This window comes from Micromys minutus (genome assembly GCF_963924665.1).
Source record: "Micromys minutus genome assembly, chromosome: 8".
NCBI lineage: Eukaryota > Metazoa > Chordata > Mammalia > Rodentia > Muridae > Micromys > Micromys minutus.
This window is the reverse complement of record NC_137977.1, coordinates 69,839,728-69,983,906: the sequence shown is the minus strand read 5'-3', so window position 1 is coordinate 69,983,906 and position 144,179 is coordinate 69,839,728. Positions and strand designations below refer to the sequence as shown.

The window sequence follows — 144,179 nt, the reverse complement described above, 5'->3', positions numbered from 1 at the left end:
CTATTTAAAGGGCAGGCCACTTGGAGTTTCAGAACGCTTTAGTATAGCATCCCACTTAGAGTTGAGCATGTAGAGATGGCACAAAATGGACTTGTTTTCTTTGTTATTTTGTGTTTTTAAATCTTCAGGGGGAAGGCAGACAGGTAAGGACTGGGAAGGGATTGTGATGGGGTGCATGTCATGAAACTCCCAGAGACTCAATAAGAGTGCTATGTGGGGATTAATTAAAGCTGTGCTTGAAAACAAAAGAACAAGTGAAATATTAAGGGATATAATTAGAATGTTCCACGGGTGTTTCAAGTACGCCATGTTCTTTTTAATCCCTGTGAATATGCCTGTTTGCATGTGCCTCAGATTCTAATTACTGTTGAATATGAACAATGACCCACAGTGTGGACATTTTTATATGCTGCTTTTTGTTTCTACACTATGTACTAGCAGTTTTCCCAAAGGTGAGTCCTCTAACAGCTTTTCACTCAACCAGTGTCTATGGTACATCCAATATATTCTACTAATAGTGCTATTCTAAGGATACAGAAAAGAAATTTCACAGGGACCATAATTCTCCTTCGATGCTCACATCATAATCATGACAATAGACCACAGTCCAGCATCACTCTCTTAGGCCACGGTGTTAAACTTGCACTTGTATTCGATGACATTTCTCTGACATTATGGACTATTCTCAACCAGGCAGACAGACACTAACAAGAATGCACCCCTCTGCTTGAACCATCCAGTGGCTTCCCAACTGAAGCAGAAAAAAAAATATCTTGAAAGCAATACTTAATCACTTCTTCTTATTCCACCCCATCCCATAATCATTCTCTCATCCTGTATCTGACATTTGCCTTTCTCAGAAATTTGTGAAACCTGCTTCATACGAAATATCTAAGATGTTCATCTCTTGCTGTGTTACTTTATTGATCATGTTGTTAAAACTTTGCCCCTCAGACACATCATGACTCTCTCAACTCTCTACCCTCATACTGAATCCCTTAAAATTTTTTTATAACCCAAGACACAGTAAAAACATGACATGTTTTTGCTACTTTGGCTGTTTGCTCTCTTTGTGTTTGTTTGGGTTTTTGAAGATTATATTAACTAAAAGCACATTTTCTATGATTAGAATGACTTTATGTAAATAATCTCTACATACGAAGTAAGCATGTCCTAAATGACATGCTGGTTTTAGAGGTGAACTTATCATGTTGATATAAACACCAAGAGAAACCAGAGCCGACTTCCTCATGCTTTTCCTTTAGGCACCAATGGACTTGTAATTCCACCTCATTTTCTATAATGGAAATCACTGATAAAACAGTATACGTGATAATCTTCCATCAGATTTACACAGATTATGTTCCTTATATCTGACCAAAGAATACTACTGCCTGAAAAAACATGGCCTGTGCACAGGAGGTGTGAGGGTGTGTGCGGCTTCCATCTTTGCTGCCACTTGCAGTTGGTCTGACACAGGCACTGTACCACTTACACATGAAGAAATATTTCCGTCATACTGACAATATTAAATTGTCCAGAGACTCGCCCGATGGCCGTGGCACTTCATTGCAGCATAAACCTTAAGGATATCAAGGTTATTATACTAAAATTATTCTGTTAGGATCCTATGGGGAATTAGTATTAGTGTGTTTAAAAGAAAGAACAAAAACATTTCTATCTTCCCTTGTTTTCTTATCACATCTCTTTTTCTGCACTTGCCCATGTGGTAGTCTGGAGTAAATGTTCTCTTCTCTCCAATTCTGAGGAATGGAGGGAAATGTAAGGAGAAGCAATCCAATCTTGGTTAAGTCTACACTTCATCCACATTATTTTGAAATTTCAAATATAGTCTTAGAACTTGTGAGGTCTATCATTCTAGGATGGCTATAAAAAGTTTGGAGCTTCAGTTTATCACTTGTAAAACAAAGCTGAAAATTATTATTTGACTGTGCTTTCATGAGATGTAACCAGACACCTCTAAAACTAATTGGAACTATGCATAGTATAGACATGAGATTTAATAATATGTTTTAATTTACCAAATGCAAGACTATTTGCCTATTGTCTGTAATTCAAAGGCAATGATTGTTTGGGTTTTGTGTGTGTGTGTGTGTGTGTGTGTGTGTGTGTGTGTATGTGTGTGTGTGTGTGTGTGTGTGTGTGTGTGTGTGTGTGTGTGTATGTGTGTGTGTGTGTGTGTGTGTGTGTGTGTGTGTATGTGTGTGTGTGTGTCTGCCTTCAGAATTAGCTCAATTTACTATGAGAATTTACAATGGGAATTATATATGCTGGTAGTATCTGTAAGATTCTACGTTTTAGAAATGTTAAAAACATTTTTAAAAAATGAATCTGATGAAAAGGACCTATCATTTTATCTGATTAGGCTAAAATACTCCCCCCGCCATATATTTCTGGGCTGTGGGAAAACACAGCTTTAAAAAGGCCACAGACACAGTCGGAACTCACTCCGTTCATCAGCCTGCCTCCGTTGTCTGTTTGCTTCAGATAAAACAGTGCTATGGTGACTGAGTCTAAGTAGATTAAAATGCTTATCACCAGGTGATTTGATTTAAGGTTGGTTCTTGTGAAAAATGGAGGTTATATATTTTTAAGCTTTTCAAGCTCTATAGTTGATTGGTTATACTCAAAATTATTAATCCTCTCAGAATAAAAAGCTTTGTAACTTCTAACAGACCAGACCAACCTCTCCAGCCTGCCCTTAAAGGCAATGGCAGGCTCCTACTGGGCAACAAATTTGATGTTTTTTTTTTTTTTTTTTTTTTTTTGTAGAGAAGAGTGAATCACTTGCTTAAAGCAAAGAACCCCATCATTTGAGAGAGGAGGCAGCCTACTGAATGGGAAAAAATCACCAGCCATATGTCTGACAGAGGGTTAGTATCTAGAACAACAAAGAACTCAAGAAACTAAACACCAATAATATAAACAACTCAAGTATAAATTGGGGCACAGAATTAGACATAAAATTTACAGAACAAAAATATTCTAGGACTATGTAAAAAGTTTTCAACATCCTCAGACATCGGGAAGCATATATTAAAATTTCAAATTCATTTTACCCCATTCAGAATGAGTAATAATAAAAATACAAATATTGCACAAGTGCTAGCCTGGTAATATCTATTGTTCACCCTTGGTAGAAGAACAAACTCTCATAAGCACTATTTAAATCAATGTGGAGTTTCCTCAAAATGCTCGAAATAGATGTGACATATAATCTTGTCATATATCATATCTTGCTACTCAATAGCAAGTGCTCATCCGTGAAAATATACATACATGTAATATTAAATAGACGGAACAACATATATTTAGGAATATACATATTCCTAAAAGCATATATGTAAATACTTGTATGTATGTAATAAGAAATAATTTAAAATATCCAATAAGATTGAAAGATAATAAGGACAAGTATATGGAAATAAGGAGGAAGAACTAAATTATCTTATAATCTCAAAAACAAAAGAAATCATGAAAAATGTGAACCCTGGCTTTTAACCTTTAGATATGTATATTTAAATGTAAATGTCCATAAAAAGCAAGAAATTAGTAAGGGTGCCATGGATGTTAGTATGCTAATAGGAGTGAAAAGTAGGTGGTAAAAGGGGGAAAGCACAATCATGGAGCAGAATGGGTTAAATGGGCAATGGGCAGACTGAGCAGGAAAGAGACAGTAATTAGAGCCAACAAAGAGTAAAATAAAGACCTTTTTAGAAGCCTTATGTAAACTGAGTGCTATAAAATCATCCTAAACTGTGCACATATTTATATGAGAAAGTAGTATAATTGCTGTTATGCTACTAAGCACCATAGGCTACCAATTAAATATCCAGTACAAGATATGAATTACTTCTTTCTAACTCATTGTTATGCAGGGTCCTAAAGAAAACCTCCTGCAAATCATTATTATAAGCTATTGGTCCTGCTCTTGGCTACTCTTCAAATGTTGATACCATATTGATATTACTAAAGACAGAACATAGTTGAGTCACAGAACACGGAGAAATCAAGCTGCTACTAATCTGGAAGCTTCATTTCCACTGGCTTGAATCAGCAATGCTGGAAACTTTTCTGCATGCTATCAGAGTGCAAAACAAGGCCGTCCTCATACCTAGCTGTGAGCCTTGAGAGATACAATCAGTGTGATGTGGAAAGATACACACACCAATGTGATAATGGCAAGAATGTTTATGTGGGCAAAACAACCTTCTGACTATTTTTAAGGCCTAGCTCACAGTACCTGTGCAGGTACTGTTAACTGGACCTAAATCAAATGGCTTGTTAAGTTATAGGCCCTGGGGTGTGGGCATTGCTTAACATTATTATCCTGATAAGGGGACATTATAAATGGATCCCTACATACAGAGGAGTACATCTATAAATCAGTCATCAGTGAAACTTCCTTCTGCAATTGATGATTCATACAAAAACTTGCCATTGTCTAAAATATTGAGACCAAAAGATAATACAGTACTCAGCATTAAATTGGATATTTATATCACAACTTCCCCTTCCAAGGCTAGGGGATCATCATGTAAGAAGAAGCAGAAACATTATAAGAGATTGAAGTGGCAGGTGTCTGCAGAACAGCTTTTGCAGGATATTACCAGATTATCATTTGTTTGCTTACAGTAATTGTGATTTCACAGGTCCTGAAAAATCAAGTAAATCAATATCAATCAATGAGTGCTGGAGCGGTTCCCTCTTAGCAGGGCAATGTGTCACCTGAGGCTATCTGGACAAGGAAGATTCAGCTTTTCGAACAATTAAAACATCAGTAAGTTCTACTGTGGAACATTAAGATGGATGAGAAAGGGTTTGAAAGGGGACTGTAAGGGACACCAATGGAGATGATACTTTTCCACAAGAAAGTTATTTTACTATAAATGATTTGTGCCTAAAAATAGATGTGAAAATCAATTAACCCACAGGAAGAGGATGTGTACTGGTAATGAAAATATGTAAAACAGCAATGAAAATTAATATATCTCTGAAATACAGCTTGAGGTCAGGGATGGTGTTTCCCCCAGAAGTACTTTTATTGTTGAGAATAGTTTTTGCTATCCTGGGTATTGTGTTATTCCAAATTAATCTGAAAATTTTTCTTTCTAACTCTATGAAGAATTGTTGGAAGACTGTTGGGTATTGCATTGAATCTATAGATTGCTTTTGGCAAGATGCCCATTTTTACTATGTTGATACTTCCAATCCGTGAGCATCTTCTGAAGTCTTCTTCAATTTCCTTTTTCAGAGCTATAAAGTTCCTGTGATACAGATCTTTTACTTGCTTGGTTAGTCTCATACCAAGGTATTTTATATTATTTGTTACTATTATGGAGATGGTTGATTCCCTAATCTTTTTTCCTCAGCCTGCTTGTCTTTTGAGCAGAGGAAGGCTACTGATTTGCTTAAATTAATTTTATATCCAGCCACTTTGCTAAAGGTGTTTATCAGCTTTAGGAGTTTTTTTTTTTTTTTGTTGTTGTTGTTGTTGTTGTTTTGTTTTATTTTTACAGATTTTAAATATTTTTTGCTTAAAATTATACATTTTTGTCAGTACTGTTTTTCAGATATTAAAATAATTTTTACATAAAACTCTGTGAATATATTTTTTAGTCAGTACTTGATTTTTCCAAAGGCTTGATAGTATGCATTGAAAACCTAATAGTTACAATGAGTGTAAAGTACATGCAAAACAAAACGCAACATGGAAATAGTCAAAGTCTTCTTGTTTTGTAAATATTTTTTTTTGTTTTCTTTATTTCTTGGGCTTCATACAGGCTGTGAGTTGTTTCTGGGGGAGTGCAAGCCTCTGGGGTTAGCATCCCAATATCAGTGACTGCATATTATGTCTGTTCTTTTGTGACTGGGTTATCTCACTCAGGATGATATTCTCTAGATGCAGCCATTTTCTTAAGAATTTGGTTAAGTCATTGTTTCTGGTGGCTGAGTAGTATTCCATTGTGTATATGTACCACAATTTTTGTATCCATTCATCTTCTGAAGGACATCTGGGTTCCTTCCAGCTTCTGGCTATTATAAATAGAGCCACTATGAACATTGTGGTGCCTATATCTTTGTTGTGTATTTAAGTGTCTCTGGGGTATATGCCCAGAAGTGGAATAGCTGGGTCTTCAGGTAGTACTATATCCAATTTTCTGAGGTATCGCCAGACAGATTTCCAGAGTGGTTGTATTAGCTTGCAACCCCACCAACAGTGGAGAAGTGTTTCTCTTTCTCTGCAGCCTCGCCAGCATCTGCTGTCATCTGAGTTTTGGATCTTGGCCATTCTGACTGGTGTGAGGTGGAATCTCAGGGTTGTTTTGATTTGCATTTCCCTGATGGCTAAGGATGTGGAGTACTTCCTCAGATGTTTCTCGGCCATTCGGTGTTCCTCAACTGAAAATGTTTTGTTTAGCTCTGTACCCCATTTTTTAATAGGGTTATTTGATTCTCTGGTGTCTAGCTTTTTGAGTTCCTTGTACACCTTGGATATTAGGCCTCTATCTGATGTGGTGTTGGTAAAGATCTTATCCCATTCTGTTGGTTGCCATTTTGTTTTCTTGACGGATGTCCTTAGCCTTACAGAAACTTTGCAATCTCATTAAGTCCCATTTGTTAATCTTTGACCTTAGAGCTTGAGCCATTGGTGTTTTGTTCAGGAAATTTTCTCCTGTGCCTATGTGTTCTAAGGTTTTCCCTACTTTCTCATCTAATAGTTTCAGTGTATCTGGTTTAATGTGGAGATCTTTGATCCACTTACACTTGAGCTTTTTACAAGGAGATAAGAAAGGGTCTATTTTCATTCTTTTGCATGCTGAGTGCCAGTTGAACCAGCACCATTTGTTGAATAGGCTGTCCTTTTTCCATTGAATGTTTACTGTTCCTTTGTCAAAAATCAGGTGACCATATACATGAGGGCTCATTTCTGGATCTTCTATTCTATTCCATTGATCCACATGCCTTTTTCTGTACCAGTACCATGCAGTTTTCAGCACAATTGCCTTGTAATATAGCTTGAGGTCAGGGATAGTGATTCCCGCAGATGTTTTTTTGTTGTTGAGGATGGATTTCGCTATTCTAGGTAGAGTTTATGGTATCGTTTTTGGGGTCACTTAATTATACTATCATCTCCTCTGCAAATAGTGATATTTGACTTCTTTCTTCATAATGTGTATCCCTTTGACTTCCTTTTGTTGTCTAATTGTTCTGGCTCAGACTTCCAGTACTATACTGAATAGGGTGAGGGAAAGTGGGCAGCCTTTTCTAGTCCCTGATTTTAGTGTGATTGCTTCAACATTCTTACAACTCAGTTTGATGTTGGCTACTAGTTTGTTGGATATTGCTTTTACTATGTTTAGGTATGGACACTGAATTCTTGATTTTTCCAAGACTTTTAGCATGAAGGGGTGTTGAATTTTGTCAAATGCTTTTTCAGCATCTAATGACATGATCATGTGGGTATTTTTTGAGTTTGTTTATACAGTGAATCATATTGATGGATTTCCATATATTGACCAATACTTGCATCCCTTGGATGAAGCCTCCATGTTCATGAGGGATGATCATAAGAAATTTTGATTTTGATAAATTTATTAGTTTTGTATCAGTAGTAATAAAAGCTATTGTACCTGGTATTGGTACATAGACCGGCAAGTAGATGAATGGAATAGAATAGAAGATCTAAAAACGAACCTACCCACCTATGGTTTCTTGATCTTTGACAAAGGAGTTTAAACCATCCAGTGGAAAAAAGACAGCATTCTCAACAAGTGGTGCTGGTTCAACTGTCATTCAGCATGTACAAGAATGCAAATCAATCTATTATTATCTCTTTAAAAAAATCCCAAGTCCAAGTGGATCAAGGACCTCTGCTTAAAACCAGATACACTGAAACTAAAAGGATATAAAATATAATGGAGAGCCCCAAAGCCAAGGGCTGAGGGAAATTTTTCCTGAAGAGAACACCAATGGCTTATGCTCTAAGATCAAAAGTTGAGAAATGCAACCCTGTGGGAAGAACAACAATATTAAACTAAGAAAATCCCCCAGAGCTCCCAAGTGATTAAAACACCAGCCAAGGAGTGAGTACACATGGAGAGACCCATGGCTCCAGATGCATATGAATGGCATTTTCTGGCATCAATGGGAGAAGAAGCTTATAATCCTTTGAAACCTCTCATTTCTTCAGTGTATGCAAATACCAGGATGATAATAGAAGTGGGTATTTGAGAGTGGGAGTATCTTCATGGAAGTAAGGGGAGAGGGTAGGAGGGATGAGAAGGGGAGAAATAAAATAACATTTGAAATGTAAATATATTAAATATCCATTTAAAAATAAAAAATTGACAAATGGGACCTCATAACATTGCAAAGCTCTTGGAGACAAACAACACTGTGAATAAGACAAAACAGAAATCTCCAAACTGGGAAAAAAATATTTACTAATTCTACATCTGATATAAGTCTAATATCCAATGTATTCAAAGAACTCAAGAAATTAGACTCCAGACAACCAGATAACCCTATTAAAAATTGGGAACAGAGATAAACAAAGAATTCTCTACTGGGGAATAAAGAATGGCAAAGAAGCACCTAAGGAAATGTTCAACATCGTTAGTCATCAGGAAAATGCAAATAGGAACAACCCTGAGATTCCACCATCCATCCCTCCATCCATCTATCCATCTATCCATCCATCCATCAATCCATCTATTCATCCATCCATCCATCCATCCATGCATGCATCCAATCATCAGTGAGAATAGCCAAGATTAAAAAATCAGGTGGCAGCAGATGCTAGCAAGGATGTGGAGAAAAAGGAACACTCCTCTATGGTTGGTGGGATTGCAACCTTGTACAGCCACTCTGGAAATCAGTCTGGAGGTTCCTCAGATGATGTATCCATTCCTACTTGAAGACTCAGCTATACCACTCCTGGGTATATACCTAAAAGATGTTCTAACTTATAACAAGGACATGTGCTTAATAATATTCAAAGCATCCTTATTTATAATAGCCAGAAGCTGGAAAGAACCCAGATGTCCTTCAAGTAGGAATGGATTCAGAAAATATGGTACATTTACACAATGAAATACCACTCAGCTATTTAAAACAATGACATCACAAAATTCTCAGACAAATAGATGGAATTAAAAAATATGATACTACTTACGGCCCAAGGCCAGACCAGGCCCAGTTTCATCAGGACTGGGCTATGTCGTCAGAATTCACAACCTGCTCTGAGAGAGTAATACCCAGGAACAGTCTCCCTCTGGAGACCATGGGCCCACAGATCCACAAGAGAGATAAGCTCCAGTAAGAAACAACAAGATCACTTAGCATCACCTATATCAAGAAGGCAAGAGGCAAGTGCAAGACTCTAAGAAACAGAAACTAAGAAAACCTGGCAACATCAGAACCCAGTTCTCCCACCACCGCAAATAGTGGATATCCCAACTCACCAGAAAAACAAGATGTAGACTTAAAATCATACTTCACAATGATGATGGAAAACTTTGAGAACTGCATAAATAACACACTTAAAGAAGTACAGGAAAACCAGGAGAATACATGCAAATAAGTTGAAGCCTTAAAAAAGGAAACACAAAAAACACAGAGATCACTTAAAGAGCTAGAGGAAAGTACAAATAACCAGAGGAACTGAAAATAGAAATAGAAAATGACAAAATCACTAAAAAGGACATGCCAGAAGTTGATAAACCTAGGAAAAACATCAGCAGTCATAGATGCTAGTATCACCAACAGAATAAATAAATAAAACAGGAGGAATCTCATGGGCAGAAGAACATAGAAATCATTGAAACTACAGTCAGAGCAAATGCAAAAATAAAAAAGATTCTAACCCACAACATCTAGGAAATCCAGGATACAATGAGAAGACCAAACCCAAGGATAATAGGTATAGAAGGCAAAGAATATCAAATATATGCAACAAAATTACAGAAAGAAATTTCCCTAACTTAAAAAAAAAGAGATGACTACAAACATACAAGAAGTCTACAGTACCCCAAATAGACTGGACCAGAAAAGAAATTCTTCCAGATATATAATAGTCAAAACAACAAATTCGTAAAACAAAGAATAGTAAAATCAGTAAGAAATAAAGGACAGGTAACATATAAAGGCAGATGGATATGAATTACACCTGACTTTTAATAAAGACTATGAAAACTAGAAGATCCTGGACTGACATCATATAGTCCCTACGGGAACACAAGTTCTAGCCCAGGTTACTATATCCAACAAAACTCTCAATCACCATAGATGGAGAGACCAAGATGCTCCAGGACAAAAGCAAATTTACACAATATCTGTCCACAAATCCAGCCCTACTAAGGATAATAGAAAGAAAAGTCCTCCTTAGGAGAAAAATAAATGTATAGCACACTCTTAGAGTGTGGTACACCTGGACCTTAAATCATTAATAATCCAAGTACTGACAAAAATATTCATATAGTGTTATACCAAAATGCCTTTAAAACTCTGTATATGTATTCCTCTTGTTTTAAAAAATAAAGTTGTAAGAAAAAAAAGAAAAGAAAACTCCACCACAAAAAGAGAAACTTTACCCTAGGAAAATCAAGAAACTAATTTTCTTACAACAAACACCAAAGAAGTAAAGCACACAAATATAATGAACTCTACCTGTAAAAACAAAAATAACAGGAAACAAGAATCACTATTCATTAATATTTCTTAACATCAATGGACTCAATTCTTCAATAAAAAGACATAGACTATGCGACTAGATACATAAACACGATCTAGTATGTTGCTGCATACAGGAAACTCATCTCAGCAACAAATACAGGCATTACCTCAGAGTAAAAGGTTGGGCAAAATATTTCCAAGCAAATGGTTCCAAAAATAAGCTGGAATAGTCATCCTAATATTGAATACAATTGATTTCAATCTAAAGTCATCAAAAGAGACAAGGAAGGACACATTTTACTCATCAAAGGAAAAAAAGTTATCAAGATGAATTCTCAATCCTGAACATCTATGCTCCAAATACAAAAGCACCCACATTCATAAAAGATACTCTACTAAAGCTCAGAGCTTATATTATACCACACAAAATAACAGGGGGAGACTTCAACATCCTACCCTCATCATTGGACATATCATGGATGCAGAAACTGAACAAAGACACAGCGAAACTAACAGAAGTTATGAACCAAATGGATTTAATAGACACCTATAGAATATTTCATCCTAAAACCAAAGAATGTACCTTCTTCATAGCACCTCATGACCCCATCTTCAAAACTGACCACATAGTCTAAACAGGCCTCAACAGATACAAAAAGATTGAAATAATTCCATGAATTCTATCAGACCACCATGGACTTAAGCTGGTCTTCAAGAATAACAACCTCAAAATCCCACATACACATGGAAGCTAAACAATGCTTTATCAAACAGTGATAGTTTGGTCAAGGAAGGAAAAAAAAGGAATCAAAGGCTTCTTAGAATTTAACAATAATGAAGGGAAAACATGCCAAAACTTATGGAATACAATGAAAACAGCGCTAAGAGGAAAACTCATAGCGCTGAGGACCTGGGGGGGGGGGGTGACTGGAGAGAGCATACACTAACAACTTGACAGCACAACTGAAAGCTCAAGAATAAAAATAGAGTACACCGCAGGAAATAATCAAACTCAGAGCTGAAATCAGCCAGAGACAAAAAGAACTGTACAAAGAGTCAACAAAATCAAGAGCTGGTTCTTTGAGAAAAATCAACAAGATTGATAAACCCTTAGCCAGACTAACCAGAGACACAGTGAGAGTATCCAAATTGCCAAAATCAGAAATCAAAGAGGAGACATAACAACAGAAACTAAGGAAATTCTAGAAATCATCAGATCCTATTACAAAAGCCTATACTCAACAAAGCTAGAAAATCTAGAGGAAATGGACAATTTTCTAGACAGACATCAGGTAGCAAAGTTAAATCTGGATTAAATAAACCATCTAAACATCACCATAACCCCTAAAGAAATAAAAGCAGTCATCAGAAGCCTCCTAATCAAAAAAAAAAAAAAAAAAAAAAAAAAAAAGAAGAAGAAGAAGAAGAAGAAGAAGCCCAGGACCTGATGCGTTTAGTGAAGAATTCTATAAGACCTTCATAGAAGACCTAACACCAACACTCTCCAAACTATTCCAAAAAATAGAAACAGGAAATACTACCCAACTCATTCTTCAAAACCACAATTACTCTCATTCCTTAACCACACAAAGACACTACAAAGAAAGAGAATTTAGACCAACTTCCCTCATGAACATTGATGCAAAAATACTCAATAAAATTCTTGCAAAACAAATCCAAGAACACATCAAATGATCATTCACCAGGACGAAGTAGGCTTCATCACAGGGATGCAAGGATGGTTGAAAATATAAAAATCCACCAATGTCATCCACTATAAAAACAAACTCAAAGAAACCCACATGATCATCTCATTGGATGCTGAAAAAGCATTTGACAAAATTCAACACCCCTTCATGTTAAAAGTCTTAGAAAGATCAAAAATTCAATGTCCATACCTAAACACAGTAAAAGCAGTATATAGCAAATCAGTAGGCAACATCAAACTGAGTGGTAAGAATGTTGAAGCAGTGCCACTAAAATCAGGGACTACAAAGGACAGCCCACTCTCCCTCTCCCTATTCAGTATAGTACTTGATAAACTAGCCAGAGCAATAAGACAACAAAAAGAGGTCAAAGGGATACAAATTGTAAAAGAAGAAGTCAAAATATCACTATTTGCAGATTATGTGATTGTATAATTAAGTAACCCCAAAAAATTCCATCAGAGCACTTTTAAAGCTGATAAACACCTTCAGCAAAGTGGCTGGATATAAAATGAATTCAATCAAATCAGTAGCCTTCCTCTACTCAAAGGACCAACAGGCTGAGAAAGAAATTAAAGAATTTACATCCTTCACAATAGCCACAAAGAATATAAAATACCTTGGTGTGACCCTAACCAAACAAGTGAAGGATCTGTAGGACAAGAACTTCAAGCCTCTGAAGAAGGAAATTGAAGAAGACCTCAGAAGACGGAAAGATCTTCCTTGCTCCTAGATTGGAAGAATCAACATTGTAAAAATGGCCATCTTGCCTAAGGCAATCTACAAATTCAATGCAATCCTCATCAAAATTTCAACAATTCTTCATAGAGTTAGAAAGAGCAATATGCAAATTCACTTGGAAAAATAAAAAAAAAAATCCAGGAAAGCAAAAACAATTCATAATGATAAAAAACTTCTGGGGTAATCACCATCCCTGACCTCAAGTTATATTACAGATCAATTGTGATAAAACTGCCTAGTATTGGTACAGAGACAGTAGCAATTAGCAGGTAGACCAATGGAATAAAATCAAAGGCCCAAAAATGAACCTACACACATATGGTCACTTGATCTTAGAAAAAAGAGCTAAAAACCTTCAATAGAAAAAGCACAGCCTCTTCAACAAATGGTGCTGGTTCAACTGGCAGTGTGAAGACGCAGAAGAATGCAAATCGATCTCTTCTTATATCTCCTTGTACAAAGCTGAAGTTTCAAGTGGATCAAAGCCCTCCACATAAATCTAGGAACACTGAAACTAATAGAACAGAAAGTGGGGAGGAACTTAGAACACAGGCACAGAGGAAAATTTCCTGAACAGAACACCAATGGCTTATGCTCTAATATCAACACTTTGGACCTCATGAAATTCCAGAGCTTCTGTAAGGCCAAGAACACTTTATAAAGGATAAAACAGCAACCAACATATTGGGAAAAGATCTTTACCAATCCTACATCTAATAAAAGGCTAGTATCCAAAATATACAAGGAACTCTAGAAGCTATAACCTAGAGAATCAAAGAATCCTATTAAAAATGGGCACACAGAGATTTCTCAACTGAGAAATATCAAATGGCAGGGAAGCACCTAAAAAATGCTCAACATCCTTAGTCATGAGGGAAATACAAATCAAAACAAACCTAAGATTCACCTCACACCAACTCAGGTGACAGCAGATGCTGGTAAGGATGTGGAAAAACAGGAACACTCCTCAATTGTTGGTGGGATTGTAAACTGCTGTAACCACTCTGGAAATCAGTCTGGAGGTTCATCAGTAAATTGAACATAGTGCTACATAAGGACCCAGCTATAGCACTCCTGGGCATACACCCAAAAGTAGCTCTAACATCTAAAAAAGACACATACCCAACCATGTCCATAGCAGCTTTATTTATTAAAGCCATAAGCTGGTAAGAACCCAGCTGTCCTGCAACAGAGGAATGGATACAGAAATTGTGGTACATATATACAACGAAGTACTACTCAGCTATTAAAAACAATGAGTTTATGAAATTCCTAGGCAAATAGATGGAACCTGAAGCTATCATCCTGAGAGAGCTAACCCAGTCATAAAAGAATACTGATGGTATCCACTCACTTATAAGTGGATATTAGCCTTTCCCCCCCAAAAAAACGTTTGGAAATCAAGAAGCCATTCACAGAACTTATGAACTTCAAAAAGAAAGAAGACCAGAATGTGGATGCCTCAGTCTTTCTTAGAAGGGAGAACAAAACAGGGGAGGAAATAGAAGGTCAAATAGAGGAGCAGGGATTAGAGAAAAGATCTACAGAGACTGCCTCACCTGGAGAACCACCCCATATATAGCCACAAACCCAAGCACTACTGCTGAAGCCAAGAAGTGCTTACTGGCAGGAACCAGACATGGATGTCTCCTCAGAGGCTCTCCCAGAGGCATACAGATACAGATGAGGATGCTAGCAGCTAAGCATCAGACTGAACATGGGGACCCCAATGAAAGAGCTAGAGAAAGGACTGAAGTAGCTGAAAGATTTGCACCCTAATGGGAAGAACAACACCATCAATGGCCAAGGCACTGAGGTGGAGAGAGTGACTGGGAGAAGGAGCACCTTCATGGAAACAAGTTAAGGGAGGGGAGTGGAAGAAATGTATAATATTTGAAATTTAAATACAGAGAATATCCAATAAAATTGAAAAAAAGAAAATATCATCCTGAGTGAGGTAACCAAGTTTCTCTCTCTCTCTCTCTCTCTCTCTCTCTCTCTCTCTCTCTCTCTCTCTCTCACTCTGCCTCTGTCTCTCATTCGCACACACACACACACACACACACACACACACACAAATACACAAACAGATGCAGATGCTAGCAGCTAACCATGGACTGAGCATGGAGACCCCACTGTAAGAATTAGAGAAAGGTCTGAAGGACCTGAAGGGGAAAACAACATCAAACAAACAGCTCCCAGGGACTGAAACGCCAACAAAGAGCATACATGGAGGGACCATAGCTCCAGCCCCATATGTAGTAGAGGATGGCCTTGTTGGGCATCAGTGAGAGGAGAGGTCCTTGGTTTGGGGACGGCTAAATTCCTCAGTGTAGGGGATTGCCAACGTGGTGTGGTGGCAGTAGGTATGTGGGTGTGTAGAAGTGGGAGTGTATGGGGGGAGCACCTGTATAAAGGGAGAGGGAGAGAGGATAAGATAGGGGGTTTCAGGAGGAGAAACTTGGAGGGGGATATCATTTGAAATGTAAATAAATAAAATATCTTATAAAATAAATATTTCATGGTATCTAGTCAATATTCATAAATAACCTTGTCAAATACTTCATTCTTGTAGAAAGTTCAGTTAGGCAAATTATCATAAATTAAACAAAATTACCTCGAGAAAGAATTTTACAATACCCCCAGGAAGGAAAAAGGAAATCAATTAAAATTCACTCTTAATTCCATAGTCTTTAAAGTATAAAAGACAGTAAATGTGCCAAAAGACTAATGGAACTGATTCTGCAGGTTTCCTGGGAAAAACAAACAGAAGATTTGATTGTCACATAGAAATAATTGTCAGTTTCCTCCCACATGTTCTAGTCTTGAGGCAACAAGGAGGGTAAGAATTGCTCCTTGAGAACCTACAGTCCAGGAAAGTAGCCTTGCAGGGTGTTCCAAGATGGTCACTAAACCTGGGATTCATCCTGCAGCAGAGTCAGGCGGAATAAGGAAAAACAGAGTTGAGCAAGCAAGCAAACAGACCCTGATGTTCTCAGCGTGTCTTAAATATTCATCTCTTGACCTGTGACTAAAGCTCCTAATAGGTGAGGTTTCTGTGGATTAGCTGATCTTAACCTGGTCAGCTGGGATAGAAAACACCTGGCAGAATTCCAAGTAGGGGGTTTTGAAGGTGAGTTTTAAATGTGGCCATATAGCCTCATTCTTTACAAAGTAAGTACATCCCATAGACAAGAGGATAAAAAAAATAAGCCTCTGATCTGTTGTATGTGAGATACCTAAGTTACTGTCATCACAGGGTCAGTGAACTTGTTTTGGTCGATGATGACTCATTCACACAGATACAAAAGGTTCATGTAGAAGAGATACCTTTTGCCACTGAAGAGAACAAACTGGAAAGAATGAAGGAAGGTAAAGCCTGTTCACTGCTGCTTGTGATCTCATGAATTTTACATCTTTACTCATGCCGTTGGTTGCTCTTGTGGAGACGTTCTTCAAAAGTTTTATCCTTTTCTGTTTCACAACCTTCTTAAGAAACTGAGAAGGGTTCCAGGGCATTTTATGTAACATACGTGCAGTACCAACTACAACTAAGATCTGAATTGGTGGAAAAAGTATCAATGGCAGTGAATGACATTATCGTGTTATCAATATGGCCAAGAGACTTTATTTACCTACCTAAATATCGTTGTCTGGACACACATGGAGCAACTGTCCATGGTTGAAGATAAAATTCCCCTTTCTTTTTATTTTTTTAAGTATTTATTTACTTTATGTATCTGAGTACACTGTAGCTGTCTTCAGACATACCAGAAGAGGGCATCAGATCCCATTACAGATGGTTGGGAGCCACCATGTGGTTGCTGGAAATTGTACTCAGGACTTCTGGAAGAACAGACAGTGCTCTTACATGCTGAGCCATCTCTCCAGCCTAGAATTCCCCTGTCTATGCTTAGGTTTGTGAACAAATTGAAAACTATGTCATTGGGGTTACTTGAGAGCCACTTATTTGCCCTGCTGTTTACTATTACAATTTACTATTGATAACAGCATTTGATACGAAGGTGCAAAGAGGTTCCCTGGAAAGAATGGCATCCACGGAATGTCAGATTCGGTGGCTTCCGGAAGTCATATGTTTTATCCAGACATGAGAAGCGAATGTTTTTTCTAGCTGTCTTTTATAGATGTGTAGGCACCATGTCAATCAGAAAATTAAGTTTACCCACAACTTAGAAAAAATGGTTTATTTTTACAATGCATCATAGAATATAAAAAATATCTTCCAGTACATGATCATTTGGTCTTGACACTTTCAGGTGAAAAGAAGCTTTTATAATACAAATTTTACAGATGAGTAAACACAAGATTATGGGGCAGTGTGGATATGTTTCAGCTTCTCTTGATGGAGAATACTCATTTAACAGAGTTATTTTTGCACGTTGGTGGAAAACACTGTACTCGTAAGTCAGCGCAGTATAAGAAATGAACTCACCACTTTCAGTGTCTTATAAAAGTTATAAACCACTTCACTTTCTTTGACTGCACAAAAGCTAATTACATACACTGTTTGCAGTGGTTTCATTCACAGAATCACACTTTTTGTGAACAAGGAAAAGATTTTGTGAAAATTTCCAAGAATGGACTTTGTCATGTGAACCTTAGTATGTTTCCTCATTAACCACAATCATGGAATTAACATACTGTAGAAAATAAATAGGATGGCAAGACATATTCCTGCCTCTCCAACCCTCTGTTATCTTTAATGTTTTATTATCCATTGTATTAATTGAATTTAGTATGTGTAATTCTTTACCCTACTTAGTAAGCAAAATGTCTTCACAGAAGTCTGCATCCATACCATCACAAAATAGACTAAGTTCGTCTTTGGACAAAGGGCAAATGCATGGGTAAGTACCTAGTGTTCTCAGAAGCACAACAGCAGCTCTGTCTACTCTGTGAAGCATATTTTCTTACTTACCATCCAAGCCAAGTAAATGGTCCTCAAACCTGTGCATGACCTAATTACCATAAACACAAATGTTTCTCTGCACATGTTGGCAGTTGTCTCTTTCACTGTCTTCTTAAGCAGCTTAGACTTTATAGGTCTCATCTAGTGCTCCTAAAAAATTTTATTATCATATTTCAACTTCTCTCATCTTGATTATACCACATCATCTTTATTTTATTTGCTCAATAGTCAATTGTGTTTTGTGTTTTACAGATGAGAGGGACCCAGGGAAATCTAGTTAGTGTTTCAAGATGAGTCACATGATAAAATAATCTTGTGAGTGCAAATGTCTTTCTTCTGGAGTTCTAAGCACCATTCCTCCACTCATCTCCAGCGTTATCCTTTTCCCCAAAGGGCTGAAGAAGAGGATTTGCCATACAGGTTGCACAGACACCCCTTAACTATCAAAAACTAGCAATAATTATATAATTTTAACTCTAGGGAAGGTGAATAAAGAATACAAATTTAATAATGTGATATAAAAGGAATATTTTATTTTAAATAACTTATACATCATATGTCTTCTTCTGCTTTAATTTTTCGTTTGAGTATCGGTGAGTAGTAAGAGACACCCCAAACAATTTTCCAGTGAATGGCTGGAAAATAGCATGGGCCAGCAGCTGAAGAATAGAAGATAACAGGGACAAATTTTGTGCTGGCTGCACAACTGTTATGATTCCCAAGAGAAAAGTGAAGGTGTGGTCATGCTGGCTCACACAAATGAGGAACTTCTCTAAATGCCCCAAACAAATGACAGAAGCTTGATGGAGCTTGTTTTGCATTTGTTTCCTGACAGAAGGAAATGAAGGGATGTTAGAGAGGGGCATGCTGCTCTTTAGGAAAACAACAGGAAGCACACAACCTCGGGCACCAGGGCAAGTCATATCTCTTGCTACTGACATTACTTAAATTCATTCCCTTTGTTTCTCTCGGCTCTGCTCAAATAATATTATCTAGCGAAATACATTTTAGAACAATCTAAATTCATTAAAAATGAATAGTTATAATCCTAAATTAAAACTTGCTTTGGAATTATTGAGTTGCATAAGTGATTAACAACATTTATTATTTTGGGATTTGCTATGTAGTTTTATTTCTCCAATCTTTTTAAAGGGAATATAGGAACAACTAATTAAGTCAATTTCAATTTATTGAATTCTTTTACCTATTTAATAATATCTTGTCTGCATCTTTCTCATCATGCTGTGATAAATAAAAGTTGTTTAATGGAGGGAAGTATGCATAGCAACTAACCCTTGTGCTCATTAGAAGAGGAAACTCACCATCCATTATCATATCCATTTAAGATTAAGATTAATTTGAAATAACTTATGTATCTTAAATACATTAATATATAACTCAAATGAATTTTAAATAACTTCCCTCCAGAATTGAGAACTACTATCATTCAAACTACATAGTATCATTTATTTGACTATCAATAAAAAATGCCTTGTTTGTTGTTGCTGTTCAAAGGTGATGAGACTCAGAACAAAATTATACACCTTATTTTAATATTTTTAATTCAGTGAAAGTCATTCTTGATCTAAAAATAAAAGAATAAAAACCTGTATTCTAAGAAAATCTTGTCTTTCTTTGGGAAAATAGAGAAAAAGCTAACACAAAGGCTAAGAGAACCTCCACATTATGTCAAAGATCAAACTTAAGTTGTTGGGAAGCAGAACTGTTAATCTATTCAATACTCTTAATATTTTTATTAGGGCCTAAAGTAGGAAAGAAAATCAGTGTCTCTAGAAAAATTGATTACCAGTTATGGTTATAGCACATTTTAATTTTCTGAGTAAATTAAGTTGTGACAAATCAAATATCTATCATGTCTATGTTGTGAAATGATGAATAAAATCTGCATGTGTATAAAACACGTGCAGAGAAAAATCAGAATTAGACATTAGAACATCAACCCTGTGTTGAGCAACTGCACTGCCCTTGGACAGGATTACAAAGCTTAATTCAGGCTGACGTGGGTATTTCATATAATCATGGGAGGCCACCAACCTTCTAAAAGTTGAATCGCTGAATTTATATAGTGATATATTTGGGAAAAGATCACTGGATCAAGATAGCTCCTATGCTAGTTTATGTGAATTCATTTTGTGAAAAAATATTAAATATTAAAATTGTTTGATGGTTTGAACACTTCTTTCTTCTACTACAAGTGCTACCCATTTTCACAAATTGTCCAAAGGTTGCTATTGAAGCAAAAATCTGATGCAGTTATTTGATAGGTATTTTTAATACTCAAAATTCTCAATATTGGATTTTATGATGCCACCTGTAGGGAGCTCCAAAATATACATGAAAGATTTTATGAACTCTTACATCACAAGATTCATCTCTATTACAATATAGCATTTCTAATGGGGCTAATCACAGGCCACTAAACCTATCTCCTCTCCAGACAAGTCAATACTTGTAAGTTAATAGATCATCAAATATAAGGAGATCCATCTTCAAAGAGTGTTTATTTTCCCCATGGACTAATAATATATTAAATACATGTGACTCATCCATCCCAAAATTCATATTTAATTTAGTTCATTGTCAAAAATGAAGGTATCTGTAAAGTGGGTTTGAGGCATAAATACATTTAAGCTGAGAGTAAGCAGATCAGTAACATTTTATAGATCTGCAAAGAACTGGGAAAACCTGTAATTCTCTATGACAGGAACATGGTGATTTATTTACTTAATTTACTTAATTTAATTGTCTTCATTGTTGTGTAATAAAACACACAGGGATATATATATATATATATATATATATATATATATATATATATATATATATATATTCTTGAGATTCTTGAGATTCTTCTTCATTCAAGGTTAATAATGTCCAATGAGGACACCTAAAGAGATGAAATAACACAAAATATAAGACTAATTTAAATGATTATCTTGGAGTGCCAACTTTTTATTAATGGGCACAGCATTACATGTGGTAACAAATAATTTGACTAGCATAATGGGTGAAGGTGAATTTTATTATAAGAGATATGTATAAAGTGTGTATCATGCTAAAGAAAGATAGTAGTCATTGTGTCAGAACATTTTCTTCCTGGACAATTGGTCAAACTAATTTAAAGAATTATCCTTTGTATGCTACTTTCATTTTATGAGCATATGTGCAGTGTTTGTATGCTTGTGTGTGTGTGTGTGTGTGTGTGTGTATGTGTGTGTGTATGTGTGTATATGTGTGTGTGTATGTGTGTGTGTGTGTGAGTGTATGTGTGTGTGTATATGTGTGTGTGTATGTGTGTGTGTGTGTATGTGTGTGTGAGTGCATGTGTGTGTGTATATGTGTGTGTATGTGTGTGTATGTGTGTGTGTATGTGTGTGTGTATGTGTGTGTGTATGTGTGTGTATGTGTGTGTGTGTATATGTGTGTGTGAGTGTATGTGTATGTGTATATGTGTGTGTATGTGTGTGTATGTGTGTGTGTATGTGTGTGTGTATGTGTTTGTGTATGTGTGTGTGTGTGTGAGTGTATGTGTATGTGTGTGTGTGTGAGTGTGCAGGTCAGAACTTGACACTGGGCATCCTCTTCACTCAGTTTTTACTGTTTGCTAAGGAAAGGGCTCTTGCTGAATTTGAACTCTAGTTTAGGTAAATGGTTTGCCCGTCTTTGTATTCAGAGAGCTGGTGTCACAGGGCAGCCATCAGGTTCTGAGGTGCACATGCTGCAAGTATTCCGTAAGGCAAATAGATTATGACTCCAATATTCAGGAATTGCCAGGTTTCTTTAGTCAGGTTTTTAATCACAACTTACTTTATTAATGTTCATCTTTTATTTATATTGTAATACTTACTGGGTGAGCCTCCAGACAAAGGCCATATGACAAGAAATACCATCGTTTAGATTATAAATGCTGTTTCAGCTGCTGGCAAATGTTTAGACCAGATTTCTTTGCTATATGAAGGTTTTGGTTTTGTTATTGAGAATTTGTCAGTTTTGAAGGTAATAAGAAGATTCACTGTAATTGTAATTTTAAATTTAGTTTCCTAAGAGTACATTTTTATGTAAAAAGGTATCCATTTAGTGATTATGGGAATGCATATAATTCAACAGAACTTCTGTATGTTATAATTTTTCTGTATGAAACTTATCATAACCAGTAAGCATTCAGGTCTATGTGTGAATGGATAAGAAGTAATTCAGAATGGTATAGTTCACTCATAAAAGGGTCTATGATTTTTTTAAGGATTGACTTAAAAGACTTTTAATATAAAAGAAGATATTCATTGATGTTAAAAATCAAATATTTAGGGAAGTAAGCCTCAGTATCAAATAGCATCTGAGTGGAGAATGTTGAGAGTAATAAATCATGTACTTATGTAACTCTGCTTTTTATCACAATAGAAGAAACAATTCTCTTAACTCAAATTAGGAAATTATTATACATTTTATATATATTTATATAAAAGATACAAGTAGCAAGCATATGACACAAAGAAATGGAACAGTAACAGCAGTATTTGAGAATGCATGCTTTTTACAATGTGTCTAATAAAGAGGGCATTTTTCCAACCTAAATATCCAGTACTGACATGCAGGGAATTTTCTCAAACTGTCAGTTCAGTCATATTGCTAAGTGCTTAATCAAACAAAATTCTGTTGTAGAGTTTGAATGGTAAAATGCCTGATTTCAAAAAAGCCATTTGTAAAACTCAGTATCTTTCCTCATTAAAAACAAAAGGAAAGCAGGGATACATAGAAGCAATAAGAGAGCAGAGGAGGGGCAAGGGACTGAGGGAGAGAGAGAGAGAGGAAGGGAGAGAGAGAGAGAGGGAGGGGGAGAAAGAGGAAGGGGGAGAGAGGGGAGGAGAAAAAGGGAGGGGGAGAGAGAGGGAGGAGGAGAGAAGGGGAGAGAGGAAGAGATTTGTCTTATTGCAATCTAGATTTTACTCATTATGTTTTGCTGAATTTAATTATAAGGAAACAACAGGTGTGTACTGTCCATTGAACCTCTAGATGGTGTTTTCATGGTCCACATTTGCGTTTTTCTCTGCAGCTTGCTCAAACTCACGCAGGAACGCACTATCCTCAAGCAGTCTATATAATGAAAACAATGGACATGTACCACAAAGTTCACCCAGAGTTGTGTTTTTTTTTTCTTTTCTCACAGATCACACAGGTACAATCATGTAACAAAGACACATGAACAACATAGAAACAAATGCGAAACCGACAGTAAACGTAAAGCTGGGGTAGTCTCACTCAGGAACTAATTTCTTCTTCAAGTTTCCATAAATCTCAGAATGTATTTAAAACCTAAGGAGCACTTGGTGATCAGCAACCAAATGAGAAAATGGACAGGTCATTGTGCAGCAGCGGGAGTCTTGCCGAAGGAATAACACATGTCTGTAACTCTTAGGTTTGGATAAAGGCAGTGGAATGGATTTAGAAATATGTCCACTTTTCACAATTCACTACGAATTTTCTTTTCACAGTCCCCATGTTTGTATAAATAGTTCTTCTCTGAAAATAAACCACAATTAAAACATTTTCTCCCAATTGGGAAAAAAAATGCGACAAACACACCAACTTATTAAGGTCATTCTGAGCATGGACTGCCTTCTCCTAATTCAAGAACAGTTGGTAGGCTTGAGGAGTTTTGAAGAGATTAGCTGTGAAGCAAATTTAATTGGAGATGAATTAGAGTAAAATAAACACAGACTACCAGGTGAAGATGTAAAACCAGTGAGATATTTCATGACAAATAGATGTACACCTGGACAGTTGAAGGTCACAAGGTTTATAAAGAATAATGCATTCAAATTTTATTTCATAAAATTTGATCAACATGCCACATTTAATTTCGATGCAATAAGGTAATTATTCATGCAAATGTAAAAATCACATAAATTGTATGAATATTACCAAATACCTGGTGTTTTGTTCAAATAGTCAAATTAGATCAATAATCACCCCTCTGATGCATTTTCTGTAGTTCCTTTATGAGTGAATATTCTTATATCTGAGTTTTCGAAAACCGAGGTGTCTTGCATTAGTTCTTATAGAAAATTCATTGCTATTACCGTCTTTGTCTTACAATGTGGATATTAGCTTATTCTGTTTTTGAACAATGTTTGATGTAAGAATATTGAAATTTATTATGTAAGCTATCTATCCTAAGAATAGTCACTCCATTCCTGTTGCATACATTATACTTCTACATATGAAATGCCACGAAATAGGTAGATTAGAAAATAATGAACACAAATCACACTCCCCGAAATACTATGAGACAATTACATGAAATAGAACAAGATAGAATATGACAAGGGGAGAAGGAGTGGGAGCGTTTGCTTACCTTGAATTTTCGTTTTAGACCCTAGTTGTGTTGTATTCAGATTCATGTTTGCTTAGAGACCCAATGAGGCAGAACCTGGAATGTTATGGCTATTTCATTCAACAAAGTAATAATTGCACAAAACACAAAGACATACATTTTCTTAACAAACATTCCTAAAGTTAATAAAGCAATGAGAACAGTGGTATTACAGCAGCATGCAAAATCATTAAATATTTTTAAAGTATTAAATCAAACTAGATATTTTAGAATTTATGAATAAAATCTACATATATCTATCTATAGGATTACGTAAAGTATAGTAAGCATGCAAATACATCACAATTCAACTAGATGTATTTTGGAATTTAAAAATACATTACTAATTTCAAATTTTTCTGCCCAAATATTTTTACTCATTTTTGGAATATTAACATACAACATGGTATTTTTATGTATCTATAAATAAAAAATAAATGAAATGTTTCTCCCGATATCTAAATTTAAATAAAAATTATCAAAATTTTAGTATTCAATATTATAAAATATAATTTGTAATATAAATAATACGTTATATAAAAATATTCTGTTATTTTCTTAGCAAAGTAAATAGAGTCTGTTAAAAATATTTTGAACTAAAAATGTTCAATAAGATGTTATGGCTAGTTTGGTAAAGCAACAGTTTCAGAAAATTATTTTATGTCCTAATATATATATAAATATTGATAAAAGCAACAACTATGACTGTGAAGGCAGATTAGTTGCCTAAATCTCTGTCATAAATGAGGGGCCCCATTTGTGTAGAAATAGTGTCTGTATGTACAGAAATAAAAATCTTTGGTCTGCGAGCACATGTGTCATTGCATGTGCACTAAAATAAGAAGGAAGGGGTTGGGGAGCTGATGTTCTCTGACTTAGTCAGAGAATAAATCTATCTTTCACAGGGCAAGGGAGCATGAAGACAGGCTAGAACACAATGCTGTGGCAGCATTTCCGTCTTCAGTTACAGTGGCCATCAAATATCTATGGATACTGACCGCTGGACGGACTTTTCGTGTCTGGATAGTCTGTGGCTCGTGGTGGGCACCTCCTCAATCTCGTCGATGTCACAGGCATCTGCGGCATCTTGTGAGTAGTTGTGTTTCATGACCAGGATGTTTCTTCTGTTCACGGGTGGGATGAGGGGCTTGACTGGCTGCGTGGGTATCTCCGCCAAGATGGAAGCGTCCCTTGTGCTGAGGTTACTACGACTGCCTTTCGCGCTGGACAGTTGGGATCCACAGTGATGGTCATGGATGCATTTGGAAGATGATCTTCGCAGTTTATGGTAATTTTCAAAGTCTTCTGCCACATCTGCAAAGTCAGCTGTTGCTCCTGTTCCTCTGAGCGTGCATAATTCATAGTGAGGAGGCTCAAACACCTCCTGGAAAACGGTCTGGTCAAAGTCTGACTTCCTTTGGACGTATTTTTTACGAGGCTGTTTGATCTGGACAATGACAGAAACGATAATAAGGATGATCACAATGCAGGAAGTCACGCCAATGACCGTCCCACTCGTGTTGGTCAGCTGATCCAGCAGGCTGGTTTTCCTCTTTTCTGTAGGTAGGAGAAAATGAAAACAACAGACAGACAGGAGGAGAAACAACCCACCATGTGTTAATATCACCTTCAAAACGCAAATTCAAAACTTTAAAGCAAAATTACAGGCTGAGAGTAATGTTTTCACACAGCAATTCAAAATTAAGATTCTATTGCCACAATGGCTCTATTTTCCATCTTCGAAGTAACCGTCTCATTTTCTCACACCTCTGCTTTGAATAGGAACATGTGCACATACTAATATACGTATGTTCACATAATATACTCCTGCAAAAACTTATGTAAGACTTTAACACAATGTTTGTGAGTGTTATATGTATGTTCACATAATATACTCCTGCAAAAACTTACGTAAGACTTTAACACAATGTTTGTGAGTGTTATACGTATGTTCATATAATATACTCCTGCAAAAACTTATGTAAGACTTTAACACAATGTTTGTGAGTGTTTGAGTAATTTTATGAACTTTGATTTGTCTTCTTTTCTGAGTCATGAGAGGAATGAATAGATAGGACAAGTTTTCTCTGCTTTTGCTCCACAGGTAAAACGGAAGTTATAGGACACATAGCATCATGATGTCAAGAATAATTCAAGATAAAAATCACAGCATACATTTTGAAATGGTAACAAGAGACCTTGATCATATTTTCCCAGATCAATTATCATAAAAATTGAGCTCTAAAATGTAGATGTAATGATAGTCTGGAAAATGACATATGGCCACACATGACAAAAAACAGAGGCATGGAAGAGAGAATGCACTTAGCAGATAATATCTGCATGTACAGAAGGTTGAGAGGATAAATATAGTCCTTCTCACAGAAGGACTTAAAGAATTAATCCATTTAACAAAATATAATAGAGTCAAATAAAATGTATGAGTTTCCCAGGAACAGTGAACATCCATGGCATGTAAGCAATTAGAGAAATTAACAAATATTTTTCATCAAAAGTTCAAAACTTCCTATGTTAATAATCAAAATATAAATCCAAGTTCAAAAATTCAAGCAAAATAAGTATAGAAGACCTACCCAGACTTAGAGGTTTTAAATTATAGAGAAAAAGATATTTTTTTAAAAAAAGGTAAAAATGTACATTGGGAGAAAGGATCGCACAGTTTGTCATGTGGTTGATAAGCATTAGAGGTCAGAACAAGGCATGCTCACAGATTCCAGTTACTACATGCAAAATCTTATTTAAAAATCACAGAAATAACTATATACTAAAATTCACCATCTACTAAATCTGCTTTGAAATGAAAACAAAATCATTGTCAGATTTAATAAAGGGAAAAAGATCAATAATTGAAGATTTGCCTTAAAAGTTCTTTAAGTTACACACACACACACACACACACACACACAGAGAGAGAGAGAGAGAGAGAGAGAGAGAGAGAGAGAGAGAGAGAGAGAGAGAGAGAGAGAGATGGCGAAATGGCTGTGGTAAATCCAAATGACTAAGATGGAAGATGGAAGAGGTAGAGAGACAGACATACTTGTCTCCCACCTGTCCAGCAATCTGCTTCATAAAATGTTCAGTGAGATCTTTACCACTGTGCTGTAGAGGTTACACCTCATAGAGCTGAGGTTTTACTGGTCCACAGCAGCTGTGGTTTTACTGGTACCAGCAGTAGACCTAAGTTTGCTGGGACATAAACCATTGTTTATAATAAAAGAAGAACATAATCATGAAAAAAAATCCCTAAATATAACTGATACAGAAACAATAGCCAAAACGTGTTTGTGACAAATTATACTAATATAGACTAGCCTTATTTTGTTACCACCCTGAACAGAGAATGAAATAAAGTATCAATTATTACCAAGCCTTGTGGAAGTTGTAAGATATTTAAAACAATGTAGAAGGTTGTGAGTCAAAAGAGTATAGAAGAGTAATGTGTACAAAAAAGGTTCTACATTTTATTTGAATTTTCAGCCTAACACATAAAAGCTATGTTGTGTAGAATAAACCCTTACCCAACCCAGTAAAAGTAAATCAAGAAAATTTTGAAAAACACTAAAAAATTACATATTAGAGTATAACATACCTACTTAGTGTAGTAGAGCTTATATAGGAGGAGCAAATAATGTAAAAAATATATGAAACATATAGAAAGCAAACACTAACAAGGTATATGAACATCATTATATATTGATGCATTAAATAACCTAAGTGAACAGAGAGACTATTAAGATAAATGGAAATTTGTATTCAATTATTCATTGACTTTAGCAAACATTTCTTATATAAAAAGTATAATGATTCTAAAAGGAGTGAAATGCTTGTCAAAGAAACTTAGATGCAAATAAATACACTATAGAACAAAAGTATGTTTCTAAACGTCTATATATTCTTACGATGATAAAGAAGGTAATCTGGCAGAAAGTGTAACAAACACTCATGTGTTTCAAACCCATGAGATAGAAGCTTTATACATGTAGAAAGAAAAGTAAGCCATGTAATGTTATATAATGAGGAAAACTGCAATATTGTCTGAGTCCTGAAGAAGATGCCGATGAGCCAACGAAATTAGAAAACTTATACAATGCTATATGAACCCACCAGATATATAGATATGAAATGCTGTCTATTATCATAAGATATGCACTCAACCTTCTTCGTGTTTTACTCTATGCTAAGCCATAAAACCAATCACAATAAATTATTAGTGATCATAAATGTAAGTTCCGCTGTCAGTAGAACATTAATTAAGGTTCTGAAGATGGTTTAACTCTCTGGAGTAAAGGTGGTATGCTATTATAATAAATTTTTGTCGTGTTTTCTCGATTGCTTTTTTATTTCTGTTGCATACCCTCACATCCAAATGATGTCGATGATTGCTCACTGTCACTAAGGCGTGAGGATAAGTCAGGAAGCATTTAATTTACTATTTATTCCCAAGTGATTCTTTCACAGAAATCATAACTAACACTCATTTTCAAAATAATGTTTTCATTAGGCAAACTTCTTACCAACAGAGTGGTTCAGTGGGCACTGGACAGAATTTCTCTGCTTCCCTTAACAGGAAGTATTTTGATAGACCATACTAAAAGTTAACTGGAAAATGGTTCCCTGTTTATCCTCTGAACAGGGTTTAACATTCAGCTTTAAAAATGGATGTCTTTATGTTGACTGAAATTGGGTATAACCCAGCCATCAAGCCATAAATAACCAATACGTGGGTTGTTGGCTGGTGCATAGGGCAAAGACACTGAGAACTACTTCACAGGATAAGAAAAAGGGTTTTTTTTTGTTTGTTTGTTTTTTATTGTTGTTGTTAACAAAAATAAGTTGCTTCAACTGAAAACAGAAATGGTCTTCCTAAATATTTTGTCTCTAAAGCATGAGCAAACGATGAATTAGAGAAATTTTGAATAAATGAAACAAACTTTAAAAAATGGAAGAAGTTAAAATAGAGTCATAGTCAAGTGAGACTTTTCATGGCTACCAGTCTTTTCTCCATCTGGCTCTGCACATTCTCGTGGGGTATTCACTGTTCGAGAACATAAGTAGAGTTCACTGTTCATATAAGTGAGGAAATCTCCACACACTGAGACTATTTACAAACTGACATTAAGACCCAAGGGACAGACAAAACCACAGATATAGTCTTCGGACCTCTGATATATTTTTAAGCCTGAAGAAGATAAAGTTTCTTCCAGGATAGCTCTGAGTCATTACCTTTACAGTGATTCTCATCCCAGGGATACACACAGTTCTGGAGCCCATTGCAGACGAGCGTGTTGTTAATGCACATGTTACTGTGGCAGAAGAAGGTGTTGCCTTCACAGGGAGCTAAAGAGAAAGATGCAGAGAGGGGAGAAAAAACATGGCAAAGAAAGAAAGTCATATTCAATGTTCTCAGTGCAACTCAACTGAGAAGTGCATTCAGCAAGACATGCTACTTATGTCTCAAAAATGTTGCCACAATGATCATTAACCCTGGTGACTGGCTCTCCAGGAGGCTCAGGCTGTTGGAAGGACACAATGTGTCCATCTCATCCAAACAGGCAATTTAATAAAGTTCATTAGTTTTCCTGGGCATAGGCCATGCACTATACTGAAATTCTCCATAAGTAAATGTAGATTTACCATATAAAAATACTATTTAAAGTGCTCATATTTATGTCTGACAAATACTATTGAGAGAAACATATATTAAACAAAACCCCACAACACTTTTGCATATGTAAACTAAAAGCTATAAAAATCCATAAACAAGAGTAAATTAATCTTCAAGAACCTCAAAAAATATGAAAATGTGTATTCTCCTCATACACACACACACACAGAGAGAGAGAGAGAGAGAGAGAGAGAGAGAGAGAGAGAGAGAGAGAGAGAGAGAGAGAGAGAGAGAGAGAGAAACAGCCAACACAGCCAATTCAGAGCAAGAAGCTCTACATGCTTCCTGCTCTAGTCTTCCCAACGTTTGCATCCCACAGACGGGGGCTTCTCTAGGTACCTTGGCCTGTCATAATGTAAAATTTTATGATCTGTTAAATGTTTGCCAAAATTTTCTTTTTAACATGGAACTATATTTGAGTTACCGTAGCTAATGGTGGTGATGGTGGTGACCTGTCTGAATGGCAATGGTCCATTATACAATTTGTACATGAAATAGAAAGGCACTTTCTGCACACAAATGAGAGTGACTTCAAAGTGTGTGTGTGTGTGTGTGTGTGTGTGTGTGTGTGTGTGTGTGTGTGTGTGTATGTGTGTGTGTGTGTGTATAGACGCTGCTCTATTGTGGAGGCGAGCACATGAACTCTGTCACATGGTCCTCAAGCCGCAGTCTCCACCCAGTTTCCTCCCCTGGCAGTTCACTCTGCCTGCCCTGGTTGCTATGTTCTGGGTGGATCTGACTGCCCTGGTGTGTTTCTTTACCCTGTGCAAACTTTACTCCACAGCCTGGTAGCTTATCAATCAGGCATATATATTAAATTCTCAATCCACAAACCCTCTACACAATAAGCCTACATCCAATAGACAAAGATACAAACTGCCCTACTATAAGAGATAAAAGCACCTATAGAATCCCTTAAATATATTCATATTTACTTATGTCCAATAAACTCCACCTAGATCTAGATCCTCTTTCTCCAGGTCCATCCTGATATCTGTTTTCTCTCCTCCCCTCTCTACTTCCGTTCCTCGACTTTTTTCTGCTGTCTCTCTCCTGTCCAATCATGTATCACCTTAATACACACACACACACACACACACACACACAGACACATATGCACACATACGTATAGATCCTAAACAAAACCATCACCATAGCTTTAAAGCAAATCTATAACTTGTTAGTTCTTGAACTAAAACTACATTTTTTAAATAGAAAAAAACCCCAATATTCTAGGACACACCAGGCTAGGACTGGGTGTGTCCAAAGGAGGAGCTTTGCCCTTGGCTGTAGGCAGTCTTGGTTTCCCTCGGCACAAACAGGTTCACTATGAATAGCAGGACACACAGAGTTGGTATGAAATCCTGTTCAGCACCTTTCAAACTTACAAAAGTTGAACTTGGCCAACACGGCAGCTACTCTTCTACCATCAGCAAAATGGGATGAATGTAGGAGTTTCTTTATGTACAGGACATATAGTAAAAATGCAGATATTTTAAGCATTCCTGGGACCTCGATGTAGCTCACTGAGGGAGGGCTGGCAAATAGGTGCAAAGCACTGGTTTCTACCCAGCACCACAGGGAGTAAGGGGGATCTGGGACCTGTTTCATGAGAGCATTGGAGCACAGCTGATAGTCAAAACCTGGTCCACCACCTCTTACCTGTGTGTGCTTGATTAGATGTGTTCTGGCATGGCCACTTTCAGTGTGCCACTATCTAAGCAGAGTCATGGATCAACAATGACACCTCTAAGCCTTCAAAGGTTGTTAAACTGACACTGTGTGTCACATGCAGGCAAATGACAAATTCATGTCATCAGCTCTCTTACTGTGTTGCAGTGTTTAGAGAATTAAGCTAAGAGCTGTTGGCCAGACCTTTCAAAGCTGCAATGGGGAAGCAGTAAGAGTAGACTCGGAGATCAAGGTCAAACTTGGTTATGTGATAAGCAGTCTGTATTAAAAAACCAATGCTAAAGAAAACAAGCTGGCGACCTTGACTAGACCCATAACATAATCCAAAGTGGCTAAAATGATGTTTCACTTGTTAACTTGGAAAGTAAATGTTTTTGATTTTGTTTGTTTGCTTTCTTTGTCTTTTTCTCATTTTGAGATATCACTGCCTTGTGCTGGTGAAAAGGCATATTGGACTATGCAACCAATAAGATTTTTAGTTATTTTTATATCTAGAATATATTGCCACAATTTAAGCTATTATGTTTCCATTTCATCAAAAAAGCAAAGATAGAGCTTATACATATTAAATACCAAGACAAATGTAAGCTTTTAGAATGTATGTATGAATAATAATATAGCTTTAAAAAGACCATAGCTTAAGTATACATATATATACTTTTAGTAGTCTGCTTTTTTACCCTTTAACGAGGCCATCAAACAGCATGTGTTTGTTATTAGATAGTAGCCACAGACATTGAAGTTCCATCTTTTAAAAACAATACTGACTAACCTAGAAATAATTTTACATGGTTTTAAAAATATTTATAAAAATTTAAAATATTGAGATCCTGCAGAATTGTTGGTTAATAAAAGTGACAATCTTGCCCTTTAATTGTAATAAAAGCATTCAGATTTTTCAGAAATAAAGACAGTATATCTAGACTGTGAGTCATTTATAGGTATCTTCAATGCAGTTTATCACTAACTCACTGAATACAAATCAAAATGCCTCAAACTAAATTATATAGAACCCTACCCCAAGTTCCCCATAATGTTTTCACTTGAAAACTGGAAGAAGAGCATTGGGAACCACAGGACCTTTTGTCAGCCATGGGGCAAACAGGAGCTGGGTTTTCAGGGAAGTTCCACTGCTGGGAGCTGCTTACCTTCATTTATTTTAAATAATTCCATTTGTTATTTAAAAGGGAAAACTACATTTAAAGTTTACGAGTTATTTTAACTCGGTGTTACAGCCTCGTGATAGGAAGCACTTTCTTAATCTCGACGGAAATACACTTCAGTGTGGGAGCGCATCAATATGGGTGCTACTCTCAGACAGCAAAGTCACTGCACAGATGTTCTATGAAAAATAGACAACAAATATGTAGGCAAGCATGGGTTTTTAAAGACAATTTCTGGTCTTTACTTTTAGAATTTACTAAAATTATATTCTGTTCAGTCTCTTTTTGAAAACATTGCATTATTTTTATATGCACCTTTACATCTGGTATTGTTGAAAACACAAATTTTCATTAAAAAGTGTAAATTATCAATTAAAAACTCAATTATTTTCTTTTAGTTTTTGTAAGATGTAAATGGCAGTTTTCACAGAACTATTCTTCTCTACAGTGAAATATAGTTAATGAACCAAAAATGTTATTACTATTGCTTTGCTGCTATCCTGTGTGAATTTGCATATATGTGCACTACATCCACAAGGGGGCGGGCCTCTTCCACATTTCACTGAAGCTTCCTCGGGGCTGTTTAATGTTGCTGTGCATCCCTGCACCTGAAGACTATTGCATCTTCAAGGCAGAGAATGAAAGTGTCCTCAACATCAGTGCTATGCAGTGTTAGAAAAGAGAAAGTGAAAGAAAGAGACGCACAGCCCAAGCAGGGTGCTGTTTACATATTCTAAAATCTATACTTTATAAAATCAAAGATCTACTCAGAGATTGATTGTATCCTAAGTTCATGAACATAGTTTCAGTTCCGTAATTAAGAGGTTTTATACTGATAGCTACTGCTTTAATGTTGATTCAGTAACTGCTCCAAACGTCTTTCCTTTCTTCAAATAGACAAAAATGAGTAAGTATTAAATCAAATGTGAACTAACACATTTCTTTCTGACATGCTGATAGTTCACCTCCTTGTGTTTCCTGGGTAATAAATCTACCAGGGGTAGATAAAGTCAGTCACAATTATCACAGCAGTGAGAAGCTGAAGGAAAGCAGGCCTTGCTTGCAAACATGGTTTTAAGACTGATCTCAAAGTCTGACTATGGGCTTCAGCACTGGTCTCTCCTGCTCAGCTTCCTTTTATTCTCCTTCTAATTATTGTTTAAGTGAATCAACCTCAGCTTACTCAGGAGCTCACAATGCATGGTGATGTACACATTACACACTCACATGCACAGCACACTTCTAGGATTAGTTCACTTCTGCTTTGTCATGTGCTCCAGCTCTAAATTAGTGGAAATTCCTTAAGACCAGTGAGAAGGGGGAGGAAAAGGAGCAGGAGGAAGAAGAGGAGTAAGAAGGGAAAAAGAATGAGGAGGAGGAGAAGGAAGAGAAGAAAGAGGAAGAGGAGGAGGAGGAAGAAGAGGAAGAGGAGGAGAAAAAGGATAAAAAAGAGGAGGGGGAGAAAGAGGAGGAGGGGGGGGAGGAAGAGGAGGAGGAGGAGGAGGAAGAGGAGGAGGAAGAGGAGTAGGAGGAAGAAGAGGAGGAGGAAATGGTCTGCAGTACATTTGAAACTCCTCTTTGTTTCTTGAGTTAAAAGTTATGAGCCTTGATTACAATGGTTAATTAAGACTTCCTAATCTTTAAGATGATTTGGAGTCTCTTTGATTGTTGTGTTAAAGAAAATATTAAGAGAAATTCCACACAATTATAAATATGCATATATGTTACGAATCTATATTTGATCTCTATTTGTGTCTAGATTTGAGAGACAAATACATAGTGGAGAGGCTTGTGTGACTGAAAACTAAATTGATTTCAATTAGTGATCATCATGATCTGTTTTGTTAACAGCATTCCCTATGCAAGACCAGGACCCTACAGCAGTTTCTAGAGGTATCTGTGGTTTTGTTTTGAGGCCTTTGTCCTCTATGCCCTTTTTGCCTAGACTTACTGTTTACAAGGGCCCGACTAATCTGCACTGAGTTTGACCTTAAACTATTGACTCAGGATTCACCCTGGGCTCTGGAAATTGAGAAGCAGGAGCAATTGAACTCCTACATAGCTTCTCCACTTGGAATGATAATTAGCATCCTAATTGAATATGACTAAAGAGTCACTGAAGTGAACTTTCATCCTGTTCCTATGCAGCACTAGCTCCCCTTCATTCTCTCTATTTTTCCCCCATTTTATCACTGGCCAATTGATTTATACTTCCTTGTAGCACAAAGTGACTTAGTTCATAATGACATACCATATTGCTACTGTACTTCTTACATATCCACTGAAATACACATTGTAGGACTACTACATCCATCTTTTAATCTTTTCCTGTCCCCATCCATATTCCTGCTTGCCCCCTTCAAAAATCAGAGGATTATCAGAACATGGTTTATAAAATTATGTTTCAATTAAATTGAAAATAAAAAAAGAAATGAATAACTTTCTAGAATATATGGCTTATTGAAATTAAAACAGGAAGATATAAACAAACTAGATAGATCAGCAACTGGTACTACTTTTGTTGTGATGGTGGTGTGGTGTGTGGGAATGTGTGTGTGCACACATGCTTGCTTGAGTCCATGCTTGCAAATGAAGAGGCCAGAAGAGGTGTTGGGTGTAGATTTATGTTAAGTCAATACATGATGGGACAGGGAGAGGGTATGAGAAAAAGAAGAGGAAAGGGAAGAGGAGGAGTCAGGGAGAAAAAGCAAAAGAGGAGGGTCAAAGGAGGAGAAAGAGAGGAAGGAGCAGGAACAGGGGGCCTGGAAAAACAGCAAGTCATAAGGTATCTCTAAGGAGAGGAATAGAGAGTATAGTGGTAAATTGGTCCATAATAGACCCACAGCTTGTGTTCCTAATTACTGAGTTGTGCTTTCATAGAACGTGTTTATTTGGGTTGAAGAGAATATTGCAACAGGTAGCTTTTGTTTATCTCCATTTAACTTTTGGAATAGGGTCTCACAATAAACACAAAGGTCATGATTTTGTCTAAGCTATTTGAGCAGCCAAATTTCCAGGATTCACTTGTCGATGATGGGATTACAGATGTTCAATCTGTTTTTGTTACATTGAATGCTAGGATCATGAATTTAGGTTCTCAACTTCCTTCCTTATAAGCACGCTTACCTACTAAGCCATCCCTTCAGGCACAACAAGAACTAGCTTCTGATTGATTAGTGTATCCTCATTTGCAAACCCCACGGAGTATAAATTCCTCAATTATTAAGAGGTGTATGAGGTGCCAGGGAGGGATCCCTGGCTCCAGATACATATTTAGCAGAGAATGGTCTGACAGCAATGGGAGTGGCGGCCCTTGATTTTGTGGAGCTTTGATGCCATAGCAGAGGGGGACGCTGGAGGGGTGGGGTGGGGAGGAAAGGTTAAAGAGCACCCTCAGAAAGGCAAAGGCAGGAAAGAGCAAATGTAGGATTGGGAGGTTTCAGATGGGTAACAGGGAAGGGAGATATTATTGAGATCTAAACACATGAAATGATTAATAAAAAAAGTATGACAATGGTTTTAGTTTCCAATGAATTTCACTCTTTTCTCAATAATAATGATGGGGATAACATTAGATTATTGAACCAAGCAATTATAAGTCATAGCAAAATACATATTTTAGACATAAAAACAGATTTAAAATATATTGAGTAATAACACTAGGCATTTTTCATAATGGTATTGAACAAGAATGATAAAAATTATAAAATATGAGTCTGTAAAAATGACTTAACAATTAAGTGCCATTAATTGCTCATTACTAAGCAATAATGAGAACCAGAGTTAGGATCCCAGAATCTATGGAACAGGCTGAACATCCCTTAAACATTTTTACCTCCAGCTCTTGTGACTCTGACCACTGTTCTGGCCTCTGTGCGAATACAGGGATGTATACTCTCACACATGCATGACACACAATTGCACACCAAAGTCTTCTTAAAATTATATACACATATATCCATAAACAATGCCACCACAATCTCCCCTCCAATAGAATTCTTTTTCCTGCAATCATATTGTAAACTAAAATCAGCCCTTAGGTTTTGAAGTTATAATAAATGTCATTTTACTGAAAACTGTTTCCCAAACTGACCCCAGATATCGATTTAAACATCTTCTCTTCGTGTATTTTATCTTTTTCCCATTTGCTTTGAAAAAAAAATCAATGTTTCCAAAACTCTCTGTTCTGACATGATTTTTCACAAAAGCATCCAGTCTCAGAAAAAAAAAAAAAAAAAAAAAAAAAAAAAAAAAAAAACGTTTTTCTCGATCAATGCGATATACAAAATGCTGCTTGAAAAATTTAATCCAGTCTTAAAGAGTTACTAGATTTCTCTGCAAAGCCGTGATTAAAGTATAGCATCCCACGTTTGAGTTTTGTATTTGGGGATAATTTCATGTACACTTTTAATTCCATAGGTAGAGATGATTTCCTTCTTCTCTTATGATGTGAAAAACATCACAAGACACCTACAAGTTTTCACTCCAAGGGGCTATTGTGTGTGTTACTATTGTGTGCATTACTATTGTGTGCGTTACTATTGTGTGCATCCTGCCATCATTATGTCTGCTCTGACTCAGCTGCATGATGATTTATTCATTGCAACTAGATGTCACAATTATCCTGAGGAGGATGTTGGACTGCTGTGCACTGGAGTTATTATTAGGCCCTGCACATTTGGTACAGAGTTTATTTTGTGACGATTTATGCGTGCCTGCAGCCACTGGTTAGTTTAGACACATTGTTCTTACAAAGGTACAATATTTGGCTTTAAAGTTGAACATTCCAAGTTCCAACAGAAGAACCTGAAGTAAACAGAGGCTTGAGCCAAGCTTAACAGGCCACAAGGCCTGGAGCTTGTGACTGGACCACTTCAAATGCTGATAGCTCAAGATTAAAATCTTCCATCTCCATATGGAAACAGATAACATAGATCTTTATTGATAAATATACGCTACAATGGTTGTAAAATAACATCCTAAGCAATTAAACACTTGATTACCAAAGAGTCTATAAGATCCATTTGGCTTCATTGTTTGAGTCCCACATCTCATTGGTCTATATTATGCTACAATGTGAAAATGAAACTAAGACAATTTGAAGCTAACTGGATTTCAATTAAATCAATTGTTTTGTCCTCAAAAAATGAAGGTACTGATTAGTATGTAATATAATATTATTCTATGTACATATAGATAAAAAGTTCCTAGTGATTTAAGTTAAATGACTAACTCAATCATAAATGCACATTAAAGATAATTATTAAATAGTGAAGTGTTTTGCTCTTTGTTTTCTTTGTGGTAAAATTGAAAGGAAGCAAAGATTTGAGATGAAGGAAGGACAAAGTGGAAGGGAAGATATAAAAAAGGATGGAGGGGAAAGAGGTTGAAAACATTCAGATTACAAAATTTATATCATATTCCTGGCCTCCCTGTGTTTGGTGGAAACATATTTAAGCCTTTTACCTCCCATTTTTGCTTCATCATTATTGCTCCCATTTCCTGGAAAGTACACTGCAGGCTAGTCCATTCTGTCCTTATAATAAAATAGTTGATTTAACGAGCTCATATTAGGATAAGGTATTAAATATTCATCATTGCATTACAGCATCTGTTTCAACAACAAACTCTTTGTAAATTGTGACAAGTGATTTGTTTTCCTTAAATCATCTAACATTAATTTTGATATTATAAACACATGCCTACTGGCCAAAATTATATCCCTATGATGATGCTTCACTGTTGTTTTTTAAAAATAAAATTACTTTATTTAAAAGATAGTTTCTTTATATAAAAAATACATGCTCATGATTTATTAAAATGGGCATGTTTTTGGATACAACACAGCTGACACTGATAATACAGCCTTCAAGTCATTTCTACTACCACGTTTCAGCAATATTATATTATATAAAAATCAAAAGAGATATAAAAGTCTCAGTTATATAAAAATCAAAAGAGAAATTCACATACACTAACAAAACTGGCAACATTATATCAAGCTACAACCTTGTCTTAATGATAATAATAAAAGAAAAACAGGCTATAACTTTGAGAAAACTTGATGATGGGGTGAGAGTGGTTGGAGGGAAGAAAGGTAATAGGAGAAGTGATTTTAATTAAAATTTTAAAAATATACTAAGTAAAAAGTAGCTTCCTAATTTGTTCATGTGATGATTACCAGAGCTTGTAAATGTTATTTTACATGTCATAAGAGAATTTACCATGAGATTAGCAATTTCAAGAAAAGGACCTGATACTGGATTATCTGGTGGTTTCACCTTGACACAAAGATGTTACAACCAAACAAAAGAAATGAAGGGAAGCCTGATGCTGGTGAAGGGAGTCTGAGAAACATAGCTGTTAAACTGAAAATTATAAGGAGAGATGCTCAGTCTCAGGAGACCACAAGACCAGACCATAACATCACTATAGTCTTAGATCAACCAAACCACCCATGAAATGCTGACATCAGACATATAAGGAAATAAATATGTTCAGTTTGAAGGAATAGAATTTTTGTTACAGCATCAACAGATAGCTCATACACATGATAAACAAGGCTATTTTGTACTAGGTCAATCTAATCATCATGTTTCCACATTTGCCATGAAATGTGCCAAGAGTATCATCTTATAAATTATTTTTCTGTCTTTGAAAGAATTGAAATGAACTTTGGGTGTAATTGCATGTAACAGGAATTTTATTGTTATGTCAGAGGTCTGTTGTGGTTTGATTTCCTTGTTATTGTGATAAACACCAGAACCAAAGGCAATTTAAGGAGAAAAGGATTTATTTGGCTTTTATGTTCCTAGCACAGTTAATCAATGAGCAGTCAGGACAGGAACTTAAGGCAGGACCCTGGCCTCAGAAATTGAAGCAAAGACCATGGAGGGAAAGGACACATTGGCTTGCTCCCCTGGGTTCGCTCAATTTTCTTTCTTATTCTACTCAGAACCTCCTGCCCAGAGATAGCCCTTAACTCAGTAGACAGGGCCTGCTCACACTATCATTAATCAAGAAACTTCTGCCTGGCTGGTGGAAGCAATTAACTTTCCTTTTCCCCAGATGACTCTACTTTGTGATGTTGACAAAAACAACAATAATACCTACACCCAAAGTACCTTGGAGCAATAGGATTAAACAATATGGCTTAAGCAGTACCATAAGCCATATCGATTAGCTACTTTCTGATATCATGAATTGTTCTACCATAAAATACAATGTGGGTAGTCTTATTTACTTAGATGTAATTTATCCCTTTGGAAAGTCTTGTCTCTAGCTTTTAATGTTTCACTAGAACAATGCATATTCCATGTAGGAAAGGCAAAAACCAAAACAAAACTAAAATGATTAGTAAAAACTGAATTCTATTATTTTCTGCACATATGTATTAGATACATAGTGGGTATTTTTATGATATAAATAGTGTAGATGCCTCCTGTTAACTACTTTATTTTTGCAACCCATGTTTAATATAATTTGATACAACTCTCCACTATAATATTATGCTAAATAAAAAACACAAGTATATTCCCAGAAATATTTAACTACTCCTCTTAAGAACATCAATTTGGGTTGGCAATGGTCATACAAGCCTTTAATCCCAGGCTTGAGAAGCAGAAGGAGTCAGATCCCTGTGAGGTTGAGGCCAACTTGGTCTGCTTGCTCTACAGAGAGAGTCTGAGGGCAGCAAGGGCTCCTTTCAAACAAACAAACGGTTAGAAACCTCTCATGAATATTATTTGTTGTTATTATATTGGTTGTGCAGTTGAGAGCATCCAGCATATGTTGGGAAAGGCACTCAGATCCTTACACTGTGAGCTGGTCACCACTGAGCTGTCCTTTAGCTCCAGTCTTCATTGCTTTTAGTGAATTATTTGCTATTGTATGAACTACTCAATGTTAGAATGCATTTTAAAATGTAATAGTGTATGTTTTTTTTCTCTTACAACTTTATTTTTAAAAAAGAGGGATACATAATCAGATTTTTAAAGGCATTTTGGATTAATGGTGTATGTTTTAATGTGTGGTGTTAACTGTTCTTCAGGCACCTTGTTTCCTAAGAGAAATACAAAAGCTTTCAGCACACTTTGCCAACTCCAAACCATGTTCTTTGTGTTCTGGTCGATGGAAAGCAAATGTCGTACTGAATGCATAGTCTTCTCTTACCACTATAATAGGCTCAGTTCACACAGAGAAGACTTCATGGAAAAGCACATAGACGACTTTATGGCTAACTACTTACTTCTTTTTCTCCACTTCTAATACAGCCACCATCTCCTTCTCACTGCCTTCTTCAATTCCTAATTCTTACAGCATTAAAAACAGGATTTTCCCGGCCAGTTATTCCCTCACTCATATTTTTCTTACATTTTAGCTACAATGGTTTTCATCAATACAAATATTAAAAACCATGCACAAAAATAGAGTGAGTTTTATTACCCACATTGTATTTTGCATGTTCTCTAGAAAGACATGCCAAAATATGACATATATTCAGCAATTTCCTCAGCATACTTTGTGTACTGTTGATATTTAAATCTATGCCATCTGGTATTGATGTTACTCTATGACACACACAAGTAAATATTTCCTACATTAATAAAGTGCTCTTAATCTATTTTAAACCCAGCAATTCATAATGGTGAGATCTTGAAATCTACCTCATCAAGACATAAATTCATACTTTTGAGTAATTATAACCAATGGCATTTCTTTCCTTAAAACATAATAGTTACTTAGTGAAATACAGGTTTAATATGGTCCCTTTGGGTCTCAGTCATCATCCAAGGTTGATCATTAATTGTTGATCTTTCCAGAAAATTATGTTATTGTTAAATATCCTAATGATATTTTTATAACAGTATAATTTATAACTACAATCAAATATTTATCCTGATATCCACAGATAAGTTGCTCAAAATGCAGAGCACAACTGCTTGAAAGGTGCCTGGTCTCAATTGATAAGCCTACAACACAACACCCACATCTCAGGCCAGAGGACTAGAATGTCTGCTGTAACAGGAAAGCTGTGACCATTAAATCTCAACAATATGGTTGTCTAAAAGACTCCTGCATGGTTCCAGTACCACTTAAAAAATGTTTTCAGAATCTTTAAACATCATTCAACTATTTTCACATAATTTCTATGTGTTAAAGCCAGTGCACACTTCAGCTGTGGCTGTATTCAACTTTGGTGTCCAGAGTTCTCCTCTGGGGTTTTTAGACTATGTGTAATTCAGGTTCTTGGAATTGTCTTACTCAATTCTTCATTTTTTTTCTTGTTAGTGGCTAGACACTCTTTGATCTGCAATGTCTGGTACCCTAAGAAACCACCAGTTCACCTGGCTCCTCTGGTGTAAACTATATAACTGGAATAAGTTTCATTTTCATTCATAGTGTTACCTGGCTGGGTCAGGGACTCCTCGGTGGCCTTCCCTTTTTTATCACCTTATAACTATATCTGAGGGGAAATTTTGCTATGGAATACAAATTTGGAACCATTTGTGTCAGAAATTTCAGAAACTAATTCTAGATACTGCCATATCATGGGTATTATATGTTGTCTTTATACTCTGAGAATTTTTTTAACACATCTAAGGATGATTCGTCTCATGTCTCTTGAAAAGCAACAATAACCTTTGTAATTTTAATCATAAATAATCTTACTGCTTTGTATCATCTTTGTAAGTTGCCATGAAACTACAATGTGCTATGATACTTGAGCAAATTATTGTAAATAATTTCCATATAACCTTAAATTGTTCAGTATTTAAAAATATCTAATTGCTTATCTATTTAAAATGCACATTTTCTGCCTATCAATCAAGACCTGATAATGTATTGTGCCATAGCTGTTCATGCTATCAGAATAGTAAACAGCTCTCTGTAAGCAAGACTTATACCAATTGAAGGGGTCTACCCATCCCCTTACTGAATTCATACAAAACTCAGAGCTCAGTGGCTTGAAAGGGGGCAGCAGTTGACCTGAATAGGTGTTATTTACCAGTGTCTCCAGCATTTCCCTACTAAAATTCAGTTAATGTTAAATTAATATGTCGGCCATAATTGGATATGAATAAATGTACTTAAAGACAAATTTTATTACATGTAATCCTTTCAATAGGATGGCTCTTCAGGATAAAGTCAATGACTATGAAAAGTGATGTAAATATATTAAGCTGTATTATCAGAAAAACTTTGACATAATTCTGGAAGGTAAACCTCAATCTATCATTAATAATTCTACTTAAGAATGGCCCAGAATTGTTTTCCCTAGTAGTAGAGAGGTCCTTTTGTTTCATGTCAAATTCAGAAACTACAGGACCACTATATAGCTTTTATTCTGGGTGTGCACATCTTTAAAAGATGTTCATCTGTCGTAAAAAGCAACATGTGCCACAATTATTTTAATGTCTCTGCTGAGAGTGACAGGGACTGGAGAGGAGACTGGTTTTGTTTGTTTGTTTGTTTGTTTTTGTTTTTGTTTTTCTCTGCTCCAGGAAACCAGCTACAGAGAGTGATTTTTCAGCCTTCACTGTGGAAAAATCCCTTTTCATTTCTGAGATCTTGCATGTACTGTTATTTCCTACGTTATTTCTGTGGAAGATATGATCATGCCAGACAGACTTTGCAAAAAGTTTCTTATGGATTTGTGCAGGTTAAACATCTGCCCATTCCCCAGTAGGCTGACATCCTAATGAAAAACACTTTCCCATTATCACAAGTAAATCAGATGAGAAAGATAAATGTTTGACAATTGAAAATATATGTACAGGTATTCCTTAGTCATCATACTGGTAGATTCTATAGCATGTGTTTGTTTAGATTTTATGTCTGTAAGAAGGTAATGTGGTGCTGACATCCTATACACACTGATTTTAACATGAGTGTGATATGAAGTCAGCATTTGGACATGGTGGGGCCAAGGAATCAAATCAGTTTTGAAAATCATGTAGAATTCTGCTCACAAGACCTGGCAGTCACCTATTTTCATCAACCATTGATGAACAAACCATACATCAACAAAATATATCCTAAATATGTGTTGTTAGCTATACATTTGCTTTGGGCATAGAAATACATTATCTATTTTGTACTAAAAACAATGTGTATATCTATAGCTTTTGTTTGAATATTATTGGTCTATGCATGGTGGTGTTTAGCTTCTTAGGTGATATATTTAGGAGATGGAGATGTATTTGTTCTTGATGGATGGTAGGAATGAAATCTTTGGGAGGAGATTGTGATGACAAATCATCTCTATGAAAGCCTGTCAGTGACTGCTAGAGATACATACAAAGCAGGCGACAGACCGTACATACTCAAGAGTCACAGACACAATCACACATACACATACACATGTGTACACATGCATGTAAATACACATGCAGACACAAATATGATGTTTTTGGGTGGCAAGTGATGCTTTGTGCCACTTTGGACACTGCTAGCAAATCATCCTTCACAAGAACAGGCATAAGCTCTGCACATTAACTACTCTAAATCTAATATTTACCTCTCTTCTTTATGACGTATTCAGTCTACACATATTGTGTTACTAGCAACAGAAGACAAGATAACACACACAAATATATTCATATCTACACATGCATATAAATATGCATATACATCATATACATATAAGTATACATATACATATAAACATACATATACAAATGCACACATATATCCACAGTCATCACCACCATTCACAATGCAATTGTGAATTATCTGCGAAACTAATGTTTCATAAAGCCACATACGGTAAGGAACCTGAAGCTTCTTCAGTGAGTCACCTTGATGCTAATATAGAGACACCAAAGTTGTTCTAAGCCACCAGTTAGAAATAGCATCCACTTTGTATTATCCTATATTATACATCCTATATTACATAGTAAAGCATGGCTCCTGTGAATTAAGCAGTAAACACACCCAGTTCATTGCATAACGACTTCTCTATTCAGACCACAGACAAAATTCCAAGCAATGAGTCAATGAAGGAAAGCAAAGCACCATGGTAAAAAACATCCTTAGCAAAATTTAATCTACCTATTAGGTTATAGTAAAATACAAGCTAGTGGTTTATTTACAAAAAAAAGAGGCATTGGATTTGCATAGTTTTAGAAGCTGAAAAGTCTAAGACTGCATACCACACATTCGGTGTGTGGGTACAATCAGGTAATAGGTGAAACTTCCCCACTGTTTCCTCACAGGAGGAAGGATTGGATCAGTTTCAGATGATACTGTTTGTGGAGGCCAGTCCCATCCAAGAATGCTTGTCTTTGAAATCTAATCATTTTACAAAGGCTTCACATTTGTTATTAAATTTTTAACATATGGGATTTGAAGAATTTATAAAAATCACCCAACTTTCAATTGACCAGGTGAACGTACTTTGTTCAACAGAGAATATACAGCAAAACATGCAGGAACACAGATACCACAAGTCTTTAGTAAATGCTCATTGCAAATGCATGTAATGATCATAGAAACTGTCATTATAAAACCCATTGTTCTGACACTGAAGAACATACTGGGTTGAGGGGAACTTCACTTGCATGTTAAAGGACCATCCTGTGTTCTATCAATTGGTAATTGATACAGCTACTCACTAAATGGCTTCAGTAGCTCATCCATGTTCAGACACTGAAATATTATATTTTCTCTCAACTATACTTATATAATAGGTACATAGCATGACTTAATGCACCATTTTCTATATGCATACAGATTTATAGATACACATAGAATGTAATAATCTATTTCAGAGAAAAAGGGACCTTACATATCAGCTGAAATTTCCTTCTATCTCATATACTACTGAGCTACCCAGTGGATTATTTCCTATACAATAACTCCAAGGGTTAAACTATGAGGTTTTCATCAGTGTAGCATCCCTCGCACCTGATAGCTTTCCACATCCTTTAATTATGCAGCTGGGTGTTTTTCCCTCATAAAATGGAGTTAATGTCTCATATAACAAGTGAGTAAAATAAAACTTTAAATTATAGTTTAAATTGAGCAGCATAGTTTTCATTTATCTGTATTAAATTTTATAGCACAGTAGATAAAAATTGCAGATATTTTGTGGGACTTAAGAGATAGCGTAGTACTTTGCCATTCGATATTTTTGACAGTTAAATTAGATAGGTGACCTCAGTAGGTCATGATTCCAAACAGAAAAGAACATTAAAAACTAAAAGTCATCCCAACAGGGGTCAGGTTAGATAGCTGAGCATCAAAAATGCACAGGCCACATAAGCCTGGCAATCTACGTTTGATCCTTCAAAGCAAAGAACTAATTCCACAATGATGTCCTCTGCCTGACCACAATTCATACACATGTATCACAGAACCCCTTAATAACTGACAGTATAAAGTCATCACACGATGCCATGGTTACTTCTATCTCATTGATACAATGACCTGAAGATTTTCTCTCCACAATGAGAACACTTATTATTAATTTCTTGGCATTTCACAAGAGAGAAATACATCATGACCAACTAGGTCTAACAGTTCTGTAATACATATGTACTTCAAAGTATCATGTTACATATAAATATAATGTGTTATATAAACAAAATATACCAGAAAGAACATTTAGAATAAAATAATTAGTATTATAGATCTCCTATTAACTGTATTCTGTAACATATGGAAATTGCAATTAATACTTTAATGCTGGAATAACTGAAGCCTCCTATTAAAGACACACTGTACTAAATATGACTGAGCTGTGCGATATAAATCACCATAATTTCCACAAAAAATTTATATTATTGTCTTGCAACCATAAAATGATTTTTTAAAAACTACCTGAATGAATTAAAGTTCCAAGACCTCCAGCATTTAATCAAGCCCTCAGAGGAAGGCAGAGATTTTAACACGCACAAACAACCCACAGCCTGGCAGGATCTCTAATTCACACAAAGTCCATGGTACTGTTTAGAAAGATCAAGTGTTGTTCAAGGATTCTGGTGACGCCCTCCCCCGTGCTGTTTACATTAAGATGTCTTAGTAGGTTCTGAACTTTTTCTTGTTCTTTCTACTTAAGCAAAAATTCCCAGCTTGAAAGTATAGCGCTCTTACCCTTTAAAGCTGAATTTCTTGGGATTTGTTCATTTTTGTGAGCCACAAAACAGGCCAAGTTATCTGAGAATATCTTAATATATCTGTTCATACACCTCATTATTCATTAAACTGTGATTTCCAAAGTGGGGAGAAAAACAAACTTCTGTACTTTACAGCAACTTTAAATATCATAGCACTTAGATGTCTTCTGAAGTTTTTTCTAATTCTCTGTCTTCCCACACAGTTCTCTCTCCCCTTAAGTTACCTGTGGTTCTGCAGGAGCAAGCATGTTCAGTTTACAGCAGACTGAAGGAGAAACTTAAAAGCTAACAAGTCACATATTTTATGCAGTTTTGACAAAACGGTATTCAAACTCAAGCTTCACCTAAACTGCAGCACTCCCTCCCGATACTTGGGAAGAGCTAAACCCAAAGACAAACAAACCCCACCATTTCCCAGTGGAAGCGCTTATAGTAGCTTAGAAAAGGCTGTGATACATAAACACAAAGGCGGTAAGTACTCAGATTGCAGTATGTAACCATCACTTGTGACTGCACCAACCAGGGGGAAAAGCCTCCCATGTGTTAAGAGCTTATTAGGGAACGCCCTGCTGTGCGCAGGCTGCATGAAGAAAACCCCATTAGCAGCTGAGGAGTTTTGCAGCCCTGGACACTTTCGAAGGACGAACAGCCAAGTAAGGGAATCTTACGTTCTTGAAAGGATGTGAAGAGCATCTGGAACCGGCTGTTGCGGCTGCCCTCATCTGCCCACATGCGGATCACCCCAAGGCCGGTGCGCAGCATGACATCATTAGCCACTGTGCTGCAGAACTTGGCCTTCAAATCCTCCACTGAGCTGCTTCCGTCGTACACTGCCACAAAGTTTCTCTTGCACTCATTTGAATTCTGCATCTCATAGTCCAAGAAACGTAAGTAAATCTGTAAAACAAAGACAAAACACTGCTCATCTGAAGATGTAGAACAGAGCTAGGGCTTCCTTCTTTTTTTTTTTTTTTTTTTTTTTTTTTTTGATCTCACAAGACAGCCTTGATTGCAATCAGCCCCATTATTTCCCCTTGTGGTCCTTAGGCAGACGAACTAGTGCAAAGCAAATTACCTTTAATATTTTTTCCAACTGTTATTATGCTGTTTAAAAAATGTAAACGCACCAACTCCTTTAGCTAAGTTTTCTTTTTTCCCCCCAAATGATTCTGATTTCATCACATGATGTGTCTGAAAGCAGCTACTAACTCTCAAAACGTATACACAGTTTTGCTTTGGTTCCTGAAAGACTTTAAATACTTCTTTATGTAATATTTTTCTAGTGCCCTGGTTGCTTTGTTTCGGACAAAGGGTATATAAGAGAATTATTTACATTAAACTGAAGTAACACAAAACGGATATAGAAAGACGGACTTTGATTTCAATCTGTTTTGATCGCCCCAATTTGGTTCGAAGTGGAGAATATTAAAACTTTTTTTTTTTACAAAAAGATTAATCTATATGCTTTATCACACTGAAAATCGGGCTGCTTAGCTAAATGTCCACAGATAAAATTTAAGTTAGCGTTTAATGAACTCGATGTACTATGACACCAATTCATCTTTAAAGCTCCCCAACAATTTTGTGACTCTCAGGCTGCCATACTGGGATGGAACAACTTAGGCTCACAGAGTACTAACCACAGTGAGATGTGAGGCCTCCCTCCTCAAGGACATCCTGCTTCTAACACACTTGTTGTTGACGAAGGAGCATTCTCTGACTCTGCCAATGTGTGTTCGGACCATGAGTGATAGATCCCTGCAAGAATCAGACTACAAGAACTTGTTTGTTCCTTCACCCATCCGCTCGGCAACAGCCACAGCCTAACCTTTTAGTCGGTAGCAGCCATAATGGGGCTTTGGGCAAAGACAATAAGCAAGCGAGTGAGCACAAGAACGGGGTTATATTTAAATCACTCCACCAACATAGAAGGTAAACCAGAAGAATGTTGTAAAGAAAAAGTACGTGAAGTGAGGTAGTGCAAATGCAAGAATAGTGATACCCTGGTCTCCTTTGACACATCGACTGTTTGTTATTTTATTTCCTAGTCAGGCACACTAGTTCCTTTAAATTTTACTCACTTCATCTAGCATGTATACAAAGTAAAGGTATATATTTATTCTAAGTTTCCTTTTGCCTTTCTACATGTGTTTTCTCAAAATTTATTATTTCAAAAACCGTGGAATAAATGGAAAATCTTTTCTCAGATCTGTAAATGTTTGTCCTTTTCAAAGTTTCAGCATTTCAGTTAATAAGAATATATTATTTGCCTTCAGTGTTATTATAAAACAGGTATTGGTCCCTATGGATTCTCCCATGAGTTCTTTGTATGTTCTTTCCCCGAAACATGGTATTTTAACAATCTCCTCAAAAGTCTATGTGCTGTCAGGTTCAGGTCCTTCCTGCAATGTGGCTCAATTCCCTACCCAGGCAAAACTGACATTTGTAAGTAGAAAATCAATGATCCCATGTCTTTAACCCAAATCCTCATGTGAAGCAAAGTAAAGTCATTGAAAAATCTTGTGTTTCCCCTTCCTCCTTCCAGTCTTCTCTCCCCTCCCTAACCCCTCTGTTCCCTCCTTACTCTTCCCTTTCCTGCACTCCTCCTCTCTTCCCTCCCCTTCCATCCCTCCCTTTCTCTCCCATTCCCCCCCATTGTGGTTGTTTGTTTGTTTCTGTTCCAGACACAGGAAGTTTTATTCAGCAGCAGCAGGCTTTCATTTGAAGAAAGTGGTCTCTACTGAAGAAATCTGGATGTGTTAGCTCTGTGTTTACATTGCAAAGAAACAGCCCCCACTGGACTGCCTTCCTACCTCTAGCAGCAGGTTCTATTATAACCGCCATGCTTGGCTGGAGTTGAACGCATTTTAAGTTACAATCCATGTGGTACTTCCTGTCGACTTAACTAACTAGAAATCCCGTTTCCTTTATTAATTTCATCTGTTCGGTGTTCATCATACATTTATTGACTATCCATAATTCCAACATGATTTTAGGCGCTGTGGATCATAATTACGTACACATTCTACTGTCAGTGTTTGATCATTTGATTATTTCAGATAACTCGCAAAGCAAGCTATGACATAAATCCCAAGAACAAGAAGTGTGGGACAATGAATTGTAGGTCTGTGTGAGGTACAACTGAGCTGTGCTGGCTCAGACCAGGTCACCCTGATGTAATAATGAGAAGACACAGAGGAATATGAGCAAATGGATGGAATTATCAGGAGGGCTGGAGTTCTACTCTTATTTTCATGCAACATAGATCTGTGGGGCTCCAGCCTTGACCAAAGAAGCTTCTTGTTGCTATGGGTAACAGACTCAGTAACATATTGCTGTCCAAGGTACTGAATGCCCGTGCAAGTGCTCAGTTGTGACTTGGTGTTCCTCTCCTGTGTAGCAGGCTCAGGACACATTGCAGCAGACAGAAGAAGCACAGAGAAGGGGGTGGACAGGAGGAATGTGAACCGCTGTTCTCTGTCCATGACATAAGTACGTGGACTCACAGCAGCAGTAGTGGCTTACTGTAGAAACCAACTCAATTACAAAAATCCATTATGGCTATGGGGAAGTGGGACTCTCAAGACTCAGCCCCTGCTGCGGTGCTATTGATGGTCTCTGGGGGAGGAATAATCATTCTTCCTTAGGCATGTAACATGTGGCCTCACCTACACCTCAGGAGATAACCCAATGACTATTCACATGCATGCATCAAATTGGAATTGGAAGGTTGAAATAAATAAATCAATAAATAATAAGCAAGCAAACTACAAAGATATGAAGTTGGGAAAGTGTGCTGTGGGTGTCTTAGGGACAGTTAGACTGGATAAGGGGCAGAGATATGATCAAGTAAATCTATGCCTGTGAAAATTTCAAACAATAAATAAAATTATGAAAAAAAAGAATCTGAAGAATGTGAACTCTGCCAAATTTTTGCCATGTACCGTGTGTCTTTTACATACTCGAATGAAATGCATCTTAAAATTAGTCAGTTTTCTCAGGTAATTCTTATTAGTAAGCTGGAGCAAGGAATAAAATCATAACTTGCTTAAGAAAAATAATCAAATCAATGTGAGTTCCTGAAACAGAAACCAAGCTCTGTCTTTTAGATTCTTTTCACGTTCCTTTGGTATCTCCTGAATAAAAGACATCAATCTGAAAATTCTATAAAAGACAAATGAGAATCTGCTGATTTTCAGAAGATAACAAATATGATAAATAGTTGGAATACATGTATATTACAAAATACCCCACAATATCCCTAGTATAGTTTATCATCTGTCAAAAGAACACGCAAATTCAAGGAAGAAATACAGTTTTACCAGCAAGAGATGCATCCACAAGAATACCTGACACAATACAGTCCCCTTTTTGAAATACAACATAAAAATGACCATGGCTATCACTAATTTTACAACATTTAACAACAAAACTTTTTCACCCACAAAAATAAAAATGATGACTGATCATGATTAACTGAATCAGGAGGAAAAATAAGGTTTTCATTTGACTATTTGAAGTCCAAATATGTTGTGACATAGTATGTCTAAACACATTTCCAAATCCTTATACTGCAAGCAGAAACATATATTGAAATAGTAATTTTTTATTATTGGAGAGGACTCTGTGTGATCTATTATCAATCACTTGCCCAGAAATCAATTATTTTGTGCAGTTTCTTAAGCAACATGAGATGTAAATGTCACTTTTATTTTGTCAAAGGATGGAATGAGATGAGACTCATACACAAACAGACTGTGCTAAACCCAGAGAATTCTTTTTCTCTTGGTTTAGCTATCCCTTGGCCTAGGCCTGGAATATTCAATCTAATATTCCTAGCTTCCTGATTCAATTCAGCTTCTCTCCGCATCTGATATCAGTTGCTCTGCTTAGCCTCATACTAACTTTGGCAATGCCTTCTAATCTTCTGGTTCCTTCTCAATCTCTGACTCATTCTGTCTTCACTTTTGTCTAGATTGTTCTCTCTGTCCCACTAAAACTTTCTCAGTAAAACACACACACACACACACACACACACACACACACACACACACACACACACACCTTTTTCTCTCCCTGCATCTTTCTTCATCAGTGTCTCTCCTTTCTGTTCTCACGAGAGTTGGTCATATCCTTTGTCCAACTCATTCTGTCAAATCTTTCTGTGATTCTTCATTTTGTTTGCCCCTCAATTAAGTATCACTTTCAAACACAGCTGCTTCCTTCCACAATCTAGCCTTACCTACCTTATTAAAGATTAAAGGTGTGTACTAAGAGGATGTCTGTATTCCAGACAGAGGAATTACTGGGATATTTTTCCAGCTTTGTCACACAGACCTAGAAGGTCTTTTTGTTTCATCCCTTGCCAGAGATAGATGTTGCTGGATTAAATTTTTCTCTACTATCAGATTTATGCAAGAGTTTTTTTTAAGATAAAGAGAACTGGGATTCAGGAAAGCCAAGTTTTTTACTTTTATTTTTTGAAGTCATATGGACTGTCACTTTTATAATTTTATCTTTGTATAGGTTTGAATTTAAATCTGCTTGACACCAACCTGCCAAGTACCTTCATTGCATCTCATGCAGTTTTATGGAAAACTTTTAGAAAATGTTCATATGTCATAAATTCCAAAGGGGAGGTTATCATCTTAGGAAAAACTAACCTTAACAAAATTGGAAAAAAGGGCAGAAACCCCTAAAGGCTACTATTTCCATTTTTCTAAATAAGTTCAAAAACCTGTTGATGAAGATGCCAATGAAACTCAGATAAGTGAAATCCATCCTCAACAACAAGAAAACATCTGCTGGAATCACTATCCCTGACCTCACACTATATTACAAGGCAATTGTGCTGAAAACTGCATGGTACTGATACAGAAATAGGCACATGGATCAATGGAATAGAATAGAAGATCCAGAAATGAGCCCTTATATATATGGTCACCTGATTTTTGACAAAGGAGCTGTAAACATTCAATGGAAAAAGGACAGCCTATTCAACAAATGGTGTTGGTCCAACTGGCACTCAGCATGCAGAAAAATAAAAATAGACTCTTTCTTATCTCCTTGTACAAAGCTCAAGTGTAAGTGGATCAAAGATCTCTACATTAAACCAGGTACACTGAAACTATTAGATGAGAAACTAGGGAAAACCTTAGAATTCATAGGCACAGGAGAAAATTTCCTGAACAGAACACCAATGGCTCGAGCTCTAAGGTCAAAGATTGACAAATGGGACTTAATGAAATTGCAAAGTTTCTGTAAGGCTAAAGACACTGTCAAGAAAATGAAATGGCAGCCAACAGAGTGGGAAAAGATCTTTTCCAACCCACCGTCAGATAGAGGCCTAAAATCCAAGGTATAAAAAGAACTCAAAAAGCTAGACACCAGAGAATCAAACAACCATATTAAAAAATGGAGTACAGAGTTAAACAAAAAGTTCTCAATCAAAGAATATTGAATGGCTGAGAAACATCTAAGGAAGTGTTCAACATTCTTACCCATCAGGGAAATGCAAATCAAAACAACCCTGAGATTCCACCTCACAACAGTCAGATTGGCCAAGATCCAAAACTCAGATGACAGCATATGCTGGTGAGGATGTGGAGAAAGAGGAACACTTCTCCACTGTTGGTGGGATTGTAAACAGATACAACCACTCCGGAAATCAGTCTGGCGATTCCTCAAAAAATTGGACATAGTACTATCTGAAGATTCAGCTATTCCACTTCTGGGCATATACCCCAGAGACACTCAAATATACAACAAAGACACATGCACCACAATGTTCAAAGCAGCTCTATTTATAATAGCCAGAAGCTGGAAAGAACCCAGATTTCCTTCAGTAGATGAATGGATACAAAAATTGTGGTACATTTACACAATGGAGTACTACTCAGCTATCAGAAACAATGACTTTATGAAATTCTTAAGAAAATGGATGCATCTAGAGAATATCATCCTAAGTGAGATAACCCAGTCACAAAAGAACAGACATAATATGCAGTCCCTGATAATGGGATACTAACCCCAGAAAGCTCAGAACACCCCAGAAACAAGTCACAGACTGTGTGAAGTTCAAGGAAACCAAAGTAGGTCAGCTTTTCACCCTGCGTATGCATTAGTTCAGCTACACTGCTTTATGGGATTGTGTTGCTTTGGCTGTGATCTGAGAATGGTGCCTTTATTTTATGTTTGTGGACCAAGATCTTACTTTCAAGACAACAACTATGCTTTTCATATTGTTTCAGCTTTTAACACTGTTTTTATGTTTTAAAGGCCCTGTACTCTGATTAGCTTTTAATTTTCATCAAACTCCCCTAATTTCACAACTGTTTCTGTTCAAAGGGGTTTCTGATAAAGAACAGCTAAGAACACAGACATAGAAAAACAAATTATGCATTTTAACTATTTGTCTGAACCTCCCAGATGTGGATTAAATAAATAAATTAAAAATGTGTCCCTTGAAAGGACTTACTACCTTACACACACACACAGTAAAGCTAAAGCTACTGTGCAGTTTTGTAATGGCATTGCAGTTAGAAAATCAGAGTGCATACTTGGTCAAGCAAGTTTGACTTTGGACATTATGCAACGTGTCTGCACTATCTCGGTAGTCACTGCTGTCATGTTTTTATGATGAGCCGTCATGGGCAATGTCTGCCATCTCAGATGCTTCCTTATCTTAAAGGCTCTCCTCACCCACAGAGACATCTTAATAAAAAAACTAGACAACTACTTTCACTGGATTCTTCATGAACATACTAGAAGCATTTATGATCATTTTGAACTTCAATTTTTGTGTTTAATAGGAAAATAAAGTGTAAGGCATTTGGTTCACAAGAATGGAAGCTGTTTATTCATAAACTAAAATTCTTCCAAAACATTCTGATCGAGATTTATTTTCACTAACTAGAGACTCTGTCATATAATTGAAAATCTCTCTCAAATTTTCAGAAGTACCTTCCTGGCACTGGAGGACAACTGCCAACAGCTTCCCATAAATGTTGGTCCAAATCCCTTGTCATTTTGTGTAATTTTCTGAGAATAAACATAGCTATTTTTATATTCAGGAAGAGATGAAAAAAAAGGAATAATTTTAATATCAAAAATAATACTTGAGGGTCTTTTAACTATGTGAAAATTTGTAAGTGTATATCTTAAGTGTAATATGGTAGATATTTCATATAATTATATTTCCTTTAAAAAATTAATCCAGGGTCTGAAAAATAGTTCAGTGTTTAAAAACACTTTCTGAGCTTACAGAAAAGACCCAAATTCAGTTCCCTGCACTAACCACTAGTGAACACTAATCACTGGTGTAACATAACCACTTGTACATCCAGCTCAAAGCAATGTAATCCCTTCTGTCTTCTAAGAGTGCCTGCACTCATATGAGCACAGATACACACACACACACACACAGACACACACACACGAGCATACATGCACACACATCAATATGTATGTGAATAAAAGTCAAACACATGATTATAAAAATAAACCAAGCAAACACTGAATATCAGCTATATCTATGACTTCAGTTATATTGAGAAACTTTTAATTCATTCTACAAGGTTGGGTTCAAGCCAAATGTGCACTCTGAATTTCTTATCATACAAACACCTTAATATAAAGAAGTTTCATTTTAAACAGTTTTAAGGTGAGCATTATGACTGAAATTAGCGTTTAAGATTTGTGACATAACGACTCCAAGAAAAGACTTATTTCAGGGAGCAAACAAGAAAGTAAGAAAAAGTGCCTCTATTCCCTCTGTGAAGGAAGGCCAAGGGAAATGATCAACAGAATAATATATAACTCTAGTGAAATAGTCAGATCCAAATCTCTTCTCAGTGAATCATTTTGATGTGTTTTCCTTTTTAATCAATCACAAAGGGCTGGAACTGACAGGATGATTTATTGAAAAAGACATAGGCAATTTCAGAACATATAGACCATTTCTGGTAGTATCTATTTTCCAAATTGCAGTGATACAAAAGGCAATGCTGGGTTTACATGCAAAGCAAGTAAATGTAGCTGAAATTAAGTAATTCATTGCAAAGAAAATTGAAATCTAGCTGTTCCGAAGCTCCTCCCCTGTGTCATTAAGATATGTAAAGCTAGGACTGAGGCAATCAGTTGGCTCTCAATAAAATTTTATTCACAATAAATAAATGTTTAGTCATCTCTGGTCTGCCATATCTTATTTACGAATTCAAGACAACTGGACATCTTAATATTTGAACCACAGTCTAAAAGAATATACCTAGGGCTTTCTGGCTGCTGTTTTTGACTGGGAAGCTCAGAGTTTTATCAGATAGAATATTAAAAGAAATTGGAAGTTTGAAAAGTCTTCACTTGGGAAACATAAATAATACTATTTTCTAAAATGTTAAAATAGTCAACAACAGATCTTGAGATGAAGATGATAAATTGGTGCTTAAACAGTTATAAAAATAGAGAAACATTTGAGTAGCTTTTATATTCTTACATTCTACAACTAATATTACATTTTAAAACTTGTACTGTAACTCTCATTGGCTATTATTTACTACATTAACATTTCAGTTTTTAATGGTCTCATAATATGAAATGACGAAGGCAGACTCAGTCCCTAAAACCCTTGATAGTCTTCTGTCTTCAGCTCTACTCATTACCCAGAATTTATTGCATTTACCTTCTAATGTTATATATAAAATGTCATCAGGTTTAGTCTGTGTATTAATGCACAAACCCCAGATTAGAAGGACTCTGGATTTAAATTTAATTATCTTTTTAAAGTCTGCAATTCCATGGTCTTGGACTTCCAAGACCAATAACACTATTCATGCCTGTGCCTACCGTCATGCTGAGGAAGTCCCCTTGCTCCCCTGACTTCATGGCTTTCTTCATGGTCAGTAAAGAAACCTCTGCTTTTAAGGGCTCTGTGATTATATCAGACTCAGTCAGGCCACTTCCCATTGCTCAGTGGCACCTGAACGATAGTTTCCCTGGTATCTATCAAGCATCCTTTACCAGATGACTTCATTTAATGTAACCAGATATGTGTTTCTTTGATACACATAAAGGTTAGAACTGGGGCTGGAAACTATTCGGGTCTCATAAGCTCCTGTCCCTGACACATAGGTCACCATATAAAACATTGCTAACAGCATGATTTTTTAAAATGAAATACTGACTTATTTTTCCTTTTTCCATATTGATTTGACTATTAGCAGATTCACAATATTTTGAGTTTGTATAAAAATTAACTTTAATTGGAAATAAGAGAAATAATATGTAGCTATCAAAAGGTAGATCTTTATTCTCCCCAAACATTAATGATTCACTCTCTTTGGCACATGTTTGGTGACACTTGAGTCTAGCTACTATCTCCTTGGGTAAATTGGATCTTTTTCCTGGTTATAATGGCTCTGTAATATCAGGCTGGCCCAGGAGTTTTGAGATTACTGACCTTTTTTCAGCCCTGCTAGTAGCTAGCCAAATGTCTGAGCAAGTCACAAACACATATTTATGGGATTTGGATTTTAATAGGACTTTCATATGATGTCAGCCAAAAATTACTTGATGTAATTATTATGCAAGACCCCTGCCAAATTCTGCTCTCATTCTGTCCCTGGAATATCATTTGATCCTGATCACAGAACCCTAAGTATATCGAATTAATAGCTGCTTATCTCTCATTTCAAATAGACAGAGTCCAGTTCCTAAGAAAATATAGATTGGGGATATTGCTGTTATGCTTTTTCTTTCTAAATACAGTTTAGCTTAAGCATTATATGAGTCTTCCAAATATTAATTGTAAGAAGTTATATTGTCATCTATTTATAGATTATAAAATGTATTGTACCTCTCTTTATCTCTCCATTACCCTGTCTTACCCACTCCTCACTTTACTGCCCCTTTCCAAGTACTCTGCTCCCCCAGATTCATGCAACTTTTTAAAGGAGCAATTTTAGTTAAAGTTGCTGGCAGTAAGAGGAGTAATAGGCTATTTCACTAGACCATGGTCAGTTTCAAAATAGCTACAAAAGAAGAAAGTTACATAACCTTTTCTGGAAACCATTAGCTGCCATTAGCGCCTCAGGAAACTTTGAGTCTACCCCAGGCAGAGTTGAATGGGTAATGGTTCCTTTTTGCAGGTTCTACATTCCACTTAATGTGGTAATCAACAAATACCTAAAGCTTAGCCCTCTTAGAATTCAGGTTTAAATCCTTACCATCATTTGTCTCGCATTATTCCCCATGGTGACCATTTTCTAGATAAGATCTACAACTGTACCTAGTACCTTTTCTACGACCTTGTTCTAGAATCTCCATGCATAAAGTCTGCTCACAGAAGTATGTTTGTAGCCCATGTTTAACTCCAAAAGGCTTGTCTGTCCCTTTGTAAGTGGCCCCATCATGAATGGATTTCCAAATGTGATCGTCTCTGTTTTTTTTGGAGGGGTGCTGATGGATCAAGTTTATAATTAAAGTGGTTATCTACATTAATAAAGAAGATATTATCACATTTCCTAATTGTCAAATGCTAAGGAAGAACCTGCAGTACATATAAATTCTAATCCTATCATGTAAACTTTTAGCAACTTCATTGTGTACTGTGGTAGGGTCAGGAGATACCATTCAAAAAGTTACAGTGAGCCAATTCAAGCCTGACTTATGCTTTGATAGTTTATGTTCATAATTACTAGGATATCCACAAAAATAGGAAGCCTACATGGGCTGAAAACTTTGTTCCTTGGTTTTCTTTACAGCATCCAATTTCACTTCCTGTCTTCTCAGCCTCTAATTGAACAGAAAAAGGATGTTACAATGGCTCCATCCTAGTTCATCTCTGCAGGAAGCATTCCCTTTGGGTCACAGACTTCCAGATTCTGTGACAGGCAGGTGCATGAGGCATTGTTGTGCAGAGACTACACAAAAGACAGCTTACTTGCCATCTGGAAGAAGGAGGCGTGTGTTTTCACTCCACTTTAACACTGAAGTGGTAAGTGCAGCTAAAGACAGCAAGGTGCTGCGTGCACTTCCTGTTTATGAAGGTTGGCTTTTGAAAAAGATTCTCATTCATAAAGGTGGAAAAAAAAACAAGCACTTTCCTGAGAATCCAAAAATTCTGTAGCAGATAAACTTAGATATCTAATCATCCAGGTGAGTGGTTATGACTTTAGATTATAAATACTGGTTATTTTTTTAAAATTCCTTCTGGTATCAAGGTTTGAATCCAGGGGCTGGGCCACAGGCCAGGCAAGGGCTCTATTGCCAAGCCTTTTGCCTTTGTTTATGAGATAAAGTCTCACTAACTTGTCAGTCTAGGTTTGTACACTCACTCCCTCTGTAGTCTAAGCTAACCTTGAAGTGAAGTGGCAAGCAACAGGAAAAAATAAAAATAAAAGGAAAAGAAAAGCAGTGTCTAAATTGTTAAAAGGGAAGACTTTTTTTTTTTTTTTAGTTTTTCAGGTGCAAAGAGAATTGTAACTATCAGAGCTGTAATTGGACTGTGGTTTCTCAGTTTCTCCCAATCCAAGGCTCAGTAGCTACATGCTTGGAAAATAAGTAAGTCTCACATATATATATAATTCAAGAAGTACTTTGGTTGTTGATAAGCTAGTACTTCTTGGAGGGCAAACTCCCTTCGAGTTCTAAAGAGAAAAGACAGTGGCATTATTTATTGCTCACTTAATATCCCACCACCAAATTCTGTGGTATCTTTCCAATTATTTCCCGCAGTAGCTGCTTGAAAGAGTAAATTCAGTCATGGACTCGCTGTCTTCTCCCACCCTCAGCTTCTGCTCATGCCAGTCTACATACCTTACCTTCCCACGTGTTTCTAAATTTCATCTTTAACATCCAAATCCAGTCACATTCTCTTTCTGTTTCCCTTCCTTAATATCACTAAGCATTTGGGATAAAGTCTCCATTCTCTGGAACTACCCACAGAGATTAGACCTTACAGGATTGCCTCCCTCCATGCTACTGAGTTAATTCCTGAAAGGTTTTCAGTCTTCTCTGCACATAAAGTCTCCAGTGCACACCATGTTGTTTTGCGGACCTTCATACTGTCTCGTTCCTACATTCTGTTTCTCGTGCCGTTCTCATGAGACCCTGGCTACCACTGTCTTTTCTCTTTATGTTGTCCTTTCCTTCAAACTTTCCTTATCTACAGCTTGGAATCAGATCTTTTTCTTGGCTGGTTTCTTTACATATATGTTTTGGTACTTAATATAGAAAACATGAGGAATAAGTATAGAGTAAGTATGTGCACATTTGTCTTGGAGTACACAGGCACATGTGAATGACTGTATGAAGGTTAGAGGTCAGATTTACAAATTCGTTCTCATGTTTCACTTATACTTTTCTGAAGACAAAGTAACTTTGACTTGCTTCAGGGTCTCTCGTTCTCCTCTGCACAATCTGTTCACCAGGTTCCACACTGCTGTTTGTGCTAGCAAGTTAGGTTGAACAGGTGAACACAAGTCTCATTTCCAAGCATAGGAAGCTAATTGCTAGCTAACAGTACATTCAACTCATGCTTCAGCACTACGAGAAAACGTGAGAACTAGATGTTTTTCAAGTCCACTCTTTCGCCTTTGGGACTGACCTTGGATCTTGGTGGGGCTCGGATGTACCATTTGCAATCCACGGCTTCACTGGCAGAAGCTTTGCCTTCCTTCAGAATCTGTATGGACTCCACAATTCCTTCTGGGCCGCCCATCTCAAACTCACACGCTAAAGAATGAGATGTCAAACACACACAAAGAATGTGCTTGAGTAATAAACCCAAAGTATATGTCATGACAGAAAACAAAGGCTCTGGACATTATCAAATTTCTCTTTTACCAACCTGGCAATGGTTTCAAAACTCCAAGGTCCTTAAAGTCGGGATCTTAAAAATTAAAAAAAAATGACAATTAGTTCTGTTCTGCATGAACTTCTTATATTGATATTGAGTAATATTCCATTCCAGAAAGTAGCCTGCATGTACATTTGAAAAATTTAAGTGAGATAATAAAAAGTGCATACTAAGGTTAATTCATAAATTTCAAGTGTATGTCAACACAACTGTTTATTGCTTCTGTCTCTTTCTCACTACAATGGGAGCTGTTTGAAACGTTCAGCAATATTACTGTATCATATACTCAGACTCATGATATGCTTTTTTTAATACTATATCCACATGGAAGTCATGATTTAAATCACTTTCATATATTATAGATATAACTTATGTTCCAGTTCAAAAAATGGTACCATTGTGGAAACACATTCTTGTCTGGTGGGGTTAGCAGCTCTGACATCATGTATCAAGGTGAACACAGCCCCTTCCCTCTAGTTGAAAGATTTGCCCTGTTTTCCTGCAGTCTCTGCCTCTCAAGGTGCTGTCTTTTATAGTACTCCCTAGTTCTCTACTTTAAAAAGTTTTTTCTCCTGTCTTTTTCTGTGAACCGAGTTTCACGAACCCCTCTCGCTTTGCTTCTTTCCATGAGTCATGAGAAGCTGGACTTTTCATAAGTTTTCTAAGTGTCCTCGTTATAAGACACAAACCATGTCCTCATACCCCTTTCCTGTATTTGACTGCAAAGCTCCCAGACTATGCTGTGAGCCTGAAGAAGACATCTGTGAATTTTTCCCCTTGATACACAAGACATTTGTAGCTTTATTTTTACATTGGAGATCTCCCAAAATCATATGCAATAGACTACTTCATTACTGAGAGGCCCAATGGTCAGAACATGCCAACTGAGACAACAAGCTGAATGAAACACACCCCATATGAGGAAAATTCCTCTGATTTGACACAGTATATGCCCATGGAGCCTGGCCTGATTGAACTGGATTTTCTGTTACCTGGGGTAAAGTTACCAATGGCTAGCCTGTACAATCAGAGACTTCCAGTAATTTCAAATTAGTTGTGGAGTTTAACATGCCTTTCCTGTAATAATATTTGTACTGGATAAAAAATCTTGCTGAGTTTAGAATACTTTATAAAATACCTTTCAATGATGAACTTGAATTGCCATATGAAAGGTTGTTGCTCATTTATGGCAAGAATTAGGGGCACACCTTAAGACCATGTGAGTTTCTTTGATATCAGAGTCTAGTGTACTACATCTTGAAGGGCTCATGCCTTTGAACATAAGCATATGCAGGCAAGTATTAATGGTTTCCATCGGTTGCTATTCATGTGAACTGTTGGCAGTGGGAAATGCAGTATTAACCATGGCATTCCCCAATTGTATCAAGCATTTTCATTCAACTTGTTATAAAGACTACTTGAATTTATGTAGGCATGCTGAATCAAGAACAAAACATTTTTAATTAATAGACCATTATGTTTAGAACTACTTAAAAGTAACTTTTTAAAAATTTTATGGGACAAAATGATGTATGTATATAATTTCGAAGAAAAACACAGGGAAAATGCATATATATCATTTACATTAAACTATCAGCAGTAATGTTTTCTTCCTTCAGCACCAAAGGGCATCTCATTATTGTTTTTCAATAAACATGTATTAAGTGTTTATGTAAACTTACTCATTTTTTCACCATTAAGTCGTCACTTACCACTAGACTTACTCTTCTTAGAGAAAATTTAGGGTTGGGGTAAGAGCCAATTATAATTTCCTTCTTTCTTTCTTACTTACTTTCTTTCTTTCCTTCTTTCTTTCTTTCTTTCTTTCTTTCTTTCTTTCTTTCTTTCTTTCTTACTTTCTTTCTTTCGTTTTTTGGAGTAGACTGAGGTTGTATGTGAGTGTGACCCAGCACCACTCCAGAACCAGAAAGTGAAGTATCTCTACAAACTCAAGGACACAATAGTCTGCACAAGTTCTAGGGCTAAGTGAGGTAAGTAAGGCTTTGTCTCAAGAAGTAATAACGAAAAAAATCAAGAATATGCATGCAAGGTCTAGCTCATTTAAGTAGCATATTTGGGGAATTTGGGGTGAAGCCATGAGTTTAATTCTCAGCAGCAGCAACAAAACTTGTTTACCAAGGCTTTCCACCTCATATATGTAGATTTTTCTTATTCATTTTCCCCTTTTTACTCTTTGGCCTCTTCTTTAAAATCTCTCTTATTAATGTACATTATTACCTTCATAATCAGAAGCTTCCAACTCCACATGGTCATACTTTTGGGGGAAATCTATTTTCCAGTTCAAATAAAAAAAAACCCACACTTGTCATTTTCATATCTAAGACTACCCCAGGTTGCTATGAAAGTTAGTGCTGGGAAATAAAACCTTATTTTTGTTTCATATAAGTGACGATAGTAGCAATGACTTAAGATATTTCTGAAAATTGTTTTTTGCAGTTCGGTTTTCAAAAACTATAATTATAAATTCCTCATACAGTCTGCAACCAAACAGTTGGTCAAAGACACATTTGAAAGAGCCTGAACTGGATTTAAGAATATAAAGTTTGATTGATTGTTCAGGGTTATTTGGCGGCAATGACACAGATTATTAAGCCAATGCATCATAAAGTTGAACATAATAAGCAGTCTGTAGTCTCTCAAATGTCTCTCTCAAAACAGGTTCTCCATGAAGAAACCTGAATCGGTTTTAACCATGTAAATGACCTCGTGATGGTTACTCCACATCCCACTGTCCTCTGGGACTGATCACAGCTCTCCATGCATTCTTCATGTACCCTGGAGGGGAGACCACAGGTTTCCTGCTCTGTCCCCACCACTCTTCTTCCTCTGATAGTACAATCTCATAAAACTTTCCCAAACATCCCAAAGAGAACATGCTGTCTCTCATTTTCTTTTGCAGTTGTTGTTTTTATGAGAGTTTGCAGTCATTTTTCACTGTGCTTAGGTTTTTACTAACAATCTACTTCCTTTCCGTGAGCTCATGACAAATTAAACTCTATGATGTAACATGTCTATTTAGGATTTATAGCATTGTAGATGGTCAATAATGTCAACGAATTAAGCATAATTATATATGTACAGAAATTTATAAATGTGCAGATCTTTATTCCTACTTCATTGTTCTGTATGCACATACGTTTGCAAATTTTTATACTTTAGCTTTTGATATCAATATAGAGGGTTAGGCTGCTCCTAGACAGGCTTTTACTGTAAAAGCATCAATGTAGGTGCTCTGTGAAAGATTACTTCATGCTGACATTTGTTTCTCAGGCATGTAGTCATGCCTTGTTCACTCAGCCTTTCACAAGTGCATGTTTGCATGTTTTCATGTAAAAATTCTGGTCCAAAACACAATAAGAAAAGTGTAAATTTGGCAGATGCGTTTATAGGACCTTGTAGAATTTGAAGAAAATTTTTAGATTCTTTTTCTATCATGGTCAGTCTTGAAGCAATGTCTATTAAATAGTTCTTACTCTGTCAGAATCTTTAGCAAAGTGAGTTTTGTGCAGGACATACATGCTCTATACACAAACATACATGATCTATGAAGGCAACTGAAGGAAACACAACATGTTATGAACATCAAACTCTGTATGATGACGTAAGTATCACTAAAAGGAGACCATTTGCTGGTGTTTCCAAAGATGCCCTAAGGTGGAGCACCTTTGCTTACAAATACACACATGTTCATAAACTAGCTCACTTTCATTGGCAGCTACTGTCTTCAGTGCTCTTCCCGGTAGCAACTGTGGCATCACGGTATTCTAGGTGCTACAGAGCTACGCTGAGCTGGAAACTGCACTCTTGCCTCTACACGAAGCACAGCACGTATTAATACTTTCTGCCCATGTTTTAAATCTGCTTCTCCATCTGTGTGTTTTCATATCTATATAGACTGAAACATTTCATAAAGTCTTATGGATTAGTTTTTGTAAGTCTAGTTGTTCAAAAACTTGATTGAATTGTTTACCTTAAAATGGAAGAAAATGTGTTCCTCTAATGTCTCTCCTCTGGTAAAAACAGATACTTTTCTTATAAAAGTGAAAATAAAAGGCTTCCTCCTTTGCATCTATACATTCTTCTCAAAGGGCAAAAGGATGAATACATTGCAGTTTGAATGGGTTTCTTCTTTATGAAAGATATAGAAACTACATAAAATGGCATTACATCACAGTTTACTTAAGTCTCACAAAGATTATAGATGGATTTTGCAGGAATTTAGATGAATACAGTATGATGTTTGTACTGTGCTCTTGGATAATAGTACAAGTCTTCGTAAATACCTAAGAACTCTGGAATCCAGTCCTAGATGTTTACACGTATCATCATTACCTCTTCAAACGCCAGATATCACTGAGCAAATCAGAGGGGACATTCCTGAAGCAGATCACAGGATAAACAACTGTGGTCCCTGAGAATCACACACAGAGACACACAAAAGGCTCAACAATGGAGCTGCACATCCAACCTTTGCTGAAGGCATGCTGGACAGAGATCGCTGAGAGAAAACAGGACTGTGCTGTAGCCACACTTTTACCATTACAGCAATTCCCGGACTAAAGATTTAGCTCAAACAAGAAGGCAGAGTTCGAGCTTGGTAATGTAGCATTGTGCTTGTGTGCTCTAGAGCCGAATGGATGGGGTTGTTCATCAGGTTTTCCTAGAATTTTATCAGTACTAAGTATGCAGGAGTCAGCAAGAAAGACCATTTGTCTGAATGTTTAATAATAAATGCAAGCTATATTAAATACAGGAAATGTCATTTAATTTTAAAACTTATATGCTGTATGGATTGTACTGAAGGTCTATTTGTATCGACTGTACAAAACCCATGATGTTTCAGACAATTGGTTCTTAGCAAGGAGACAAGATGGCATCAAAACCCACAGCAGCTGTATCCATGGTACCTTAAGAGGTACAAGTTTATATAACATTCTTTGAAGAATCTCAGAATAATATCTACACTGAGTATCTGAGCCCTGGAGAAAATGTCTTAACAATCTCCAGTGTGAAATGCGAACTAGCAATAAGACATCATGGCCGTGAATTTTCTGGTCTACTGGTTCTCTTTAGAAAATCACTTTCACAGTTGTTTTTGCTGTGAAGTGATGTGTGTGTGTGTGTTTCTCTAGAAACATCAGTTTTGCTTGATAGAAAACTTATAATTATTCAGATTTAAATACTTGCCAGAATTTTTCTTGAAAATGAACAAAATGAATCTGCGGACTGGAAGAAAAACAACAGGCAGCATTGCCAATGATAAAGTCCAACATTCCCAGGAAGAGGAAGCTTTTGCCACTGTGTGCCTGACAGCTTCCTCATATTTGGGGAAATTTAAAGGGAGGTGGTTATTGACATGAGAAAATATGACTTCTGATATTTCTGAACTAACTGTCAATATTTGTTAACTCTGAACAGTAGCAATCTGGAGACTGCCCAGCACACACTGAAAGTCTCTTGATGTCACTGCAAGGGTCTGACCAGGTACATGGTTTATAGGAAGAATTACATTAATACAGTTAATGTATCAGAATACAAAACTCAACAACATAGCTTCATTGTTCTAATCATGAATAACCACGTTAAAACTGTCACTAGATGATGCTTCATGTGACAATAACCACTAATATTTAAAAAGATCATTAAAGTATTTTCATGTTAACCACCAAACATCTCTATGAAGTTGGATTCTCTGTAAAACCATCATGAACAAAGAATAATACCGTTTGTTAAGCAGATGTGAAATCCAGTCATCTAAGAATCAGGGCATTTCATTTGTAAAAATATAAAAGCAATGCCATTTTTCACTAATGTGTCAATGATATTTTAAAGTATACTCTGTATTCTATGTCAATAATTGGCTTACTGGCATAATATTTTCATGATTTATAAGCAGATCTTTAAAATATATTCTCAATTTAATTGGATAGTTTGACTTTCTTTTTAAGGCGTTGAAGTTTATTAGAGAGGAATGACCAGCAGTCTTCAAACCCATACCCTTGCCAGTGTCTCATGCACTTCCCTTCCCCCAAAACACAAAATGTCAAGTGAGCAGTGGAGACCTGAAGATGCTCCTTCTGCTGTCTCCATAGATTTTTCTATGTCATGAGCAACTTATTGTAAAGTGCTGTTCAGATGGCTGACTATGAACATGTCACAGGCTTTCCTCTAAGTGGTGGTTGACAAATCCACACACACAAATGCTGTAATCAACTGAAGCCTTAGGCAGCATCTGTGTTTTCTTTGTAATCTTGAAGAAAGTCCCGAGGCTTTCCTGGAGCTGTTTCCTTAACTATATTAACAGGAGATCTTATGGTTTAGCTTGTACAACACAAATATGCCAGTTTCCAACAGAACTCAATGATGTTGACTTGAAGAAAATGGGGCTATGTGACACAGTTAATACTACATCTGTCTGAGTTAGGGTTTTACTGCTGTGAACAGACATCACGACCAAGGCGATTCTTATAAGAACAACATTTAATTGGAGCTGATTGACAGGTTTAGGTCTCAGTCCATTATTATCAAGGCAGGAGCAGGGCAGAGTCCAAGCAGGCATGATGCAGGGGAGCTGAGAGTTCTACAACTTCATCTGAAGGCCACAAGGAAAAGACTGGCTTCCAGGCTTCTAAATACCCTAAGATGAGGGTATTAAAGCGCACTTCCATAGTGACACACCTACTCCAACAAGGCAACATTTCTAAATAGTGACAGCAAACAAAGCTAGGAATACTTAAACTACCACAATATCTAAAGCTTTTCCGATATAAGAATCAAAGTTGATATGTTCTTACTTTTATATTTCAAATTCCTAATAGCTCCCTCTCCTCCTCTCACTTCCTCCCTTTCCCACTTCCTCCCTTTTCCATTTCCTTTCTTCCTCCCTCCCTCTCTTTCTCCCTCCCTCCCTCCCTCCCTCCCTCCTTTCCTCCCTCCCTCACTCCTCCCTCTTTCCTTGGCAACTTTTATAAACATTTTCTTTATTATTGAAATTATAATATAAGAAAACAAGGAAATCTAAGGATCATATTGCCCCCATCTCTCAAACTTTCCTCATATCCCTACAGATATGTTCTGTTACCACTTCATGACATTTTGTAATTTCTGATGATAACCTGCTAATCCCAGACAGTGTAGGATCATCCACAGGAACATGGGCCTCCTACCAGTGGATAATCCTTGCAAGAGATAGATTCTCCTTTCTCTGAAACTGTCATCTGCTAAGATCTCCTCAAAGGGGAGGGGGTCTTGAGACCATCTGGCCCTCCATGAGTGGATTTTGGTTTGATAGATCCTACACAGCTCACCACAGCTGCTGTATGCTAATGAGCACAATTACCATGTCATGACCAAAACGCAGCAGTTCTCAGCACTCATTCAGACCTTTGCCATCTTTTATATTTTCTCAAACTGGTCTTCCTTGCTTTGCTCTAATTCTAGGAGGAGGAAAATCAACATATGTGGTCCATTTGGGCTGAAAACTTGGCCTCTTGTTCTCTTTACTTTTGGGCAGCTATGAACTGTGTATTTACTACAGCCTATTACACAAAAAAACTACACTGACCACAACTGAGAGCAGTGTAGGTGTCCTAGAATAAACAGAAGTGTTTAGGAAGCAATTTGGCAGCATGAGCATTGAACAAACAACAAATTCTAACATAGAATTTCGGCTATTAAAAAAAGTGAGTTATTGAATTTTCAGGTAAATAGATGGAGCCTGAAAAAATTATACTGGCTGAGGTCACTCAGCCCAGGAAGACAAACACCCACATGTTCTGACTCATATGAATATCCTGGTTTCAAATCTTTTAACATGGAACAAAAATGGGAACCCTGTGAAGGAGAAGTGGTCTTGGGGTGTGATGGGAGGGTGGTTAGTAAATAATAGTCAAACATAGAAAGGTAGAATGCTGAGGATAGAAATAGTTAGGTAGCACATGGTGTAGGAGATAAACCAAAAGGAAGCAGCCGTGAGAAGCTGTCTGAGAGACAACATTCTCACAGCCCAACTTAAATCACTCGGAGAGACACAAAGGAGGAATGAATGAGGAAGGGGATGGACAAGGGAGTAAGATATCTCTTGTCTCCAGTGGATGAGCTAACTCAGAGGAAGTCTCTCTGAAGAAATATCTTGTGTACTTCAACACAAAACTTTTAAAATGTTTCAATTAAAATGCCTGGGAGAAAATGGCTGCATCTACAGAATATCATCCTGAGTGAGATAACCCTGTCACAAAAGAACAGACATAATATGCAGTCACTGATAGTGGGATGCTAACCCCAGAGGCTTGCACTGCCCCAGAAACAACTCACAGACTGTGTGAAGTCCAAGAAAAATAAGAAAAGAAAAGAAAACAAAACAACAACAACAACAACAACAAAAAAGTCATGCTGAATCCTTATCCACCAAGAACACATTGACAAATTCCGGGTTACACCCTGTATTACATGTACTGTTTGCTCATTGTAAAAAAAAAAAAAAAAAAAAATCTTTACACACCAAGAAAACTTTGACTATTTCCAGGTTATATCTTGTTTTACATGTACTTTATGCTCATTGTAACTAGTAAGATCTTAATCACACTATCAAACCTTTAAAAAAAAAAAAACCAAGTACTGACAAAAATGTATTGTATACTTTTATGCAAAAAAATGCTTAAAATCTGTACATTTATTTTTGTTTTTTAAAATAAAGTTGTAAAAAAAAAAAACAGAAAACTGGTTTGACCATGTAAACAAAATATATTTTAATTTATAGTATGCAAAAAATATATCCATCAACAATTTTGTTAGAATCCATATGTTGTTTGTGTTCCAGATTAAAAGTAAACATTAGAGAGGGTAGAAAAAAAAAAGAACTTTTTCTGCTAAAATCTTTCTTTAAAAGATATTCACTATGTTCAAATACACCAACATAGAGATAATACAAGGAATGTCAGAAACCATAGGCTTTTTTTTCATGGAAATAATCAAAGTTTTTTTGGTGTATAAAGATTAAATATGATGCTTTTTAACTACAAAAAACAAAACAAAAAAATGCCCTGGAGAGATGGACAATGTCTTTTTCTAAAGGCATGGGCTCTTACAGGAAAGCTACAGTATAAGGCATGATACACCCCCCCCCCCTTCTTACTGAGACCGATAGGTCTCCAATGCAAAACAGTCTCTATCTGTATGTGCCCATCATGACTATAGTGAGATACGGTTCTTCAAGGTACTTTACACTTTTGCCTTCAGGACACAAAAAAATCAATCTTATAATAGCTAGGAAAAGACCTTCCTGTTACCAAGTTTTAGAGTTCTGGAAGATGCTATACAACCTGTATGGGGAAAAAAGACATTAGTGGACATAACAAATGTTGCACCCTGCACAATCCAATAGCAACCAGTCAGGTGATAAGTATGCCAACTAATACAATAGTGTCCTATTGTTAAAGGATAACTAACTGCTTCTGGTTGGATTTGAGACAATCCACAGGAGAGAATTTTATGTCAGACAACATGATCCCGGTAAAATCAAAGCCTATGGCTGAGAAGTCACAGGACAGTCTTACAGAGAGTTAATAAATCCTGCCTCCAGGTTCTGCGACCACGGACATTCTGAATTAGGTCCTCAACTCTAATGATTCCCTCTCTCACTGAAAAATAGTGAATGCAGCATTAGACTGTGTCCTTATTATTTTCCGAGTTATCAAACAACTCTGCTCTACACATTGGCCTTGGGAAAACAGGGCCTTTAAAGGCCCTTGATATCTTACTTCTGAAATGGATAAAAAATCAAATACCAAGATAATAAAAAGTCATAGTGTTATTTGCGATTTCCCTTAAAATAGTATGAAATAATATATCATAGACATTTCATTGTAAAGCACATGGTTATAAGAAGACAAACACATTATTTTGGCAGAAAATTGTGTTTAGGCAGGATCTAGAACTCATTCATCTTTTTAAGCATTTTGCAATTTCTGGATCTGTATTTTTCTTGAATGTTAATAAAATATAATAAGTAGCACTGCAGATTTTTCTGAGTGTTGAGTGTTTATAAGAATGACAGCGTTTTCAGTATGTGTGTAAATTTGTATGCCTAACTGAACAAAGATTATTTTATTAGTGAAGCACTACTAGCTGAGAGCTACTGACTGTGGAGTTTGAGAGAGGAGAGATACTTTCTACACACACCGAATCCCTGTTAGTTTGCCTAGGCTCTGTAGATGACTATATGACATGGGCATGTGTGTAATGAGACTCTGTGGACTATAAAAAATAATATAGGAGGTAATATGAAATCACAGTGAGGAGTCCTGAAGAAGAAATGTGAAGTAAAAGATAGATATGATCAAAATGTTTCTTATATATGCATGAAACACTAAAAATGAATATTATAATATATTAAACCCCATTAGTTTAATTAGTTATGTAAGTTAAACGTCCAATAATACTGAACTAGTAATATCTACTACAAAATGTTATTTATTTTATTGTTTAGATGAGTCCTTTGTGCTCCAACAATGTTATCTGAAATATATAACAATGTTACTCCTGTATTAGGCTGAGAAAGAAGAACAAAGAAATCCAATAACTCACCTCATGACATACACTTTGTCATTTAATGATACACTGATTGTATCTCTCTCTCTCTCTCTCTCTCTCTCTCTCTCTCTCTCTCTCTCTCGTCTGTCTGTCTGTCTGTTTCTCTGTCTCTGTCTTTCTCTCTCTCTTTATGTCTTTTTCCACTTTCCTTCTTGCCGCTCCTCCTCTCCCTCTCTTTCCTTCCCTTTCTATTGGCTTTCTGATGTTCCTACCTCCATATCTCTCTTTCCTGCCTACTTCATAGGCATACATGGGGTTGTGGCTTGATGACAATGCTTCCCTCCGATCAGCATTGCCACAGTGGTATCTTGCATTGCCTAATGTAAGAAGGACAGAGGCCATTTAGAACTTGCAATCATAAGACCATTATATAAAGCTAGTTAAATGGAGCATATCTTGAAGCTACTGTTAGAAAAAAAAAAACTTCAATTGACCATTAATTTCTGAGGATTCCTGTTCATCCTTATACTTTTATTGGCATGAACAGAAATGCTTCCATGGTTATCAGGGAAAATTAGCCATTGAACATTATGGGGGCATGAAAGCTGATGTGGTAGCAGTGGTGGGAAATAGGCTCAGTTCCATTCCTACTAGAGTAGGAGGAACACACATCCTCCAACAGCAAATCTGAAAGATTAGGAGACATAGATTCTACTTTGGGAACTGGGTTCACAAATTTGTTACAATCCATGAAGGGGAGAATTTCCTGGCTTGCCACACCTAGACATGAACAACTGAGAATGGTAGCACATTATAGATCAGTGCGTATATGATGGAATAGCCTTACTCTCACATGCATCCTACTTGTATCAATATGAGTTAAGTAAATCACATCAATTGAAATAAAGTTATAAAATACTTTGTTTTCTCAACATCGTTTATAAACATAAATACAACTATAAAAGTGCTTTGTATGTTAGAGCATATTATGTAAGCTAAGAGAAAATTTAAAGCTATATAATTCATGAAAATAGAGCTTAAATATAACATCTATTCTCATTACAATACATTTGAAGTGGTTCAGTCTTATGTCAATAGAGCTAAAACCATTCCTTATTCAAAACACTAGGAGAGTCCCCTGATGATGCCCTTGGCCAAAATACCAGAACTACTATGCCAGGCGCTAGAGATGCACATGAGCAGGTGGAGCCATCAAGGATGTGGAAGAGAACCAATAGGGAAGCCAGAAACTGTCTCTGCCAACAGACTGGGATGAGGACTTTTAGGAGATACCTATTACTAAATCCTGAAGCAGCTCAAGGATGCTTCAAAAGCACATATTTGTGCCAACATGAATGAGGACCTGAAGTCAAATTCTGTCTTTAACTTACTATTCCCTGGCTTTTAAATTTTTGATGCTGGAGGTTAAGCACAGAATTTTGTGCCTGTTCATCACATGTTATCATTGAGCAACATCACCATATCTCTAATTTTTCTAATTGAAAGTATTTTACCCTCTAATGTTTTAATTGCTTAGCCCACTAGAAGATAATGAAAAAAATTTAATTGATGTGTTATTAAACAAAATACTTGTGCTCTCTTCTCAGTATTCAAATAAGTTAGACACTTGCTAAATATACAAGTATTCACCTCCCCGATAACATGTGTCATCACAGCCTAGGTATAAAAATCCACTTAGAATAATCTTGTCCAATATTTGGAACAATATTGTAAATGATACCAAAAACAAGCTAATCAAAATAGGTGTGACACAAGTGAAACAGTCTGTATCTGTTGTTACACCTCACAATGTGATTCTTTCTAGACCTATACAATCACATGGGAAATTACATAACTTGGTTGTGTTCCAACATCAAACAATATTTTAAGTAGTGTGATAATTATCTTCCTTGTCATGTGCATGAAATATAGAATTATCTAAAAGAGTCACCTGTAGCTGTATCTACAAGGCTGTTTCATGAGGTGTTTATTGAGGAGGACATGGCCACCCTATATGTTCACTCTTCTGTCCAATGAACTGGTAAGAATAAATGGAAAAGAAGAGGAAGCCAGATGATGTCCATCACCATCTTTTCTGTTTCCTGGTCTACATGGCTGTGAGGACTCACAGCTGTATGTTTCTATTGTATCTGCCATGCCTCCCACACAATGATGGCCTACGACCCCGAAAACTGTCATAAAACACAGTCTTTATTAAGCTTCATTTATCACAACAAAGACAAAATGTAACAAATGCAAACAATGGAAGTAAAAAGTTATCTGAAATTTATGAGTTCTGCCTTTTTTTCATTTATTTTATATGTTTGTATTCTGCTGAACATATTCTTGCTGACTTATTACAGGGCTGCAAACCGTGTGTGTTGGTGTAGGAGGTGGTTCTTTTTATATGTGGACCTCTGCAGAACAGGTGTGATGCATCTTATGTTAAGAAAGGACCTTCTGTTACTAAAGTTTCAGTTCTAGAAAATGTAGATTTTGCCTGGGAGTCTGGGCAGATCCGAATTGGAACTGCAGCAGAATTACACTCTCAGAGTGGTCAAGTGCTTCTGTGCTCTCTCATCTCAAGGACTGAAGGACACAAGGACATTTCCCACCTCTTGATAAATACAATTGTAAAGGCACTAAGATGGAAGTCTTGGTATATTTAAATATTTAGAATTTTGTAACAGGTTTTTTCAGTTTGGCATTTAAAATGTGCAGTAATTTGTTCATTCTTCTCAAATGTGTTTTATTAGTAGTCACTATGGACTTATTATTTTCATGATGGAATGTGCACAAGACCATAAGGCATAAATAGTTGTTTGAGCTAACCTGACTTTATTTATTTATTTATTTATTTATTTATTTATTTATTTATTTATTTATTTAGTGTGTGTGTGTGTGTGTGTGTGTGTGTGTGTGTGTGTGTGTCTTTGTGTGTGTATACAGTGCTGTAGTAAGGACTTCAAAAGTAGAACTTTCAGGCTGTGGTTTCTCCTTCCTCATGTGGGTCTAGGCATGAACCCAGGTCACCAGGCTTGGTTTTGAGTGCCTTCTGATAGGGCTTTGAATGGCTCATTATCAGGGGTCATGTATTCAACTTCAACCATTTATAGAGATGTTTGCCAAATCTGTGGCCCTATACAAGTCTGTGATCTAGAACAAAGGAACCAACGGCAATCAAAATGACAGGAGTAAAATAATATAAGACTCTGAAGATGTGTGGTTTAAAGCAAAGTCAAATAATAATTCAGCTTTGGGTTCTGTCATTCAGTTAGAAAGGAAGAGGAGACGGGATGCCTCCTACTTTTTCTACTTATTCCACATTAGCCCCTTGGAGATATTATTTGTCAGTCCATTAGTTTCTTCTGAGTAACTGAGATGGAAATTTCAGCAACAAATTAATATAGTCGTGCCTGCCCTAATGACCCATCGATAGTTTCTGAACACTCATTCACATACTGTTTTTCTCTACAACGTTGCCATGTTTCCAAGAATGGTATCCCCAAACTTAGAAACTCTCTTGTTCCCAGCAACGAAAGGAAACTCCCTAGCCTAGATTCCTTCTGGAATAGCCTAACGTTCCCTTTTCCAATCCAAACTCTTCCTTCCACAGGTTTTGAGTTGCAAACCATCTTTCCTTATCTCTTTAATGTCAGCTGGTTAAACTGGAAGAAGATAGAAAGTGAAAATTAAAACAAAACGAATTCAAAACGCCTTATTAACAAATCCATAAATCTAAGTTCTGTCATTTTTAATTGTGGGTGATTTTTCATTTGACTGTTTCATTGACTCCCACACGTTTGAACACAGTTTGATGACTCCCACTTCAACAATATGTGGGAACTGGGCAAGCAGACCTGGGCCTAGACTTATAGATATCACAGCTGCTCCCAAGGTTATCACACCTCACAGTTATGACCATAGGTGTTATTCTAACATCATTGTTTGGGAACTACATTGGGCAGAGCACGACTACATGATTCGTTGGGTCTTTAAGTTGTAAGATTACTATGTATTATACACACAATTATTCTTATTAAATACAAGAGAGAAATTAAAAACTGAAGAAGTCATGTAAAGCCTGCAAGCCATTAATACAGGCTGTGGCCTTAGTTGCCTTATTGCACAGCTGTTCTCAGTGCCACTTACCAAGGTGTCCAACAAGGCATCAACTTCATAGTCAGCCCATCCACCTCATCAAATATTTCATTTAATATAAAGGTAAGTATGAAAGCACACACCTGTCATTTCAGCATTACACTCACAAGGCTGAGGCAGAACAATTATGAGTTCAAGGGAGCAGCCTGAGATTCCAACAAACAAAAACAAACATAGTGGCTATTATAGGATTGTAAACTAATTTATATCCTGTAGGTTTATCAGATTCTCAAACTTGAGTGCACATGTAAACCTAGATTAACACTTCAAAGTTCCTCAAACGTGTTAGAATCACAAAGCTTCCTTTTCAGTAGTGGTGGTCTGAGGCGATTTATTGTAGTCTCTAGCTACACAGTCTAGTGATGATTTCTTTAAATTCTAATTCCCATGGGAAGTGCTTACTCTCACCGAAGGCTCATGAATTTTCTATTATCACCCTGCAGAGCTAGTAAGAAGTAATTATAAAATAACAACTATATATTGATCGTTTAATACATGATAATCAACAATCTGGTCTATTTTAAATCTACCCCATCAGGAAAAAAAAAAAAAGCCCTTTTGTGTTGTCTGAAGACTTACCTTATTACCAGAGCTTTTCTTCTTTTTGCTCTCCCTTCAATACCCTGTTCTTTTGCTTCTTTGCTTAGGTATTTCTCTACCACCCCTTTAATCTCTATAATGCCCTGCATGAGATGACCATCATTCCTTCATCACAAGTGTCCCAAGATGATATTGTGCCTCAACCACATCATGGCCCAGAAGAAAGGTAGTGAGTGTATGAATCCAGAATCCTCTGAAACCATGAGTTAAACATACTCTCTTTCTTCTTTGTCATGTCCTAGCAAAGAAAAGCTAACATAATCATTGTATTCTTATCAGCACTTCTATCTAAATATGATTGGATAACATCAAAGAGATGTAGCTGTTAAGTCACCTAGTAGCATTTATGAATTAGTAACTTTTCTATAAAAAAGCACCATGACCAAGGTATTATAGACAAGAAAGTTTACCTTATGGTTTAAGAGAGATGGTGGAGCAAGGGTGTGGCAACAGGGATAGTTAAGAGGTCATATCTTGGCACACAAGCAGAGGGCAAAAAGATTACTGGAAATTGCATGAGATCTTTAAACCCCAAAGCCTGCTTCCAGTGACACTCCTTCAGCAAGACCATACTTCCTAATCCTTCCTAAACAGTTTCAACGAGTGAGGACCAAGTATGCATCCCTATGATCTTCCAGGAACCATTCTCATTCAAACGTCCATGAGAGGTTGTGACTTTGACTTATGAAGGTAGAACAATGGAGATATGGCAGTAAATTTTATGTCTCTCCTAATTTTGCTTTATTATTATGTATGTGTCATAGAGACATCTAACAACCTGAGATTTTCTTATCTATATTGAGCATTCTGAAGTCATACTTAAGAACAGCCCCTCAAGACAGTGTTTCACAGGTCAGCAAACCATTTCACTTTTTCAAGCCCTAGCCTGTGAGACCTGAAAAAGTTACTTACTCCTACAGAAGCACTATTTATTCAACACAAAATGAATGACAACTAACATAGTATTTCTGCAATTCGATGTATGAATATCTATAGAAAAGGTGTTATAAAGAAAACTCAGCAACATTTACAAGTGAAAAACAAAGAAACAAAAACAAAAACCAACATGAGTATCCAGGTAACAATTTAGGTATGTGTTATTTATTAATAAGGTATGTGTAATCATAGCTACCACATAAACAAAACTCATCAAAAATTGCCTATAAACTTAATACATCCTTATAAATAAGCAACATTAGTTTGAACTAACCTATCAAAGCCCAAAGAGTTAAAAATGTTAAATAAGATTAATAATCTTAGTCATCAGGAAAATCTTAATCAAAATGACTTCGAGATTTCAGAATGGCCAAGATCAATAAAACAAATGACCACTCATACTTGTGAAATATTAGGTAAGGGGAAAAATTGTCCATTACTGATAGGACTTCAAACTTGTAGAGCTAGTATGGAAATCACAAGGAAGTTCCTCAAGAAGCTGTAAATAGATCTACCTTAAGATCTAGCTATAACAATCCTGGGCATATACCCAAAGTCTTTACCACCTAGAAAAACACACTTTCCCAAACATGTTCAGGGATGTCTTAGACTTATTCACAATATCCAGAAATTAGAAAGAACCTGGATTCACCAACAGATGAATACATAAAGAAAATGTGGTGCATTTACATAAGGGCATATTAAATAGGTGTTTAAAATTAATGAAATCATGACATTTAAAGATAAATATATGGAGTTACTAGCTAATACAGTCACATATACAAAGCAATGACAAAATAGTTTTATGTTTACTTATTTTAATTATATTTGCTTATAAGTGAATTTTAGCTTTTAAGTCACTAAGTCTCTCTTTCTCCTTCTCCTTTCCCTTCTCCTTCTCTCTCTTTCTCTTTCAGGACAGGAATGGGAACATCAAAGGGATCAGGAAGGGAAGAGGGGAGAAGCTTCCTCCTGAAGAAGATGGTAACAAATACAGAGACCCACAAATGGGTGATGTGCAGAGCTTGAGACCATGGAGCACCGTGTTGTAAACTGTGTGTCTCCATCAAATCCCTTCCCATGGGGCTCAGGAAACTGTGTGAAAGAGGAGGTAAGAAGATTATAAGAAGAGGAAATACAGGAAGAGACTGCTAAAAATAAAAGACACTTGAGGCATTATAAGAAAACTTAATAGTATAGAAGCTCCTTAAAATGAATTTGCATATGGAAGAAAACTAAATAGGATCAACAAACAATGGAAGAGAGAAAGCCCTTACTGGACAACCTTTGCCAGCAAATTAAGCCTTCAGTGTAAGAAATTGCTTACATCTAAATGATTTCTTGGCCAAAGGAGCCCCATTACAAATCCCCCAAAGACCCCAGACTATTTCTTATTGGGTTCTCTCCACAAACTGATAGTAAGGCCCTATTGATCAAGGAAAAAATCAACATAATTCACAGAGCATGGAGAACTTGAGCTCCATGGATACTGAATATTGTTCGTGTAATTAGAAGTAGACCCCTCATGCTTACTGAATGGTATTCCTATTATTAGAAGGTACTCTGCACACTACAATTAGAAATGGAAATACTAACCCAGATAACACTGCTCTACTGTTCCTACTTGCCTGTACAGAGCAACAAAATGATTCCAACAACATTCTGGTATATTGATAGAGAAGCCAACCTCAGAGAAGATTCTTCCTGGAGGAAATGGCAACAATTATAGAGACACACAGTTGGATAAAATGAAGAGAGTGAGAGACCATGCAGCACTCAGTTGAAAATGAAGTATCACCATCAGTCAAATCCCTCCACCGGGGGCTCAGAGGACTCTGTGGACAAGGAGGTGGCAAGATTGTAAGAGCCATTGGGAGAGGAAGACACTGAAGAAACAATGCCTTCCAGACACAACAGGACTGAAGAACAGCTTGTGCTTTTATGAGCTTTGTGTGTGTGTGTGTGTGTGTGTGTGTGTGTGTATGTGTGTGTGTGAGAGAGAGAGTGTGTATGTGTGTGTGAGTGTGTGCATGTGTGAGTGTGTGAATATATTGTGAGTGTGAGTGTGTATGTGTGTGTGTGAGAGTGTGTATGTGTGTGTGAGAGTGTGTGGTGTGTGTGTGTGTGAGTGAGTGTGTAGGTGTGTGTGTCAGTGTGTGTGTGTGACAGTGTATATGTGTATGTGTGCATGTGAGTGTGTGTGTATGTGTGTGTGTGTGTGTGTGTGTGTGTGTGTGTGTGGTATTCTTTGTTTCTTTTTTGTTGCCTTTGTTATGTTCTCATCAGTTCTGGTTTTTATTAGCCTCCTTTTCGGTTTGTTTGTTTGCTTGTTTTCTAAAGAGAGGGAAAGAAGACCTGGAAATAAATGGGTGAGAAAGTAAGGTGGATCTGGGAGTACATAAGGAAGAAGAAACCATGATCAAAATATACACTATGAAAAAATATTTAAGATACAAAGAAAGCAATTACAAAGGTTAATGGAGTTTTCATTTTCAAAGAGCTTAGAAGAGAATTTGTGTCATTCAGTGTGACACTCAAAGCCACATTTGCAACTACTCCCCAGATTCCCCAGATGTAGAAAATAGTGTCTATTGCCCTTGAAGGAACATTTAGAATAGCATATTATTGTATTCAGAATCTCAAGAAGCAGATATTCAACACAACATCTTCTTGCGAAGTGCTCTCAAAATGTTGAAAACATTAATAATCGTCTCACACATTCAAAGATACAGTAAAATGTCATTACTTAATCTCTAAAATTGTTAAAATATAGTCAGAGCTACATATAAAAATATATATATCGTAGATATATATATATATATCTACAATATTGAAAGTCAACCTGCTTTTTTCTCTTAATGTACAACTGCAAATTAAAATAGCCATAGTGAAACAATAAGATATTAAATTCTACATCTAAAAATAAAACATTAAGCCACCATTAATAATGGTAAACATAACAAAATATTAATTTCATTGAAAATAAAGTAGGGAAAATAGTGGGATTTGATGAAAGTTAAATAAATGCATATTAGTTATATCTTATTCTTATTATTTAAAACAAACAATAACAGCATTGTGTATGTTCCTTTCAAAACCAGGAAAAAATATATATGCTTAGCATCGAGGCATTTAATTGAACATATAATGTGCACAAGTGAAAAGTGTCTATTTTGAAGATATAAGTAAAGAGAAGACAAAGCTGACCATGTACTTTCTACCTGTTGTGTTTTGAGGGAAATCAAGTTGTTTAAATCGGTAAGTAAAACATACAATAAACCCAAGTGTTATAATTTACAGAATATAAGGTGAAATAAAATTATCATATATTTAGAAAGAAAAGAGTAAAGCACCAACCAAAGGTACACAAGGAGGGATTCATGGCTCCAGCAGCATGTGTAGCAGATGATAGCCTTATCAGGCATCAAGGAGAGGAGAGGCCTTTGGACTTGTGAAGGCTCAATACTCCAGTGTAAAGGAATGCCAGGGCAGAGAGGTGGGAGGGAGTAGGTGGGTGAGTGAACACTCTCACAGATGCAGGGGAAGGAGCAATGAGAGAGAGGGATACTGGAGGAGAATCCAGGAAGGGGGATAACATTTAAAATGTAAGTATTAAAAATCCAATAAAAATAATGATTGCATTAAAAAAGAAGCCTCATTTGAGCTCATGTATACAAATACTTTAATATATCAATAAACAAATTGTATTCATAGTATAATATGCCATAGTATTTATCATGTGATCTGTTTAATAAAACTTGATAAAAAGTATTCAATGTCATTTTTGCACCTCAAACTAGCAATTGAGATAGAAAATAATATCAAGAATTAGACATAAGAAAATAAGTATACTATCAACTTGGAGAATCAGAGATTGATATTCATAATCTGCAAAAGGACCAGCAAAGTGTGCTGGTCATCTTTTCATAATAGTTTAGATTCTGAAGCTGTATCTAAGGTAACAAGATGACAGGCATCAAACTGTCTGTGTATTGTCTTTACAATTCTTGGTTTTGCAGAATCCCATCTCATGTGTTGTAAGATGAAGTCTGGAGTTTAAATAAGGTCAATAATATGAGAGAAAGAATGTCCATGAATCAGAAATTATACATTATACTACCTTTCATATACAATTTAACAAGGATCTTCATGCCATGATAATTTCCAAGACACTCCCAATGAGGGGGTGGGGAACCCATATAAACAAACATGAAAATGAAAATATTGCTGCTAAACAGTGAGAGGAAAATGTAGGAGAACTTTTAAATGACATTTTCCTCACATGTATATTGCTGTCCACATGAAGATAATCATTAAAATATCTTCAATCACTCTACACTTACATGGAACATAAATGAATGGTGTGTCCAGCCAAAGAAAATACAACTGCTTTCTGTGTTACTCCATTCTAGGTTCCTAACAATAGCTAAAAGTAATTCTTCAAAAGGCACTATATGCTTTAAGACATGTTATGAAATGAAGCATAAAAAATAACCGAGGGGGCTGAAGTGATACATCACCAAAACTGATGTTAAAAACTCCTGGAAATAGAAAGATTATATATAAGCTATAAAATAACTAAGACTATCTTGATGCCTTAGAGCTATTACAACACCGGAAGAAAGCATCATCTATATTTGAGAAATATATAGACTTCAGTATAGAAAATTCTGTAATCTAAGTTAGCAAGTCATTGCACAGATTTGCAGCTGCTTCCAATGGATGCTCTGAAAGAGCCTTAAGAAATTCTTCATGTAAACTTTATGCAGAGAGAAAGGGAAAATGTAAGAGATAAGAAAAGACAAAACAGAATGAAGGTAAAAATCTCCACAGAACTTTCAAGGATGAGCTACAAAAGTATTAATTACTGACTGTTTAATAGTGTTCAAAAAGGGGGTTGTGTTTGTAAGATCCAGAGAGAAAGAAGGGCACTTTCCTCTACTGTGGAATCCAGAAACATTCAAGTCTTCCATTCTTTAGCCTGAAAGGAAGTGAGTAACAGCCTGGCTGCAATACCTCTGCCAAAACCTTTCAAGGATAAGGGCAAAATAAAGTGCTTTCAGACAAAACTGGGATATTTTTCTCAAAGCCTATTTTCACTTAATATGTTTCTGAAGGATGTAACTTACCACAGGTAAGTGGCACTCGGAAGTTGATTTTCATGTGGGAAGAGATGCGGACTGTCAATACATGAGAGAGAACAGGGGAGGACCCAGATAGGATGATGCACTGAGAACAGAACTAAAGCGGCACAACTGAAAGATAATGACGCCAGACCCAAACTCCAAGGTATTTTGAGTGCATTTCCTAAGAAGAATATAAAGTCAGGTCACAGTGCACGTGTGCTAACTGCAGCGAGTATATCCAAGGAGGGTGATCTGTCTGCAAATCTAAATAGAGATACCTAAGTACTATGAGTGGGAAAATGAAAAAGAATACACCACAGTAAAAAAAATGAACTAAGGGTGAGAGAACTGGAAAGGCTGGAACGGTGTGATTCATCTCAGTCAATTCTCCAGGTACAAATGATATGGAGGTGCCAAGGAGAAGCTGACCAAAGGACTGCAGGAGAACACAGGTCTAACAAAAGCAACAAGGAAATGTTCACAGTGGCCACCGTTATAACTGACACGTTAGGCATCACTTATGAACAGAGTCACTTAGATATTTCATGTCTTTGTGCACTATCGATACAAAGGGTATTGGTGTTAGAGTTTCGTGTAGCATGTGGCTCAATTTCTTTTTACTCTCTTATGCTTTCGTCTGAAGATTGGATATTCTTAAGTTTCACACTGTCCATTTTATCAATAATTTTTGACATAAAAACTTTCATTTATTAATATCATGTGAAGATTATTTTCACTATCAGTTAAACACCACGAATCCAAAAATTAAAAAAAAAACCTACTGTAGCAACAATCATAAGAACAACCAAAAAAACAAACTACCAAAAAAAAAAAAACTTAAGGGGGAATTCACACTATTCCTCATGAACTGAGCAACTGCAAGCTTCAAATGATTAATTTCACTGAAAAGATGGAAAATTTTAAAATCCATGTGTTCTTGTTCAATAGATGCAATGTTGCCTTACCATTGAATTATTTCTGGAATCTAAGAGAAATCAAAATCTACAGTTGGGCTGGGAAAATGAGTCAGCAGGTACAGTAATGTGCTGCAACCAGAAAGGTGGGAGTTAATTCCCTAGCACCCACATGATGGAAGGAGAAAACCAAAGCCCAGACATTTTTCTCTATTTCTATTATTGCTCTGCATCACGTGTGAACACAGACATGTAATTATACAATATACAATTGTATACAAAATATGCAATGGTTTTGTTACTGAGAAAAAAATCAGAACCACTGTAACTTAGTAGAGTCATTGTAAAAATATTATATAACAACTTGTTTTACTGTTGTTGAGGTAGGACTCACAATAAAACAGTACAAATCCATGTGTCACTAGGCAGAGATTTCTCAACTTTCTGCAGCACAACGTCCTTTAGGGGATCTCCTGCAAATATATGTGATGCTATAACCTGAAATCCATACATGATACAACAGAAAAAAATCCCACTTCTTTCAACATGTAAAAGCCTATTATGAAAGCAAGTAAATATGCTTTATAACTGATCATAAAATAATTCCCACATAATGTTGATAAATGGAAGTTTTTAAATCACAAAATTATAGATGAAGATAAATAAAATCCCAGGGAAAGCACAGGAGACTGAGCAGCCATTATGTAATGGAAGGATATCTATCGATGGCTGCTGGGTGATTTGAAGGAAATGCAAACCCTGAATGACCTTGAAAATCTTCAGGAGACTCAAGGAAACATACTCAGCATACTTAGTGGTTTCTCTTAGGTACCTATGAGAAGCCAAGGAGAGAAAGAGACCACAGAAGAATTGTTAGTCACAACTACGAAAAGCTTTCCCAGGTAAGAATTCATAAGTAGAACTACCTGTGGTGTTGCTCAGCCAGGCTTTAAAGAGTACGGGACACCATCATGGCACCCAGTGGAGAACTCTTACTGGGACAAACTCTAATGGGATCAGTTCAAGTGACAGAATTCTGAGGACTCTTGTATTAACTTTAGTTCCAAATGTTAGACACTTGAGCGATAAAGTCATTAACATATTCTTCCAAATAAAACCAAAAACACAGAGACTAAAGCTTTACTCTAGATTTAGGTAACTAAAAATGTCCAAATTGAAAGCTCCTATGAAATCATAGGAGAGGTCTCTCTCTACATAAAGACATTCCTTTAATTTCCATTTATCTTCTCAAGACAATGAAACAAGTGGTCTTTACTGTGTTTTAGGGGGAAAAAGTGTCAAATACATGATGGCAAACATATTTCTGCAAGTTTCAAATTATTAGGATAAACTCCATATGTGAGCAATTAAATGAAAAGATTGATATGTTGCAAATGTCTTCAATATGCAGGTCTGTGATCGTCTTTGATGTCTTTATTAGTAAAATTCTGTCACTCTCCAACCCAGCCCATTCACACTACTATCTCTCATGGAGAAGCTGCATTTTTTCCACAATAACCTCAGCTACTTGTCACATTATTGCAGAGGAAAACACGGTAAGAAAGCTTATCTTAGATATCAGGTCGCCTCAAATGTTGGGTCACCATATATGTAGTCTAGCATTAGTCTACTAATATATCAGGGGGAGGGGCTGCATGAGGAAAGCATCTCAATCAATAAACTGTGAATAAAGGGTTATGCTCACCAACGTGGATAGAATCAATGGAAAACCCATAGGAACAACTAACTAGAAGGCAATCCCCTATAGGCTGATGCATTCATAACAAAGTTGGTCCTTTGCCTCTGGACTCCAATGACAAACTAAGTCTTTGTCTTGAATTTCAGAGGGATTGAACTAAAATAGGCTACTGGCATTTGCATGCTTCCAACTTGATGTCTCCATATCTTGAAATGCCTCAGGTGCTATAACCATTAGTTGCAACCATGTGAGTCAATTCTGATAAATCTCCTTATAGAAGAACAGAAAGTCTCGCATTCAAAACAGTGAGAAACACAACTGGCAAAATGGCTTTTGTGGTCTTCCCTGTGCATCTCTTTGCACATCTGTTGCCTGGGAAACAACTTCAGCTTTCTGAGCTGGAAGTGGTATCCTCCAGAAGACATTTTGTATCTGGTTTTGTTTGAGCTCCCAGACATGAGTCCCTGAGTCTGAGTTACTGACATATCTTTTTCCTTAAAAAGACACAATAAAAAGATTAATTGAAGACATTCTCTACAATAGTATCATATAGTATTAGCAAGCCCTTACCATTGCCCTAAAAGGCATCAAAACTTTAACAAACTCTTGCATTAACCCTGACATGATCTATGTCATAGGTTTCAACCATTCAGGCTTAGAGTCAAAGGCAGCTAATTGTTATAATGTCACAGAACAAATAAGTGCCATAATTGGATTTGGTGAGACATTTCATTTCTCAGCCTGAACGTTTAATTGCTATGCTGTCAGTGTGCCTTTCTAAATTTAGTATCCTGGAAAGATTAGAATCATAGAAATATAACAAAGATACATCCATAAAGCACAATGTTCATGGATAACTGAGGTTCCATGTTTACCTTTCTTTCTATCAATCGGCAAAATGCTCCCCATGCAGGGAGCAGCGTGGGCACTGAAGAGTGAAGAAGCTTACTCCAAAGACTGTGATGAGGAGGGAATGTTCTCCTCCATATTTCCAATCAGGAGCGGTTGTGAGAACAGAAAGGCACAACACCCTAGTACGCATACCTTACTTTTCCTCAAAGTTAAAGGGTATTTTTGGCTGACCCAATGTGATGAAACTGAAGTTGCCAGGGGTTCAAGTAGGCTCTGTCTCAGATATTATGTGGAGCTGAGAAGAAGCAGGTTGCAGGAAAGAGGCAACAAATCAATGGGCAGGTAGACAATGCTAGGAAGCCAAAGTCCTAGTTTGCCAAGTCAGGAAGCTGTAGAAGTTTAATACTTCTTGTCAGGCTACAGGGACAGTTCAGACAGGGGTGCTGTTGTCTCAGTGGCCCTAACAGGATGTCAACTGGCAGAGCAGAGAACAGGAGAGGTGTGCTAAGAGAGCTTGAACAATGCATGAATTTGATCTTAAGTCTGACATTTACAGAAATAAAAAAGTACAAATCTCAGTAGATAAGATTACATTTCTAATGATAACAAAAATCATGAGTTCAGAACAAAGAAAATTACTTAGTAATAAAAGAGGAAAAACTATGAACTCAAAATCCAGAAAATTATCTTAGTTACAAAAATAATTGACATTTTTTTACACCCAAACTTTTTCAGTCTTGCAACTCTAAATTATCTACTAATTGTTCTAATTATTAAAATATTGACTATTTCACATGAATAAAAATCAAGATTTATTTCCTGGTAACAACTGTTCTTATAAGCTTTTATTAAATTTCCATATATATTATTAAATTATTAGTTATAAATTAGTAATATATCACATATGCATATATACATATATGCATAAATACATATGCACATATATATGTATTATTAAGGAGCATCTGTGAATGTAGAGTTGCCTGGGCAATGTCAGAGATGTTCAGACAGGAGTGTGAATCGGTGGTGATGAGGAGGGCAATGAGAAATGTTCTCTGCCCACTCTTTGGCGCTATACAAATCAGAATCCAAAAGTGCTTTCAGATTTTATGTGAATTTTACAAATAAACAGAAGACACTGCTTGGTGATATGAAGTAAGAAAAGAAATTCAATTTTTTGATTTCCTGGAGTGCATTTTGAAAGAGGACATATGTATATACACATTTCTGCTTTCTGCAACAACATTTGAACTAAGTGGGTAGTAGCTTCCACACTGATTACATTGTCCTATGGGCTAAGTGTTAGGCACCTGCCCTTTATCCAAGAGAAGTTTGGTAATGGCTAACATACAACATCAAAGGTGATGTTTGAACTTGTCTGCAGTTACACAGTGTGTTGGAAAAGAAGGGACTTGAGACTGACTGTTGTTTAAGAATTGTGCTGCCTGATTCATGAAAAAAATATCCTACTGTGATAAAGATATGACTATAATGTGTGGTTTTATGCATATATCCCAGCACTTTGGTCTTATATAACAGTGTTGGGTTTACTCATCTGAAGCTTGGAACAGGTTAGATGCGCATGCTTAGAATAAATAGATTTGTTTGTTTTAATATCTTGGAATAAAGCTCTCAAAGTCCCAAACATTTAGTGAGTTCTCATGAAAATGTTGTTAGGAGCTAACATACTCTAATCATTGGCTGGAATACGGCTGCTGGCGAATTCATTTCTAATTATCTTCCAACAGTTTTCAATTATTAACATGTTTCTATCCTTGTGTGATTTTTGTGGGTCCCAATCTTAGAATTATAACTTCAAATTGAATTTATAATTTTCTGGCTGTATGATGTACTAGGCACATATGAGTTATTGGTCCTGACTGAACAATGAAAAATGTGTTTGTGAGGATGTCAGATGTCGATGAACTCTGGGGTTATATAACACAAGGACAGGTCACAAGAAGCCATTTCATTTCTGATGACTTGGATGCAGCTAAATTACCATAAAGGAGATTTCAAATTAGAATTTTTTTCCTCGGAACTTTAGAAAAATACAATTAAGTTGTCTATTTTGCAAGCCTGAAAAAAAAAAAAAGCTAGACATGTAAAGAGATCAAAGATGTGTGAAAATAAAATGAAGCTATAACAAATTAGCATATGAGGTTGTGTATGGACAGAAAAGACCCACTTCTGAGAAAAACCAGGAAGCATCTTGAGGTGACTAGTCTAAAGGGACTCATCCCTCAGCAGAATCTTCTCAGAGTTCCTCTATTGCCCAGTGTTTTTGACTCTTATTTGCATCAGATAATAGCATCTTCACAGCGTCTGCTAATCCTGGGTAATTTGAGGAGAGAGGTATCTGAGAGGATGTATGTATGTATTTATTTATTTACTTTGAAGCTCAAGACTATTTTTTATCTGAGTTTAGGAAATTATAAAGAGATGGAACATGGACTGTCACCATCATGAAAATGTAGCAAAAAATTTACTACGTTTAGTCCCTGGGATCTAAGACATTATTTGGAGATCACCAGAAACAAGACAATGACCTGGAAGGTATATTATTAGCCTTCACATGCAAGACAAACCAAAGAACACAAAGCTAGACACAGATCACTGAGACTGATAAAGGGAGATGGATAAAATCTTAAGCTACATAAATAAAGTCATGCCAGTGCAAAGAAATGGATCTACACCACAACACTACAGACACTATCCAGCAGCCATCAGCATCTCCCAGAGCTACAGAGGTGGGAGGTTATCAACCTAGAACTATCAGTCAATTAAGGAATCTTTCAAAAATGAAAGGGAAATGAAGACATTCAGAGATAAACACCAAGAGGTGCTGTTCCCCTAAACAAAAAGAAATTTCGAGTATTGTAGCAAAAGACTATAGACAATGATAGAGAATCGTGGCGAGTGAGAAACAATGTGAAGAAGCTGATCTATTCTCTGATCTTAACACTTATGACTCAGTTACAAACATACATTTCTCTTAGGAAGTAAGCACAGTCACTATAAAGACAGAATAAATTAATTGAAATTATCGCAGTAACTTTAAAATTATGTTTTAGTAGCAGAACTTATTTGGGTGTGAGCTTTGTTCAATCCTATGTATCAAAATTATTTAGCCTATTGCTGAAAGGTCTTCTGAAATATGTTAGGAAAAAAGATAGATGACAGACTGTAGGAGAGCTGACAAGATTGGGAATGGATCCTTGAAACTCAGAGTGGGGTAATCTTCAGGAGGCATTCCAGGTGGGGAGGACAGGACAACACATATTTATCACATCAGTGCTGTTCTAACAGCTACAAATCCATAAAAGATTGGGAACACAGTCCTGTTCTACAGAAATTTGAATCTGTTTTACCCAGGGCTTGACTCAGATGCTTTGAAATGCTTCCAAATACATTTGCAGTATATCTAAAGCAATAATTTATTTCATTATTTTGAGCAAATAAAACTCCTTGAAAATACGGCTTGGGGAAGATCATTATGTGTGCTTTAAATCGATTTCTAAGACTGTGCCATAACTGGTTGGATATTTATCATCACATAGTGTTATGAATATGCACAGTACTGGTTCCATTGTGATTCAGGACCATGAACAGAACCCCAACCCAGAGGTCGCCTGGCCTAGAGGAACACCATTGAATCACACTTTGTGTCGCTTAGAACAGGGTGTTCCAACATAGACATGCAATAAGAATGAAGCAGTGATATAAGCAACAGATTTCATAATAGTTTTTCTTTAATAAAAGATGCCAGGGTCTTCTAGAAGCAGCTGCTGGTTTGAAGGAAGAAGAGGGTGATAGTGTGGTATGTTTGATTCTTTTAATTCAGTTTTTTATATATAGATATGTTGAGTGTATGCGTTATGCATGTGTGTATGTTTTTCAAGTATATGTGTGTTCACACATGTATTGAGTGTCTGTGTATATATCTTGAGTTTTCATGGAGGTACATTTACATGTGTGTAAGTGTGTATGTGCATGTTTATGGATGTGCAGGTATGTGTGTGCATTTGTGTGTGTATGAGGCATGTTGGGTGCTGTATGGCACAGGACCTGTGTCACAGTAAGATAACTTATTTTTGGAGTCAGTTCTCTACTTCTACCTTTCAATATGCTCTGAAGTTGGAACTCGGGTCACCAGGCTTAGAAGCCAAAAATTTTAGTCGCTGAGCCACCTCCCTGGCTCCCCTTGGGTGATTCTTAGTTGTCAGGGAAATTGAAGATGAGCCTTAGAAATTCACTTTAACTCTACACAGTACTCAACACCCTTTTTGATCCTTTGGCCATGGTTTCTTTCACAGACAAGGCTGTTCTGTGTCTTCTGTAAAGACTGCTTAGTTTCTTATTCCTTGATGTTTTCTCTCTAGTTTCAGTTCTAATTTTGTAAAGATAGGGAAGTCATATTTGCTGAGGTTCTCAATTCCCCTAATAGTTACAAAGCGTGCTTCCACATTACACGTTGCATGTTAATTTGACTGGGTTGTTCTCACCACATTTTTTTAATCTCACTTCTGGCTACTGATCACCCATGTCATGGTTTATTTTTGGCTCCAGGAACAGCAACCCATCCCATCTCTTCCTTTGCCAGCACACCTACCTACACAAATGTCCTGTCTTTATCTTTCTTGATATTTCCTTGCTTAGGAATGACATCCCCACCCTTTTTTTCTTTTGCTACTACCACCTCCGTGCCAGTGACTAACACTTCAATTCAACAAAACATGATCTCTCAGATGATTTAAAGTTCTCAAGAGGTTGGGCTCTAACAATGAATTAAGATAATCCATTTCTTCACAGGGTTGTAGTGGTCTGCCAGATATTAACAGGTTATTTTACATCAGATTTCAAAGATACCCGAAAGAAATTTATAACAATATAAATGATCATTTCTCCCCTCCCAACAGGCAATCAGACAGAATATCCTGTAAATTTCAACCACTGCAGAATTACTGATGGTAGACATCCATGACCATTCCTGGTACACCTATCAGTATTTGTACTAATTTATTGAAATGCTTTCTTTTCTGCTTCCTGTCTCATTAATAGTTTAATCTCATCTTGTAGTTACTTTACATCTAGGGATCAAATAGCATTTCTCAGTATAAAGTGCAGTAATTTTCATTTGTAAATGTTTTGCTGGTTCCTATTGTTTGAAGGTTATATTCAATCAAGAAGCACCCCAAATACTAACACTCATGTTAGATATCACTTTAGTTTTTATTAATTTATTTATTTTATAAAAGATTATTATAACTCACAAGATGTGTAACATAATAATATATAATAAATACATGATTTTTCTTTTCTTTCTTTTCCTTTCTAAGTAGGACTGAGGCTTCCACATTTTGGCCTCTCTTATTTTTGAGCTTCATAAGGTCTACAAGTTGTTCACTGGGTACTCAGAGCTCTCTGAAGCTAGTATCCAATTATCAGTGACTGCATATCATGTGTGTTCTTTTGTGACTGGGTTACCTCATTCAGGATGATAGTCTCTGTTTCCATCCATTTGCCTACTAATTTCATGAAGTCATTGTTTCTAATAGCTAAGTAGTACTTCACTGTGTATATGTACCACACTTTCTGTATCCATTTCTCTGTGGAAGGACATCTGGATTCTTTCCAGCTTCTGGATGTAATAAATAAGGCTGTTATGAACATGGTGGAGCATATGCCCTTATATATTGGAACATCTTTGTGGTATATGTTCAGAAAGGGAATGGCTGGGTCTTCAGGTAGTACAATGTCAAGTTTTCTGAGGAACCGCCAGACTGATTTCCAGAGTGATTATACCAACTTACAACCCCACCAACAGTGGTGGAGTATTCCTCTTTCTCCTCATCTTTACCATCATCTGTGTCAACTGAGTTTTTGATCTTAGCCATTTTGACTGGTATGAGGTAGAATCTCAGTATTGTTTTGATTTGCATTTCCCTGATGAGTAGGGATGTTGAGTATTTTTTTAGGTGCTCCTTGGCCATTTGGTATTCCTCAGGTGAGAATACTTTGTTTAGCCCTGTACCCCATTTTTAATAGGATTGTTTGATTCTCTGGAGTCTAACTTCTTGAGTTCTTTGTATATATTAGATACTAGCCCTCTATCAGGTTTGGAATTGGAAAAGATCCTCTCCTAGTCTGTTGGCTGCCATTTTGGTTTTTTTGACAGTGCCCTTAGCCTTACAGAAACTTTGCAATTTCATGAGGTTCCATTTATCAGTTCTTGATCTTAGAGCATAGGCCACTGATGTTCTATTTAGGAAATTTTCCCCTGTGCCTATGTGTTCTAAGCTTTTCTCCACTTTCTCTTCTAATAGTTTGAGTATACCTGGTTTTATGTGGAGCTCTTTGATCCACTTGCACTTGAGCTTTGTACAAGGAAATAAGAAAGGATCAATTTGCATTTTTCTGCATGCTGACTCCAGTTGAACCAACACCATTTGTTGAAAAGACTGTCCTTTTTCCATTGAATGTTTTTAGCTTCTTTGTCAAAGATCATGGGACGTAGGTGTCAGGGTTCATTTCTTGGTCATCAATTCTGTTACATTAACCTATCTGCCTATCTCTGTACCAATACCATGTGGTTCTTAACACAATTGCTTTGCAATATAGCTTTAGGTAAGGGATGGTGATTCCCACAGAATTTTCTTGTGGTGGAGAATAGACTTTGTTATCCTAGGATTTTGTTATTCCAGATGAATTTGCAAATTGCTCTTTCCAACTCTATAAAGAATTGAATTGGAATTTTGATGGGGATTGCATTGAATCTGAAGATTACTTTTGGTACTAGAAGTCCTGGCCAGAGAAATTAGACAACAAAAGGAAGTCAAAGGGATGGAAATTGGAAAGGAAGAAGTCAAAATATCACTATTTACTGATGACAATATTGTATACTAAAGTGACCCCAAAATTTCCACCAGAGAACTTTTACAGTTGATAAACAACTTCACCAAAGTGGCCAGATATAAAATTAACTCAAATAATTCAGTAGTCTTCCTCTACTCAAAGAATAAATATGTTGAGAATGAAGTGAAAAAAAGATACCCTTCACAATAGTCACAAAATAATATGAAATACCTTGGTGTGACTCTAACTAAGTAAGTAAAGGATCTGTTAGGACAAGAACTTCAAACCTCTAAAGAAGGAAATCGAGGAAGATCTCAAAAGATGGAAAGATCTTCTATGCTCATGGATTGGAAGGATCAAAACTGTAAAATTGGCTATCTTACCAAAAGCAATTTACAGATTCAATGCAATCCCCATCAAAATTCCAACTCAGTTCTTCATAGATATCACTCCCAAACGTATCATTCACTAGGTATACAGGTCAGTTTTTTTTTAATTGCTTACTTTTCATTTTAATACTATATATATATATATATATATATATATATATATATATATATATATATATATATATAAAAAATTTGCTCCTTTGATTTTATCCCTCAGCATTTCTTAGTTGCTTGTAGGTTTTCCATTTGTTTATTTGTTCTGTTTTATGTTGAATGCTCTTTGGTTCCCCTCTGTTCAATTTAGAATGCCTTTTGGTGTTCTTATTCAGTTCATTTTTGGATAGTCATGTTACTGAAACTCTATGGATGTAGTTTCTGACATTACTGGGCAACACAATCTTATAGTAAACTCTAATCCTCTGGCTCTTTCAAGCTTTCCATTTACTCTATAGTATTTCTTGAGCCATAGATGTGGGTATTGTTTTGTAGATGGATTCATCAAGACTTTAGTTATAAAACCTGCTTAACAAGACAAAAATAATTTCTAATGCTGGAAACCTAGCCAGTATCAGTGAACTTGTGGTCTTGGAAAAGAACCTAAAACCACCATTTTATTAAACCAGAACAATCTTTAAGTACATTGTAATTATTTGTGTTTATATCCACATGTAGATCAAGATCTCACATACTCTCAAGGAATCTATTTGCTGCAGATGAAGACTATGATACAAAACCATACATAAACTGCAGATCGGTTTATAATTGTCAACTTGGCACAACCTAGAATCACATAGAGCTAACATCTCAATTAGGTATTATCTAGGTCAGGTTGACCTAAGGACATATATGTGTTGACTCCCCTTGATTGTCAGTTGGTGTAGGAAGACCCAGAGTATTGTGGGTAGCACAATTCCCTAGGCATTGTGATCTGGACCAGTATAATAGAGGAGAATGCTAGATATCAACAAGCAAAGAAGGAACCTGTAATTATTCTTGCTTTGTCACTGTCGGTATATGTCACCCCTTATTTTTCTGCCTTGACTTTGTGACAATTGTTCACCATTCCTGAAGTCTTCAGTTAAATACATCTCTGTTTTCCATTTGTTTGCTTGTTTGATTTTGTCAGGGTATCTTATCACATTCACATTTTAAAAGGAAAAAAGGAAAAAGAATAGAACAGTGTTTCTGTGCACAGTATTTATTCCAGCTGAACAAAATCCCTTGCAATTTATTTCCTGGAAAATGACAGCATTCCAGCCCTTGACTGTTGGAGTTCCATAGGCTACAAGGCCTGATCTTGCCTCTCTTCCAGGAATTTTTTTCTCACAATTCAAGTTCAGAGCTCTTGAAAATGTCTGTCAATCAAATAATGTAGCTAAAAAGAATGTTCCCTAACTTCCTCAAAGCGATAGGCTTACCATTATCACAGCCTATGAGCCACAGGTATAATCTTTGCTGAACCTGGAAGTACTACTTTAGCTAGTATGCCTAGCCAGATGACAACAGATGCATGATAAAGCTGGGACTGAAGAAGGGCTGCTCTACCCACACCTTTCTCCCTGAGTTTTAGAAATAATTATTGCAGAGGAATGCTTTGCCCATAAGCAGCCTGAATAGCCTATTTAAATGAAATATATTTGGAAAAGAAAAACACTTGATAGACTTAAGTCCACTTTCTGGAATTATGGTCACTGTTTGACACAAGAAACAATTTCTTTGAAGGAAACATGTTTGAGATTTTAGTTATATTGATTATTCAGGAAGAGTTACCTCTATATTTTATAGAAAAATAATTAAGAAATATCTTAATTCAATCTTGTTCAAACTTTACTAATCAGTACCCTGCTGGTTCCAGCTATCACAGTTGAGACCATAGTGCTCCTGTAAGCCCTGGCAGACAGTGTGTCTGAGTTACATTGTGCAGCAGTCTGAGTAATTCCTCTGTGAGGGAGTTAGTCTAACATTCTGTGCCTGTTCCTTTGTTTATAGGTACTGTAAAGATGGGCAGAAGTGTACCTTATGCTTTTATTGAATATTTTATTTACATTTTAAATGTTCTCCCCTTTCCTGGCTTCTCCTCCAGAAACCTCCTATTCTCTCTCCCCCTGCTTCTATGAAGGTGCTCCCCCACCCACCCACACACTCTCACCTCCCCTGCCTGGCATCCCCTACACTGGGACATTGAGCCTTCACAGTACCAGGAGCCTCTCCATCCACTGATGTCTGACAAGGTTGGTAGCTTAGTCCCTGGGAGCTCTGAGCATCTTATTATAATTCATTTTTAACATAAAACTTTATAAATGAACACTGTCGAATGATAAAGATCATTCTTAATGCTAACATATTTTCACTAGAAAAGGATGCTAGTTTGGGTTTTTATGTACAGCCTGTAAATTCTATTTTTTGCAAGTTTGGATAATGGAAATAAGGATTAGTAATGTTCTTAAAAACTTCGTTGCAGTAACAGGAAACACATCCTGAGTCTTATACTGTGAAAAGTTTTACTTCTGAAGCTCAGAGATATGCAACAGACCAAACGCGCTTTGAAATCACTAATGGTGATTGTATAACACCACAGTCATTCCTATGGTCTGACACTTAGGGAGGTCTCCTCTATCTGTGAAGGACTGAAGATAAAGATTGGTTCACAGAAATGACCATAATAAATTAAAGAAGTATTTGAAATTGCCTTCCCCCCCCCCCGAGATCAGCCTGAAAGACAAGTATATAGAGATCCAAAAGATGTTTAGAAGCATTACATAAACTGTTATATATTAGTACAAGGAAGCCCTGCCTAGAACTATTCTCCACAATAGGTAAATAATAGTGCATTGTGTACCATCCTAAATATGGTTTTTTGTCAGTAGATAACTCGGGGGCAAACTGCTATCCTGGTTGAAGAGACGATGGTTAAAAACAAAATGTTCACAGGAGGAAATACAGAGACAAGTGTGGAGCAGAGACTGAAGGAAAGGCCATCCAGAAACTGCCCCACCACGAAAACAGACTAAATTGTGGATGCCAAGAAGTGCATGCTAACAGGCGCCTGATATAGTTGTCTCCTGAGAGCCTCTTCCAGAGCCTGAGAAATAAGAGTTGGATGCTCTCAACCAACCATTGTACTGAGAACGAGGACCCCAGTGGAGGAGTTAAAAATGGGGAGGTGGGAGGCAGTGTGTGAGTGTGTGGGGGACACTCTCGTAGAAGCAGTGGGAGGGGAGATGGGATAGGGGGATTCTAGAGGGGAAACTGGGAAAGCAGATAAAATTTGAAATGTAAGTAAAGAAAATATCCAATAAAAATTTAAAAAATATATCTTCAGAGAAAAGAAGAATACATTCTCCTGACACTGTAGGGTTGCATTTCTTTCTTGCTCGAATACTTGCACTCATTTTTAAATCTTTGTTTTTGAGATTATAACAAAATCTCATCACTGCCCACTTTCCTTTTCTTTCTCCGAAGCTTCCATATGCATGGGACCTCCTTGTTCTCTATCATTCCACAGCCTTAGCTTCCTTTGTGTCCTTAAAATTACTGAGCAAACTTTGATAAATACATGGGAGTGAAGGAACATTAGATAGATCAGACATTTCTTTGAATAATTAATCAAAGCAGAGAGTAGATGTGTTGCATGTGTTTTAGGAATAAATGTAACACTAAGGCTGTTTGTCCTGCCCCGAAGACATAGTCTCTGAGATTTGAGCACTTACTTGAATTTGTAGCAGAGTCTTTATGGCCACAAATAAGCAATATGGATGGATGATATTTTTTTAAACATCTTCTTGTCAAACAACTTAGTGAGTTTGATGATGTCTCTATTCCATGTGTGGGTGGGTGATCTGAAGGTTCTCAATGACAGAATCATGCCATCCGTCATTGGTACCCCGACTCCCTGAAGTCAGGCACTTTACCACTCTTCTACTTTGTCAAAAACTCCTGAGAAGAGCATTTGCAGAGATCTACGTATGAGATCCTTCCTGTATGTCTATTCGATGTTCAGCTCCCACCAGCTTTCATGAAGTATAAGGGCATAGGCAAAACCACATCACATTAACACCAATTAGACTTAATCATGTTTCCAAAACAATTACAGAACTCTTACAGCTCTTTCTACTGTCATTCATGTGGTGTTGGATTAAAGATGTTTACATTTAAAATTGATGACATTTGTAGTATGCCATTTAAATGTCTCTTTTGAGTCCTCATCATATACTTAATCCTCATACAAAAATAGGCACATAAATTAATGGAACTCGAAACTTCTGCCAAAATCTAAAATTTCTTGTGACACTGAGGTGCCTCAGAACAGCTCTGCAGAAGCCTGTATCTGCCCCTTTCTGTTGCCTCGCCTCCTGCACCAAGGATATTCTTGTCCACCCTCAGGTCTGCACTGCAATTCTGCTTTGTAAGGAGGCTTTCTCTGACTTGGAGATTGTATCTGGCTTGTGTTGCTGCATGCCACAGTTTCTGCACCAGGATGCCGAAACACTATGTTAGTCTCTTGTTTTTATTTCCAAACGTCAAACTCCATATTCTTCATTCCATTTACTTCTTAATGAAATTGATTTAAGGAACACACATACCTCACCACTGTCAGTCACTAATTCCTGATCAACAACATAGTCCTAATTTCCAGGACATGCTTGGCACCTAAGCCCAGATGTACTTCATTGCTTATTCTTGAACTAAATGTCTTCAAGGCCTCTGAGCTGAAGCAAGGGCTAAGTTACAGCCTGGAGACAACCTAGAATACTGGCTGTGCGCACACTTTTCTGAGTCTTGAAAACTGAGACTAATGGCTTGTTTGGGTGCCTCTGAAAATGGTCATCCCTTCAAAATAACTGCAAAATTTAGGATGCAAAAGTGTCCCTGCGTGAAAATAACTGCTTCAACTTCCTTATACAAAATAGTGTTGCATCCATCAGCAACCTGCCTAAACGCATTCCCTTCCAAAAATGTTTGAACCAAGACAGGCTCTTTCTCTACAGCATTGCCCTGTTATAGTTAACAGAACCACTGTGGAGGTGGCACAATAAAACTTAGATTTTTTCATATCCTTTAACTTGCATATTTATTAATTAAGGGAAAGTTTGTTTCAGTACATATATTATCAACTTAGCAGAGGACTTAATAAAAACACTGACATGAAAATCAGTCCTGTAGCTTACAGGACCTCAAACTGCTTTATACATGGAATCTTTAAAAATCATAATTAAATATGTGTGGAGTTATTATATCATTAAATATTTTGCAGTCATGGAATGAAATAAGATTTATCATCCCTACAGTAACAAAATTATTGACAGCATCAAATAATAAAGTTATAATTTAACATTCTACAGTCTTTTCAAGAGAACAAAATTAACTATGAAGTAGCTATGAAACCAGATGGACATGAACATATAAAAAAATATTTGAAAAGTAAATTCTATTTCCACATTTAAATTCCATAATGTTGCTAACAGTTCATCAAAGATACCAAGTTTTTCTCTCTGAACAATAGATATGACATGATAAAATAATAATATATCTAATTTAATAAAATTGTTGTTGCCAAAGTAATGATATTAATGTAATAAAAATTTGCTTTAATTTATTGATATTTGATCATTCAAAAACTCCCAAATTTGTCATAGAATGTAGAGATAATATTATCTACATTTACCTCTGAGTAAAACTTGGGCAGCAGTCTATGTTCATCAGAAAATTCTTGCTGTGAAAGTATCAGAACATGAGTTTGGATGCCCAGAATGCATGTGCAAAATTCAATGCAGCCATATATGTCTATTAACAGGGAGAGGGAAGCTAGGAACATCCATTGGCTCACTGGCCAGTCATTCTAGCCAAAGTGATGAGCTCTAAATTCAGTGAGTGCTCACGTTTACACACACACACACACACACACACACACACACACAAATAAATTAACTGCATTAATTATTCTAAAATATGGTGACTATATAGTTATTTACAATAATGAGAAAATATAGTATACTTTCTAGGCTGATGAGCTCATAAAATTTGGAAAGAAGTCACCAATAACAGACATGACAATAATGGTCATGAAATGTGAAAGGCACAAAAGTAAATATTTCAGAAAGAAGGTGACAGAGAGAGTGTCCTAGAAGCGATGTGTTTTCATTTGAGTTTTATGGAAGGCGCTGGCATTTTCTGGGTGGAAGAATATGAAAACTTGCTAAATATAGCAAATTGAATGTCAAAGAAATAAGTCACTGTGCTTTATGAATTTTGGGGCAACCAAGCCTGCACTAGATCAAAATTATAGGTACTACACCATCCAAAGAGGAGATGATGGAGAGGTGAGGTGGTCATTAAACACTTTTCATGTCCCCAGAAGGAGCCGATGTGCACTGCAGGTGAAGAAATCAATAAAGAATTTAGACTCTGACATTAGATTTAGACAGTCACATCTCTCCCAAGAACTTTGTCTACCACGTCCTTCATGAAATATATCTTTCTTATTACTTATTTTAGACCCATGCAATGCTCCATCCATTAGCTACTATTACTATGTTACAGGTTCTCCAAATTTTATGATCATTAACCAAATGGAGGAGCGGTTCTCATATTAGAATAAACATTAAAATTCCAGATAAGAAATAAAATGGGTATTAAATTAATGCTGAAGCAGAAAACTTGGCATGGAAGAAATACTAGAAGCTATTTCTAAAAGCTTTGAGGCTTAACAGGGAAAATGGACATCTCATGGTTGTTTGCCCAGAAGACTAGAAATTGGTATCACTTATACCCCAAATTAAAATAAAAATATATAGCAAGGAAATGTTGATATCTTGATTTTTGAGAGACACATGACTCAGGAAAGCAAAAATAACAGAGGGTTGAAAAACAAATGGGTGAAAAGAAGGTAATACTTGGAGTACATTCTTCCATATGTTGATACTATGGCTAATGTTTAGAACTCCAACGTGACTCATAGTTACTTCCTGAGAAATCTCACAGTTCAGCAGGAGAAAAAGACATAAACAGATAATTACAGTGCAATGTGAGAGAGCAACAGAAGAGGGGTGTGTAAGAGTGCAGGCTCAGAAACAAAAGAGTGGGGGGCTTACAGGAAGTGAATAACTAAGAGAACAGCGTATAAGAATAGGTTATCAACATTTAGCAAGGGATTCTTAAGTAAACTTCTACTGGAATATTTTCTATGTCTGTGTGTCTGTCTCCCTTAGTCTCAAAATGAGCCATATCTATTGCACTTTGAAATTTTGCACAGTCCCTTTCCTAAATGCAGACCTCCCCTTCATTGCCAGCCCATAATTTCTCTTTTATTTTTCTGTAAGTGGGATGCTCATCAAACAGCCAACTTCAGCTCAAAGTCTCCATTTAAAAGTAAAAATTTAATTTCATAAAGGAAGTCATTTTTTAAACTAAGTCCATTTCATATTTTCTGTTTACTTGATATTCTATTCCCTTTTATTATATGCACACATATATATTATACATAATTAATTATTTAAACATGTTATTTAATGTCTGCAACGAAATATTTAAGGTATTTGAAATAAATATCAACACCAAGCAGAGCACCCCTACTTCAGCTCCAAGACCCTTTTACAACGACAGTATGTGTGTGTCTGTGTATGTGTTTGTGTGTGTGAGAGAGAAAGAGAGCTAAGAAATACACAAGAAACAGAAAAAGTCTAACTCAAACAGATTTTTTAAATTCATAAATGAAAGAACGTGGTAGAGGAAGGTTATATATAGAAAGAGACTTTGGTATGCAAAGTTCAAGTGGTTTTATTTTGTAGATGTAAACAATTAGAATGTCATCTCATATACCTCTCATCTATCTTACTTGGGTCAATGAGAAAATGACTTATGATAGGAGATAGGCTAGCACACTGGGTGGGTAAGAAACCATAAGGCAAGAATAAAATCATGTCAGCAGGAACAGTTAACAGAGCACACAAGTTTAATACTTAGTTCCCGACACTCAGTGACTGAAGGTAGAGAACAGGCAAAGTGAAAATCAACCCATTTCCTCTTAATCTACACTTGAGTGGCTACCATGCTCATTTTGACAAACTGTGAACAGATTACAGGAAAGAATTTTGTCATGGGTAGTTTTCAGTGTGAAGTGTTCATTTGCAACATGGAGTTCAAGGTTGACCATTGCAAACACAGTATCAAGAGGCCACATAAGCAATTCCGGGTAGAACTCTCATTGTAGAACTGAATTTCTATACAAATTTCCGGAAATAAGATACTTCAGACATGTTAGTTCAAGTAAAAATAAAGCATCCATGGTGTTACTTAGCAAGATAGAAATGGAATCAATAAGATTCTTTCTCTACCTGTGAAGGTATTAGTGAACTATCATCTATCAGTTAAGAGCCAGTGTTAAAGGGCCAAATTCTATATGATTTGAATTTTCCTTCCATTATTTACAAACTGACTAAATTTAGATATTCAAAGTTTTTCAAGTGTTTTTATGTCTCTAGATGCTTAAATCTAAATAACTTTAATATTTCTAATATTGTATCTAATTCATTGGACATGTATCTATGGAGTTCATAGAGGAAGACATTTTCAGCTACAAGCTGGTTGATACTAGATTTTCCTTGTCCTACTCTTGAGGATGAATCTGGGATTGTCTTTTTAGTCTGAAACTGCTTATTATAGCCTTCACAAACCACTTTCAGATATTTTAAGTCTTTACAATACAATTTTGAAGATATAACTTCATTTATATCAGGAACCGGTATGAGGGACCTGTAGAGTAAGAAAAGGGATGGGCAAGTGTCCCCTTCTCCCTGTTCCTCCCATCTGCCATACAATCAGCAACTATGTAGTTAGACAAGAGGTAGAAACAACATCTAGGAAAATAATGGAAAGATACCATCTTTATGGGATGGTCTGTGAAGTTGCCTTTAGTTTGTGTTGTACAAAATGTAGTCAGTAGGTATCCAGAGTGAGCCTCACAACATAGACATGGTTAGTATCAGGTTATCTTTAGTGACTTTCTGGGATTGCGTATGATTTCAATTCCCACATAGTCCACCTGAATACATATTCTTTTTAGATCATTTTGGAGGTGACCTTTAAATTCCCCCAGGAACTTAAACAACACTGCTACATATTTAACAAAGAAGGTAGGGTAATTTATGCCAACTACCATTTTTCCACTGAAACCCCAGGCTCTGTTTATAATCTCCAGACCATCACATCCTCCAGAGATCAACAGGCCAACTTGGTTGTGCCAAGCCTCAAAGAACAGAAACCTACAAACTCTCTAGTTGCATGTCTCTAGGTTATTTTGATATCCAGCATCTTTAAAGCTGGACCCTCGTGAGAGCCTAATTTCTAGACTGTCTCTAGAGAGAGCATTCCAGCATGAAAATTCTCCAGCTCAAAGATAATTCAGATTAAATCTACCCTCAGTAGAGCCTGTTGGGAGATCTTCAATTAAATAAGATATGCCATGCAAGTTTGACTACTTGAATTCTTTACCAGCACAAACAATGTTCTCATTAGAATTAGTGATTCAGTTGATCATCCACTGTCTTCCTGCCTGAGCATCAGTTTTGCTGCAAATTTTTAGGCAACAGTAAAAATAGTGCCAAGCCATGTTTATAATAATTCTTAAACTTTCTAATTCTCGAGATTAATGGAAAAGAAAAAAAATGTAAATATATTGGACCTGTCATTACTGTGACTAAACATTTAGGACCTATTGACCCAAGACAAACAAATTTGCACTAGTGTAAAAAGACATTAAATTGGGTATAAAATGAATGTATTCTTATTGTAGAGTTGCAGTGAAGAACCCATTGCATCAAATCTCTGGATACATGAAAGGGTCCTGATTATCATGTCTTCCAATTAAAAAAAAAATGAAACAGATTGAAAGGTAGAATCAGGGAGAGTGTGTTTTACTCTTGGCTTCTAGAGTGTGCACAGGCCATTCACCACTCGGAATTTCAAGTGACTCATATATAAAACCAGGACACAGCAAAAACAGTGTAATTTTGTTTAGAAAAAAAACCCAAGTGATCTGTGTTTCTAAAATTGGTTTTAATGGAAGGAATAGGAAATGATTCTGTATTTTGGAACAGTGGTGCTACAGTAGTCTTAAATAGCATGAACAAAGTCTTTCTATACATAGCAGCCTCAACTTTGGAGGTCTATATGTGGTCTCATAGCCAAATTGCTAGTTAAGGATCCTTAGAATTATGATGTTATGTGAGTGTCCCAAATGTGAGAGACCTCTCTCTTATTTCATTCTTTTTAAGTTCCTTTAAAATGACTAATTATTTAAGTTCTTGTCACAAGAAATGTACAAATTATATATAAAATAGAGTATAAGAATGATATTATCCAAATAAAACTATGTTAAAAGTAATAGAGAATAGGTTTTCCCTTAATTCAAATGGACAAGCATATTTAAAAATATAAGATTTTAAAGAAATTTAGCCCCAGTCTTTTTGTTACAGATGGTTGTACCATTTTGACTTCTAGAGAATTCTACTGGTACTTTGTACCTATTGCTTCCAACTTAACATACAATCAGTACTCATGCACATCGTATTTATAAACGTGCACATAGTGTTTTAAAGGCTTTGCTACCTGCTCACATTAGCCAAAGCTATTTCAGTTTCTACGTCTTTTGTTCCATTGCTTAGATATATCTACAATATTCCATTCTTTTGGAACCAGTATATGTTTCAACACTTCCGAGTTCCATCACTGCAAACTATATGACCTTGGCTGGTTTAAATAAGGTTCCTCAAGAGATGAAATAGCTCGTCAGAAAATAAAGGCCCAGTGCTTAATGCTGTTACCCTCAGTGGAGTGCTCCCTGCCTACTTCAGCCCAGACCTTGCATCAAATAGTGTCTAGAGAATGTAGTCCTTTCTCCTTCCTCACAAGTACCTTGAGTCTGAGGAACAGTGGTGACTGTAATTTGAGCATTGCCTAGATTTAATGACAGCTCTTCTTCTTGAAAAAAAAAAAAAAAAGATCTGGAAAGTAATATAAAAATGTGCTAGTGAGAAACTCAGAACAGCAACGCTGTTTTGTTGTATGTATGCAGCTTACATACTTGGGGAAGTTTTTAAATTCAAATTATTTACTTTTCCGGTAGCAAAGCACCTGCATTAGTCTACGTTAGTGTTCTAGAGAGACAGCAGATGGAGAAGCTTGTACTTATGTGCACTGCATTTGCCAGTGGGGAGATGTTTTAACTACCGCTGAGGTCTCAAATCCTAGATTCACCCCATTTTTCAAAGACAAAGCTGGATGGTATTTATGCAGTGTACAGAGAACTTCAAAAAGGCAGCCTGAGCTAACCTACGGCATGTTCTATGTTGGCTCTCAAGCTAAGGAAATGCAGCTAAGCGAAGGCATGTTTACTCCCTTCTGAAGTCTAGTAAGAAGGACAAACCAATTAAAACCACATTAACTTACAGGATCACTAGATGACTAAGTGCAGGTGGAATGTGGCGGATACTATCATGCATGCAGCCGTTAGCAAGGTTAACTCTATGGAAGTAAGTAAACTGCAGTGTACAACAGTACCTGTGGGCAAAAGCACTCAAAATGAAGTCAGTTGCATACATTATGAATATAAATCTTGAATTGCTGTTTAGTATGTTCTACCAGTTAGCAACACTGATTAAATTGTTTTCCTATGAAATGTTTAAATTCTACATACAGAAATTCAAATTAAGATTCAGAAATTTCAGGTGACATTCTTGTCAAATGGCTATAAGACGACAGAAGCTGTTGCAGATGGAAAGAGACAGACACACAAATCTATATATTTATATCTATCTTCAAATACTTTTGGAGGAAAAGAGAACTATATACACATGTATGCTACATATGTATATGTATGTATAATACACATTTATGTATCATATATGCATACATACATATATTCATACACACATACACAGCCCCCCACTATAGGTCCTTTATCCAGGGAAAGCATCAAATTTTCACAGACAGTTCATAAAAGTAACGAAAATCAGAGTGTGAGCTGCTAAGCAAGAAAATGAATGCACTTGTTGACTTTGGGACACATTATCTAAATCATTTGTTCAAATCTCATCTATGCTAGTGACGTCAACTTCTGTCTATCATTTAAGCATTTTACATATTTAACTGTTGAAATTCTAAACTTAGAAGAAATTAATATAATGTCTTGTAGGTGGGCTACAAAAATGCCATATGATAACACACACAGCGCTTATTTTAATAACTTGACTATATTAAAAATTCAATAATTCATTATTATTAAGATGAATTCCTTATAATGAAACTTTTAGAAAGCAGGAATCACTGCTTAATTATGTCATATTTTACCTGAATTAATTTTGAATGACTACATTTATCACATTATTCTGCAGGACAATTTTATAGCAAGACTTGCAGAGGTGTATTATCTAGTGAATAAAATACAATGGGGCAAAGAAGCTATTTTTATAACTATGTAGGATATATGTTTTAGAATATTTTCTAAAATATGTATGATTTTACTAGGTTAACAGCTAATTATTATGTATCAAGTGTCTTCATTTTGCACTGTTACAGCTAAAAAACAAATGAAACTCATTCTAGCCCAAACAGAGTAGCAAACAGGTAAAGTAATTAAGGATCACACAAATAGCAATTAAATAAGTGAGCGAATGGAAAGAGCAGCTCATTCACCCCTTACTTTTTAAGGAAAAACAAACATATTTTTTAGATGCTTCAAGGGGACTGTGAATGGTTTAAAAGTTAATAAATTTTTAGCAGCTTCAAAGATCTGACACTTGGTTCCCAATACCCAGGTCAGGCCCTCCACAGCTGTCTGTACCCCACCTACATGACAACCCCTCCCCAATCCCCACCCAGACTATACATGTAACGCAAAACAAAAAACGCAAGACAGTTGGTGTCACCCGCATATTAGATATTCAGATATTATATTAAATATAAGATAATTAGGATATATTCTTAATTATAAATAAGTGGGGGGTATTTCTGAAAGGAAACATGACAAAGCTATTCAGAAAGAAAAGTTACAAGACTAAATGCTATATTTTCCAATATTTTTGTCATTTTAATGCATTATAGTTTGTACCTATTCAGTGACTTTTAAAAATGTTCCAAGGAAAGTCCTTTGTCTTTAACCAGCATTGGGATAGCATTTCTCTACATAAATCAAAATATTTTTCTCTCTAATTTAAAAATCGATGTGCAGCACAAAAATCTGCCTACCCTCAAATAAAACCTGATGTCAGCTGGTAAATTATATCCATAAGGAAAGAAGCCAAGAATAAATTTAAGGTAAAAATTTTAAATAACTAATTTTGTCTTTTGATTAGCTAACACAAGAGCACTGGCTCAGATCCAAGGCCTGTTCTGTTTTAAAATATAAAAGTATCATGATTAATCTGAATTTTCTCCTTAGTTCTCCCGTAAACTGTGCTTTACCTTTCTTGGCCACAATTTTCATTTAGCTCTAAATTCCTCATGTGCACCCAAAGGTATATAATTGACCAATCTCTTAACATATTTCAAAATAAAAGTAACACTTTCTAAGATTTGGTTCTCTAAGGCAAACTCTAACACAACTTAATAATAAAAACAAAAAACAAAACAAAACAGTCAGTGCCCCTTCGCTCTTTCCACCCTATTACTGAATTTCTTACAGAAGTTTTCTGGTTCCAGATCTGTTTTTCAGCTTGTCAACTGAGACTATACTAACCATGACCTGCATTCTCTCCCTGTGCCACTCCCTGTGCTTCGAGTGTGTGTCTTAGATCTGGGCTTCTGTGTTCTCTTGTCACTCCATCCTTCACATCCAGATAAATCACGCTCCTGTCATAAAGTGCAGTCTCCAATTTCGCTGTTCTATTAATGCACTGCTGTGTTTCCCACTTCTAAAGTTACATGTGCAAATAGTTGGCCTGTCTGCCAGAGTCCTTCGAATGAAATTAAGTCAGTCTTAACTTCTCCCCTTTCAAAGTTGCACACTACAAATAGTTTTCACTACTAAATAGTCATCACTAATTTAGTGACTACTAAGTGCAGTCACTATTAAATACATCAGCAGTTCTCAGACATGGAGTCTTACTATTCCATCATCTTCGATAAGTGACCCTGTCCATTCATTCACAATCTCAGTGAGGAATGCATACAAAATCCATCAAGTGACAGCCATTACCAACAGCGCATGAGTCTGGAGCGTAAAGTATTGCAAGGTCCTTTTTGTTCAAAGTGCAGTGTCAATCTTAGGAAAGAGTGTTTTGCTGTAATTCCATTCAGAGTAGTGACTGACTACGGATGAGTGGGCACATGAACACTCCACACCCATCTAAGTGAGGTGAGGGCGAGCTGTGAAAAGAAACAGCTGAGCCACAGACACAATGTTGGGATTCTGTAAACCCCACTCTGCAGTTACCTGGCAACAGCCAGGTAAACCCCAACCCACAGTTACCTGGAAACAGCTAGGTATGCTCCGCCCCAGTTACCTGGCACTATAAAGAGGGCTGTGTGCCCCCTCCCCTCTCTCTCTTGCTCTCTTGGCCTTTTGGCCTCTTTCTTACTTGCTCCTCCTCTCCCCTTTCTCTTCTCCCTCCCCTTCCTCCACATGCTCATGGTGGCCTCAGCTTCCCTACTCCTCTCTCCTCTCTCTCTGCCTCTACTACCCTCTTAACTCCACCATGACCTGAAGAAACTCTATTTTGTACCCAGCATTATGTGGCTGGTTCCTCCGGGGGAAGGAATTCCCAACATGGGTCACCCAGGGACATCCTGCTGGCCCTTGTCTCACCCCCCCGCTACACCCTTCATCTTTTTCTTAACATTGGTGCCAAATTCCAGGACATTATCATCTTCCTAACATCCTTTATTCCTTCACTCATGGCACATCTAGTTGATGCTGTCTATTTTTCTGAAGTGTACTTAACATTGTACCTGTGCCAAAGCACTCACTGAGTTGGGGATAAACATCTGTCTTTAAAACACACCACTGTTAAGCTTGAGACAAAATTTCTGCATTTTAGTAAGTTACCTGTGTCAGCATGTAACAAAGAGTCAGGGGCAATTAGGTGTTGGTTACCACCTGTTCATGTTAAAGGGATCTGTGAAATAATCAATGAGAGGTTTATATACACTCTCACCTGATGCTGTAAGACAGCAACATCCACAATTATAGTTGACAGGTGATGAGATCCAAAAATACAAACTTACAGAGAAGAAAGTGGGTGGAATGGTTCTGACTCTGAATTCACAGAAAATGGTGTGATGGGATTTGTTTATATTTTATGACTTATAACAAGTCCAACAATGACATCAGCACATATACTGTGAGAATATGTAAGGTAAAATAAATTACTACAGGGAGAAAAATATTAAGATTTCAAAAACACCCCATCATATTTTAAAATACTTAGAAAGAATGATTATTACACAGTATATTTTTAAGAGAAGTATTTAACACAAAATCTTTCTAGCCATATGTGGTTAAGTATGTCTACAAGAAATTCATAGCATTTCATGTGTGAAGGTAACTAGAATTTACCTATGTATATTATCTCTTGGTCACGAAAGATTTCAGATTAGGTAATGAGACTTTGCAGTGCACATAGTTGGTGATCTAAAGCAGAATACTTACATCGTTGTGAGATGAACATTGAAAAGTCCAGTCCACTGAGCAGAAATGTCAGTCTGCACAACAAACTAACAGTCGATCTATTCATGGAATTTTCATTGAGGAATGTTTATAGTTCATATGCAGATGGATATATATTACTTTCTAGAAATGTAGGAGCAGGTCAAAAGCATGAAACGGGTTGGCAGCATCCAGAAATGTGATTCCTAACCAGGCATTAAGAAAGGAACAGGTCGCAGACCATGAGAGGGAAACTCAGGGCATCGAGTTGTCAAGGAACAAAGTGTGCAGCCCTGAAGGAATTCCTACAAGCAGCATCAGAATCCAGGAGGAGAAGGCATGCCATGGAAATTACAGTAAAGGGTTAAAGCTGCTGTCGACTGCAAGTCACCATGATCACTGTTTTTAGGTGACATCATTATTTTGTTTCTGAGTAAGAGGCAAATGTTACTTGAAAATATTTATGAAGACAGAGCGATGTGCTTCCACGCACATGAAACTGGCTATTATTTCCCCAGGAGTTCACAAGTCATTTAGAGCAGACCTCTGCAGAGCCATTGCACTGTCTGCTGCTCTGCTCTGCTGCCAGAGCTCTCTCTCTCTCTCTCTCTCTCTCTCTCTCTCTCTCTCTCTCTCTCTCTCTCTCTCTCTCTCAATCTCTCTCTCCTTCCTCCTCCTCCTCCTTCTCCTCCTCTTCTTCCTCCTCCTCCTCCTTGCTCTCCTCTGTGTTTTCCTACATTATCAGTCCTGCCACAAGCTATCCTACTTGGTTCTACTTTGTGCACATCTGCCAGGGAAAATCACATTCTCTTCAGATGCAAGTTCTACTGATTTCATAGTTTCCCTGTTATACGATTCTCCCTCCGTATTTCCTTGGAGAAACTCCTCGGGGTTTTATAGAGCAGTTTTCTGAAGAAATGTATCCAGGGAAGAGAACATCATCCGATTTGGATTATGATCAACTCAGAGTAGAAGTGACATATTTATGACTAATATGTTCTCCTGCCTAAAACAGTCAACTATAACGCTTTTGTGGGCTCATGTACTGCTAGGTGTGAACTGTCATGCTGCATTAACATCCCTGTTTTGCTCCTAGGCTAGGCCGGGTGAAATGAGTTGTCTGACAGTGGCTGGGAAGAGAAAAGCGCCATAAGGACAAACTGAAGCAGAATTTCAGGCAAGTCAGCAGAGCTGTGGAGTGGCGGGAAACTAGCCAACTGAGCAGGCAGGAACAGACAGCATGTGCTGCAGAAGCAAATTCATCAGGCAGATACGCCACGAAGAGGCAGAGGCTTAAAGGGTGCCAGTTCCCACAAATAGCTATTATCTGCCACAAGTGAAAATACCACCATCCCATGCATACTGCTGGAAAGGATTGCAGGATTTTTTGGTGGGAGTTGCAGTCAAATTTGTATATAAAGATGGCGTTCTAATAAAATCAAATGATATAAAAGACCAACAAAGAAACAAATATACACACGTACACACATCTAGATACACATTATTGATTTATATGCAGAAAATCCAGATAAAAAGAACATTATGAGAAAAGGCATTTTAACATTTGAACTGAAGGTGAACATCTCCTCTTCTTCCATTTCCATAGACTAAGTCTCACTTTAGTTTTCTTTTTATCCATCTTTTGTATTCAACATACACTTTAAACATGTAGTTTCAGGCTATATGAGAGCTCTGTTACTCCTGTGACGATTTACCACGACATCAGTGGCTTTAGACACACTGAAAATACTACATCTAAGTTTCAGGGGATCTGTGTTCTTTCATTTGGAGAGCTGAAAAGAGAATCTCTCTCTACCTCACTTCCTGCTTCTGAAGGCTGACCACATTCCTTGGCTGTGATCTGAGATTTTGCTTTCCTCATACATACTGAAGGACTTTGTGTTAATTCCCTGTGACTTTACATGAGACCCAGAAGACTCTCCCCAACTTAAAGTCAGATGGATAGCAGCATTCAGTCCATGGGGACCAGCTTTATTTTCTATGCTACTCACCAGAATAATTTAAGAAGTTCCAACATGGAAGACTAAGACATCTTGGTGTTTAGTGTTCTCTCTTGCATAGGCAGACTTCTGACACATCAAGACAGATTTCTGTGGCAAAGGGGGACTGTGTTCCCTCCTTCATGGTGCCCAAAGTTTCCAGCCTTTTAGAGCATCAACTCAAAGCCAGGGCTTTTTTCAGTTCTCAGCATCTGCATCATCTAAATCAGCCATATTGAAGTTCTGAATGGGATGTTCTCTGAGGCACAATTTACTCCATCTCTGAACACATAATATTCAAGAGACATGTTACCTGACTCAATAATGCAACGATGTTGTGGCAGGGACAGCATACCATCCCTTCCTAACCGAAGTAGAAAATTTAGAGTGAAAAAAGAAATCACCAGTCTGAATAAAATTTGAAACCCAGCTGAAGAATTCCACTTGGTTTTACTGAGTGTCTGAGAATTGCCTGCATACGGTTTATTTCTACACTGAGAATCTGCATGTTATAGTTTCATTACACCAAGCATATCTGAGTTTGAGTCTTGTTTGGAAATACTGGGTGGGGCATCCTCTTTTACTTCACTATCTTTATCACCTGTAGTTCAGAAAGGCAAAGTTTCTGTTGATAAACATCCTTTATAACTGTGTCTCCTGTGAATGTCATAGGCTTCATTCAGCATTTCTTATGTGTCCTTGACAAATCTTCCCTAAAGATCTTTATTTTTGGTTTCTGACATAAGGACTGAAGTGATTAATCAAAATAGTATCCAGAATCTCAATATTCTCTCTCTCCCTCTCTCTCTAACTTTCCCTCCTTCCCTTCTTCCCTCCCTCCCTCCCTTGCTCTTTTTCTCTCTCTTTCCCTCCATCCATCCCTCTCTCCCTCCACCCCTCTTTCTCTCTCTCTCTCTCTCTCTCTTTCTCTCTCTCTCTCTCTCTCTCTCTCTCTCTCTCTCTCTCTCTCTCTCTGTGTGTGTGTGTGTGTGTGTGTGTGTAGGGGAACAAGTGCCTGTGTGTGTGTCTATCCCTGCATTGGCAGATGGATACATATGTGTGTGTAGGCCATATAACAATTGTGCGTTGTGTGTTGTTTGTAGGGAGCTGTTCATCTGCATCTTGAGACACACTGCCTCCCCTTGTTTATTGTCTGGAGCTCACCAAGGTTAAATTGGCAAATCCAGAGCTTCTCCCTTTCTCTCTGTAGTACTAGAATTACAAGTACACTCCATATACATAACTTTTAAAATGTGGATCAAATCTAGGCCTTGATTTATGCATGTTCAGAAAGCTTGTACTGACTGGGCTATGTCCCCAACCCATCTGTTAGTTCTGGGTTCCCATTTTCTTTACAACAAGATTTTCTAATTGTGTCCAAAAAGCCCTAAATTTTAACTGACAGTGCATTTCTTATAACTATAAGTAAATATTAAAGATTCCATCTTACATATAAGTCTGGAAAATGACTGAATTCAATCTCTGACTAAACACAGCACTGATTCCTTTCCTCTTGTTTCCAAATTCATGCTCCTGATTTACAGTAAGTCTTAATTAGCAGATTTTGATTTTCATATTCTTACCAATAACTTGATTGTGTGATGTATATGTTCTAAAAGGCATGCATGTTTTCTCTCCCCTGAGCCTTATTTTCTCAGCAATCCCAACTGACAGTTACACCATGTGTAATCTAATAGTCCACTTAAACAACATCAATGTTTCTGTAGCATTTTTCTCAAAATGGTTCCAGATTTTTAATACTGCTAATTCCTATTCCATTTTAAATGTATTTTTTATAGTAACATTTCACTTCCAAGAACTAAAATCACTATTTGTCTCACACCACTATTGGAATAAGTTACCACAAACTTAGTGGCTTAAGAAACTCAAGCGTAATATTTTACATTTTTGTATACCAGAAGTCTGAAACAAGTTGTCAGTCATGCTTTTGAGGGACCTAGTGAATAATCTATTTCTTCTCCATTTTCTGTTTCTAGAAACTGGGCATCACCTTGCTTCTCTTAATCCTTCTTTAAAGCTTGATGGGTTCTCATTATTTCCTCTCATCTTACTCAAAGTCATGTTCTCTTTAAGCCAAAGGAAAGGAATTTGCGCTTTGCTGTGCCCACCCAGATAATCTAAGATAATCACGCAGTATTAAATTTGACTGATACCTGTCTTTAAAGGGCCTGTTTCCTGTTATTCTAACTCCCCTGTGACACGGAATGACACATTCATAGATTCCAGAAAAACATATTTGGGGAGGAGAAAGAAGTACATAACCTGCCCATTTCTTTTACGACTACTACTATAAAAAAACAAAACAAATAAACGAAAACAAACAAACAAACCGGGTCTGATCAGAGACAAGGAATCAACTGTATGTTTGCCGTAGATGTACCATACAGTATTTATCCTGTTGTGATCACCAGAGTGGACCAGAAATAACCACCGAATAAGTAAGTAGCTAAGAGCAGAGTGAAAATCAACTTAACGTATGGATTCACTTAAAGTACAGAACCACAATTTTTACTTTTAGCTGTAATGACATCAAGCATTAAAATAGAGAACTGTTTTCTCATAATTCTTTAAGTTATTTCATACAAAACTAAAGTAAAAATAAGCCCCAATCTGTCTGTAAAATGTTATGAAAGACAATGCTTTAAGTATGAAGACTTAAAAATATTTCCATAGGCAAAATGTGTATGAAATTAAATGTATATTTACTAAAATGTAATGGTAAACTTAATGTCATTCAACGGATTATAGATAAGATTACACTGGTAATTTCTTTCAATTATACAAATCCCTGAACATAAGATGTGTCAAATTTGAGTACTAAGGCATTTGTTCTGTTTTATTTGGTCAAATTTCTTGAGTTTTTTAATTGATAATACATATATTAATAATTAAATGGAAGCTAAATGCCAGTTACTTAATGGTGGTTTGGATACAGAGGTGATCTCACGACCTGTTGATGCATGATTTTTTACGTAGTTTATCAGACATCTTTTCTATACATTAATACTCATTTATGCTGTTAAGCCTCCTCTTGGAGACTGGACACTATCCCTCTTTATGAACTGAGCTACTGATAGCAGCCTTAGTTAAGGGTGTGTTTTACAATGGCTAGATGCAACTTCCATCACAGCTAAACCTCAAAGAGACATGGATAATGAACGTAATATAATTGAGTTACAGCTGAAGGAAGAAACTTAACATTCCTCTTAAGTATTAACAAGTAAGGTGCACGGGATACGGTACATATTAACAAGTAAGCAGAGGGATACACAGAATCACGTGAACAGGAACAGAGAGAAGAGAGATGAACAAGCAGCTATCTACTTCATGATGTGTTGGGCAGAGAAGGCACCAAATTTAAGAGATAACTTGCAAGCAACACACCCACACCTGGAGACAAGCTGATATCTGTATTGTACAGGAAACTGCTCAGCAATCTCCCCTTTCTTTTTATGTTGCATTCAGTGTTCTCTGCACAGATGGGAGCTAATCCTGGAAAGTCTCTCCCACTCTCAAGTTCTCTCCTGAACACCCACCTAGACCAAGCAGCAGTTTCGTCTCTCTGACTTTCCCATCTCTCAGCCCGAGTCCTCTGCAAGCTATCGATGACATGAACCAGCTAATAGTCTGGATGAGTGAGCAGAAGGCAGAGAAGGACTGAGTCTCACATGGGCATTAGTGCTACCTGCTCCACATTTAAAATTTTGCTTCAAGTTTTGAATCTTGATTCTTGAAAAAAGTATGCTTAGAAATGAAATGCGTTTCTAGTCCTCAAAGTTTGTAGTTCATAGGATTTCCTAAGGTGAAATGAGACTAGTTTGAGTCAACATTGTAAACATGATAGTTTTAAAAATAACACTAACTAACCTAAAAACAATATGTTTTTGTATATGTGTGCACTTGTTTTATAAACCTTAGACTTGTAAAGCTTCTATCATTTAGGTGAAAGTCAATCCAATATAAAGGAAATCATTTTTGTTTTATATCAGGATAGTTACAAGACCTGTAATTATGTACCTCTGAATGACCACCTGTGACTGCTGAGAGAAGAATAAGTCTTTTCCAGGGATGAGCCTCATGATAAATTCTTCAGTCCTAGTGTTCATCCCTAAGCACATCTACATAAGAGCAGCTTTAAATGTACTCGGGAAGCTGTACTGATACCTACATGTGCTTCTGTGCATACACATGTGTGTCAGAAACAGTAATTAAAGAAGAGGTTTTGACCTTGAAAGGGTGTGGGCACAGGTGTTCTGGAGTAGCTGGGGAGATGCGAAGACAATACAAACATACTCATCTGCAAAGTTCTCAAAACCTGATAATTCTATATTTTGCTTAAGTGTAAACCTTCTCTCATGTAATAAACGGGAGGGTAAAGCTGTACAAAGTAATCAGGGAAGTGTTACAAGCAAGACTATTTCTATTTAATAGTACATTTCATCCACTGTGCATTGAGGTATCTTTGAAACACTTGGTTTAAACCTGTGCTCACAGTGTCCTGTTTGAAGTCAATCAGCATGCAGTGTGAGAGAGGCTAGGAATCAGCCCACTGTCCCTAAAAGACTTTGAGCTCCTCAGATGAAAGGTGCTATTTCAGGTACAAAGCACCATAATCATCCCAGAGTATTTAAAAATCCACACACTTCAACGGGAAAGACTAACCCAACCTCGCCTCTTTGTTACTGTCCTTTCGCTACACCTATTTTAGTAGGTGTGTGTAACTTCTCATGAGAATAGTATAGAAAATATCATCAAAAGTGGAAAATTCTAAATGTTGAATCTTTGTCTGGAAACAGGATGCAAAAAATTCACTTGTGTTCATTAAAAAGAAAAGTAAAAGACGAGGAAAATATATGTGTAACTGAAGGAAGAAAAGGTTCCCTTCTCCAGAAATACAGTCTCTAGAGTTGATCACTGGGATGTTTTCAAGAGTCCCGCAGTAATACCCCTCTTCCAGGAGGTCTCTAATGACATAGTTAGGGTTTTTTTTCTAATTATGTTAGTTGTACTAGTGGTAGAGAACAAGAAGGCAGCTTACGGAAAAGTGTTATTTTCTGCTCTAAAGGCTTTCTTAGGTTGAATTTACAAAATGTGAAACTGAGAAACTGCACTCTTCACTTAAAATTATTTAACTAGAGTAGTTTTATTTATAATTTTGTTTTAAATAGCTTGTTCATACAAATAATACCAAAATTATAGAATCTGTTTCAGAGGAATCTTTAATTAAATTTTACTGATAACTCTAAGATAGATCTTAGTATAGTTCTACCTGGGTTCTAAAACCACCCCTTCTGCCATTCCACACCTGGGATACCCATTCTTATGAATTCGATGTATATTATTACAGTTTTACTCAAGGCCTTGTAAATATTACCAGTTGTTCGTGTTTCTGAGTTGTTTGGTTTAAGTAATTTTAATGACACACCCTGCTAGATGAGCAAATACAGTTTTCTGACACTGTCCATGTTTATATGTTTAATATGATTTCCTGTTGAACTGGCTGTGTGTTATCATATTGTACAAAGTATAGTCCTTAACATCTTTCATGCCTTAGCATTTTTCATTGGTGTTTCATTTGGTTTGGTTTGGTTTAGATTAGTTTGGTTTGGTTTGGTTTGGCTTGGTAAGATAGTTTTTCCCTTTGTAGCCCTGACTGGCAGAGAGCTTGCTACATAGACCAGGCTGGCTTTGAAGTCACAGATATTTACACGCTTTGCCTTTTTAGTGCTGATACTAAAGTGTGTACCACCTTACTCAGCAACAGCAACATAGCTCCTTTCTTGAAACCCAGAAAATATGTCTCTACTATCTATGAACTACACAGGATACAGGGTCTTTCTGTGTTCCTACTCTGTGAAGTACTCAGAAGCTCTGTGCACACTAGCCCTTCATTAAGCCTTATGCAGACCCAGGGACTTGAACTCCTTGATTGCTACCTCATCTTTACTATAATTCTTATATATGGTAGATTATTGTCCTGGGTGACTCTTCTCTCTACTCAAGACCTGAATGATGACACAGGACCCCAAAATAACCATCAGTGAACTAAACAGTAAACAAACAAACAAACCATTACCATGTGTAGGAAAAACAGAACACCTTCCTCAACACCATTTTCCTGATAATTTTTGTTGGCTGCCTTCCTATTCTTCCCATCCATGCATGACTTCTGGTGGACGGATTTTTTTTCAGACACCACTGAGAATTTAAAAGCCCAGACACTAGGGCCAGCAGGAGCTAAAGATGAAAAGGCTATTTATTTTATTTTTGAAGTGAATAAAAAAGAAAGTCAGACACTCAGATCATAGGAAACAGAAACAATTTTGGAGTTGAGTGAAGACACAACTTAGCATACTAGCAAGAGAAGATGGAAGTTGAAAGACAGAGAAAAAGGAGGGGGTACAATGATGAGAAATGAGAGTCTGCGTTCTAAAAGGCAGCTCTGCAAAGCTTGATCTACATAATAGTGATAAATCACTAAGTACCTTATCTCAGTGATCTTAAATGTAGCTCTTATGGAACTCAGCATCAGAATTTAGACTGCTCAGAGAATCCCCTTGGGTTCAGTCATCAACTCATAAACTGGATATGCGCATGTAGGAAACATTATACTCTGAGATCCTAAAGTCCTCACTGGAAATGTATCCATATGAAAATGTATTCATATTTTAGATCGTAGTACGTAAGAGAAGTTGCATGACCATTCTGAGGGTATTTCTTCCTGTAAATGTCTTATGACTATTATCAGAAATAACTATAACTCCCCCTTTGTGACTTTGGTCCAAACAAACAATTTAACAAAAGCAATGTGACTAAGGTCTAGTTTTTTTTTTTTCTTCATAACTTTAACACATATACAAATAACACTAAAAGCAGAGACAAAGTGCATACTTCAAAATTATCTGGGATACTTGTTTTCCCAATAACATAAAGATATATATTTTTAAAAATACATGGTCTGATTCATTTTTTAAAAACTATCTATGGGGCAATTGAGATCTTACAAACATTCAAACAATTTTTAATCCAGAACTAGATACTCTTTGATATATGCTTAAACAATTTGAGGTTGTCAATATTATCTTTATTTTTACAAAATAATATAGAAAGATAAAATATTATGGGTTATGTCTAACTAAGGTCAATGTCATGAAAAAGAAAATAATAAAGCAAGACCTGTAGATCTTGCCTGGCCTTAAAACTGGTGTGCCCCCACCTCCTCCAGCTGTCCCAGATCCCAGCCTTAGATCTGGAGAGTTAGCTTCCACTCTACCCTTCTGCCATGAGAAGATATTTAAAATCATGAAATCAACCAGAGGATCTCTTCTGTCTTCAGTATTGCCAGCTTAACATGAAAGTCAAACAACCAAGTAAAAGTTAAAGAAAATGACAACTATAGCAAGACGCCAGGTGGAAATGCTGTCTCTGCATTCAAACAGCTCTGCCCTCTGCCTATCCCCCTGAGCTTCCTTAATAACCCCTCAGTTTTATGGGGAACGAGCATCAGGTTGCCACACTTGCTAGGCCTTCCATTATATATCTTCTGAAATCCCGAAAACACCGTAGGTTCCTTTTATGGTTCTACTGACTGTCTAAAGACAATAGTTTTTCTGGGATTTTCCAGTAAAGACAGAAAGACAAGGGGATTGTTAAGCCATTCTGGTTTCCTGATCTTTTTCTCACAAGGTTTCTTCTGACTCAGTTGTTCTTGATGAACTAACATTGTATTGAACATGAAGGATGTAGCTCCAAGTAACTCACAAAAATAACTGATACTTAGGTTCCACTATGACTATTGGAAACCTGGGATAATAGAGAGATAAGATTATTTACCTTATGCCCTGACAAGTTGGCAAGCTTAGAGGACTAAGGTTCTGGCTGATGTGCCAATTACTTTTTTTTTTTTTAGAAGAGGGTATTTTCAAACCCTAGACATTATGTTCACAACCAAAAAACTCATAATGCAAATATGCTCATAAAATTCTTTCTCCTGTAAGCATTTGTGCTTTAGGTTATATTCAAATTACCCACAAATCACACATTCAAAAATACAACAAAACAATATGCTAGACAAGATAGTATAAATGTTCATGTATTTTTGAAATATGCCAAATAGGTTTTATTGTGGCAACGTAGCCATGGTTTCTAAACTTTATAAAAAATAATTAAGAACCAAAATCACAAAGTGTTTTCCCAATAGATTATAATGCCTAAGGTTAGTCCACATGATACATGCAATATCTGAATTATTAATGTCACTAATTATTACTTAGTGACATAAAGTAAACAATCCTACATCTTATGACAATTATCTTCAAAATTGTAAATTTCTTGTTCAACAAAACCATATTTAAGTGTAAATTATTTTCTTTTGTGGTACTGGGGAAGGCCAAAGCCTCATAACCCTAGACAAAAGTTCTGCCACTTAGCTAACCATCAGTCTACTTCATCCAGCCCATGAAATAGTCACTTCAAATGTTCTGCTTATATTCCACATTTCTTCTTGACTATATAACTAGAAGAGAATAACACATGCAAAGTGGGAAGCCTGTCACCATATGTAAGTTTTGTGCTGTGTGTAATTTGAGTGATTTTCTTCAGTTTGAAAAGAAAATGGCTCAATTTCATTGAATATCAGTTTCTGAATATGGGATGATTTGAGGTTTAGTAATATAATATATTTTTGTAGGAACAAAAGATAACTTTGGAGAAAATGAGCTTGTCATCATCACAGAACCCTTGGAATATCAGATGAAAATCAGCATATGCTGAAATTCTGTGATTACTCCTAGTCTATTTAGACATCAGAGTGACTGGCTGGGTCCTATAAGCTCCTGTTTTTCTTAAAAGTCTGAAAGGTTTCGTTTCTAAAAAGAAATTAGGCTACTGTGTGCCAGGATGCCTTTGCCTTATAAATAATAATTTTGTGAGCAAATACATTTTTATTTTCAAGTTCTTAAATTTTATTTTAGTGAACATCCTTTTAATGCTATAATTATCTTTTAACGTTTAGTAAGATCCTACCTAGAATTAATTTCCATATGACAGATTGTCTCTCGAATCACCCATTTCAATATTATGAAAGTTAATTGAGTTAGTTATGCTCCTGGTGACCACATAAATTTCTGATTCATTCTTTACCTACTAAGTGATAGCGAAGATCTGATTCTTGGTTTGTTTGTTTTGGTTTTTTTTCCTTCAGAAATTGTAAGCATAATGAAAGTTTTTATAGATTGTATTTTAAACAAAAGTGGAAAATTCACTGAAAATTTTTAACATTTAAAAAACATTTTGTATGAAAATAGGAAAGAAAGGGAGGAGAAAAGCAAGAAATAAAAAAAGAAAGGAAGTGTTTACTCACCGGGTGTGAAATTATATCGAGCTGAAAATCCCATAGATTCCAGCTCCCCATCAGCAAAAAATTTAATCCACAAAAATCTTCCACTAGATTTTATCACAGGTGGATTCTGTTGTCCACAAAACCTTCCAATTATTGGAGAAAAGCCAAAGGGTCCATCTCGAACTTCAATATGATCAAATTTGCACTCCCAAGATGGTTCAATTGAGTATTTTTCATCAAAGTAAAGTTCAATGCACTGCCTTGGGGCAGCTGTAAAATAACAAAAGAAGGAGTACACATAAGAAAACAGTTTCTTAAATCTTGACACCGATTTGCTGATTCTATATCAGATCCTCTCTGTATGATGTTCAGTAGAACTCGGTAGAAGAGCTACACTGAAGTGCACAGAGAGCAGATGTTTACTCCTGCAGGGATAGCTTCACCACAGAACACCTAAGGGTTGGCCTTCAAAGCTGCTGATGTTGGAATGTGAAATGACTGACAGGGAGCAGACCCCAGCTCAGCAATGTTGTTAGTTCATGTTTGGAGATGGAGGGATGCAGACCTCGCTCCTCTTAGTATCTGCACTGTTCAGGTCAACAGTCAGAAACCACTTGGGAATTATTCCCCGGGCAGCTATGTAACTACTTAAGTAGTTGTGACCAGATGCCTATGTAAGGCACTGACTCCAGAAAGCAAATGTGATTTCATCATTCCAAAGCCCTTGACAGATAAAGACCTCGAGGACACCCCACTTTCATGATCTCACCCTTTCAGAATCAGCAAAACAAGGCACTTGGAGCAGCTCTTCTCTTCCAAGGCAGGCTCCTCTCCCCCTGGTGGACATTTATTTACTCTCTCCCTTGTCTAGACACCTATAACTCAGCTTCTGCATATCCTGGAAGGGTTTTATGTGTTTGAGTTCTACTGTTTGCTTTTGTTTGGTTTTGTTTTTCAGGGCAGGTGTTTGAAAGCAGGGGCAGGCACATGATAAAGATTGTTCTACCACTCAGCTACATCTTCAGGCCTCTATGGCAGTCTTGTGTAGTGCAAATCCCTCTCTCAGTCTAAAGACAAGACCCTGTTGGCTTTCTTTTCATGGTACTTAAATGCAGTATATTTCACCGAGAATGTTTTAAGGATTTATTTTTGAGTAAATCAAAATTAGTTTAACTTGATAAATATTTCCATAGCTTTCTGAAAAATAGAAGCATCCTCTGCCTAGCACCCATATAAATTACCACACTAATAAATATTTTAAATATTCCCTCCTTCCATTTCCTTTCATGACCAAAACAGTAATAACCATAACCATTATACTTAGCCAGGAAACTCCACAGTGGTCATAGCATTGCCATAAATACCAGTGCACTTAGATCCAGTCCAGGAATAGTTGCTTTCTTGATCAATTTTGGAAGATCTCTCTTGCTACTTGGCCTCCTGCATGGGCTAACCCTAATAAGAACTTGGACACAGCAAACCCTGCTGACTCTGGTCAGGAACCATCTGGAATATGTGCTATCTATGTCCCTCTGTTTCCTAAATGTATATTGATCACCACACATAATGACCTAAAAACTAAATTTGTACAGACTTGGATACCAATGACTTATATAGAATTGAGATATGTGATAACTTAGAAATAAGAGACTTTTGTAATAAAATATAAACTTACTGACCTTCAGGTCTAAAATTTAAAATCAAAACCAAAGTGGTCTGATTGTGTTTTTCTCTAAAAGATTATTAATCTTTAAAATATTTTCAATTCATTATCCACTGGGGGGAAAAACAGACATTTATAAACTAAGTCACTTTTTTTCTGACACTAGATATTAGATATATTACAAAGGCCAAAGGCCAGAGAAGGTATGAAAGATTTGAAAAAATTTCCAATAAATGCCTAATACATTCAAATTGGAAAAAAAATCTTTTAAACTATTTGAGAAATCATTCTTTATTGAGCATATTACTCTATAGATGTAAATATTTATGTTTAAGAAATGGGATGTTTATAAACAGCAATAAGTGTATTTCTTGAGTGCATTGTAATCTACAGTGTGAGTCTGCCTTTATTTCTGCTCTTTGAGAAAATAAGCTACTTCAGCATATCAGGAATTTCTCTTAGATGCAAATGATACAAGGCTAAAGAAAAGGCATGTGAGAGGTCTGTCTTGTGCTAATTTACTTATCATTTAACATGTCATCAGTCAATGTATTCTGGATCTTATACTGTGTGCTCAACCAGGAAATCGTCATCATTTGTACAGAATATGTGTATGTCCACATTCCTCGTGGCTTCCTATCCAGCATGGATAAACACACCGGGTCGTGTCTAGTAGCATGACCTCATGCAGCTCCTGGAGAATCCTGTTACTCGTGGATAATTAATTTTTCTTTCAGCTAGCCTGCTGAACTTAACCACACAAAAGCTCATTTAAGAAAATTCCATGAGCTAAATTTTAGGAAATACCAAATAACTTTTTTTAAAGTAAGCATGCTGCACTTAGTTGTTGTTGTAGCAGTTCCGATGAGCGACTCCAGTGCAGGAGAGTGGGATCCGTCAGGTCCATCCCTATAATGCCACTGCTTCTTCTCCACCAACTTAAAAGAGTCGCAATCTCCTTCACTCCATTGCCCCTTCTGACGTGCAACTGAAACTAAATTTCCTTTTTATTTACATCCATCTCTCTGAGTCTCTTGTAATGCTGTGTCTACGCACCCTAACTTGTTATACATGTAGTGAACCTTGCTAATCTGAAAGAGCACTGATACCATAGGAAATCCACAAAAGGATATTGCTTTCAGTGACTAAGAGTGCAAAGGATGTTTTTTAAAACACACTTCTTCTTGTCTTCAGCAAACTAGCTACTTATTTATCCTTCTTAGTTTTCTTTCTTGTTCCTATTATAAAATACCCTGGCAAAAGCAACTAGTACGGGAAGCTGTTTATTGAACTCATAATTACAATTTAAAACCCTCATTATGAGAGAACATCCAGGTAGAAGGAAACTGAAACAATTAGTTACATTGTATCCACAAAAGCAGAAAGTAGTAATGGAAAGCACTGGCTCTTTCCTTTTACAATGAAGAGCCAGGCTAATAAATAGTGTCAATGACTTGCAGGATGGGTTTTCTTGTCTCAGTTCACTCAGTTATGAAAAGCCCTCAGAGATATACCCACAAACTAACTCCTCCTACACAACCTCCATTGCTACTACCTTCTTAAGCATTACTTTTTCTAATATCCAATTTTTAATTTACATATTTTTCTACTGATTGAACAATTCCTTCTAGAGATAAGTATGTACAATTTTCCTCTTTAAAGAATGTTCCTGATTACTCTGCCCCCTGAATCCCACACCCCCGAGTACTGTTTCCGCTCAGTCTTCCCCTGACTGGGGGATAGTTCCCTCCCCCCTTTGCTAACCATTGTGCTCATGCTAAAGTCACAAGCAGATTCTTAATTTCTTCATATGATAAACACATATGTGTGTTTGCCTAGTTTTTATCTTGTTTTAACAACTGTCACTTGGAAACTGACTGATTCTTGAATCTCATCCACACCTACTCCATGATATCCCTACGTGATTCCACTACTCATTGGAGACTCCTTCTGGGAGCCTTTTGGATCTCCCTATTATATCCATTCCCAACATGTTCTGTTACAGAAATATATCCCCCACCTCTCTTTATTCATGGAATGCCAGTGCACTCGGCAGTGTTGAAATTCAATGGGATGATTTCACAATGGTGCTTGCGCCTCGACCTCCAAAACAGGGGCAGTCTAGGGAAAGCCCCAAACATCTACATTTTTAATATGTTGGAATAATAGTGTTCTAAAAACTTCCTTCTGTATCTTTATCCACACGAAATCATCACAGACAGTCTCTGTATTTATATCCTATAAATATGAAGAATCATCACAAAACTAAACATCCACATATTTGTTCCCTCCCAAAGATACTCATATCAATGGCAAAATTGAGCAGGTTTTCATCTTTAAGCCCTGTTCTTCCTTCTCCCACTCACTCATTTGCATTTAAATTTCTCAAATTGGTGTCATTTCCTCCCTTTGCTCTGTTAAATACCCTGACAAACTCTGAGTTTGGGTTTATTCTGTTTTACGTGGCCATTTGCAGTGGCCCCTTGTTTGGTGTTTCTTTCCTTCTGTTACCACATTAGTCTCTGAATTCTTTCAGTGGAACTCCATTGCTTGCAGTTACTGTATGAATTTCCAAAGACTTGGACTGAAGAATATGGATCTTCTTGTTAGGATCATCTCCCCCTGGCTTGTTACTCTTTGTACCTTTGTTGGAGTCCCTTCCTTACCACCTCTCTGTGCTTTAGAACATGGTGTTCATAAGAAAAGCAGGCTACCACCTGGTACCCACAAACAATGAGGAGTAACACCACATTTCTTTCTTTGTCTTCTTGATCCACCTACCCTATGTAAACCTTGAAGCCCCACATTTTCTCAGACTTCCCAAGCCCACTGACAGCACCATAATTCTAGAACCCTGTAAGCCATGTACAATGGTATAGCATCATGTGAACATGTGAAGTGTTCATGGATTGTCTCACTAATAGCAAATGTTCTGTTCCTTTCCTCACTTTATCCTTGATATAGATACAAAAATAAATAGGAATATATGAATATTATTACATTCAAGATTGACATTACTTGTTAAGGCACCAACGGAATACATGAGAAAACACAGCTGACAGGCAACACTTCATTTCTGAGTTAATTACTCTTTTAAATAAGATAACTCATTCTGACTTTTTTCTTTAATAATCTGCCATTTTAAAATTTTGCTCTTTCAAATACAAGTATTTTGAGTTTCAGTCAGACATTTAATCTCTCTTTGCCTCCATTTCTTAATTTACAACATTATGTTATCTTCCTGTGGGGAAATGATTTGGACTATCGTAAGTTCTTCAAAGTTCATGTTATTTTGATTTATTTAATTAATAAATATGTAACATGAGCTTAATAAAAATAATAACAACTGGCTTCAGCCAATGTTTTAATTTTTAGCAATCTCATCTTCTACTTGTCTGTTTTAATTGGTTTGTTTTGTACTATAAACATCAAAGTTTATGTACTTTGGGTTATATTTTATTTAAAAACAGCTACTACTTTGGATAATACAAGAAGGGGAAGTCCCCTGACTTACGTATGAAAATAATCATAGATAATCTTGTTTAAATAGAGCCTCTAGAATTCAGAGAAACAGAAAAAAGAGTCATTTCTGAACAATCTACCATGTGGTTGTGAGCCTGGCTCATGGACAGCCATCAGCAGTCACGACTTGCTTGTTACCATCACCTATTCTGTAGCTGCACAAGTTACGGACAATATCAATTTCTAGGTTACTTCACACTACACTTAAAATTTAGCCCTCAGCACTGGAAAATAAGAACAAATACGTTAAAGTTTCTTCTATGTTTAACAGATAGGTGGCTCATGCTTAAAAGAAATGGACAACATTCATAAGGGTGAATTCTTTTAAATACTTTTTGTAATTCAGGTTGGGAAACAGATGAAAACTTCATGTTACAACCCTGACTCACTTGAAAAATGGTATCATGTCACTTGTGAATAACAGAAAGCTAAAAAAAAAAAAAAAAGAAAACATCATTACAGTCTCACCTTCGCCTTCTGCACTGTCTGTCTTGCTTTGTCACATTGAAAAAAAAGATTAAAAACACAAAAAGCCAGTCAAATATTGTTATACTAGTAGAACACTAGTTTTTGAAATGTTACAAATTGCTTACATCTTTAGACTACACAATAATTCTATTGTTTTGGGGTACTGGGGTACTGTAAAATAGTCTTTAAGGATGTGCACTTGTTTCTTTTGCCAGATACTTGTGTATCATGGCTCATTTCTAATAATTTCAGTAATTTCAGAATCTAGATTTATAGTTGTTTTTTCACTGAGATATATTTGTGTTTAGTATCTCTCAAATCAGTTTTGTAATGTTTCTGTGCACTTCAAACACTTGGGGATGCTTATAAGCCTGGAGAAGGCCAGGTTTCGGCTTGTCTCCCAGGTTTGGCCACTGCTTCTGATCTTACCTTCTATGATGTAGACACACTCTCGGTCTGGGGGGTATTTGCTGGGGTAATTGGGAGAGGTAAAGACACCTCCCTCTGCATGCTTTGTCCACGTTCCACACTGCACTGACTTCTGTGTTTCTGGGGTGATTTGTTTTTCTGTAAAACAAAACACATTTTTCAAGAGAACCATCATCTAATATTTTATAATACCAAAGTAGACAAGATCTTCTTCATATTATCCATTAGTAAGTAAATTTTGCAACAGCCTTTAGCCAAAGCTAGTCAGTTATATATTCTATAAGATGTTCGACTATTCTGAAATATAATGAGTATGGTGAAATAGGAAAATGCAAAATAATTAACCATCTCTATTAGAACTTTTCCAAAGAAACACACCTGTTCCTTTCTTGGTTGCACCAGAAGAATGGAAGATGATTAAACTTGCTATAACTGAAACAGAGAGGAATAGTTAGAAATTTAGAATTCATACCAAAATAATGAGCAAATCTTATGAAACTGGAAGACAATTTACAAATAAGTTGATACCGAAATAGAAGAGTGTTATCATTGTTAGTCCTACAAAGGTGACTCAAAACTTAGGAAATCTAACTCAAAATGTTCAGAGAAATACTTAGTACTCCCATAAGGAAGTGCTTCCTAGTTAGATTTTTCAATACCCAAACAGTTCAAGGCTTGAGACAATGTTGCACTCTGCAAATGTTACACAGACTGTAAAGAGGTTTCAAAGTCTCTTAGAAAATTGTGTTTTACTAAGAGCTTTGTGGTGCCTTTGAAGGTGATGGAGGCCAGGAGTAGATGGAGGAAGGAGTCATAGAACCACATCTCCACACTCCATCCCAACACATTGCCAATCAGCTTTGATGTTAGAGCACAAGCAACCCTGCAAAACCTAGGACTGGTGAGATGGGAAAGCAAGAGAAAACAGATCCAAGTGTGTTGTCACTGGAATTGAAAGAGAACCAGGGGGGACTACTTGAAGGGGTGAATTCCTTTGTGTTAGGTTAGCTTTTGTTCCTGTCAAAAATCTCACCAAACTACCAACTAGCAATGCTTGTGACTCTCTCCAGCCGAGAACTCATAATGTCTAACTTCTCATAATGCCTAACTTCTCATAATGTCTAACTTCTCATGATGTCTAACTTCTCATAATGTCTAACTTCTCATAATGTCTAACTTCTCATAATGATATCTAATTTCTCATAATGTCTAACTTTTCATAATGTCTAACTTCTCATGATGTCTAACTTCTCATAATGATGTCTAACTTCTCATAATGTCTAACTTCTCATGATGTCTAACTTCTCATGATGTCTAACTTCTCATAATGATGTCTAACTTCTCATGATGTCTAACTTCTCATGATGTCTAACTTCTCATGATGTCTAACTTATACGATGATTCTCATTTTCCTACCACCCAGATGCAGACAACACTTTTGAGAAAAGGAATTTCTAGAAGCATCCATGGAGTCAATGCAGGGTCAGAGACACTGGTTTGTCACTGAACAGTAAATCTGCAATGCCACAAACACTTAAACTTCTGCTTACTTATTTCTGCTTTAAAAAAAAAAAAAAGTCTGAAAACCTGAAACTAGAAAACTGTTAAAAATCATCTATACTTAGTAATAACTAACAGTTTTTCTGTTTCAATTTTATTATTTGTTTTGATCAATTACATAAAAGAGCTTCCTTTACCCATTTCCACTTAAAACTAATTTACGGGAAAAAATTGGGGCATAATTCAATCATCTTCTCTAAAGCACATTACAGGAGCTTAAGTATTGATAGCTAAAGATTATTCTCAGAAAAAAAAATTGTCTGGGTCTTGACATTAAGTTTTGAGGAATTATAAATTGCACTACTTTATGCTTTGGCCAGGCCATCCATCTATCTTTATGAATCAAAGAGTTGTCATCGTCTTGGGTCTTGGTTGGTGTGTGTGTGTGTGTGTGTGTGTGTGTGTGTGTGTGTGTGTGTGTCTGTTTGTGTAGCTACATTGTACCTAACTCTTAACATGCTGTCATTCTACAATGGCCTCCCCCACCACAGGCACACAGAGACTCCAGGCTTATCAGTGTACACATTTGGCCTTCTTACCCTGCTTTTCCTCTTTTGATGGAATCAGAGTGGACCAGTACAATGTAGAACACATGGATTAAGTAAATCTCTTAACTGGCAATGTCACAGGTTTTGTTTCATAATGTGCGATCCCCACCGCATGTTTTCCTGCCATTGCCTTTATTGATTTCTGAGCCATTTGCCTCCGCTCCTCCCCACCTCACCCCAAGGCTTTTCCACACTCCCAAACAGAATTAGAACTTTAGAGGGCAGTGACTGAATTTTTCCTGAAGTTCCTGGGTTCAGGTATATGCATTAGCTTACCTGGGGGATGAAAGGTGGGCTCTTGAACCCCTGACCCCACAAAGGAGGGATACTTCTTCTTGCCCAGCAAAGATCAACCCTGCTGCCTCCCTCTTTCCACCTGCATCTCTCTGGGGACCAGCATCTCCTTCAGGTGTCCACTTTTTAACCACATGCTCCTCTGGACCACCCAGAGATCCTGCCTATGGAGAGATGGTTTTCCCTGACCAACTCTGAGGTCCAGCGCCTCTCTGTGCGCCGCCCCCGCCAGACTGTATGATGCTGCAGTACCGAAAGTTTACATCTGCCCCAGACTCCTGGGGACTGCGGGGTCTGGCTGGAGTGGTTGGTAGGGCTTTTCCTGGTGCATGGGTCCAAAAGGAGAGGAGGCAGCACCCAGGGAACGGACTGGCACTCTGGAGAGGTACTCACTGTGAAATAAACTGCGTCCATAGATCATGTCTGTGCGTTACACCAGAGGCTCCGATCTCCACTAATTCCATTTAGAAACGGGGAGACTTCGGTGGTAGGGAGAGGATTCAGTCCAGAGATTTTAAACATGCAAACCACGAGTAAAATACAGTGCGGGGAAGCGACAGAGGAAAGAAAGCATCAGAACTGGTCTGTCTTCCTCCCTTGGCTGGCTCTCGCCCTCCTTTGCTCTCTCACCGCCGCGAAGCCAGCATCTCCACCATGATGCTCGCATCACACCCGGGCGCCGACCGCCACCATGAGCACCGCTGCCGGTTGCGCCCTCCTCCTCTGCATCACCGCCGCCGCAGCTGTCAGGAGGACGCGGCGGGCAGTCGGAGCGCGGGCGGCGGCAGGCGCGGGGCGAGCCCCGGGGCGCCCGAAGCCCGGACCGGATCTGGGCTGAGAGGCAGAAGGTGTAAGGTGGGGACCGGTCCGGATCGACGGCAAAGACTGGGCGGGCGACAGCGAAGGCAGAGGCAGGGACTTGTTCAGTCTCCGGTCTCATCCACCACTAGCACCAGGTCCGAGCAGCCTCGCCCGGAGGATGTCCAGCCGCAGCCCTCCTCTCTCCAGCCTTTGGGGGTCTTATGCTGAGGCATTGAAAGCAGGAGGCAGGGGTCCGTCATCGGCTCGTCGGGCTGCGCGCCACCTCTGCTATCTTGCAGAAAAAAGGAGTCTAAGGGTGGGCGTCTGGGGGGCGGGGGAGGGCTCAAGGGTGGTGGAGGGGAACACGGGGGTGGTTAAAGGGGGAGGGGAGGGAGGGAAGGAAGGAATATGGCAGAGTTACCAAGTGAGCCTCCTAGTCATAGCTATGGGCTGCATGACCCTCCAGGAAGCCCGAAGCCAGGGTGAGACTTGGCAGCTGAGCACAGCTGGTGCCCCCAGGCCTGGTGAGCGGCAGAATTGGGCGGCGGCGGCGACAGCAAGGACATCACAGCGGCGTGGTTCGTGGGGGGTGGGGAGGGGGTGAGGACCAGACTAGGCTCTTTCACTCAGCCAGCTCCAGCAGAAGGGGCTAGAGGAGCTTCTCCAACTCCCCATTGCATCTCAGTGGAGGGTGAAAGGCGTGGAAGGGGGAGGGGCCAGCGAGCAAAAATGCTCCCTGGAGTTCGGATTTTCACTTTTTAAAGGTTAGAAATGACTCTGTCTCCCGGTCCTCCAACTGGAGTTTTCTAGTCCCCTCTCCTATAATGGGTGAATACCCTTTAGCAGCTGGCCTAAGAGCAAAAGCCCGGGCGCTGGAAGAAAAAAAGGAAAGTGGTAAAAGTTTCACCATTAACCACTAGAGGAAATTTGCTGGAGAATCCCCCTCCCCCAACTACTACTGCAAATACGCAGCACCTTCAAATGTACATTTCTCGGAAAAATACTCAAAATCGTCTAAAAGCAAACACATATCACCCCACCCTAATACACACAAACGCGAGCGCCCGCGCGTGCCGGTCTCCAGAAACTCAAAGGAGAGAGGAGTTGCCCGGGAAAAGAGAAGGAAAATTCTCCAGTTCGGAAAATTCGAATAGATGAATGCGAAATCACAGTAAACACGACCAGGCAGCACTGTGGGATGGGGGTGGGGGGTTAAAGTAGGCGGCATCTGGGAGTCCTCCTTCCCCTGACACTACAGCACTTCCTAACCACCCCTGTACACCAGAGTGGCTTGCTGGATCCCAGGTCGCTGCTGCCCGGTCTGTGCTGACCACAGCGGCGCAAGCTGGACCTCCACTATGCAGCCCCAAGGGGTGAAATGACGCCCCACCCCCAGAACCTGCAGCACTAAAGCTCTACTGGGGATGACCCTTAGTGTGCAGTGTGCGAAAGAGGATGAGGAGAGAGAGAGAAAGAGAGAGAGAGAGACAGAGAGAGAGAAAGACAGAGAGAGACAGAGAGACAGATAAGCTACAGCATCTACCTGCTGCCACTTCTGCTACTGGAGAGGCCCACGTGGGTGTGTGGGTGTCTGCGGAGTGTGTGGAAGGCAGGTGATGAGGTCCTCCGGTTGGTTCCCATACTGTAGCTGGAGACGGTGGCAAGAGGCACGCTATGGCGTGGAGTAAGTGACTCTAAACCAGAGTGGATCAACACCTAAATTCAAGCCTCTGTTTCCTGAATATTCAGGATTACAAGTCTTGAATGGTGGAGAAAGGGAACCTAACAGCCCATTTAGACTAGGTAAGCATGTGTCTAAGCAGGCAAGAGAGCTAGAGCGAGAATTAGAGAGCTAACAAGCAAGAAGGGAGAGAAGATATGTGAGGGGAGGAAGAGGAAGAAGGAGAGAAGAGGAAGAGGGGAGGAAGGGAGAGGGAGGGAAAGGAAGGGAAAGAGGGAGAGAGAGAGAGAGAGAGAGGGAGAGAGAGAGAGAGAGAGAGAGAGAGAGAGAGAGAGAGTATGAATTACAGGAGAGGGTACTATTCCTTCATTATGAAAACACTTTCTCTTTATGTCAGGCCTGTAAGAGGAGCTGTGAGTCTGAAAAAAACGAAAGCTGTACCCATGGCTGCTGCTGAGCTGGTGAGTCTGCACACACCTACTTGCATAAGGACCCCAGCAGAAGGTCCTAGGAAGCCATGTGACACACGGATGATTCTTGTGCCCACGGGGCTTTGGGAATGAGAGTGGAGAGAACAGATCTGAGGCAGTAGAAGTGAGAAAGAAGTAAGAAATGTTGCAGTAGTGAAATGTGTGACAAAGGATGCCTGTGAGAAAGGCTCCTGGAACCTGGGTCACCTGCAGGGGACAGGGTGGGCTTCTGGACAAACTGTGCTGGCTTGAGAAGACAGTTGTGCTTGGGGATTCTTAAGAGGAGGCCCAAAATGTCAAACTCTGAAGAAATTGTGAATGTACTTGAAATAGTTTTAGTGAATTTTCAATTACAAACTGAATACAGGAAAAAGGAATTTGTTTATGTACTAAACTTCCCCAAGTGCCCACTTGTTTCTTATTTGTCTTGTATCAGAAAGAAAGAGCACACTACAGATGGCACACACATACACACACACAAACACACACACATAATAACACACAAACACAAGTCTATTATGGGAAATTCAGAGAGGGAATCCAGGAATGGAGGGACAAAAGGAAAGAGGGAGGGGGAGCCTAACTTGGGCCCATGCTTTTGTTGTTGTTGTTGTTAAGTTAACATTTCATAGTCAATTTCCTGGTTTTCTGTACCTACAGGTGTGGGCAGTACCTGAGACGGATGATCTTTGGCTTGGTTCCAGCCGAAGTACTGAAGGAGTGAGTATGCATTTCTGTCCCCTACCCCCAACACACACACACACACACACACACAGAGAGAGAGAGAGAGAGAGAGAGAGAGAGAGAGCATGCTAGATTTTAGCAACAGCCAGGGGCTTTCCCCTGAGACTGAGTCAAGGCTATCAAGAGTACAGACATTACTCTGTGCTACTGAAACTCCCAGGCTGCATGTGCTTCCTTTTTATTAAGGATTACACTCTTTTCCCTTCTGTACTCATACTCACATGGTCAGCCTTCTCCCACATCTTACATGCTTTCCAAGTTGCCACTAATTCTTTATAATAATAATAGTAATTATTATTATTACTATCATCATCATCATCATCATCATCATCATCATTTTATTTGTTTATATTACAGATGTTCTCCCACCTGTCAGAATTCTTCATCCCATTCTCTCTTGCCTCTGCCACAGACCAGCCTGTGTATGCTCATTTGTTGGCGGCTTAGTCTCTGAGAGCTCACAGGGGTCTGGATTAACTGACACTGTTGTATTTCTTATGGGGTTGCCATCCCCCTCATCTCCTGCAATTCTTCCCCTAGCTCTTCCATAACCCCTGCCCACCTCAGTCCAATGGCTGGCTGTAAGCAACTGCATCTGTCTTAGTCAGCTGCTGGTAGAGCCTCTCAGAAGACAGCCACACTAGGTTCCTATATGTAAGCACAACATAGAATCAGTAATAGTGTCATGATTTGCTACTTGCAGATGGGATGGATATCAAGTTGGGCTGGTCACTGGTCGGTCATTCCTTCAGTCCCTTCCCCATTTTTTGCCCTGAAGTTCTTTTAGACAGAAACAATTCTGGATTAGAAATTTGAAAGGTGGGATAGTGTGGTAGTTGCCATACGCTTTGCTTAGGGAGTGACACTATTTAGAGGTGTGGCCTTGCTGGAGTACTTGCAGCTTTATTAGAGTCAGCATGATCTTGGAGTAGTTGTGTAACAATGGGCACAGGCTTTAAGACCCTACTCCTAGGCTGCCAGGAAACCAGTATTCTGTTAGCGGCCTTCAGATGAAGATGTAGAACTCTCAGCTTCTCTTGTACCATGCTGTTATATTCCTGCCTTGATGATCCTAGACTGAATCTCTGAACCTGCAAGCTAGCCCCAGTTAAATGTTGCCCTTATAAGGTTTGCCTTGGTCATGTTGTCTGTTCACAGTAGTAAAATTCTAACAAAGGCAGAAGTTTGCACCAGGGACTGGGGTATTGTTGTAATAGGCCTGCCCATGTTTTTGTTTGGATAAAAAAGGTGTATATTGGGACTTTGGATTTGGAAAACAGTGGAATGCTTTAAGTGGGGCTTAATGGACAATCCTTGTGGGACTATAGAAGACTTTGTTGATAAGAGTGATTTGAAATTTGTGGACCTGTCCCAAAAGGTTTAAGTGGAAAATTTCAATATGTGGCCTAGAGATTTTAATATGTGGTATTCTGGTGAAGAATGTGGCTGTTCTTTGCCCTTGTCTGAAGAGTCTAGCTGAGGCTAAGGTTAAGAGATTTATATTAATTGCATTGACAAAGGAAGTCTCAGAAAAGCTCAACAGAGTCTTTGTTCTCTGGGAAAATCTCATGAAGAGTATTTTGAACAAGCATAGCAAGCTTAGGAAGGAAAACTTATTAAAATATGTGGTTTGGGTATTAAAGGGATACCAGGAAATAAAATGGAGATGAATCCTGTGTTTAAGGATATTAATATGAAGTAAGAGGGTGGTAACCTTAGGGCAATTTCCATTTAACTAAGTTTTGGTCTATGCATCCTGTAGAAGCCTTTAGTCCTAGGAGGAAAGGTAAGCAGATCTCTACCTGCCTTTGCTGCTTCTGTCCTGGGTAGTCCACAACCACCCCAGGGTGTTGCATTCACACACTGTTTTCCACAGCCAGGTAAGAACATGACTCCACAATCATTAACTTATCAAACAAGTTTATATGTTAAATTCTCAATCAACAATACCTCATCACAATAGGCTTATAACCAGTTGACAAAGGTATAAACTGCCCACCTATATAAGATAAAATGATCCATAAAAAACTTAGAAATAATCATAACCTTATTAATCTAGAGATTCAACAAGAGAGACATCCATATCTGCTTCCATGTTGCCTCCTTCTCCTTCTATTTCACTTTTCTAACTTTGTCCCTGCCCCACTTTCTACTATCCAATCATGTTTCTCCTTGACATCACCCTACATCCATATTGGTTATGTGTGTGTGTGTGTGTGTGTGTGTGTGTGTGTGTGTGTGTGTGTGTAAACTTTAACTTGAAACAAGCTGGAGTTATCACAGAGAAAGGAGCTTCAATTAAGGTAATGCCTTCATGAGATCCAGCTATAAGGCATTTTCTCAACTAGTGATCAAGTGGGGAGGGCCCAGTCCATTGTGGATGGTGCCATCCCTGGGCTAGTAGTCTTGGGTTCTATAAGAAAGCAAGTTGAGCAAGCCAGGAGAAGCAAGCCAGTAAGTAACATTCCTCCATAGCCTCTGCATGAGCTCCAGCTTCCTGCCTTGCTTAAGTTTTGGTCCTGACTTCCTTTGGTGATGAACAGCAGTGTAAAAAGTGTAAGCTGAATAAACTCTTTCCTCCCCAAATTGCTTCTTGATCATGATGTTTGTTCAGGAATATGAACACTGAGTAAGACATCTTTAATCCCATTATTGGGGAGATAGAGCCATGCAGATCTCAGAGTTTAATATCAGTCCAGTGAATAAGTTCTAGCACAGCCAAGCTTAGGCAGTGAAAAAGTTGGAAAACAGAAAGCTGGTGATAATTTAATAGAACAAGGGGGACACGTTCTAGCCTCATCATGCAGCAGAACTAGGCAGCTTCAGGCATGTACCTCTGGCTTTAGAGTCAAGAAGAGAAGGAACTACTGGGACAATTAATTCTGGTTAGCTGGAGCTAAGAGATCAGTGGTTATTTTAAGAAGAGTCTAGTATCACTGAGATGAAATCTTTTGGGAAGAGTTTTTGAATGCACAAAGAAGCTGTGTTCAGAGCTAGCCAATGTTGTACTTTGTGGTACAGCAGAACTTGGTAATGTGTAAGACTTACCTACATGGTACTGATTTGAACATATAAACAGATCATGAAGAGCGGCTGAGGACAGGGAAGACTGTTGGTGAGTGTGTAGACTCAGTTGCAGTTGACTGTTCAGGACTGAATGGGTCATCCCAACAGGTTCCTTGGCACCAGGAAGAGAGACTATGAGAGGCCATTGGTGAAGCCTAGTTGAAGGTGAAGACCAAAGTATAGTGACAATGCCAGTACCATAGAATTATCATGGAAGACAGCAGCATCCATGGAATGGAGTCAACCAGAGTTCTATAGAAAGCAGAGCTAAAAATGTGACCCAAGCCCTTTGGAAGAGCTCAGAAGATCATGTGTGGCTCCCAAACACTAGAACAAGAAATGGTAACATTTAAGTTGCCTTGGACACCCCAGCATGTTTGAAATTCCAGAGCCATGGATATCTTCTGAGTAAAGCTGCTAAGAGGGAGTGGTACTAGCCTAGGAAAAGAAGTTTGTTGCAGTCAACACAGAATAAAAAGGTGTGTAGCTCTGAAGACTACTTTGATCTCAGACATGGAGATTCAGAGTTTGCCCAGCTGGTTTCCTGTCTTGCTTTGGGGATTATAGCTAAGTAATTAGGTGACTTTCAGAAGAGGCATTAATTAAACTTTGGAAGTTTGGCATTGTTGAGACTACTATAAACTATGGGGAATTTTTAAGTTGGACTACATGTTCAGGTTTAGAGGTTTGCATCATGTTATTTTTATGTGTGACCTGAATAGGCTCATATATTTGAAAAGTCTATGAGGGCCAAGGAGTGGAAAGTGATAGTTTGTATAAGCTTGGCCCAGGGAGTGACACTATTTGGAGGTATGGCCTTGCTGGAGTAGATCTGACTTTGTTGGAGTACTTATGTCACTGTGGGAGTAGGCTTTAAGGCCTTACTCCTAGCTGCCTGGAAGCAAGTATTCTTTTAGCAGTCTTCCAATGAAGATGTAGAGCTCTTAATTTCTGCATCATGCCTCCCTGAATGTTGTCATGTTCCAACTTTGATGATAATGGACTGAATCTCTGAACCTGTAAGCCAGTTCCAATTAAATGTTGCCCTTTTAAGAGTTGCCTTGGCCATGGTATCTCTGCAGTAAAATCCTAACTAATGCAGTTAGTGACCCAATCCCTCCACTGGAGGCATTGTCTATATACTGGAAGTGGGCTCTCAGGCTCCCTTTCTTCTCTATTTGGGTATTTAAGCTAAAAACATCCCCATTGTATACTGGGAACCTCTTGTGTCCCAGGTCTCTGGTACTTTCTATAGGTTCCCTCAACTCCCACATCTAGCACTGCATCTTTCATTCATTACCCTGGATTTCTGGGCTTCTCTTCTGCCTCTTTTTGGTTCCTCCTTATAAGTGTGATGGAACCATCCTAACTAGAGCCTTCTCTCTTATTAATCTTCATATGGTCTAGGAGTTGTATCATTGGTATTCTGTACTTTATGGCTATATTCACTTATCAGTGAATATATGCCATGCATGTCCATTTGGGTCTGTGTTACCTCACTGAGGATGATATTTTCTAGTTCCATCTATTTGTCTGCAAATTTCTTTATGTCTTCATGTAAATGAACCACATTTTCTGGTACCACTCTTAATTGAATGAGTGACATTTGGGGCTTTAAGTTTGTGGCTATTATGAATACGGCTGCTATGAACATAATTCCATGTGTCTGTGTATGGTGGAGCATCTTTTGGGTATGTGCCCAGGAGTGGAATAGCTGGGTCTTCAAGTAGAACTACTTCCTGTTTTCTGAGAAAGCACCAGATTGATTTCCAAAGTGGTTGTCACATTTTGCAATCCCACTTGCAATGGAGGAGTGTTCCTATTTCTCCACATCCTCATGAGCAGGTATTTAAGACTCATTCTTAAGAGTCCTTCATTGGTCCCTTGCTGAGCAATGTTAACTCTCTAGGAAGAGCCCATAGGTTTGTTATTGTTGCTGTTTTGTTTGTTTCTTTAGTTATGGAGAAAAGTTCCACTTACCTAAGGGAAGACTATGAATACTTACAATCAACTTACATGGTGTGACATTCAGTCACATTTTAGAGCTCTAATCCGGAATCAGAAGTATGATTGCTAAAGCTCAGCTTGCTTTAATTTTTTCCTGTTTACTCAAGGCAGAACACCATCCCATATAGTAAATCCCCTCACACTGAGAGTGAATTTCATCTATAGGTACTCCTTTTGGTACAGTGTATAAAAGGATCCAGTCTATCTTGATGGGGAAGTCATGGTGGCAGCAGTGTAAGGTGGCTAGTCATAGTCCACAGATGGAAAACAGGGATAAATGTTGGTAATCAATTCATTCCATCTCCTTTTATTCAGTCAACAATACAACCAAGGGTATGTTATCCCTCCTACTCATGGCTTAAGTTTTTCTTGGTGAAGTGTCTTTTGAAACCTCTGACATTTACCTAACAGACAATTATGGTTCTAACAGCTTGGTTCAGCCATATTCTAATTATCTGAGACAGAATATTCAGCGTCCACCTAACAAAGGCATATTTAGTAGAGTAAACTTGTAGCTTCCTCATGGGAGGGGGGGCTAGGAGACAGGGGGAGGATGAACAGCAATTCTTGCCAGTCACTGAGTTTCACATTCAGTGAATGCCTCCATGAATTTTGTATCATTCATTTCTTCAAGTTCCTGACATGTTTGGGTTTTTGTCCTGGCTTCATTCAATGACAAAGAAGAATACTAAATCATAACCTAAATAAATTCTTTCATCCCCAGGTAGCTTTGGTCATTGTGTTTCAGCACATCAATAGTGACCAACTTAAGGTAAATAATATGCACACACAGAAAGACAGACAGATACATACATACATAGACACATAGATACATAGATCAATTATAGATTGATAGATTATAAATAGAAAGATAGATTATAGATGGATGGAGAGATTAATTAGTTGATTGATTAATAGACTGAGGATTGATAGATTGATTGAGGGACTGGCAAGATGGCTCTTTCAGTAAAGATGCTTGTTGAATAAGCCTAGAGATCTGACTTCAGTTTCAGCAACCTGCATTAAGGTGGAAGGAGAGAGTTGATTTCATACATTTGGCCTTCACAAGTGGGAGGCCCTAGAGGTATTGAGGGTGGGGGAAGTAGAAGATCACCCTCTCAAAGGCAAATGGAGAATGGGTGGAGAACTGTGGGAGAGGGCAATGGGAAGGGTGGCAACATTAGAAATATAAATAAATAAAACACTAAAAAAATAAACATTTTAATACCTGCTACTCTGAAGACGGCCAAAACAATTATGGCTGTAGAAGTAATAAGCCCAAAGGAGAACCTATCAATGTTCCTTTTCTAAATGATCATGTTGGCAAACTGCATTCTACATGGTGATTTTTACGTCTACAGATTTGTATTCCTCCTCCCACTTTCAGGTAGAGCTGCACTGTATTACAGTGGGTAGTGGTTAGTGCAGAGGCTCGTTGTTGTTCACAGAATTACTGTTCAGAGAATAAGCACCAGTGAATGTTCAGCTCTGTGTGAGTCATTGTATCAACTTTCCTTCCCCAGGGCTCAGAGACCAAAAATATCAAAAATGTGGACTGAAAGACGGTAGAAGCTGGAGGATACGGCAAAGTTATTGTGTAATCTGTCGTCTGGACAGGACTTGGACATTACAAAGGTGACTTCAAAGTAGCTCTGGTTATCCACACAAGACCCATACAAGCTGAGTCAGTTAAAAGCCCAGAAGGAAGGGGTGGGGGTTGCCGAAGCCTTACCCTTACCAGTGAAATCATTAGAAGTTGATGGCTAAGGGTCCAGAAAGGTTGCTTTTATGTTTTGATTTATTTTGTGAGAGTATGGCAACCAGTAGGCTCACCATACTCCCAGTGCATGACCCACATGAAGGGCTTATGAGCAGCACCCACTGAATCAGTGGGTTAATTTTGTTGAAGCTAAATACATAATTATAAAAGGAGGGCCTGGACATGGGAGGGAGATGAGATGGGTTTTCTGGGTAAGTTAAAATTGAAGTGTGGGCTAAATATGACCAAGATACATTGCCTGGATGTTAAAAAATGTAAGAATAAATAAAGTATTAAAATGAATAAGAAACACAGACTAAATAAGATTGGACATTCTTAGAATCAATATAATTGAAAGGAATATGTATGAAGCTATATCCCAAGATAGACAATACATGAAAATACCTGACAACCGTGTTTGGGGTTTTCTTTGTACCATCACTTTTAAATACTATCCACTGCAACTTCAGGAGGACGATGCACCTTTCCAATAGCTACCTAAAGATAAATTTGAAAAATATATGAAAACCAAAGATATAGGGTATATATGCTAAGCAAAAGATAAATATACATTTTCTGTCAAAAAGTAATTAATGACTCAAAACATTACTTAAAGCTGGTAAGTCAGATATATGAATATTATTTGATGGCTGAAGATATATTTAATCCAAACTGAATGAACTAAGTTAATTATATACAGTCACCGACTATGACTTTGTAGAACATAGTGATTGTTCCTTGTTACATGCATAAGTAAAATGTTAAAAGACAAAAATTTCTTGTAGAAAATAAACTTGCCTTGTAAGGTGTAATGAGATCAAAAAGTACATTTTAATTAGAAAAGATGTTTGGGCTTATGAAATAAATGGTAAACAAAGCTTTGACTTTTTTAAGTAACAAAATCATTGACCCATCTTTTGTGGCTATTCATTTCCTTTTCCTTTGTATATAATTGAAAAAATACATGTGTCCCAAGACAAATTCAGTAGTGTTTATAAAATGAAAAGTAGAGATATAAAACTGCTCTATTCCATGTAGAGAGTTGTGCAACAGCTTATAGCAGCCATCCTGTATTTCATTACTACACACTGCATACAGTGAAGACAGCCTTAACAGCATCACCCAGGGCACTGCGATGATACCTCAACCACACTGTCGTTTAAAACGGTTGTTCTCTAATTGATGGGCAGTTGTCTTATTAATATACCTCTCTGGGACCTAAAAATCTGTCTTGGATTTATCACCATGTTACCTGGACTCTCCAAACCCTCTTATAATTTTAAAGTGATGTCTTGCTAATGGGATGAGAAGAAAGAGCAGATTACAGGAACTCAGCGAGGAGGACCATAACAATCTTGTCTACCAAGCTGGTGGAGGGAGGGATGCTTTTTCAGATAGGTAGAGGCAAAAAAAACCACAAATCTCACTTGTGCATATTGCACAGATGTAGATACTTTACTCTGTAAAGATAGGTCTTCTTTTTGTTTTTTACAGTAGGTCGGGTGGATTGATTATTTTCATCAAATTGTCTGAAACGATCTTACCTCTGAAGTAATATCTGAGGGAAGCGAGTTAAAGAATGTTAATTTATAACTGGAAAGCACAGCAACCTTTGATCCAAAGGTTATGTAAGCTACTGCTTTTTGAGTCATGCCTTTTATTAGTCTAATTTTGGATAACTTCTTGTCGGGGATGGAGGCGAGAGAGAATGAATTCTGTAGGAACACTGGAAATACAAGCATGACAAGCTGTACTCCAAACACAGGCAAAACCCTGAGTGTGGCTCATGTCCCTGCAAGTCCAACACTGATCAAGAAAGAGACATAAGTCTAAGTTTGGGGGGATGGCATACTTAGCTCCAGGTTGTAAAAGATCATGTCAGACTGTGAGTGATAGATCAATATATCCTTTGTCCTCATCTGGTCTATATACATGTGCAAATATCATAAACACACACAGAGAGAAAAGTCCAGATTATTTTACAATTAGCTCATTCCTAAGTGCCAACAGCCCACTTAATTTGAACACACAATGACAAGGGACTTTCATTTACATTCAGTCATGTAGTGAATGTCTGTAGTGTTTACTGCCTTATCAGAACTAACTCCTGTTTTACATCTCTAATGAAAACTTGATTTTATTATTTTAATTTAATTTCTAGTGGGGCAAACCCAAGCCAGTGTTTGATGCATGCTGGGAAAGGGCTGAATCTATGGAACTGTACCCTTGTCAACAATGACCCTTCACACAGGGTCTTTTATGGAGTTCAGTGTTTGAACTTGTGACAGTCTTGTTTTGACCTCTAGAGAGCTGGAATCATCATCCTACACCATACATTTTCATGACACACATTTTTTGTCATTTAGGCCACTGGGTATAGCTACAATGTACGGAGATTACCTGGCAGCTATGTGCATTTTAATTACAAGCCTATGGAAATGAAATGTAAAGAGGTGAATCAAGACAGAAACACTGCAACAGTTTCTGTGTCACTTTACCTTAGGGTACCTAATGGAATCCCAGATCTTCCAATGGCTGAGGACAAAGTGAGGTCTTACATGGTCTCTCTTGATTTCAAACACTTCTCTGCACTTTTTTCACTTGCTTGATGCTTGCTGGAGTATCATTACACATGGGCTGAATCAATCAGTGTGTATGAGGGTTAATATACAAACAACAGAATTTATTGTGAAAGGAAACATGGGGAACAGAAATGGTGATCTCTCCTTGTCTTATTGCCCATTCTCACTGTATGCATCTCCTCACCAAGCCCCCAAACACAAAGCCTTCAGAAAGAGGAAGTAGGGAACACACACACACACACACACACACACACACACACACGAATATAGTCATATACACTTACCACTCAGAAAGAATAACTTGAACCATTAGAAATCTTAGCATTTTAATACAATTTTTATATTCTTTAAATGTAATATAGGTAGTTAAGAAGATTTATAATTAATAACAATCTTCTTAAATTTCAGTTCTGCTGAAAAGTTATTATTGCAGAAAAACATTTAACCCCTGTGTTCTCATCTGTAAGTCAGCAATAATAAAGCATTGGGCTATTTGGTTCCATATGAAGCACTGAATGAAAGTAATTGTATAGAAATAGTACTACTATTTTCATTGACACAATGATAAGATTTTTAACATATGGCATATGAAAGCAAATACAAGCAGATTTGGGAGCTGTGTACCAGTAACTACATACCCACACTTATTACTCAAGCACTGTCTGTCTTAGGTGGTGTTCTATTGTTCTGAAGAGACACCCTGAGGACAGCAACGTTTATAAAGAAAAACATTTTACTAAGGTTGGCTTAGAGGTCATAGATTTAGTTCGTTATTGCCATCACAGGAAGCATGGCAGCATGCAGGAAGACATTGTTCTAGAAAAGCAGTTGAGACTTAAGCATATGGATGAGCAGACATCAGGAAGAGAAAGCCACAGTAGGTCTGGCTTGAGATCTGAGACTTCAAAGCCCACCCCTAGTGATACACTTCCTCTAAAAAGGCCACACCTCCTAATAGTGCCATTTCCAATGAGCCTATTGAGACCATTTGTTTGTGGAGAGCGGGTGTGGCAGCAGTCCCAAGATGGCACTTGGGATTCCAGCCAAGTCTTGTGACTAGCACCTGACATCCTCCTGCCCTGGAGATTAGCCACTCCCACCGTGCGAGCTGCACAGGCGCACCCATGACGCAAGATCAGGCCAGATGACACGGACCTATGAACTGCAGCCATGCAACATGGACTGAGGAGGTGGAGTTGAGAAAGGATAAAAGGGACTGCGCTTGGGGGTGGAGAGAGAGAGAGGGAGACAGAAAGATTTTCACTGGCATGCTGTAAGGTTCCTGAATAAACCGCTTTGAGAAGAATGCTGTGTCGCCGCTCCTATTCTGCTGGTCGGAGATGGTAGCGACACATTTTCTTTCAAACCACTTCACTATTTCAGTCTTTTGTCTACCTATATATATGGATCTATCTATATCTATAGACCATATCATATCTGTATTTGTGGCATACAGCCATGGAATTAGTCGTTTTGAACAATAATGGATAAATATCTACTTTTAAACTACATATGAACATCTTATTTTAGAAGTACCATGTGTTAAAGTTTCTCTCTTTTATCCAGTGTACGTTTTTGTCATTTTTATCAAATATGTGTATTCATAGTTGGGTCTTAGAAATTTTCTCAATGGGATTATTTATCCTTTGTGTTGTCAGTACCATAGTCTTATAATTATGAACCTGTAACATATCTTGACATCTTTAATAGTAATACCTCCAACATTATTTTTTCTTCTTAGGGTTGTTTTAGCTCTCCAGGGTCCTTTTAAAAATTGTTTTATTGGATATTCTCTGCATTTACATTTTAGACGTTATTTCCTGCCATGAACCACATCCCCCTCCCATTGCCTCCATGAAGGTGCTCCCTTTTCCAACCACCATCTACCACCTTAGCAACTTGGCATTCCCCTACATTGGGAAAATGAGCCTTCCCTGGATCAAAGGCCTCTTCTCCCATTGATGCCAGAAAATCCTCTGCTGCATATGCACCTGGGATCATGGGTCTCTCCATGTAAACTCATTCATTGGTGGTTTAGTCCCTGGGAGCTGTGGTGGCTTTGGATAGTGGATCATTTTGTTCCTCCCACTGGGTTGTAGAAACTTTCAGCTCCTTCAGTCCTTTCTCTAGCTCCTTCATTGGGATCCTAGTGTTTAGTCCGATGATTAGCTGCAAGCATCCTCCTTTGTATCAGTATCAGCAGAGCCTCTGAGGAGGCATCCATATCTGGTTCCTGCCAATAAGCACTACTTAGCATCAACAATAGTGCTTGGGTTTAGTGTGCATATAGGGTGGATCCTGAGGTGAGGAGTCCCTGCTCCTCTATTTGTCCATTTATTTCCTTCCATGAGCATTTTGTTCTGCCTTCTAAGAAGGGATGCATTATCTATCATCTGGTCTTCCTTCTCTTTGAGCTTCATAAATTCTGTGAATTGTTTCTTTGGTATTCTGAGATTTTAGGGTTAGTATCCACTTATAAGTGAGTATATACCATGAGTGGTCTTTTGTGACTCGGTTGCCTC

The 144,179-nt window shown here is 37.3% G+C and overlaps 1 protein-coding gene across 2 annotated transcripts; it reads right to left on the bottom strand.

The window, feature by feature from the left end:
* Positions 1–24,462: 24,462 nt before the first annotated feature.
* NETO1 (neuropilin and tolloid like 1) lies at positions 24,463–128,968 on the bottom strand (the record flags this gene model as incomplete). 2 transcript variants are annotated; one of them, XM_080920156.1, is made up of 10 exons in its annotated part: positions 24,463–24,523; positions 25,465–26,023; positions 29,711–29,824; positions 47,796–48,024; positions 60,728–60,855; positions 60,971–61,012; positions 120,085–120,333; positions 126,146–126,283; positions 126,524–126,577; positions 128,941–128,968. In XM_080920156.1, 10 exons carry the CDS (start codon positions 128,966–128,968, stop codon positions 24,463–24,465), a joined length of 1,602 nt encoding a protein of 533 aa, XP_080776282.1. The 2 variants fall into 2 exon arrangements, with proteins under 2 accessions (XP_080776282.1, XP_080776283.1); XM_080920157.1 differs by lacking the exons at positions 60,728–60,855; positions 60,971–61,012; positions 126,146–126,283; positions 126,524–126,577; positions 128,941–128,968 and having other exon boundaries at positions 120,085–120,135.
* Positions 128,969–144,179: the final 15,211 nt, after the last annotated feature.